This window comes from Patella vulgata, chromosome 2 (assembly GCF_932274485.2).
Source record: "Patella vulgata chromosome 2, xgPatVulg1.2, whole genome shotgun sequence".
Taxonomy (NCBI): Eukaryota; Metazoa; Mollusca; class Gastropoda; family Patellidae; genus Patella; species Patella vulgata.
The window spans coordinates 47,195,384-47,319,350 of record NC_065880.2 but is presented as its reverse complement, the minus strand read 5'-3'; the positions used below and the strand labels follow the sequence as shown (position 1 = coordinate 47,319,350).

At 34.3% G+C, this 123,967-nt stretch overlaps 5 protein-coding genes and 1 long non-coding RNA gene across 8 annotated transcripts; 4 read left to right on the top strand and 2 right to left on the bottom strand.

The window, feature by feature from the left end:
- Window positions 1–1,057: 1,057 nt before the first annotated feature.
- Window positions 1,058–42,926, bottom strand: LOC126812283 (ufm1-specific protease 1). The gene is made up of 6 exons (XM_050538584.2): window positions 42,810–42,926; window positions 42,075–42,193; window positions 41,730–41,939; window positions 5,883–5,985; window positions 3,428–3,498; window positions 1,058–1,428 (listed from the first exon to the last, which is right to left on the bottom strand). The coding sequence occupies exons 2-6, from the start codon at window positions 42,186–42,188 to the stop codon at window positions 1,282–1,284; spliced, it is 645 nt and encodes a 214-aa protein (XP_050394541.1). The 5' UTR covers window positions 42,189–42,193; window positions 42,810–42,926; the 3' UTR covers window positions 1,058–1,281.
- On the top strand, window positions 42,684–50,449 carry LOC126812284 (uncharacterized). Its single transcript, XR_007675879.2, has 6 exons — window positions 42,684–42,724; window positions 43,704–43,800; window positions 44,249–44,322; window positions 46,032–46,146; window positions 46,691–46,810; window positions 46,932–50,449. It is a non-coding gene; the product is annotated as an uncharacterized LOC126812284 (long non-coding RNA).
- A 2,862-nt stretch (window positions 50,450–53,311) lies between these two features.
- LOC126812280 (uncharacterized) lies at window positions 53,312–54,437 on the top strand. Its single transcript, XM_050538580.1, has one exon. The coding sequence runs from the start codon at window positions 53,510–53,512 to the stop codon at window positions 54,428–54,430; it is 921 nt and encodes a 306-aa protein (XP_050394537.1). The 5' UTR covers window positions 53,312–53,509; the 3' UTR covers window positions 54,431–54,437.
- Window positions 54,438–57,043: 2,606 nt separating this feature from the next.
- On the top strand, window positions 57,044–67,214 carry LOC126812278 (vacuolar fusion protein CCZ1 homolog). Its single transcript, XM_050538576.1, has 12 exons — window positions 57,044–57,266; window positions 57,927–58,024; window positions 58,460–58,550; window positions 58,838–58,960; window positions 59,257–59,346; window positions 60,456–60,631; window positions 61,136–61,276; window positions 62,193–62,338; window positions 63,080–63,194; window positions 63,632–63,784; window positions 65,639–65,766; window positions 66,747–67,214. Exons 1-12 carry the CDS (start codon window positions 57,192–57,194, stop codon window positions 66,800–66,802), a joined length of 1,392 nt encoding a protein of 463 aa, XP_050394533.1. The 5' UTR covers window positions 57,044–57,191; the 3' UTR covers window positions 66,803–67,214.
- A 980-nt stretch (window positions 67,215–68,194) lies between these two features.
- Window positions 68,195–97,730, top strand: LOC126812279 (arf-GAP with dual PH domain-containing protein 1). Of its 2 annotated transcripts, none has more exons than XM_050538579.1 (9): window positions 68,195–68,318; window positions 80,549–80,679; window positions 82,982–83,073; window positions 83,375–83,579; window positions 87,594–87,746; window positions 88,553–88,636; window positions 89,861–89,992; window positions 90,378–90,603; window positions 92,230–97,730. In XM_050538579.1, exons 1-9 carry the CDS (start codon window positions 68,237–68,239, stop codon window positions 92,283–92,285), a joined length of 1,161 nt encoding a protein of 386 aa, XP_050394536.1. In that variant the 5' UTR covers window positions 68,195–68,236; the 3' UTR covers window positions 92,286–97,730. The 2 variants fall into 2 exon arrangements, with proteins under 2 accessions (XP_050394536.1, XP_050394534.1); XM_050538577.1 differs by having other exon boundaries at window positions 83,375–83,642.
- A 1,176-nt stretch (window positions 97,731–98,906) lies between these two features.
- On the bottom strand, window positions 98,907–118,041 carry LOC126812277 (cytosolic endo-beta-N-acetylglucosaminidase). 2 transcript variants are annotated; one of them, XM_050538575.1, is made up of 12 exons: window positions 117,987–118,041; window positions 113,676–113,864; window positions 110,491–110,639; window positions 109,183–109,337; window positions 108,186–108,334; window positions 107,138–107,309; window positions 105,446–105,549; window positions 103,559–103,667; window positions 102,833–103,011; window positions 101,409–101,639; window positions 101,024–101,141; window positions 98,907–100,611 (listed from the first exon to the last, which is right to left on the bottom strand). In XM_050538575.1, the coding sequence occupies exons 2-12, from the start codon at window positions 113,858–113,860 to the stop codon at window positions 100,294–100,296; spliced, it is 1,869 nt and encodes a 622-aa protein (XP_050394532.1). In that variant the 5' UTR covers window positions 113,861–113,864; window positions 117,987–118,041; the 3' UTR covers window positions 98,907–100,293. The 2 variants fall into 2 exon arrangements, with proteins under 2 accessions (XP_050394532.1, XP_050394531.1); XM_050538574.2 differs by lacking the exon at window positions 117,987–118,041 and adding an exon at window positions 117,702–117,847.
- Window positions 118,042–123,967: the final 5,926 nt, after the last annotated feature.

Sequence of the window (123,967 nt, the reverse complement as noted above, 5' to 3'; positions counted from 1 at the left end):
TTACGAAGGTTTTCAGGTATTAGGGGTGGGGGAGGAGGGAGACATAGAATGTAAGTTGTTCCTGGAGCTGGATTTTCAAAAGATCCAGCACAATATTCAGTGTTAAAGAGCTTATTAAAACGATGGCGTGAATACATCGCAATGAAAAACAAACGGAAAAAATAAGATTTGATAGACAGGGTGACGGGTCTTTTCGCACAATATTCAGTGTTAAAGAGCTTATTAAAACGATGGCGTGAATACATCGCAATGAAAAACAAACGGAAAAAATAAGATTTGATAGACAGGGTGACGGGTCTATTCGCGATCAAGAAAGGAATATGCATGTATACGCCAATTCGTGGTGTCTTGAAAAGTGAAGACCCTCGAATTAAACATGCATTATGCAAGAGCTAAATCTGCCTATTGCAGGTCTTTCTTTAGGCCTGAAATGTTATCTAAATTATTAATTAGACATTAATTAACTGATCCAGGCCTTAATTAACTCTCGATGGCATCAGATTTCTCCGATATTAAAAAGATTAGAATGGTTCAGCGATACTTTGATTTAATCAAATATGGAGGACCGAGACTTAGCTTCGATCAATCAGTACGGTGGTTGAAATTATTGCAATAGAGTAATTTGAATGAAATTTTCAAATTATTCATTTTACATCATCTACTTTCGAACTATTATAGCAAGAATAGCTAGTTCTTTATCTAAATCTTACACAATGTATCTTTAAGTAAAATACAAAGTCGAGCTCGTGAGAAACATGGACGAAATACGTTAAAGAGAGAAGGAGGCACGCCTCTACCACCCAGAGTGAAAAGCTTCCTAAATATATGTATAATAGTCACACGATTTCTTCATTTAATTTGGTCTCATAACGTTTCAAATGAAAATCTGATCTAAGAAATGCCGCATTCCATGTATGATCGGCTGATGTTTATCCGACAAATTAGATAGTATATTCTAACAAGGCCAGTTTGTTGAGCTAATCATTATACACAGAAAGTTATTCACCGTGGATTTTCAGAGGGTATTTAAAAAAAAAACATGTTGTGTATTGTTTATTATATAGAAGCAGGGACATATACACGATGAGCAATATCAATCATTTGATCGTAAATCCAAACCTTTAAAACTACCAAGGTAGCACAATGCACAACGTTACAGATTTGGTACCGAAAGTACTAAATTTTACAGTTTCCAAACGGATATATTGTATCTTTCTAAACTTCGCCAAAAAGCTGTGTCACAATGACAAGGGCAGATAATATGGAATTGTGTTTAGTTTATCAAGGAGATATGGATGATGATGTAATCTGAGGTAAACATAAGTTATAAAATGAATCACTTGAAAACGTCTCAATATTCTTCCAATGTGCCCAACCTCTATCTTGTAAATCTGTATTCGATAACGGTGGGCCTGAATAGTGTGGATCCTATATTAAAAAAATATATATATATGAATCAACAGATTACTTGATACCACTTCTAGCATACTAGTAGTACAATAGATTCTTGATGTACGGTTTTAATTAACTGAACTTTGTATGGCACGCGTGGTGGAAAGGGTTGAACGTATTCTTGCTATCAGACTGGAAGAGGGTGAGGTGATTTTTATTTCTCAGGGTAACAGGGCTGCCAGGCACTCGCCGAAAAATACGTCGGAGCTAAACAAAGAGAGACAAGAAGAGTGCTACTGAAATGTCATGAAATACGTCGAGGGGGCAAATAACTCACCCCAAAGGTTTAAAAATCGTCAAAACTCCATTGTTTCGGTGACAGAAGAAATGGTAGAGCATAGATTTACTCGAAACAACCCAAAACAACCAGTATTTGAATAAAACAAGACATTAATATTCCCTAAACTTTACTCTATTTTTTAAAAGTTCTGAAAAAAAAACCCCGAAATAAATGGAAGATCAAAGCAAGAAATACTCTTATTGTTATCGTAGTAGGTTCGAGATTGTTTTTCGTTGTATATTAAAACACATTAATATTCCATAAACTTTACTCTATTTTTTTTAAAGTTCTGAAAAAAAAACTCCGAATAAATGGAAGATCAAAGCATGAAAGACTCTTATTGTTATCGTTGTAGGTTCGAGGTTGTTTTTCGTTGTACATTAAAATACAATTGTAAACAAGATACAATTTACAAATCGGACATGAAAAATGTCTGTTTGTAAAACAAATGTTGATTTTAAGTTGAATGTAAATTTTGGTATACAGCTGTCCAAATACGACAACAAATGAAAAAATAGGAATTAAGGACTATCATTAAGAAGAACACTAAATAAAGAGCTGCTTGATCTTACACAGAAACCACCCGTTCCTATTTCGATAACAATAAGAGTTGTCTTTCTTGCTTTGATCTTCCGCTTATTTCCGTTTTTTTTTAGAAATACTATTAAAAATTGAGTAAAGTTTAAGAAAATGAAATGAAATTTAACGTTCTGTTGTTCTGCTCCGACTGGGATAATGAAGACGGGCATACGCCATTAAGTGTGCTATGAAGGACATTTTGCCCGGGAAGCGGCGCTATGGGCTATGGCCTACTCTTATATCGAATTCAAACTGTCAAGGGATCTTTTACGTGCATTCCAATGTAGCCTATACACGGGACCTCGGTTTTTCGTCCCACCCGAACACTTATAGACAGCTGTCCTTGTCAGGTCTCCGTCTGCACCACTGACAAGGGGAAACACGTCGGAAAAGTAAAGTTTAGGGAATATTAATCATTATGCATACAAATAGAAAGAACAAATAATAAAAATGTGTTGTTTTATTCATAATACAGATTGTTTTGGTTAATTAAAGTTGTTTTGTGTTGTTTTGGGTAAATCTATGGACCCATAATACTCGTGGTGTAGGGAAGTATTAATGGTACCATGTCACGAAAGGGTGGAACTTCCAACATGTGAAATGGAATGGGGTTTAAAGTCCTACTTTTCTGCACCCAGAGGTCTAATGAAGATGGGCATACGTTCTGGCAATAGTTGTTTTACATGTAGCCTACGCCAAAATGAACACGAGACCTCGGTTTTTCGTAGGATGGATCACAGCACCTTATTGTTAGCGAGCCAGCCCCTTACTCACTGAGCTACCGTGTCCCCCCCCCCCCCCGCCGCCTAATATATGAAAAACGGTAACCGTTACTCTAGAAAGAAAAAGTATACCCTGTCTCGTAGACTATATTAGTCATAACATGTGGCTACTAAGACCGAGAGTCTGGTGTAAAAGCCGGGGTCACCCACCAAAACAAAAGAGACATGGACCTGTTTAAATGAATTATAATGGATATACTTGCACATTTCTGAAATATATGACATTGTGTTCAAGAAATAATAAGCACGTAATGTCTGTACGATACCTCTCACTATTAATAACTATATAATGGATTAACAACTAAATAATGGATTAAAAACTAAATTTACATACCACTATCAGTAATGAAGGTGGCTCTTTACATACACCCATAATACCTTTAGAAGAATTGTCAGTTTCCCCACCTTGTATACAACAAGAGCATCGCTAACGCAGCAATATACGTCCACATTCCTGTTTTGTTTGATATGGTCCAGTTTGCTTTGAGGGTCTGTGAATTAAAACTGGGTTGTAGGACTGCTATCAGTTTAACACTTCGTTCACATTAACAGAACACAATTTTTTTATTTTAAAACAATCGATGTCTTTATTCTAAAAGCATGACGTTTCGAATAGGTATGCAAAGTTTCAAAAGGATCTGTTAAGAATTGCGGTCTGTAGGCAAAACACAAGACACACAAACATTAGGCGTAGCTCTGTCCCAAGGGGTCGAGCATGCACCAAAAATAATAATAGAGGTCGGCCTTAGGATTAAGGAATAAGTATAAAAAGTAGCCTTAGGCTATAAGGAATAAGTATAAAAAAGTTTTCAAGATGATCGATTAAGAAATGCGGTCTGCAAGTGACACACAGACATAAAAAAAGAAAATGGGCGTAGCTCTGCCCCTGGGGGTTGGGTATTCACCACAAATAATAGGGATGTTCCTTAGGATAGAAGGAATATGTATGCTAGGTTTCAAGGTGATACGATAAGAAATGCGATATGTAGATGACAAACAAATAAATAAATATAAGGGATGGGCGTGGCTCTGCCCCTGGGGGTCGGGCATGCACCAAAAACAATAGGGATCTTCCTTGGGGTATAAGGAATAAGTATACCAAGTTTGAAGAAAATCCAGTAAGAATTGCGCCCTGTAGGCGACACAAAGACACACGAAAAGAAAATGGGAAATGGGCGTGGCTCTGCCCCTGGGGGTTGGGCATGTACCCCAAACGATAGGGATGTTCCTTAGGGTACAAAGAATGTGTATGCAAGATTATAAGTTAAGAAATGTGGCCTGTAGACGACAAACAAACAAATACTAGAAATGGGCGTGGCTCTGCCCCTGGGGGTCGGGCATGCACCAAAAACAATAGGGATCTTCCTTGGGGTATAAGGAATAAGTATACCAAGTTTGAAGAAAATCCAGTAAGAATTGCGCCCTGTAGGCGACACAAAGACACACGAAAAGAAAATGGGCGTGGCTCTGCCCCTGGGGGTTGGGCATGCACCCCAAACGATAGGGATGTTCCTTAGGGTACAAAGAATGTGTATGCAAAGTTTCAAGATTATTAGTTAAGAAATGTGGCCTGTAGACGACAAACAAACAAATACTAGAAATGGGCGTGGCTCTGCCCCGGGGGGTCGGGCATGCACCAAAAACAATAGGGATCTTCCTTGGGGTATAAGGAATAAGTATACCAAGTTTGAAGAAAATCCATGAAGAATTGCGCCCTGTAGGCGAACCACAGACACACACACACACACACATACATACATACACACACACACACACACACACAGACAGGGGCGACGGCATAATACGTTCACATTATGAATGTGGACGTATAAAAAGTAAAAACACCAAAAACATATTATATGAAGCCGTGCAAAATACATCACACAATCAACCACATTTCATGTATAACCTAGATCCCGAACAGGGTTTTGGGTATATCTTGAAGTAACTAACTCTACGCATTGAGAAACCTGGTTTTGAAAATAACATCTGCCTTTATTTATAATTATCACAAATGAGATATACTCAAACAAATTTTAATTTTTTTTCCTGGCCGCTAATCGGATACTCCCCAACTACAAATGTCTGGCAATTACATGGCTCGGTCAAGGGTACCCCACTACTAGAAATGTCCGGCAGAGTGTTTTGTAATACCTGAAGATGTACAGTACAATGCTGTACGATTTTCATGTGGAACACTTTAGAGGGTATGGCATTTTAGGCGTGGAATACCACACCAACCACCAGATACCCGGCAGACTTACATTCTGATCATACAAGATATGCTTGCATTGATACCATATAGGAGAAAATTGGTACACTTTTCAGCTAGTTTGATCCCTTGGGCTCCTGGTCTAAAATGGGGTGTAACGTCCACTCGACACATACTAGGTTATTTCGACACCAACATTATGGTTCAATCCTATTTCAATAATTCGCTTGCGCGTAGGGGGTCTTTAGCAGTGGGGGGAACCGGAGGACAAGGAAAAAACACACGGGGTTCGACAGGAGACCCTACTCCTTGTCGCGTACAACCGGGGTATCGAAACCACGCCAGTTGACTCAATTACAAGCCTTTATGACACGACGCGCACGCAATAACCATTCGGCCATCCACCATCCCCTGGTGGCGTGTAACTCATTTGAAGTTTGGAGAGGGGTTTTACATAGGATAAGTCTGTTCCCGAATCCCATTCAGATATCCTGCATAAAAATATTGTTTTAGAAAAATGAAGCAATTTGTGAACATGTATGATATTAAAATTGAAGAGTACTATATATACACTTACCCATCATAACAGGAGACCCCTTATCTTTAAAATGATTAAATAATTCATTTAGGTAATTGTTTAATTCTGAACCATGATTTATATGTAATATCTTACATGGTACCTTTAAAAATAAATTAGCATGATATCATGATATATAAATACCTATATTGTAAATATGAGTATCTATGACTCCGACGCAGTAAAATGTATATCAATAGTTTATATATATATATATATATATATATATATTATTTACTGAATTTATATCCGATTTGCGTGTATTTTGTTTATAACAAGTGTGTATTACTATATTGATTGTATATTCCAAATCGGATATAAATTCAGTAAATATATATATATTATTTACTGAATTTATATCCGATTTGCGTGTATTTTGTTTATAACAAGTGTGTATTACTATATTGATTGTATATTCCATCTGAAATGTGCTTAGTTGTTGTTTGTTTATAACAAATGTGTATTATTATGTGGATTGAATATTCCGTCCGAAGCGTGTTTAGTTGTTAATTATAAGTATCTAAAGATAAATGAGATGATTATTATGATATCATTTGTTTCACTTTACTTTATGTCCATATTCAGTATTAAATTACTTCATTGCTGTAAACGTCATCTGTGTATATATGTATACTTTCGCAATAAAATTGTGTTCCTTTTTTAAAGCCCATAACCCTTACCAGTTGATTATTTACACTATCCAACTCGGTTTTTCCATCTATATACAAAAAGAAACTTGACGTTGCTCTCCACTCCGTATAAGTATGTCTTTATACAGGAGTGGATCCAGGTAAAAGTATAAAATTTCTCGGAAGCCCCCCCCCCCCTCCCACACCCAAACCAAATATCCTGCATCCACCTCTGTGTTTATATATCAAAATGTTCTAATTCAGTAGTGTCACCTACTTAAGTTTTTCAGATGGTCCACGCACGGGATAAAACGTTATTTCGGAGAATAAACCACACATTTCAAATAATACAAATAATATGCTCTTAAAGCGCCCATGGAATGGAATGGGGTTTATCGTCTCGTCACCATAATAATTTTAGACTAACATACGTTTTTCTACGGTGAGGAAATTGTTTGAACATGGGTGGACAAATTGCCTTACCATCCGAACGCCTAGACAACGCTTTACTTGGCGACGTCGCAGGCGCTATCCCTGGCAGATGAGAACCGGTATTGAAACATTGCGAGGTTATCCTCAGTCCTGACCGCTCGACTGCCGCGACCCCTGGATTCTTACAAACTTTTAATATGACATACGGGATATGAATATCCACAAATTTTCAATATCAACATACATTATTTTTGTTAATGCTTGGTTTAATTTCGAAAGATATAAATTTATTTTACGGTTCAGTATCTTTTTTAATTGAATTAAGTATGTATTGAGGCACCATAATCTTTTTAGGCCGCGTGGTCTTGAACAGTCTTAATCTGGTCCTGGGTATGCATCATGTATCCCGCGTCGCATCAGCTGAATACCCACAATATCTGACAAATACACATTCCTTGAAAGACACAAGCATCAACAATATTTACTTTTCAGCAGTCTGCCACTGATGTCCATGCAAGAAGCTCTAACAATCTTCTTATATAAAGGTACATTGCTTTTCTTTAATTGTTAAGTTTCGACCGGGAGGATACACATTATTCCTCCTTGATTTCAATTAAATCTTTATCTTTTAATTATATTAAATAATTCGTTAAATTTGATTAGAAACCAATTTTTTTGGTTTATTTGTTTGTTATTAATATTATTATATTGCGAGCATACACTGCATAAACCACACTACTTGAGGCGTGTAAGTCGTATTGACATCCTTGTTGGGTAAAAGGATTTGGTGCATTTTGCCACGGTCCTGGCATTACAGTCCAATTTTGCACAGTAAAAGTTGAGAAACATTTTATCTCGTTATTCAATATCTTCGCATTACAATTCATCCCATATTTTCTACGTATATTTCCCTATGTTGTATTTTTGTGAAATCAATTATTAATTTTTATTAAAAAGTAACATTCGCAAAAATGGAAAAACAAGAATTTGCCATAAAAATATTTTCAACGCATATCATTAATATCTACGTATATTTCCCTATGTTGTATTTTTGTGAAATCAATTATTAATTTTTATTAAAAAGTAACATTCGCAAAAATGGAAAAACAAGAATTTGCCATAAAAATATTTTCAACGCATATCATTAATGTTAAGTGAAATACGGAAGAAAGAAAGGAATGTATATGGATAAAACAAGATTAGTCTCATTTTACGAGTTTTAATGGTAAAACTATGATGTATATTTCATAATGCATAAAATGTGTGGATATTCTTATAGTATGGCAGAAGTCGCTAAATTCAGATGGTTGTCGTTCAGCAAAAGTACAGAAAACGATTGTCGTTATTTTTAAAATAGGTATTATAGGTCAAAAGAAAAAGGGATTACTCAGGGGCCGTTACTGAGACCGCTTCATTTCATTATACATACAAATAGAGAGAGATAAATGAGGTTTAACGTCCACTCAACACAAACTAGGTTATTTCGGGACTAACATATGGTTTAATTTTATTTCGATAATTCGCTTGCGCGTAGGGGTCTTTAGCAGTGGGGGGAAACCGGAGTACCCGGAAAAAACCCCACGAGGTTGGACAGGTAACCCTACTCCTTGTCACGTACAACCGGGGATTCGAAACCACGCCAGTTGACTCAATGACAGGCCTTATGATACAGCATGCACGTGCTAACCATTCGGCCATCCAACCCCCTACATACAAATAACCTTCAATAAGCATTTCATTGTTCAACTAAATATAAAAATAAAAAATCTGTTGTTTTTGTTGTCGCAATTTTTTCAAAATGCAATAGCATAATTTCGTGATGCTACTTGTTTTGCACGCGGTAAAACATGCCGCTGGTTTTAATTATACCATAATTAATTAGTAGTATATCGGTAATCAATTAAGGTAAATGAATTACCATCATATACATATATCACATCCTCAATAAACTTTACGATGCACATCAATGACATATTAAACACATTGTTACACATGCTGGTGTTAAAGTATAAATGAGAGGGATGGGGTGGGGTAAAATGCAAATAACTGAAAACGTAAAGGTTTATGGTCTGGATTATTAAAAAAAAACAAAAAATAAGTTTCTCAATAATTAACATATTCAAAATATGCACCATTTTACACAAAATGTATAAAATGTTTTGTTATGTCAGCTCCTCGATATTTTTAAGCAAATACAAAAAGAAACCGCTTAGATTTTTACTTAGAAATGTTAAAAAATTCAGAATTATCTTTTTATTCGTTATGAGGTTAGATTAATAATAATAAAAACTCAACTGGGGAGTGAAATAATTATAATCTCATGTAAACTGCAAATAATCCTAAATCAAATTAGAGTTGACCGAGTTGAATTTTTATTTGGCTGATAAAGAGTTCTTGTTATTGAAAATAGTCCAAGTTCAAATACAAAATCTGATTTTGATATTGACTGTTATTGTTATCGTACGAGAATTGAGCATCTATATAAGTAATAATGTGAATCTCAATGTCAAAACACAAAGAAACCAAAATATAACACACTCACTACATACGTCTATACGAAATGATGAAAAGTATATAATGATAAGAAATAAGGGCTCAATAAGCTCTTAATGCTCATTTCATTGCCCCATTTAGTATCTTATAAATTACCCGCCACTAAGATATAAAGTAAAGGTAATCCTATCGATTAAAATAAACACATGAAATAAACATTACTTGCTATAGGTGTTAATCTGTTTCACAAATCAGTTTAAATTCTACCCCGGTTACTATAACACAATCAGCTAAATAAATAAATACATTATTCCTTTACAAACCAACGTGGAATGATCCAGACAAATCTTTAAAAAAGATTCGTTCCAGATTACAACATATACTTTATATTTTTGTTTTTTTAAGAAAATAAAGGCAACCGCAAAATTGTATTGAAGTTTCTTAGAAAATCCACAGTAACATTAAATTTGCACACATTTACATTTAAACATTAATAAATTATTGACTACGAATTAAATATAATGACAGTAATATAGTACTGGCCCATTTATTAACACAAAATATTGTTTTGGGAATATAAAGAATGAAATCGAACTATTTTTTTTGGTTTAATATTTTTTGACAAATTCGAACTTTTGGGGGATTTTCCTTGAAAAAAAACACATGAGGAACTCAAAAAAATCATAATACTTTGTTTTTAAAAAATCGACATCATGTGCTTTATATTATAGGTATACGAACTAAGAAATATCAGCTTAAAACAGATGTTTATTATATTTCATGTTTTTTTTTTTACAATCTAATGATTTTTATTCTACAGGCAATGTTCAAAATATTTCCATCTTGCATAAAATTGATTAAATACAACATCACAGCTACATACCAAAACCAAACATAAGATTATTAGAATATATTTCTAAGGTATGAGTCTCAGGTCTCTGTTATTAAAAGAAACCTCACTTCTAAGCTTTCTTATAAAAACAAAATGGTGAAAGTCCAAGACGATTGAGAATGGTTTCATGGACTAAGAAAACATTATGTGTGGAGGAAAGAACTCGGAGCTGATTAATCGTAAGCCCCTAATCTATGAAGGTGTACAAGCTGAAATCAACAAAACCAACTCGAAGCTTTGAGTAAAACAAGTCCATGATTTAGATAAGGCAAACATCGTGTTAAACATAATGAAAAGAGGTGGGGTTTGTCTAGATTGAGTCACAGCCGTAATTAAAGGAGTTATTAATGACGAGGAATTTAATTGGTATATTGTTCAGAGGGTGGGCTGGGGATATATATACCCGCAACTCACCTAATCAAAGTGAACACAGTTCAGACTGACCACCTCACGGTAAGAAGACAACTGAAGATAGGTAATGACATTTTAATAATTATTCACTAGTACCTATCATAGATATTGTCGATTTCCCAATAGATCCCCTAAAAAGTGCTCTGGTTTCCTAAATAAATGCGAAAACCCGAATTTCTGTCTGACCAGTATTGTATACCAGAAAGTTGTTTCGAAAAGATCCCTGCCTTTGGGCACAGTGACGTCCGCTGGTATAAAATGATTTACCGCGTTATATACGGACCCAGATTATTAACTATATCACAGATAAATGCTGATTCATGTTTAATGCCTAGGATATTGAAAACATTTAGCAATACGAAAATATTAATTGTGTATCATAATATGGCTGCTTCATGGTCGGTATAAACATTTTTGATTTATGCAACTATGATAGTATTCTTGATATTATTTATGTGTTGATTTATGTTAATATGGTTGCATTCTTGATATTATTTATGTGTTGATTTATTCTATACTTATTAGCACTATATAATGCCAACAATATATAATGTTTAAATGTGCAGAGGCAGTGTGTGTAATTCTTCAAATTTATTAATTCGTAAAACTCTAATTCTATAATTTGTACTTACTACTACACAAAAGAAAATATTGTTTTCTTGGTATTATTTATGGGTTGATTTTTTTCTCATATTAGCACTAAATAATGTCAAGAATATTGTATTCTTGCAATATACGATACTAATATAGGATATCACAGATCCGTGTTTATTCTGTAAAAAAATAAACCATTTGTATATATTAGTATTGTACTAGCACTAAATAATGCCAAGAATATTGTATTATTCTAATATGCGATACTAATATACGATAATACTCTTGATATAGATCCATGTTTATAGCTTACAAAATGAACCATGTGTATGTATCAGTATTGTACTAGCCGTGTGTCAGTATTATTTTGCGAAGGTGTGATACAACAAACTATCACAGATAAATGCTGATCCATGTTTAGGATGTAATACTATTTAGCTTATAAAATGAACCGTGTATATATATATATATATATATATAAATCAGATAAATCCTGATTGGAAATATTGATTTCTTGGTATTAAATATGAGCTGATTTGTTTTCATTATATTAGCACTAAATACTGTATTATTATGATATACCAAAACTGCATGTACCATTCTTCGTGTATCAGTATTGTTCTGTGAACGAGTGATACTAAAAACAATACTATCACAGATAAATGCTGATACATGAGATTTGAATATATCCTTCAAGAAGTTCTTTTCTATGGTTGTCAAATGATGACGCATGGTAAGTCGCGAAAGCCTGCGCTAATATTTTAGGTTACAAAACGAATCGTGTATGGGGCCATATGTATCAATATATGTATCACGTCGCGTGTCAGTATTGTTTTGTGAGGGTGTGATGCTGCAAAACTATCACAGATAAATGCTGACACATGTCTATGATGTAAAAGCTTGCAAAAAATAACTCGGACCATTTGTTTTATATTAAAAAAATAATGAACAGATAGGGTGTGGGAAATAAATGCCAAGGATATACCTAGTTACTTATTCTATATGTAGATTGTTAGCTTGTGTGTGTCGGTATTCCCGTCTCGTGTATGACACCCACCAGAACTGTATCTAAATTTTTTTTTTTTCATATTATTTATGAGTTGATTTGATCTCAGTATATTAGCACCAAAGAAAATTGTAATATTCTAATATACCACAGTTTGATACTATGACTGACTGTATAATTTCTACTGCTTTTAAAATTATCTACACGTACAAAACATTTCATGCATCCGCATTGACCTGTGAATGTGTCATAATACAAACTATCACAGATAAATGCTGATACATGCGAGTTCAACTATTCAAATGTGCGAGGTCCTATTTGTAAATTGACAGATACACTAGTATTTTTGTATCCCTAATAGTATTGTGTCAGTATTGTTCTGTGATGGTGTTATGCTACAAACTATCACAGATAAATGCTGATATATGATTATGACGAAAGCGACTTACAATAATAATTTTACTCCCCAAAATGAACACCCTATATATAAATCAGTATTAATAGCACAGATAAATGCTGTATTAATTTTATAGGTTTTGTACTAGCCGTGTGTCAGTATTGTTGTGTGAAGGTGTGATGCTACAAACTATCACAGATAAATGCTGATCCATGTCTATGATGGCAGTCAAATCTAAGCGCGTACTTGCTTTTTTAATTCCGTTTAGCACTAATAAATGATTTGGTGCGTCACACCAAGTAGTGCATGACACTCACCACAACTGCAGCTAAATGGAATATATTGTTTTCTTGATATTATTTATTTGTTCTCATTATATTAACACTAAATAATGCCAAGAATATGGCATTGTTCTGACCTACGATACGGATATATACATAATTCTGGTGTTCTTGGTCGTTTACGCAACCGCTTCCTGCATCAGTATTGTTCTGTGAAATGTGTGATAAATGATGATACATGTGATTACGAGTATTTCTATATATGTACTGTAGCCTTGTGTCAGCATTGGTCTGTAGCCTTGTGTCAGCATGACTGATGAAACAGCTCACAAAATGAACCGTGGATATTATGTATGAGTAGTGTACTATCAGTATTATAGATAAATGCTGATACAATAATATTTTTATCCCACAATGAACCATGTATTTGTATCAGTACTGTACAAGCTGAGTGTCAGTATTGTTGTGTGATACTACAAACTAATATCACACAATGGGGTTCAACGTTCGCTCGACACAAACTAGGTCATTTCGGGACTAGCATATGGTTTAATTTTTTTATTTACATAATTCGCTTGCGCGTAGGGGTCTTTAGCAGTGGGAGGAAACCGGAGGACCCGGAGAAAACCCACGAGGTTGGACAGGCGACCAAACTCCTTGCCACGTACAACTTGGAATTCGAAACCATGTTAGTCGACTCATTGACAGACTTTATGATACAGCGCGCGCACAGATGCTGATTAGGATGTAAAGACTTATAATACTTTTTAGCTGACAAAATGGACCGTGTATATATATATATGTACATGTATAAATATTGTTCATTTGACATTATTTATGAGCTGATTTGTTTTCATTATTATTAGCACTAAATAATGCCAAGAATGTTCTCTGAACAGTACTTCTACTTCATATGGATCATTATTGCAAACCGATAGATGTATTATAGCCCTTTCTTTGATTGTAAAACGATGATATCAAATGCTAAGACGCGAAAGCTCGCACTAATATTTTAGTTCGCAAAACGAATCGTGTATCTGTTTAAATGTACTCAAGTCCTGTGTCAGTATTGCTTTGTGAGTGTGTGATACTACAAACTATCACAGATAAATGCTGATACAAGTTTGCAATAGTACTTTCAATCATCATTATTGTACAAGCTACTAAAGACATTATTATTGTAAAAATTATACAGATAAATGCTGATAAATGTTTAGGATGTCAAAGTATTATAACCCACTAACTGAACCCTGTGTATATATATATATATATATATATATATATTGTGCAAGCCGTGTGTCAGTATTGTCTTGTGAAGGTGTGATGCCACAAAACTATCACAGATAAATGCTGATCCATGTCTATTGATCTGTGGATGTGTGATAATAAAAACTTAATAAAAACTATCGATACATGAGTTGAACTACGCACCAAGCAATGTTGTTGGTATGAGTATTGTACTTTGCGTATGTCAGTATTGTTTTGTGATTGTGTGACACTACAAACTATCACAGATAAATGCTGATGTGGGAAAGATGAATTTTGCCTGTCTCTTATAACTACGCATACAGGGGAAATGAAATGACCAGATAAACAGTTCAAACAGAAAACTAACCGGGAGAAAAAATGCTGATCAATGTTTAATTTCAATTTAAAGGTATGTAAAGAACGATTCACCACACTGTAAGATACACGAATTAATCACATATTAGCAAAGAATAATATATACTTCTAATATACGATAGTATTCTTGATATCACAGATACATGTTTATGCTAAAGAAACTTACAATACTTCCACAGATAAATGCTAATCCATGTCTATGGTGTAAAAGCTTACGATAGTATTTTAGCTAAGAAAGTACGTGCTAGTGACAGATACATAATACCAGACACACAGAGTATGGGAAATGCAATGACCAGTACATGCAGTTTCAGGTGTGTACTTGCTGTTTTATAGTTGGTGATTTTAATACTGTTAGCACTAATAAATGACAAGGATAAACCCAGTTACTTTATGCAGGTTGTTAGCCCGTGTGTGTCACGATAGGTAGGTATGCCACAACGACTGCATCCATATTAGCACTACACAACTGATTATATAAATTCTAGTGCTTTTGAAATGATTTACACGTACAAAACATTTCGTGCATCCGAATTGGTTTGGGAGCTGAACTACTCAAATATGTGAGGTCCTGTTTGTAAATTGATAGACGTACTAATATTGTTGTATCGGTAATGGTTTTGTGTCAGTATTGTTCTGATACATGATTATGATAAATGCAACTTAGAGTACTATTTCAGCTGGGTATCGATATCACAGATACATCTGGTATTTAAAAGCTTACAGTGACAATTTTATGAATCAGATTAGTACACGCTGTGTGTCAGTATTGTTTTGTGAAAGTGTGATGCTACAAAACTATCACAGATAAATGCTGATCCATGTCTAGTATTTTGCAATAGCTGAACTACTCAAATATGTGAGGTCCTGTTTGTAAATTGATAGACGTACTAATATTGTTGTATCAGTAATGGTTTTGTGTCAGTATTGTTCTGATACATGATTATGATAAATGCAACTTAGAGTATTTCAGCTGGGTATCGATATCACAGATACATCTGGTATTTAAAAGCTTACAGTGACAATTTTATGAATTAGTTTTGTACACGCTGTGTGTCAGTATTGTTTTGTGAAAGTGTGATGCTACAAAACTATCACAGATAAATGCTGATCCATGTCTAGTATGTTGCAATAGTATTTTTAGCGCACAAAATTAACCGTGTATGGCAATATTTCGATACACGACATACCATGACTGATGGTATAAATTCTAGTATTTTTTGAATGATTTACATGTACAACACATTTCGTGCATTCGCATTGATTTGTGAAAGTGTGATAATACAAGCTATCACAGATAAATGCTTATACATGGGAGTTGAACTACACAAATATCTTTGTATATTGATAGATACACTAGTATTTTTGTATCGGTAATAGTATTGTGTCAGTATTGTTCTGTGATGGTGTTATACTACAAACTATCACAAGCTGCGTTCAGACCAAGCCCTGTAATTGTTAAACAATAAATGCTGAAATGTTAGTCCAGTTTGTAAATTGATAGATGCACTAGTATTTTTGTATCGGTAATAAATGCCAAGGGTATACTTTATATGAATTTTATTTGTTTATTTTTAGCTTTGGTGAGTCAGGATTGGTCGCATATTAGGTCTGAATGTGTAGTAATATGGAAAAATAGTGGGAATTCGTCCTGAAGAAAAGACAATGTTGCTAGTACTCAAATTGATAGATACACTAGTATTTTTGTATCGGTAATAAATGCCAAAGGTATACTTTATATGCATTTTATTTGTTTACTTTTAGCTTTGGCGCGTCAACATTTCCTCGTAAATCGCACCCGCCACACCTTCAGCTAAATGGAAGATAGTCAACGATATACATTTCAGTATTGTTCTCTGAATGTGTAGGAATATGGAACAATAGTGGGAATTCCTGTAGCAATCGTCCTGAAGAAAATACAATGTTGCTAGAACTTGTATGGTTCGCGAATGTTGAAGTTAGCGCTGTTCGCACTAATAATAGAAATTTATATAAAACTCCCAATATTTATATTTACTTGCATTTTTTTGATGTTGATTATTTTTAAATATTAGCACTTTATCATGCCAGGTAAATAGGTATTACTTTGTAACTGATAAAAAGTTCCTTAGTGATTCTCAGTTATGCGCTACTTTATGTGTGTCTCGGTATTAGTCTGCTAACTATGGTTGTGTTCTTGGTATTAAATATGTGCTGATTTATGTTATATTTATTAGCACTAAATAATGCCAAGGATGTATCATGTTACCATGTACAAAGGCAGTGTGTGAAATTCTTCAATCTTATTAATTCTATGTAATTTGTACTTACTACTACATAAAACAAAATATTGTTTTCTTGGTATTTTTTATGGGCTGATTTGTTTTCATTATATTAGCACTAAATAATGCCAAGAATGCTGTATTGTTATGATAGACTACACCTGATTGTGATATTTTAAAAAATACTATCACCGGTAAATGCTGATACATGATTGACAAAATGATGATAAATGCTAACGAATCGTGTATCAGTTTAAATTTAAACACTACCTCGCATGTGGAGATATACTCTATACAACTGGTCCGTGTCAGTATTGTTTTGTGAATGTGTAATACTACAAACTATCACAGATAAATGCTGATACAAGCTTGCAATAGATGAATGCTCAAAAATATTTATGATGTAAAAGTTTTTTTACTGAATCGTGTATATGTATCAGCGTCGTGTGTCAGTATTGTTTTGTGAAGGTGTGATGCTACACAACTATCACAGATAAATGCTGATCCATATCTAGTATTTTTCAATAGTATTTTTAGCTCACAAAATTAGCTAAATACCGTGCTATTCAAAAATTAATAAACAACATTATCAGTACACGCAGTTTCAGTTTTCAAACGTCAAACTATGTGTGTACTTGCTATTTTTTAGTTGCTGATTTTAATACTGTTAGCACTAATAAATGCCAAGGATATACCTAGTAACTTATTCTATATGTAAATTGCTAGCTTGGGTGTGCCATGACAAGCAAGTCTATCCTGTCTCATGAATGACACTCGCCACTACTGTATCTGAATAGAATGATATTGTTTATTTTTCATATTAATTATGTGTTGATTGGGTCTCATTATGTTAGTACTAAATAATGCAAAGAATATGGCAATATTCCGACACACGACATACTATGACTATGATTTACAAGAACAAAATATTTCGTGCATTCGCATTGATTTGTGAAGGTGTGATAATAAAACAACTATCACAGATAAATGCTTATACATGGGAGTTGAACTACTCAAATATGTTTGTAAATTGATAGATACAGTCAGGGGTGGATCCAGGATTTTCAGAAAGGGGGAGGAGCCTGTTGTCCCCACTTGGGAGTGCGAAGCCCGGCTCTCGGTGGGCGGACTGACGGGCAATCAACCTAATGCGACCCCCCCCCCCCCCGATCCGCGCCGATTTTTGTATCGGTAATAGTATTGTGTCAGTATTGTTCTGTGATGGTGTTATATTACAAACTATCACAGATAAATTCTGAAACATAATTATGATGAAAGCAGCTTACAATAATATTTTTAGCTCATAAAGTGAAGAGAGAGAGAAGTGGGGGTTTAACGTCCACTCGACATAAACTGGGTCATTTCGGGATTTTGATGCTGATTATTTATTTTACAAATCTCAGTTATGTGCTACTTTATGTATATCATGGTGTGTGTCTCAATATTGGTCTGCTGCTGTCAAATTGTGGTTGGTCAAGGACAAATTCTATTGATTTATGTAATTATGATTGCATTCTTGTGTTGATTTATTCTAAATAATGCCAAGAATGTATCGTGTTACAATGTGCAAAGGCAGTGTGTGAAATTCTTCAATCTTATTAATTCTACATAATTTGTACAATATTGTTTTCCTGATATTATTTATGGGCTGATTTGTTTTCATTATATTAGCACTAATGCTAAGATTGTTGTATTGTTATGATAGACTAAACCTGATTGTACCATTCGTGTATCAGTATTGTTCTGTGAATGTGTGATACTAAAAATACCATCACAGATAAATGCTGATTCATGAGAGTTGAAAATGAAATGAAATGGGGCTTAACGCCCTACTGTTCTGCTCCGTCTGGGCTAATGAGGACGGGCATAGTGTGCTATGAGTGAACTTTTGCCCAGGCAGCGGCACTACGGCCTACTCCAACCGCCAAGGGATCTTTTTCGTCCCATCCGAAGGACAACTGTTCTTGACACTCCGCCCTGCACTACTGTTAAGGGGAAACCACATCGAACACGTTACCTCCAGGCTAGCGAGCCAGCGGCTTACCCACTTAACCAACGTGGCTCTCTTCCTATGATTGTCAAATGCGCTAATATTTTATTTCACAATGTTTAAAATGTCCACTGTTCCGTATCAGTATTGTTTTGTGAATATGTGATACTTCACACTATCACAGATAAAAGCTGATACAAGCTCATTATTGTTCAAGCTATCACAGGTATGCCCTGTGTCGTGTATGACACACGCCACAACTGTATCTGAATAAAACAATATTTTTTTTTTAAAATGTGTTGATTGGGTCTCATTATATTAGCACTAAATAATGCAAAGAATGTGGCAATATTCCGATACACGACATACTATGACTGATTGTATATGCATTATATACAGGTACAAAACATTTCGTGCATTCGCATTGATTTGTGAAGGTGTGATAATACAAACTATCACAGATAAATGCTTATACATGGGACTTAATCTACTCAAATTGATAGATACACTAGTATTTTTGTATCGGTAATAAATGCCAAAGGTATACTTTATATGCATTTTATTTGTTTACTTTTAGCTTTGGCGCGTCAACATTTCCTCGTAAATCGCACCCGCCACACCTTCAGCTAAATGGAAGATAGTCAACGATATACATTTCAGTATTGTTCTCTGAATGTGTAGGAATATGGAACAATAGTGGGAATTCCTGTAGCAATCGTCCTGAAGAAAATACAATGTTGCTAGAACTTGTATGGTTCGCGAATGTTGAAGTTAGCACTGTTCGCACTAATAATAGAAATTTATATAAAACTCCCAATATTTATATTTACTTGCATTGTTTTGATGTTGATTATTTTTTAAATATTAGCACTTTATCATGCCAGGTAAATAGGTATTACTTTGTAACTAATAAAAAGTTTCTTAGCGATTCCCTGTTATGTGCTACTTTATGTGTGTCTCGGTATTAGTCTGCTGACTGGTTGTGTTCTTGGTATTATTTATGTGTTGATTTATTCTATAATTATTAGCACTAAATAATGCCAAAGATGTATCGTGTTACAATGTGCAAAGGCAGTGTGTGAAATTCTTCAATCTTATTAATTCTACATAATTTGTACTTACTACTACATAAAACAAAATATTGTTTTCTTGATATTATTTATGGGCTGATTTTTTTCATTCTATTAGCACTAAATAATGCCAAGAATGCTGTATTGTTATGATAGACTAAACCTAATTGTACCATCCGTGAATCCTGTGGAGGTGCAATATTAAAAAAAAAATACTATCACAGATACATGCTGATACATGAGAGTTGAATATACCATTCACGAAGTCCATTTTTATGATTAACAAATGATGATAAATGCAAAGCCGCAAAAGTTTGTGCTAATATTTTAGTTCACAAAACTATCGTGTGTCAGTTTAAATGTACACACAACTCGCATGTGGAGATCTATGCAACTGGTCCTGTGTCAGTATTGTTTTGTGAATGTGTAATACTACAAACTATCACAGATAAATGCTGATACAAGCTTGCAATATATGCATCATTATTATACAAACTATCACAGATGAATGCTAAAAAATGCTTTAAAAAAAGTATTATAGCCCACAAATTGAACCGTGTGTATTATGTATCAGCATCGTACAAGTCGTCTGTCAGTATTGTTTTGTGAAGGTGTGATGCTACAAAACTATCACAGATAAATGCTGATCCATGTCTAGTATTTTGCAATAGTATTTTTAGCTCACAAAATTAACTGTGTATCAAATAATTATGGGCTAATGATAGATAGCTAATAAGAAATACATTTTGTTTTAAAATCAAATTAATAAACAACACCTAGGGTATGGGAAATGTAATGACCAGTACATGAAGTTTCAGTCAAACTATGTGTGTACTTGCTATTTTTTAGTTGCTGATTTTAATACTGTTAGCACTAATAAATGCCAAGGATATACCTAGTTACTTATTCTATATGTAGATTGTTAGCTTGGGTGTGCCATGATAGATAGGTATGTCCTGTCTCGTGTATGGCACATGCCACAACTGTATCTGAATAAAACAATTTTTTGATTGGGTCACATTATATTAGCACTAAATAATATGGCAATATTCCGATACACGACATACTATGACTGATTGTATAAATTGTATACAGGTACAAAACATTTCGTGCATTCGCATTGATTTGTGAAGGTGTGATAATAAAAACTATCACAGATAAATGCTTATACATGGTAGTTAATCTACTCAAATTATAGATACACTAGTATTTTTGTATCGGTAATAGTAGTGTGTCAGTATTGTTCTGTGATGATGCGATACTACAAAAATGAAATGAAATGAAATGGAGTTTAACGTCCTACTGTTCTGCTCCTAACCTGGGCTAATGAAAACGGGCATACGCCATACAGTGTGCTATGAGGGAAATTTTGCCCGAACAGCGGCACTACGGCCTACTCTTATATCGAATTCCAACTGCCAAGGGATCTTTTACGTGCACGCCAATGTGTACACGGGACCTCGGTTTTTCGTCTCATCCGAACGACTAGACAGCTTTCCTTGTCAGCCCCTCCGTCCTGCATCACTGACAAGGGAGAACCACGCCGGAAAATCTGGATGAACTTTCTCGGCCAATGCAGGGATCGAACAGCGATACTACAAACTATCACAGATAATCGCTGATATGATATGGTAACCCCCACACCAAGCCCTGTTAAACAATAAATGCCGAGATTTGAGTTTGTAAATTGATAATGCAGTTTATTTGTTTATTTTTATTTTTGGTGTGTCAGAATTTCCTCGTAAATCCCACTCGCCACACCTTTAGCTAAATGGAAGATAGTCAATGTATACACTTGGTCGCATATCAGTACTGTTCTCTGAATGTGTAGTAATATGGAACAATAGTGGGAATTCTTGTCCTGAAGAAAATACAATGTTGCTAGAACTTGTATGGTTCGCCAATGTTTAAGTTTATGTCAGTTTAAATGCACACACAACTCTATACAACTAGTCCTGTGTCAGTATTATTTTGTGAATGTGTAATACTACAAACTATCACAGATAAATGCTGATACAAGCTTGCAATATTACTTGTAGATTATATGCATCATTATTATACAAACTATCATAGATGAATGTTCAAAAATATTTATGATGTTAAAGTTTTAAAAAAAGTATTATAGCCGACAAATTGAACCGTGTGTATGTATCAGCATCGTACAAGTCGTGTGTCAGTATTGTTTTGTGAAGGTGTGATGCTACAAAACTATCACATATAAATGCTGATCCATGTCTAGTATTTTGCAATAGTATTTTAGCTCACAAAATTAACCGTGTATCAAATAATTATGGGCTAATGACAGATTTAAATCAAAAATTAATAAACAATGGGAATATGGGAAATGTAATGATCAGTACACGCAGTTTCAAACTATGTGTGTACTTGCTATTTTTTAGTTGCTGATTTTAATACTGTTAGCACTAATAAATGCCAAGGATATACCTAGTTAGCCTACTTATTCTATATGTAGATTGTTAGCTTGGGTGTGCCATGATAGATAGGTATGCCCTGTCTCGTGTATGATGCTCGCCCCAACTGTATGTGAATAGAACAATATTTATTTTTCATATTAATTTTGTGTTGATTGGGTCTCATTATATTAGCACGAAATAATGTAACGAATATAACAATATTCCGACACACGACATATGACTATGATTTACAAGTACAAAATATTTCGTGCATTCGCATTGATTTGTGAAGGTGTGATAATACAAACTATCACAGATAAATGCTTATACATGGGAGTTGAATTACTCAAATATGTTTGTAAATTGATAGATACACTCAGGTGTGGATCCAGGATTTTCAGAAGGGGGGGGGGGCGTGATGCCCCCACTTGGGAGTGCGAAGCCGGCCCTCGGTGTGCGGACTGACGGGCAATCAACCAAGTGCGCCCCCCACCCCGGATTTGCGCCTGGCACTAGTATTTTTGTATCGATTATAGTATTGTGTCAGTATTGTTCTGTGATGGTGATATACTACAAACTATCACAGATAAATGCTGATACATGAGGGGTATGGTAACCACCACACCAAGCCCTGTAATTGTTAAACAATAAATGCTGAGATGTGAGTGAACTACTCACATATGTCAAGTATTGTTTGTAAATTGATAGATGCACTAGTATTTTTGTTGCTAGAACTTTTATGGTTCCCACTAATAACAGACAATTGTATATAAAACTCCCAATATTTATATTTACTTGCGTTGTTTTATTTAAATATTAGCACTTATCATGTCAGGTAAATAGGTGTTACTTTGTAACTGATAAAAAGTTCCTTAGCGATTCTCAGTTATGCGCTACTTTATGTATAGCATGATGTGTGTCTCGGTCTGCTGACTATGGTTGTGTTCTTGGTATTATTTATGTGTTGATTTATGTTATATTTATTAGCACTAAATAATGTCAAGGATATATCATGTTACAATGTGCAAAGGCAGTGTATGAAATTCTTCAACCTTATAATTCTACATAATTTGTACTTACTACTACATAAAACAAAATATTGTTTTCTTGATATTATTTATGGGTTGATTTGTTTTCATTATATTAGCACTTAATAATGCCAAGAATGCTGTATTGTACCATTCGTGAATCCTGTGGACGTGTAATATTTAAAAAAATACTATCACAGATAAATGCTGATAAAATGAGAGTTGAATATACCTTTCACGAAGTCCTTTTTTATGATTAACAAATGATAATAAATGTTAAAAGCCGCAAACGTTTGCGCTAATATTTTAGTTCACAAAACGATCGTGTGTAAGTTTAAATGTACATACAACCTCGCATGTGGAGATACTCTATACGACTGGTCCTGTATCAGTATTATTTTGTGAATGTGTAATACTACAAACTATCACAGATAAATGCTGATACAAGCTTGCAATAGTACTTCTAGTTTATATGCATCATACAAGTCGTGTGTCAGAATTGTTTTGTGAAGGTGTGATGCTACAAAACTATCACAGATAAATGCTGACCCATGCCTATTGTTCTGTGAATGTGTGATAACAAGCACTATTGTTGGTATCGGTATTGTACTTTGCGTATGTCAGTATTGTTTTGTGATTGTGTGCTACTACAAACTATCACAGAGTAATGCTTACAGATGGTTTACTTAAGCGAGAACAAATACCGAATTAGACAAATGACGACAAATTCTTATCCATGTCTATGATGTAAAAGCTAATACGACTCTTTACGAGACACCTAGGGTATTGGAAATGCAATGATCAGTACACGCAGTTTCAGTTTTCAAACGTCAACTATGTGCACTATGTGTGTACTAGCACTAATAAATGCCAAAGATATACCTAGTTACTTATTCTATATGTAGATTTTTAGTCTGGGTTTGCCATGGTAGATAGGTATGCCCTGACTCGTGTATAATGCTCACCGCATCTCTATCTAAATAAAATAATATTTATGTGTGGCTTTGGTCTCATTATATTACCAAAAATAATGCAAAGAATATTATAATACTCCGATACACGACATACTATGACTGATTGTATAAATTCTAGGACATATGAAATGATTTCACTGTATAAAACATTTCGTGCATTCGTATTGGTTTGTGAAAGTGTGATAATACAAACTATCACAGATAAATGCGGATACATGAGAGTTGAACTACTCAGATATGGTAACCCCCACACCAAGCCCTGTGATCGTTAAACAATAAATGCAGAAATATGTGAGTTGAACTATTCAAATATGTGAGGTCCTAGATGCACTAGGATATTTGTATCGGTAATAGTTTTGTGTGAGTATTTGATAGATGCATTAGGATTTTTGTATCGGTAATAGGTTTGTGTCAGTATTTTCCGTGATGGTGTTATAGTACAAACTATCACAGATAAATGTTAATACATGATTATGATGAAAGTAGCTTACAATAATATTTTTAGCTTATAAAGTGAAGAGCGAGAGGGCGAAGTGGGGGTTTAACTTCCACTCGACATAAACTGGGTCATTTCGGGGTTTGATGCTGATTATTTTTAAATAAACGGATTCCTTACACATATCAGTTATGTGCTACTTTATGTATATCATGGTGTGTATCTCAATATTGGTCTGCTGCTGTCAAATGGTGGTTGGTCAAGGACAAATTCTGTTGATTTATGTAATTATGATTGCATTCTTATGTTGATTTATTCTATAGATATTAGCACTAAATAATGCCAAGGATGTATCGTGTTAGAATGAAATGGGGTTTAATGTCCTGCTGTTCTACTCCGGCTGGGCTAATGAAGACGGGCATAGTGTGCTATGAGGGAATTTTTGCCTGGGCAGCGGCACTATGGCCTACTCCAACTGCCAAGGGATCTTTTACGTGCACGCCAATGTATACATGGGTGCTCGGATTTTCGTCCCAATAGTGGGAATCGTCTTGTAGCAATCGTCCTGAACTTGTATGGTTCGCGAATGTTGAATTTAGAACTGTTCGCACTAATAACAAACAATTGATATAAAACTCCCAATATTTATATTTACTTGCATTATTTTGATGTTGATTATTTTTTTAAATATTAGCACTTTATCATGCCAAGTAAATAGGTATTACTTTGTAACTGATAAAAAGTTCCTTAGCGATTCTCAGTTATGTGCTACTTTATGTGTGTCTCGTTATTAGTCTGCTGACTGGTTGTGTTCTTGGTATTATTTATGTGTTGATTTATGTTATATTTATTAGCACTAAATAATGCCAAGGATATATCATGTTACGATGTGCAAAGGCAGTGTGTGAAATTCTTCAATCTTATTAATTCTACATAATTTGTACTTACTACTACATAAAACAAAATATTGTTTTCTTGATATTTTTTATGGGCTGATTTTGTTTTCACTATATTAGCACTAAATAATGCCAAGAATGCTGTATTGTTATGATATACTAAACCTGATTGTACCATTCGTGAATCATGTGGACGTGTAATATTAAAAATAAAATACTATCATAGATAAATGCTGATACACGAAGTCCTTTTTTATGATTGACAAATGATGATAAATGCTAAGCCGCAAAAGTTTGCGCTAATATTTTAGTTCACAAAACGATCGTGTGTAAGTTTAAATGTACACACAACCTCGCATGTGGAGATCTATGCAACTGGTCCTGTGTCAGTATTGTTTTGTGAATGTGTAATACTAAAAACTATCACAGATAAATGCTGATACAAGCCTGCAATATATGCACCATTATTATACAAACTATCACTGAATGCTCAGAAATACTTTAAAAAAGTATTATAGCCCACAAATTGAACCGTCTATATTATGTATCAGGATCGTACAAGTCGTGTGTCAGTATTGTTTTGTGAGGGTGTGATGCTACAAAACTATCACAGATAAATGCTGATCCATGTCTAGTATTTTGCAATAGTATTTTTAGCTCATAGAATTAACCGCGTATCAGATAAATTACGTGCTAATGACAGATAGCTAATACGAGACCATTTTGTTTTTAAATCAAAAATTAATAAACAGCATGATCCGTACACCTAGGGTATGGGAAATGTAATGACCAGTACATTAAGTTTCAGTCAAACTATATGTGTACTTGCTATTTTATAGTTGCTGATTTTAATATTTATATTTACTTGCATTGTTTTGATGTTGATTATTATTTAAATATTAGCACTTTATCATGCCAGGTAAATATGTATTTGAACTAATAAAAAGTTCCTTAGCCATTCTCTGTTATGTGCTACTTTATGTGTCTCGGTATTAGTCTGCTGACTATGGTTGTGTTCTTGGTATTATTTATGTGTTGATTTATTCTATAATTATTAGCACTAAATAATGCCAAGGATATATCATTTTACAATGTGCAAAGGCATTGTGTAAAATTCTTCAATCTTATTAATTCTACATAATTTGTACTTACTACTACATAAAACAAAATATTGTTTTCTTGGTATTTTTTATGGGCTGATTTGTTTTCATTATATTAGCACTAAATAATGCCAAGAATGCTGTATTGTTATGATAGACTAAACCTGTGGACGGACTAAACCTGTGGACGTGTAATATTTAAAAAAAATACTATCATAGATAAATGCTGATAATGAGAGTTGAATATACCATTCACGGAGTCCTTTTTTATGATTAACAAATGATGATAAATGTTAAGCCGCAAAAGTTTTCGCTAATATTTTAGTTCACAAAACTATCGTGTGTCAGTTTAAATGCACACACAACCTCGCATGTGGAGATATACTCTATACAACTGGTCCTGTGTCAGTATTATTTTGTGAATGTGTAATACTACCAACTATCACAGATAAATGCTGATACAAGCTTGCAATATTACTTCTATATTATATGCATCATAAAAACTATCACAGATGAATGTTCAAAAATATTTATGATGTTAAAGTTTTGAAAATTGAACCATGTATATGTATGAGCATCGTACAAGTCGTGTGTCAGTATTGTTTTGTGAAGGTGTGATGCTACAAAACTATCACAGATAAATGCTGATCCATATCTAGTATTTTGCAATAGTATTTTTAGCTCACAAAATTAACCGTGTATCAAATAAATATGGGCTAATGATCGATAGCTAGGGTATGGGAAATGTAATGACCAGTACATGATGTTTCAGTCAAACTATGTGTGTACTTGCTATTTTTTAGTTGCTGATTTTAATACTGTTAGCACTAATAAATGCCAAGGATATACCTAGTTACTTATTCTATATGTAGATTGTTAGCTTGGGTGTGCCATGATAGATAGGTATGTCCTGTCTCGTGTATGGCACAGGCCACAACTGTATCTGAATAAAACAATTTTTTGATTGGGTCACATTATATGAGCACTAAATAATACAAAGAATATGGCAATATTCCAATACACGACATACTATGACTGATTGTATAAATTGTATATAGGTACAAAACAATTCGTGCCTTCGCATTGATTTGTGAAGGTGTGATAATACAAACTATCACTGATAAATGCTTATACATGGTAGTTAATCTACTCAAATTATAGATACACTAGTATTTTTGTATCGGTAATAGTAGTGTGTCAGTATTGTTCTGTGATGATGTGATACTACAAACTATCACAGATAATCGCTGATATGATATGGTAACCCCCACACCAAGCCCTGTTAAACAATAAATGCCGAGATTTGAGTTTGTAAATTGATAATGCAGTTTATTTGTTTATTTTTATTTTTGGTGTGTCAGGATTTCCCCGTAAATCGCACTCGCCACACCTTTAGCTAAATGGAAGATAGTCAATGTATACACTTGGTCGCATATCAGTACTGTTCTCTGAATGTGTAGTAATATGGAACAATAGTGGGAATTCTTGTCCTGAAGAAAATACAATGTTGCTAGAACTTGTATGGTTCGCCAATGTTTAAGTTTATGTCAGTTTAAATGCACACACAACTCTATACAACTAGTCCTGTGTCAGTATTATTTTGTGAATGTGTAATACTACAAACTATCACAGATAAATGCTGATACAAGCTTGCAATAGTACTTCTAGATTATATGCATCATTATCGTAGATGAATGTTCAAAAATATTTATGATGTTAAGGTTTAAGAAAGTATTATAGTCCACAAACTGAACTGTGTATATGTATCAGCATCATACAAGTCGTGTGTCAGAATTGTTTTGTGAAGGTGTGATGCTACAGATAAATGCTGATCCATGTCTATTGTTCTGTGATTGTGTGATAATAAGCACTATTGTTGGTATCGGTATTGTACTTTGCGTATGTCAGTATTGTTTTGTGATTGTGTGATACTACAAACTATCACAGAGTAATGCTTACAGATGGTTAACAAATACCGAATTAGACAAATGACGACAAATTCTTATCCATGTCTATGATGTAAAAGCTAAAACGACTATTTACGAGACACCTAGGGTATGGGAAATGCAATGATCAGTACACGCAGTTTCAGTTTTCAAACGTCAACTATGTGTGTACTAGCACTAATAAATGCCAAAGATATACCTAGTTACTTATTCTATATGTAGATTTTTAGTCTGGGTTTGCCATGATAGATAGGTATGCCCTGACTCGTGTATAATGCTCACCGCATCTCTATCTAAATAAAATAATATTTATGTGTGGCTTTGGTCTCATTATATTATCGAAAATAATGCAAAGAATATTATAATACTCCGATACACGACATACTATGACTGATTGTATAAATTCTAGGACATATGAAATGGTTTCACTGTATAAAACATTTCGTGCATTCGTATTGGTTTGTGAAAGTGTGATAATACAAACTATCACAGATAAATGTGGATACATGAGAGTTGAACTACTCAGATATGGTAACCCCCACACCAAGCCCTGTGATCGTTAAACAATAAATGCAGAAATATGTGAGTTGAACTATTCAAATATGTGAGGTCCTAGATGCACTAGGATATTTTTGGATCGGTAATAGTTTTGTGTGAGTATTTGATAGATGCATTAGGATTTTTGTATCGGTAATAGGTTTGTGTCAGTATTTTCCCGTGATGGTGTTATAGTACAAACTATCACAGATAAATGTTAATACATGATTATGATGAAAGTAGCTTACAATAATATTTTTAGCTTATAAAGTGAAGAGCGAGAGGGAGATGTGGGGGTTTAACGTCCACTCGACATAAACTGGGTCATTTCGGGGTTTGATGCTGATTATTTTTAAATAAACGGATTCCTTACACATATCAGTTATGTGATACTTTATGTATATCATGGTGTGTGTCTCAGTATTGGCCTGCTGCTGTCAAATGGTTGTTGGTAAGGACAAATTCTGTTGATTTATGTAATTATGATTGCATTCTTGTGTTGATTTATTCTATAGTTATTAGCACTAAATAATGCCAAGGATGTATCGTGTTAGAATGAAATGGGGCTTAACGTCCTACTGTTCTACTCCGGCTGGGCTAATGAAGACGGGCATAGTGTGCTATGTGGGAATTTTTGCCCGGGCAGCGGCACTATGGCCTACTCCAACTGCCAAGGGATCTTTTACGTGCACGCCAATGTATACATGGGTGCTCGGATTTTCGTCCCAATAGTGGGAATCGTCATGTAGCAATCGTCCTGAACTTGTATGGTTCGCGAATGTTGAATTTAGCACTGTTCGCACTAATAACAAACAATTGATATAAAACTCCCAATATTTATATTTACTTGCATTGTTTTGATGTTGATTATTTTTTAAATATTAGCACTTTATCATGCCAAGTAAATAGGTATTACTTTGTAACTGATAAAAAGTTCCTTAGCGATTCTCAGTTATGTGCTACTTTATGTGTGTCTCGTTATTAGTCTGCTGACTGGTTGTGTTCTTGGTATTATTTATGTGTTGATTTATGTTATATTCATTAGCACTAAATAATGCCAAGGATATATCATGTTACGATGTGCAAAGGCAGTGTGTGAAATTCTTCAATCTTATTAATTCTACATAATTTGTACTTACTACTACATAAAACAAAATATTGTTTTCTTGATATTTTTTATGGGCTGATTTTGTTTTCACTATATTAGCACTAAATAATGCCAAGAATGCTGTATTGTTATGATAGACTAAACCTGATTGTACCATTCGTGAATCATGTGGACGTGTAATATTAAAAATAAAATACTATCATAGATAAATGCTGATACACGAAGTCCTTTTTTATGATTGACAAATGATGATAAATGCTAAGCCGCAAAAGTTTGCGCTAATATTTTAGTTCACAAAACGATCGTGTGTAAGTTTAAATGTACACACAACCTCGCATGTGGAGATCTATGCAACTGGTCCTGTGTCAGTATTGTTTTGTGAATGTGTAATACTAAAAACTATCACAGATAAATGCTGATACAAGCCTGCAATATATGCACCATTATTATACAAACTATCACTGATGAATGCTCAGAAATGCTTTAAAAAAGTATTATAGCCCACAAATTGAACCGTCTATATTATGTATCAGGATCGTACAAGTCGTGTGTCAGTATTGTTTTGTGAGGGTGTGATGCTACAAAACTATCACAGATAAATGCTGATCCATGTCTAGTATTTTGCAATAGTATTTTTAGCTCACAGAATTAACCGCGTATCAGATAAATTACGTGCTAATGACAGATAGCTAATACGAGACCATTTTGTTTTTAAATCAAAAATTAATAAACAGCATGATCCGTACACCTAGGGTATGGGAAATGTAATGACCAGTACATTAAGTTTCAGTCAAACTATATGTGTACTTGCTATTTTATAGTTGCTGATTTTAATATCTATATTTACTTGCATTGTTTTGATGTTGATTATTATTTAAATATTAGCACTTTATCATGCCAGGTAAATATGTATTACTTTGAACTAATAAAACGTTCCTTAGCCATTCTCTGTTATGTGCTACTTTATGTGTCTCGGTATTAGTCTGCTGACTATGGTTGTGTTCTTGGTATTATTTATGTGTTGATTTATTCTATAATTATTAGCACTAAATAATGCCAAGGATATATCATTTTACAATGTGCAAAGGCATTGTGTAAAATTCTTCAATCTTATTAATTCTACATAATTTGTACTTACTACTACATAAAACAAAATATTGTTTTCTTGGTATTTTTTATGGGCTGATTTGTTTTCATTATATTAGCACTAAATAATGCCAAGAATGCTGTATTGTTATGATAGACTAAACCTGTGGACGGACTTAACCTGTGGACGTGTAATATTTAAAAAAAATACTATCATAGATAAATGCTGATAATGAGAGTTGAATATACCATTCACGGAGTCCTTTTTTATGATTAACAAATGATGATAAATGTTAAGCCGCAAAAGTTTTCGCTAATATTTTAGTTCACAAAACGATCGTGTGTCAGTTTAAATGTACACACAGGACGTTAAACACCATTTCATTTCATTTAAATGCACACACAACCTCGCATGTGGAGATATACTCTATACAACTGGTCCTGTGTCAGTATTATTTTGTGAATGTGTAATACTACCAACTATCACAGATAAATGCTGATACAAGCTTGCAATATTACTTCTATATTATATGCATCATAAAAACTATCACAGATGAATGTTCAAAAATATTTATGATGTTAAAGTTTTGAAAATTGAACCATGTATATGTATGAGCATCGTACAAGTCGTGTGTCAGTATTGTTTTGTGAAGGTGTGATGCTACAAAACTATCACAGATAAATGCTGATCCATATCTAGTATTTTGCAATAGTATTTTTAGCTCACAAAATTAACCGTGTATCAAATAAATATGGGCTAATGATCGATAGCTAGGGTATGGGAAATGTAATGACCAGTACATGAAGTTTCAGTCAAACTATGTGTGTACTTGCTATTTTTTAGTTGCTGATTTTAATACTGTTAGCACTAATAAATGCCAAGGATATACCTAGTTACTTATTCTATATGTAGATTGTTAGCTTGGGTGTGCCATGATAGATAGGTATGTCCTGTCTCGTGTATGGCACAGGCCACAACTGTATCTGAATAAAACAATTTTTTGATTGGGTCACATTATATGAGCACTAAATAATACAAAGAATATGGCAATATTCCAATACACGACATACTATGACTGATTGTATAAATTGTATATAGGTACAAAACAATTCGTGCCTTCGCATTGATTTGTGAAGGTGTGATAATACAAACTATCACTGATAAATGCTTATACATGGTAGTTAATCTACTCAAATTATAGATACACTAGTATTTTTGTATCGGTAATAGTAGTGTGTCAGTATTGTTCTGTGATGATGTGATACTACAAACTATCACAGATAATCGCTGATATGATATGGTAACCCCCACACCAAGCCCTGTTAAACAATAAATGCCGAGATTTGAGTTTGTAAATTGATAATGCAGTTTATTTGTTTATTTTTATTTTTGGTGTGTCAGGATTTCCCCGTAAATCGCACTCGCCACACCTTTAGCTAAATGGAAGATAGTCAATGTATACACTTGGTCGCATATCAGTACTGTTCTCTGAATGTGTAGTAATATGGAACAATAGTGGGAATTCTTGTCCTGAAGAAAATACAATGTTGCTAGAACTTGTATGGTTCGCCAATGTTTAAGTTTATGTCAGTTTAAATGCACACACAACTCTATACAACTAGTCCTGTGTCAGTATTATTTTGTGAATGTGTAATACTACAAACTATCACAGATAAATGCTGATACAAGCTTGCAATAGTACTTCTAGATTATATGCATCATTATTATACAAACTATCGTAGATGAATGTTCAAAAATATTTATGATGTTAAAGTTTTAAAAAAAGTATTATAACCCACAAATTGAACCGTGTGTATGTATCAGCATCGTACAAGTCGTGTGTCAGTATTGTTTTGTGATGATGTGATACTACAAACTATCACAGATAATCGCTGATATGATATGGTAACCCCCACACCAAGCCCTGTTAAACAATAAATGCCGAGATTTGAGTTTGTAAATTGATAATGCAGTTTATTTGTTTATTTTTATTTTTGGTGTGTCAGGATTTCCCCGTAAATCGCACTCGCCACACCTTTAGCTAAATGGAAGATAGTCAATGTATACACTTGGTCGCATATCAGTACTGTTCTCTGAATGTGTAGTAATATGGAACAATAGTGGGAATTCTTGTCCTGAAGAAAATACAATGTTGCTAGAACTTGTATGGTTCGCCAATGTTTAAGTTTATGTCAGTTTAAATGCACACACAACTCTATACAACTAGTCCTGTGTCAGTATTATTTTGTGAATGTGTAATACTTAAACTATCACAGATAAATGCTGATACAAGCTTGCAATAGTACTTCTAGATTATATGCATCATTATTATACAAACTATCGTAGATGAATGTTCAAAAATATTTATGATGTTAAAGTTTTAAAAAAAGTATTATAACCTACAAATTGAACCGTGTGTATGTTTCAGCATCGTACAAGTCGTGTGTCAGTAAGGTGTGATGCTACAAAACTATCACAGATAAATGCTGATCCATGTCTAGTATTTTGGAATAGTATTTTAGCTCACAAAATTAACCGTGTATCAAATAATTATGGGCTAATGACAGATTTAAATCAAAAAATAATAAACAATGGGAATATGGGAAATGTATTGATCAGTACACGCAGTTTCAAACTATGTGTGTACTTGTTATTTTTTAGTTGCTGATTTTAATACTGTTAGCACTAATAAATGCCAAGGATATACCCAGTTAGCCTACTTATTCTATATGTAGATTGTTAGCTTGGGTGTGCCATGATAAATAGGTATGCCCTGTCTCGTGTATGACGCTCGCCCCAACTGTATGTGAATAGAACAATATTTAATTTTGTGTTGATTGGGTCTCATTATACTAGCACGAAATAATGTGACGAATATAACAATATTCCGACACACGACATACTATGACTATGATTTACAAGTACAAAATATTTCGTGCATTCGCATTGATTTGTGAAGGTGTGATAATACAAACTATCACAGATAAATGCTTATACATGGGAGTTGAACTACTCAAATATGTTTGTAAATTGATAGATACACTCAGGGGTGGATCCAGGATTTTCAGAAGGGGGGGGGGCGTGCTGTCCCCACTTGGGAGTGCGAAGCCGGCCCTCGGTGTGCGGACTGACGGGCAATCAACCAAGTGCGCCCCCCACCCCGGATTTGCGCCTGGCACTAGTATTTTTGTATCGGTAATAGTATTGTGTCAGTATTGTTCTGTGATGGTGATATACTACAAACTATCAGAGATAAATGCTGATACATGAGGGATATGGTAACCACCACACCAGATGTGAGTGAACTACTCACATATGTCAAGTATTGTTTGTAAATTGATAGATGCACTAGTATTTTTGTTGCTAGAACTTTTATGGTTCCCACTAATAACAGAAAATTGTATATAAAACTCCGAATATTTATATTTACTTGCGTTGTTTTATTTAAATATTAGCACTTATCATGTCAGGTAAATAGGTATTACTTTGTAACTGATAAAAAAGTTCCTTAGCGATTCTCAGTTATGCGCTACTATGTATAGCATGATGTGTGTCTCGGTCTGCTGACTATGGTTGTGTTCTTGGTATTATTTATGTGTTGATTTATGCTATATTTATTAGCACTAAATAATGCCAAGGATATATCATGTTACAATGTGCAATCGCAGTGTATGAAATTCTTCAATCTTATTAATTCTACATAATTTGTACTTACTACTACATAAAACATAATATTGTTTTCTTGATAGTATTGATGGGTTGATTTGTTTTCATTATATTAGCACTTAATAATGCCAAGAATGCTGTATTGTACCATTCGTGAATCCTGTGGACGTGTAATATTAAAAAAAATACTATCACCGATAAATGCTGATAATGAGAGTTGAATATACCTTTCACGAAGTCATTTTTTATGATTAACAAATGATAATAAATGTTAAGCCGCAAAAGTTTGCGCTATATTTTTTAGTTCACAAAACGATCGTGTGTAAGTTTAAATGTACACACAACCTCGCATGTGGAGATACTCTATACGACTGGTCCTGTATCAGTATTATTTTGTGAATGTGTAATACTACAAACTATCACAGATAAATGCTGATACAAGCTTGCAATAGTACTTCTAGTTTATATTCACCATTATTAATTATTATACAAACTATTACAGATGAATATTTATGATGTTAAAGTTTTAAGAAAGTATTATAGTCCACAAACTGAACTGTGTATATGTATCAGCATCATACAAGTCGTGTGTCAGAATTGTTTTGTGAAGGTGTGATGCTACAGATAAATGCTGATCCATGTCTATTGTTCTGTGATTGTGTGATAATAAGCACTATTGTTGGTATCGGTATTGTACTTTGTGTATGTCAGTATTGTTTTGTGATTGTGTGATACTACAAACTATCACAGAGTAATGCTTACAGATGGTTAACAAATACCGAATTAGACAAATGACGACAAATTCTTATCCATGTCTATGATGTAAAAGCTAAAACGACTATTTACGAGACACCTAGGGTATGGGAAATGCAATGATCAGTACACGCAGTTTCAGTTTTCAAACGTCAACTATGTGTGTACTAGCACTAATAAATGCCAAAGATATACCTAGTTACTTATTCTATATGTAGATTTTTAGTCTGGGTTTGCCATGATAGATAGGTATGCCCTGACTCGTGTATAATGCTCACCGCATCTCTATCTAAATAAAATAATATTTATGTGTGGCTTTGGTCTCATTATATTATCAAAAATAATGCAAAGAATATTATAATACTCCGATACACGACATACTATGACCGATTGTATAAATTCTAGGACATATGAAATGATTTCACTGTATAAAACATTTCGTGCATTCGTATTGGTTTGTGAAAGTGTGATAATACAAACTATCACAGATAAATGTGGATACATGAGAGTTGAACTACTCAGATATGGTAACCCCCACACCAAGCCCTGTGATCGTTAAACAATAAATGCAGAAATATGTGAGTTGAACTATTCAAATATGTGAGGTCCTAGATGCACTAGGATATTTGTATCGGTAATAGTTTTGTGTGAGTATTTGATAGATGCATTAGGATTTTTGTATCGGTAATAGGTTTGTGTCAGTATTTTCCCGTGATGGTGTTATAGTACAAACTATCACAGATAAATGTTAATACATGATTATGATGAAAGTAGCTTACAATAATATTTTTAGCTTATAGAGTGAAGAGCGAGAGGGAGATGTGGGGGTTTAACGTCCACTCGACATAAACTGGGTCATTTCGGGGTTTGATGCTGATTATTTTTAAATAAACGGATTCCTTACACATATCAGTTATGTGATACTTTATGTATATCATGGCGTGTGTCTCAGTATTGGCCTACTGCTGTCAAATGGTTGTTGGTCAAGGACAAATTCTGTTGATTTATGTAATTATGATTGCATTCTTGTGTTGATTTATTCTATAGTTATTAGCACTAAATAATGCCAAGGATGTATCGTGTTAGAATGAAATGGGGTTTAACGTCCTACTGTTCTACTCCGGCTGGGCTAATGAAGACGGGCATAGTGTGCTATGTGGGAATATTTGCCCGGGCAGCGGCACTATGGCCTACTCCAACTGCCAAGGGATCTTTTACGTGCACGCCAATGTATACATGGGTGCTCGGATTTTCGTCCCAATAGTGGGAATCGTCATGTAGCAATCGTCCTGAACTTGTATGGTTCGCGAATGTTGAATTTAGCACTGTTCGCACTAATAACAAACAATTGATATAAAACTCCCAATATTTATATTTACTTGCATTGTTTTGATGTTGATTATTTTTTAAATATTAGCACTTTATCATGCCAAGTAAATAGGTATTACTTTGTAACTGATAAAAAGTTCCTTAGCGATTCTCTGTTATGTGCTACTTTATGTGTGTCTCGTTATTAGTCTGCTGACTATGGTTGTGTTCTTGGTATTATTTATGTGTTGATTTATGTTATATTTATTAGCACTAAATAATGCCAAGGATATATCATGTTACAATGTGCAAAGGCAGTGTATGAAATTCTTCAATCTTATTAATTCTACATAATCTGTATTTACTACTACATAAAACAAAATATTGTTTTCTTGATATTTTTTATGGGCTGATTTTGTTTTCGCTATATTAGCACTAAATAATGCCAAGAATGCTGTATTGTTATGATAGACTAAACCTGATTGTACCATTCGTGTATCCTGTGGACATGTAATATTAAAAAAAAAATACTATCACAGATAAATGCTGATAATGAGAGTTGAATCTACCTTTCACGAAGTCATTTTTTATGATAATGATGATAAATGTTAAGCCGCAAAAGTTTGCGCTAATATTTCAGTTCACACAACGATCGTGTGTCAGTTTAAATGTACACACAACCTCGCATGTGGAGATATACTCTATCCAACTGGTCCTGTGTCAGTATTGTTTTGTGAATTTGTAAGACTACAAACTATCACAGATAAATGCTGATACAAGCTTGCAATATATGCATCATTATTTTACAAACTATCACGGACGAATGCTCAAAAATGCTTTTACAAAAAAGGTATTATAGCCCACAAATTGAACCGTGTATATTATGTATCAGCATCGTACAAGTCGTCCGTCAGTATTGTTTTGTGAAGGTGTGATGCTACAAAACTATCACAGATAAATGCCGATCCATGTCTAGTATTTTGCAATAGTATTTTTAGCTCACATAAATTACGTGCTAATGACAGATAGCTACACCTAGGGTATGGGAAATGTAATGACCAGTACATGAAGTTTCAGTCAAACTCAATCTGAACGACAGACTCACCCTACCTGCAGAGAAGTGACTCTGACACAGTGAATAGCCATGATATCCATATGACTTTATCTAAACGTCACAGGTCATGAGGTCACATCAACAAACAAAGAAGTGACTCTGACACAGTGAATAGCCATGATATCCATATGACTTTATTTAAACGTCACAGGTCATGAGGTCACATCAACAAACAAATGTAAACACCATCATTATGATCATTATCAATATTACAAGACACAATGTTACATTGTAAATAATAGCCTTCTTGCAGCCTTTAGGACTGTATAATCCGTACAGAACGTCTTACCGCTTCTTCAAATGATTTTTCACAAAAATAACATCATCTATACACCTTCGGCATATTGGCACTATTTTGTGCTTCGGTCGTGTCTATTTCAGATATATACAGATATATCAATTCTGTTAATGTTTTTAGCGTGGGGATTGACTAAAAGTTAATTTATTTCAGTTCTAAACAAAAATTTAAAACTTTAACGCAATTTTAAAAAAATAGCCAAATTCTGGCTGGGATTACTGAGCAAAATGGCCATTCACTGTATACGTGCGAAAAAAAAGCTAGTTACGTACGAGTCAAACTATGTGTGTACTTGCTATTTTTTGGTTGCTGATTTTAATACTGTTAGCACTAATAAATGCCAAGGATATACCTAGTTAGCCTACTTATTCTATATGTAGATTGTTAGCTTGGGTGTGCCATGATAGATAGGTATGCCCTGTCTCGTGTATGACGCTCGCCCCAACTGTATGTGAATAGAACAATATTTAATTTTGTGTTGATTGGGTCTCATTATACTAGCACGAAATAATGTGACGAATATAACAATATTCCGACACACGACATACTATGACTATGATTTACAAGTACAAAATATTTCGTGCATTCGCATTGATTTGTGAAGGTGTGATAATACAAACTATCACAGATAAATGCTTATACATGGGAGTTGAACTACTCAAATATGTTTGTAAATTGATAGATACACTCAGGGGTGGATCCAGGATTTTCAGAAGAGGGGGGGGGGCGTGCTGTCCCCACTTGGGAGTGCGAAGCCGGCCCTCGGTGTGCGGACTGACGGGCAATCAACCAAGTGCGCCCCCCACCCCGGATTTGCGCCTGGCACTAGTATTTTTGTATCGGTAATAGTATTGTGTCAGTATTGTTCTGTGATGGTGATATACTACAAACTATCAGAGATAAATGCTGATACATGAGGGATATGGTAACCACCACACCAGATGTGAGTGAACTACTCACATATGTCAAGTATTGTTTGTAAATTGATAGATGCACTAGTATTTTTGTTGCTAGAACTTTTATGGTTCCCACTAATAACAGAAAATTGTATATAAAACTCCGAATATTTATATTTACTTGCGTTGTTTTATTTAAATATTAGCACTTATCATGTCAGGTAAATAGGTATTACTTTGTAACTGATAAAAAAGTTCCTTAGCGATTCTCAGTTATGCGCTACTATGTATAGCATGATGTGTGTCTCGGTCTGCTGACTATGGTTGTGTTCTTGGTATTATTTATGTGTTGATTTATGCTATATTTATTAGCACTAAATAATGCCAAGGATATATCATGTTACAATGTGCAATCGCAGTGTATGAAATTCTTCAATCTTATTAATTCTACATAATTTGTACTTACTACTACATAAAACATAATATTGTTTTCTTGATAGTATTGATGGGTTGATTTGTTTTCATTATATTAGCACTTAATAATGCCATGTAAATCGAATAATATTTGCCACTTTTATAGACCAAAATCCTTGAAAAGTGACTTGTAGAAAATCGTCTATTTCTCTGCAACCGTACAAGTTAGAACCCTTTTTTTGGTATTTGTATGATCGTGTGGGTTCAATCTATTTGCTGATTGGAATCAAATATCATAATTTTAAAAACAATACAAATCAGACTCATTTGAATAAAATATCTGTTTTGAAGGCTAAAAATACAGTTTTTGCCACAATGACGTTACTTCCGGTAACAGTAAAAGTGTTAAATTACTTGTATGAAATCGTAAATGGCATTAGGTATCACAGACGGGGAATTTTATGAAAAACCTTGAAAAGTTACCTGTTGAAAATCGTCTATTTCTCCGCAACCGAGATCGTATGGGTTCATTCTATAAGTTGATTGGAATCAATATCAAAATTTTAAACAAATAACAAACAAGACACATTTGAATAAATTACTGGTTTTGAAGGTTATAAATACAAATTTTGCCCAAATTACGTCATTTCCGGTGACATTGAAAATGTTAAATTGGTTTGACCTTGTTAAAATTGACATTACGCATCAAATGGTGTCACTTTTATGAAAATCGAATAATAATTGACTCTGATACAGGCAAACTAGCGTAAAAAGTGACTCATACAAAATTGCCCATTTCTCGGCAACTGTTCATATTACAAATTAATTTTCACATACATTCTCTTCGTTTGGATTATTGCTACTAGTTTATGAAAGTTGCGAAGAAATAATTTAAAATATGAAAAGCCTGAATGGGTTGTGAATAGCTCATTTTTTCACCTTTTTTCGCCTTTAAATCGAAATGATCCGAAAACGAAATAAAAATTAAAAAAACTGAGCGCGATGATTTCTGCGCATTAACAGGGCAAACCCTTTCAGTCATACCAGATTTGAAAAAAATAATATTTGCTTTCAAAAAGTGGTACCGAACTCTCAAAATTGCAGTTTTTGCTAAATTTATGTTACTTCCGTTGCCGAAAGGAAAATGTACCGGTAACAAAACAAAAATGACATTTTGGACACCGGAACATATGAACTTTGTTTTATACAAATCGAACAATAAATAATTAATCCAGGACTGAAAAACTGAATTAGCCAATGGGGGCCAAGGAAAAATCAGATGACCCTTTAACCCTTATTAAAATACCACATAAAAATATTCATTAATAAAAAAGTTTTTCGTAAAATTTTGCGCCTAATATCTCCGAAGATTCGTCGAAAATAAAAAAATCCAAAGAACCGTAGCTATGTGCCTTGTCTCTGGCTATGTCAAAATGTATCAAATATTACAATCCGACAATTATTGATAACATTACGGCAAAATATCGAAAAACGACAACTCCGGTGATTTCGGACATTTCGCATTGTCGCAGAACGTTGGAAATAGCTTTAAAATTTAAGTCAAACCCACTTTCCCAGTAAAACCGAAGACATCGAATCGATCCGACAAGTAGTTTCTGAGATATGCTCAAATGGAAAAATAATAATAATAAGAATAATAATCCGAACAAAAACAATAGTGTTTCACACTGGCTACGCAGTGTGAAACCCTAATTAGCGCTTTATCATGCTAGGTCTGGTTGCTGGTACATTTCACCAATTCGGTATCAGATATAGAGTATGATAGCACCTACCTGGTAAAAATAGTCAACACATAAACACACTTCAAAACTTCCTATCCATTCTTTAGAACCTTTAAATGGTGGCCTTTTATCACCCATGGTAACTAAAGCTTCTTGTATCTGCATCAAGGAAGGAACACTTGGCGGGCATTCTTTTTGTTGTTTTTCGTGTTCTATCCAAGAACAAATTGTCTGTAATGTTCTGTATCCACAACCCCATCCCTACAAGAAACACATATAACCCAATCAATTTGTAAGGGTTATGTTGAATCGAACTTGGCCGCATTACTATTTGCCGGGGTGGTAAATTCATGTAACGGTTCCAATTCTTTTTAAAAATAAACATCTACCGCTTACCTGGTCCTGTGTATTATCACAACCATAGTGATAATACTTATAAGTTCCAGAAACCAAAGCAACTGAACTGCCAGGTTTCGCTAAACCAGTGTGGGCGTTCAAAGTCAATTCCATATCCCCTATAATATAAATAACGTACGTAACAAACACAACATATTTTTATTGACATTTCGATAAGTACAATCCATAAAAAGAAAGGTAAATCTAAAGAGAATGCGTAATAACCTAATTCATTTTGTTTTGCTACGCTACACATTGTTGACCTAAATTGGGACAATTGGGCAATCTGGGGCGACGGGGATAATGATATCGAGCAGTGTGCTATGAGGGAGACTTGGACATGCCCAACGTCATATCCAAACGACTAGAGGCTGTGCCTTGCAAACGCTGAACAATTCCAAGCGGCCACTTGATTAGGGAGCCAGTGTCATATGACCAAAAGAACCCCAATAGTGCTATGTAACAATTTAATCAAATCACATTAATTATGCACAAAGAATATTCTAATGGGTTATTCTAGATTTTAGTAAATAAAGGTAATTTGCTTTCTGGAACAGGTAACTTTCCCCCAAATGCGGTCGTCTAAATCCTAATACCTATAATAGAGTTACCTCCCTTGTAATCATGGCCGCCTCCATCAAACGAGAAAGGTAAATAAACATATTATATTTATCTTATGTCAGTAGACCTATGTATATATGGTATGGTTAATCAAGATATCAAACACAATAATACCTTATGACAACCGACAAAATGTTATTTTCAACGATTCCGTCAAAACTACTGTTTATTGTTGAGCCAATCTGGTTTTGTTTGACTGCCGAATTCGTAGACGTAGACCTGGTTATTCAGTCTCACAACAGGTACCCTTCAAACTACGGTTTTTGAACGAATCTTGTAAGGCCCCAGGTAAAGTGCGAACCTGTTATACTGACAAGCCAGTATAAAAGTTTAAAAAAATATATTGTCAACAGTAGGCCCCCTACTTTTTTAAGACAATTGTGGGCCAAAATTTATTTAATTCGGCCAATTCTCTATTAAGTTATGGCTATTTCAAGTTTACATTGTTTTAAGGGGATCACGGTGGCTAAGTAGTTAAAACGCTGGCTCACTAACCTGGAGGTCGGGTGTTCGATTCCTGCATTGGCCGAGAAAGTTCATCCGGATTTTCTGGCGTGGTTTCCCGTGGTTCCCCCATGTATAAGAGTAGGCCGTAGTGCCGCTGTCCGGGCGAAATTTCCCTCATACTTCATAGCACACTGTATGCCCGTCTTCATTAGCCCATTTCGGAACAGAATAGTAGAAGCTTAAACCCCATTTCATATTTCATTTCAGCTATGCTTTAATTGCACAATAGCTACAGATTTACATTACAATAATTGAGATATACGTGAACGGGTGTGACGGTGGGTGCAATCACATCATTTGTTTAATTGTTTTTTTCGGTCATGCAAACGGTCTATCCAATGCTGTACAGAGTAGACTAGAATCAGGGAGGCGCAATGCTTATTACAGCATTATGAGTATTAATATTTTAACTGAACAGCATACGGCACAATTTTTATACTCATGTATTACAAATAGGGTTCAGTGCAGTAAGATTTTTTTTTATGTTCTTGTATTTTACAGAACTGGCTATGAAGAAGGTTTTCTTGCTGGATGTGAATCTGGTAAGTCAGAAGGTTGTATGTTAGGAATCGAGAAGGGTGGAAACATAGGTTCGGAGGTTTGTACAAAATGTAGATATTTAATTTTCACTTTTTGTACTGTTTAATGGAGGATAAATCCATGAATTTTTCTTGTCATAGAATTTACTCTTGAATTAAACCTTGGCCTACATTGAGAATAATAAATCTGTTTTGAATGAATATAGAAGCCGTTTATTTCAGAACTTATTTTTTTCAATCCAACGGTAAATTACAGAATTTGATAGAATCCGTCGTAAAACCGAAATTATATGCTTAAAGGTGCATGGTTATGACATTAAACGATATATAAAATGATATTCAAAATAAACCCAGATCATTTTTTTTTGCGCAGACGTATCATTTTGTACGACTTATAAATCGAATCAGATCACTTCGATATCCGTGCAATCCACTGACAGATTTTTCTCATTATATATTTAATGTATACGTTACGTCTTGATTATTTCATTCGTTTCAAAATTGCAGCTTGGCTTTTATCATGGCTATGCATTAGAGCTCAGACGAATCTTAGAAAAAGAAGTAGGATTGAGCAAACCCAGGTAAGCGTTCCTTCCATTTTATTTTGAGTGAACTGTAAACCACCATTCCCTTTTGTCCCATCTGAACGATTAAAAATTGTACCTTGCCAGACTCTCTAATCTGCACCTGGTTGGGGGTGGATGGCCGAATCGTTAGCGCGTGCGCGTTGTATCAAAAGCTCTGTCATCAAGTCAATCTGAACGACAGACTCACCCTACCTGCAGAGAAGTGACTCTGACACAGTGAATAGCCATGATAACCATATGACGTTATCTAAACGTCACAGGTCATGAGGTCATATCAACAAACAAATGTAAACACCATCATTATGATCATTATCAACATTACAAGACACAATGTTACATTGTAAACAATAGCCTTCTTGCAGCCTTTAGGACTGTATAATCCGTACAGAACGTCCTATCGCTTCTTCCAATGATTTTTCACAAAAATAACACCATCTACAACTCTACATTTGACGTTGGCATATTAGCACTATTTTGTGCTTCGGTCGTGTCTATTTCAGATATACACAATCAATTCTGTTCATGTTATTAGCGTGGGGATTGACTAAAAGTTAATTTATTTCAGTTCTAAACAAAAATTTAAAACTCTAACGCAATTTTAAAAAAATAGCCAAATTCTGGCTGGGATTACTGAGCAAAATGGCCATTCACTGTATACGTGCGAAAAAAAAAAGCCACGTACGTCATCGAGTCAACTGTCGTGGTGTCGATTCCCCGGTTGTACGTGAAAAGGAGTAGGATCGCCTGTCCAACCTCGTGGGGTTTCTCCGTTGACGCCGTTGACGACAAACTTAAAAATGTTTAAACCGTCGGCTCCAATTAGGAACTACACTGCAGACTTTCGAAGAACAGCACGTTTTGGGTATTTGTCTATAGGACAAATTTCGCCCACTTTCTTATAGAGGACAACAATATAATAAGGAAAACAGATATTTTGATAAAGCGCGCGGGAACGAAAGAAGAACTACAAATCGAAGGAATCTAAAATACAAAATACATGTCTTTATTCTTCCTGTGGGGTATGACGAGGTGATTTTTATTTTCACCTATTCTCTGTGGTTGGTAGGGGGTGGTGTTAGTGTGGCGTGGTGTGTCTTTTTACTGCGTAATACTGTTTATAGGATAGTTATGTATATAAATATACCGTTTATTTCAATAATAAAAAAAAATTTGATGGATGAGGGACACAGGAAAAGAGAGTGAGAAAAACTATATCACTTCATTTTTTAATTACCTAATCTGTCATAGATACAATGGGAGTGAGATGAGGTTGAATCGACTGTTCAGTTAACTAATCGTGACCCTCGCAACTGGGGGTCCCTCAAACCAGGGATCAGTATAGAGCATAGCAGGGTTTTCTTCTGAAAGTCGACGTACTACTAGAAGTCTCACTTCTATGTTAGGAATCAGGCCTTATATCTAACCGCATAAATACTTGCATGCAATATCCTGGAGAAAGGAGTAACCCCCCCCCCTCACCACCCCCCCCTCACCACCACCACCACCACCACCACCACCGTTCCGCAGGGCCTGTTTTGAACTTAATAGTTTTCGGATAGTATTGAGTTTAATTCTGTAGAATATGTACTTTTTCCAAAAACGCGAAAACAATAGTTTTTTTTATATTACTAGGTGGCAATAATACCTATTGGGTGTATTAGAACTCTCTATATAAATTAATTACTGTACGATGCCTATTTTAGGACGAAGAAAACGATGGATTCTTTAAATACAATGATCGAAAATTTTGCATTGGAAGATGCTTTAAACCAGACATTATTTGAAGAGCTGGAAACCATCAGGGCCAAATTTAAACAGGTTAGTGATTATTAAAGCTACGGTTTTTTGAAAATATAACGAAAAGGTCGGCAAAGGGAAAATTAAGCTTATACAAATTATTCTCGGATAGGTGTGCACTATATAACACTTACACAAAAAACACATACTTATGGAAAAACAGCTACTTATTTATTTGGGCGACGTTTCGAAGAGTATTCTCTCAACGTTATCAACGTTATCATTAGCTTGATAACGTTGAGAGAATACTCTTCGAAACGTCGCCCAAATAAATAAGTAGCTGTTTTTCCATAAGTATGTGTTTTTTGTGTATTGCTCTACCCAGTTACTAAATGCCTCTTAAAGATTATATAACACTTGTGAAGTATTTTGATTTCGCTGGACTAACCACTCCTTAGAGGATAAAAGAATAATTGTATTCCTAGTAATCTTTAGTAAATCATTCCAAAACATCAATGGGTTGCGCTTTTAGCTAGTTATATAGTCGGAACAAGCCAGCTTTGGGTGTTAAAAAGAACTTTGTAGAATTGATTGATGTATTAGATAATAATTGTGTTACTTACAGCTAACTACTCAACTAAATGTATCAGTACAATATGGATCTGCTGATACGGTTAAAGGGGCGTCATTTTGAAACAACCTTTGATGTGATCATTACTTGCCTAAGAATACAATGTCTCTACAGGTAATTTTTTTAAATTTCCACGGTTATAATACTTCTTTCTGAGAATTTTATAAGAATTTATATATTATCACTAATTTAGTATCCGACTTAATTGATGCATATTTATTATTTGTCTTTTCAGCTACACTGTGCATAAACCGTACGCTGTACATAATGATTATTCCAGCATTATTTCAGTCCTTTTTATTCTGTTTATTCTTATAAACGTTTTTCCATGTCAATAATATTAACGAAACCATGGATTAAGGATGGTAATCAAACCCTCTTCCGATTTCTTTCGTGAAGGATCAGTTCAAAAAGAAGATAATACTTGATGATAATAGACAGCACAAAATCCGGTATATAAGCTATGCAAAAGAATCCTTTATTGAAGGTGACAAGCAACATACCATATTCACTGGATGAATGTTAACAAGATAGATTTTCTACATAAAAATAATTGTTTGTGTTAATCCTGCAGACTATACAAATCGATATTTAATTAATTCAGATTTTAATTTTAGTTGTGATATGTCAGTGATGTTTGGGTTAAAATCCTTTTTCCCAAGCCAATTATATTACAAATGTTTTTATAGTTGTATTTTTCAAATTGTGTAGATATTTATATATCCTATTGTAACTTGTTGGAGAAGAGAGAGGGATATTGATTAACGCCCACTTATGATCTAAAGCAGACGCCTAAAGCTCTGTATAAACTGCCAACATTTTCGGTAACATTTTCGGAAACATCTCGGCAACACACCTGTGCAACAAAAATTTAGCCCTGTATACACACGGCAACAATTCGACAACATGTTGGGCAAATTAACAACAATTCCCTGCTGGTAGCTGCCATGTTGTCTACATCATGTGATTTATGGCCCATTTCTGATTGGATAAAACTCGGAACATCATTAGCATCTGGGCAACGAAATTCATCTAGTATATTTTTCGACAACATTTGGGCAACATGTTGTCGAATGTCACCGAATGTTTCTGAACTGTATAGACTATCAACTTTTCAGCAACGTCGCATCTGGTCAACATGTTACCGAAAATGTTGGCAGGGTGTACAGGGTTTTAAACCATTCGACCACCCAACAGGAGGTATTAAGAAAATTGTATTAATTCTATATCCCATATTTTACATTTTTGTACATAAGTGTAAATAATTAATTTCATGGGCATTATTTTGTGCCAATATTAACATTAAGATGTTTTGTTTAAAATAAAAAATTCTGTAATTTGTTGTTAAATTTGATATCATCTTCTGTTATCGTCTTCATTTATGTTCGAAACCCATGCACGGACATCATTTATCTTTATGGGCAAATCATAGCACTATGATTCGTATGCTTAATGACGCGTCAATACAGTACTCTATCAATATATTATTGTCCTCGTAAATCTATTTGTCAATTCTGTATAAACTTGCAATATCTCTATTCTTTATATACCTGTTTTTACGATTCTCGTAATACTACATTTTCTCAAACAGTTTTGGGGTTATGGTGACTTTATGTAAGACTAAAAAATTGTTGGTAGAAAATAATGAAGCATCTTGCAATCAAATTATTCTTAAATCTCGGGTCTTCAAAATGCGCCAGTTTAATTAATAATATTAAGTTGTGATGTATATCTGTAGTTTTCTAAGAACCTTACTTACATTGGTGGTTATCAGGATTTCATAGCGTCGATCTTAAATTGAACTACCGATTAAACGAACGTGTCACGAATTAGTCAATATTGTCGGCACGTGGGGTCGTCTGTTGCCAACATGGGGCTATGAAATACAATCAGCCACAATACTCACGCCAGCTAGGCTGTAAAACAATGTGTGACACCATGGTAAACATAGATATGACACCATGGTAAACATAGATATGACAGGTGCTTGAAATAGGTATGAATAATAGCACAGTGTTGGGCTATATCATTGTTTAATCACGTGTGTAAAAACGCTGGATACCTTAGTTAAATAATCAACTATGAATTTCGTGTTGGATTTAAAGTCCTTGTATTAATTTGGACAATCCTCCACCTTCAGTAGTGAAGATTCTGTAAATCGTGTGGTTTCTCGGTTCAAATATGGAATTGCCAGAATTACAATGGAGTGATACTACATCAGCACCGGCTACAAACAGAGTGTTCCGATTTAGTGATGCGATCAACGATGATCGAGAGTTTTTTAAGGAGAAAACATTTCATACGTTACAGGAAGCTGACGATAGCCGACATGAGAAATATTCATCGAGGATGGCAACAACGTTCGTACCAAAGATCCGCTTGACGCTCAATGACTTTGGATTAGAGTTTAAAGGAAGATTCAACGAATCCCTCAATACCTATGTGGATACGCGGAAAAGAATAAGACGTTTCCATAGCTTGAATAATTTGAACAAAACATTTTATTGTGAATTACCTACTCTGGACGAAGGTGGTTCTGAGAAATGTCAGGAACCAAGGACACCATTATTACTTACGGGAAGGTCTGCTCTGAAAACCAGAGACTCTAATCATGAGGTGGAATTGCCAAATATTGATAGGCAATTCTTACAATCCTCTAAATCTTCACTTTCATATCCTTTCAGACTCCACAAGTCGCTAGATACAAGACCAAAACTATTTGAGAAAATGCCTCAAAGGTTTTCAATAAAGCCAATGAATATATGGAAACACAAAACTGACATTTTGCTGCAGAACAGTCCAAAGGGCCATGGCTTCACACCTAGAAAGTTAAAATTAAAATCGTGATTACCCTTTTAGTCATAATTACAATTGCGTGTCATTGACTTTTAGTGATAATAGACTAGTTTTGTTGCAAATAGCTGCTTCAACCAAATGTTATTATTTAAAGTGAGAGTACCAGAATGAAGACAACCCTGTGGTTGGCACAGCTTGCATAGAATCATGAGACAATCATTAGAATTTGTACTGTGTTGCTTTTACCAACGTGGTTCTAAGAAAATGTGCAACTTTATACTGTTAATGCCTGGTACCGATATACCAAAAGCAACAACATTGTGCGAATATACTATGCCATCATACATATAACACTGTGCCGCGGTTTGATGCACGAAATCTTTTTATGGCTGCGATAACAACATTCAAATAAGCTTGTATAATGTTAGCTGATTTTGAAAATATTAAAATGTGTCCATATTGTTTCCAACTTTCCCTGAAACCTTAACATCAGAGGTAGTCTATTAAACAAATAACCCATTCTTGTGCTTGCTATATATATAAAAATATATGTAGGCCGGTGAGGCGGAGGCATATTCATATTACAAGTATATTATATGGTCTGCTCTTACATTGAATATAATAAGACACACCATAGTCAAAACCTTCAGAATCGTGTCTGTATTTACACTTTTCACCAGATTATAGATCGATAAAAACAATTCTCTAGAACTAAACAGATAAGATCAGTGGACCTTTCTACAACAAAACACGCAATAAAATATTTACTGTTGTACCAGATCTCATTACGGTCAGTATTAAATATGTACCACATGGTGTAACACAACACAAGTTTATCTAATACAGTTATACCCGTATCAAACTTGTTTATTTATTGCATGTTTAAATATTGATATAATATTTTTTAATGTGTATGTTAAAGAAAATTGGATATAAAGCTAACTCCATAACTGACAATCTATATAAGAGATCCATAATTGTTCGTTCGTGGGGCTTAGCGTCCAGGTGATATCGCAGACAAGGAAATCCATAATCATTCATTTGACCTATTTATAAGTTGACGGCTTTGGCAAAAACAGTTACAGACACCTAAGATCCAAATTTGTGGAAACATTTCTCCCTTTTCGTCACATTTTTTGGTATGCTGAGAACATATTTGTGCATCACAAATGGTTTTCTGCTATCAGACCAAGACAAAATCAATATCGTCAGATTTGAGTAAATTCTAATTGTCAAGACGTTCATAATTGCCCCACCCACAAAAGCTAAGCTAGATCATCGCATTTACTATCTACATAAAATTTGTTGCATAGTGTTTAGCATCTTTACATGCATCAACAGTGGCAACTGTCAGATATTTTCGGTGGTGGGGTAAACTTGCCCACTAGTTCATTTACTATATATATAACCACACGAAACGTGTTTCAAAACGTGTATCAAGAATGACGACCACCATAACATTTTTAGTGGTGATGTATCCCCGCCGGGTAGGACGATTTACCCAATACTACCTAAATTAAATACCACTAAATACTATCGCTTTATTGTGAAACACAAACATAATACTTCAATTAAATTGAGTAGTATTGGGCAAGTCTTCCTGTCGTCCCATCCAGACGTTCCTAATTGCCCCACACCAAAGGCTCAGCCAGATGAGTCAATTTACTCAAAGCACGAAACTTGTTGCAAAGTACTCAGGATAAGAATAAAATGGTCAGACTTTTTCAGTGGTGGGGTACACCAGCCAGAAATCTAATTGCTCCACCCCAAAAGCTAATCTACATTACCACATGACTAACTCACAAAATGTGTCTATATTCCAACGAATCATAAATGGCCACTCTTTATCTGACCATAACCCTGCATCTCTTGATGACCTCAATGATTCTGATTATGAACCACGGACAGAAGAAACCAATAAAGGGACAATGTGCTGTGACAATAAACGCTAAAGAAGTGTTTGGTTATTGTTTATCTTTACCTAAACAAGACTGCGTTAGATCAATCATATTTAAAAGCACCAGTATCATGTGATTGGCAACTCCCATCGAAGTTTCTTGGGCCTCTAAAACCGATGAACATCTTATTGATATCCGAAGGACGTTATTGTATAAACAACAACATTTTTAAATCATGTGACTCTTTTTTTTAAATTTATTACCCATTCGAGGTGTTATTTAGTTGTTCCTTGCATGTTTGGTAGTATGCGGTTTCTATTTCTAATTTGCAGGTAGTACGTAACAAAAACGTTAACTACATAAATTTATTTGAATCAGTGTGTGGCCGGTTAAAATAGTGAAATGGGTTAATATCTGGTGTAGCCACCACCAGCCTGGATCGCCTATTGGGTCTGAGCCTTTGTTAGTCTTTCCAATTCCTGGTGTAGTGCCTTATCCAAATCCTCCAGATTCTGCAATCGTGTACCCCTCGCGCAGAATGGCCCAGATAAGATATGTTCAATTGGATTCAGTTTATTGCTTCCGGCTGGCCAAGGTAGTTTAGCAACGGCCTCCTGACGCAGAAAATCAACAACGGTGTAATCTTAGTCTAGCGTTGTCATCCATAACGATTGGCCTTGTGAGAAAGGGATGGTTGTCCAGGATATGTCTTATCGTACCGTTGGCCATTGTTATTACTTCTGTCACCAGTAGAAGCTTATAGTTATGTATGGATAGTGCGATACCTGTAATATATCCTTTTATTGACGTTTTATTGATGGCTAGCTCGGCACCACCATTCCTTTAACATAGGGCTTGGCGCAAAAAAGATAACGTCACACGAGTCTCAAAACAACTACATATTCTCTTGCAGACGTACTGCAGCGTCGACCAGAACGTTGACGGTCCTTTACGGCATTCATCTGGTGATATTTTCGCAATCATGCTTTTCTTAACTCAATAGTTCATGCTTTCCCGTAGGCCTGTTTCACTTTCGCAGATATTTATTTACGTAATAAATTTCCCTTGGACGCATAAACATTCATGTGTAAAGTACATTGTATAGACTGTCTTTAAAAGTAGACTTATTTGAAAGCATATTGATTCAAAAATAATCAAAATCGACCCTCCCTGGCGTACGTTAACGTCCTTTGAAAGTTCACATTACCTTTTCATTTCATTACGTAACCATTTTCTGGCTTAGAACATCTGTGAATTACTGGAGGCTAATTCATATTCTATCCATGTACATCGATGTCAAGATGGCATGTAAACTAGTAATTTTGTTATTTAACTTTAACCATCTAGGTTACAATCTAAAGAACGCCTTTCAGTTTTTATGTTTGTTAAATTAAATAAGTAAAATGACAATTAGCCCTCTGACACATTGATTCTTTAATCATGTCAATTTGCTAAGTGATTAATATAATTTAAACCTGAACAGCCAGACCATACCAACTGTTGACATGCCCAGGTATACGAGTATAATCAAGTCAAATGATTTAACTAATAAGACACGAGTTTTCAATAAATCATATTAAAGTGTTTACTATACATGTACATGTAATAAAAGGTTGAAATTGTTCCAATTTTTACACCCCCCCCCCCCCTTGAATTGTTAGCAGACGGTGTTATATATTATAGGTCTTAAAGAAATGCCTTGAATTATCAGTAAATCTTAACTAATCAAATAAACTCAAATTTTATGGACGAACTATTTGTTGGCACGATTTTATGAAATCTGAGCCCATCTTATGTTATTGTGACATAGATCTATAATAAGTATACGGCGGGTAGCCGCGGAAAAAAATACATTGTCATTATATGTAATTGTAACTTTGTCTTGATACGATTGGGAAGTTTGATATGGCTCGTGGCGTTAGAGACTAGTCATTATCGTAACTAGCCATGCTTGAAAGTCAGCATATCTTCTATAAGTTAACAACCCTTGCGGACGTACATCGTTATTGTGTAAGTGCCATTTGTTCGGAACTAATAATTCTGTAATTTAACACCGGATCCTCACGTGTTTAACCTGGATTCATATGTAAAACTAATCTCATTATTATATTTATTGGAGATGGTTTCAGCAATGAAAATCAACAATAAATCAAAAGGTACAGGATTTCAGACTACTGACCATAACCAAAACGACACCATCTTGGACAAAAGTTCCACTGGTTCGACGAATAACATCAATGTAAAACAATATTTATGTGTTCGCCATAGCTTGCCTAAAACACAACTGAAAAACGCCATATTGTACGACAATGTGAACGAAAACAAACATCTGAGAAAAAGACTATCGACGCTTCGGCGTCACCGAGAGAGGACGTCGCTGTATCTGGATATCAATAAAAGATGTTTTGAGTCAGAACAGGAGAAGAAACAGAACAAGTGGAAACGAGAAGATGAAGAAACGATAGCTAGCTGGAATCTGCCGGTTCTGGCACCGCCTCGTGGTAGTAACACACAGGCCATCCCACATGCTGAAACCATTTATTCGGTTCCCACCTATAACAAATCGCCATCGTCGCACAGGAAACCAGTTCTTCCCATGCTTTCCTTTAAACGAGAAAAGACAGAAATAGTTACAAGAGGAGATAAAACTTTCCTAGCCAAGCTACCAGAAGTAGTGGAAGTGGACTACAAAAAGTTAGAACACTACAATTCTTACACTGGTAAAGTTATCAACAAGACATGGTCTGCCGATCCTAGATTCTTGTCTTTAGCATCTAATCTACAACCACTAGTGCTTCGTAAGCGAGATGAGTGTCCGATTGGAAAGGTTATGTCCAAAAGCAAGGCATCAAGAATTTCGGAACGATCGCCCAATTTCTCTGTAAATCGCCAACCGGCACATGTCCATAAACAAGTGGCCGTTGCGTCAAGGCGGTCATCATATTATGCTTCTACTCGTCCCAGGAGCCACGGTGGAACAGCTTCGATCATAAGTTCCACTGGAAAGATGAACCGCACATCAAGAGATTTTACTCGTTAATTGAACTGTGGACTAACATTGTTTTTGTTTTTTTTATTCTGTAAAAGTGATTATGTTTTATAAAATATATTTTACAACCTTATTGAGTACGCACGGTAAAACACGGTGCTTCTTTTAAGTTGTTTTGTTGTGGGTTGATAAAAGTTGACCACCCGATTGTCCACTATATAAAACCACACTTAACACTCTGGAATTTACGATTGCTTTATTCGAATATCGTTCGATGAATTTAAAAAGTCCATGTATAAATAATTAACACTGAGCGATGTCTGTTCTAGAAACGGCTTCCATGGACTAGGACCTCAGATTGTCAACATGGAGTCGAGAATACCCAGTTTTGTTGTCTTTCAAATCTATCTTAATATTATAAATGTTGACACATGATGTATAACACATAATGTTGACACACGATTTATGACACAAACATGGGTTGTTGACAAGGTTATTTCTTTTTAGAATTCATGTAACTTTAAATGAAATGAAGTCGCTGGGTGTCTTGTCAAAATCGGAAAAGAGATTTTTTGCCCGGGTAGTGTGAGCGCTGTAGTTCAGTATGTTATTGTTATCTTCATATTTTCCCGCCCTTTTGACGAACATGTACAAATCAAAATAAAATTAGATGTTATCATATCCGTTCTGTGTATTCAGTGGCGGGGGTGGGAGTAATTCAAGGATCATATATTGGATCGTATTGGATCATATAGTTAACATTTACTCGGGATCTTTTCAGCGAGGCTTCCCCTCTAATGGTCAGTGCTGCAGAGGGTTGGGGTGGGGGGAACAAGGAACGTTGTCTAGTCGTTCGGATTTTACGAAAATCCGATGTCCCGCGTAGACGTTGGCGTACACGTAATAGTTCCCTGGGCAGTTGGAATCCGACAAAGAGCAGTCGGAAACGCTGCTGTCTGGGCAAAATTTCCTCATTGCACAATGCATGGCGTAAGCTAGGTCTTCACTGGTTCAGTTGGTGCAGAAAAGTAGGACGTTCAACCCCATTTTCATTTATTTATCCATCTTTACAGGTCTCGTAATACTACTGGACTGTCGGGACTACGGTGGCCCATATACGACTTTTAAATATTTTTTAGTTTTGGGTTTTGTTTTTTAGTTTTAGGTTTGTTTTTTTAGTTTTCACCTAGGTGATAACTTATCACCTCGGTGATAACCTTTTCACCTCGGTGGAAACGTTTTAACCTAGGTGATAACTTCGGGCATCGATCCCGGTTACCCCCTCCCACCCCCAATAATCCTGGCAACATCGCCATATAAGCGAAATAATATTGAGCGCATAAAACATTTATCAATCAAATTGTTTTATGTATTTTTTAATTCCAAATATCTTTTGTTTTCAGGCAGGATCCGTCACTTTTGCTGAATGACATACTTTTCTTGTTTTTCCGAATGTAGTCATACCCGTGGTCATTTTTGTGTAGTTAATTTGCGCTCTTCTTTGGAACCGCCCTGTTTGTACACATGAAAACGAGACCTATTAGTAACACGTGAGTTCCCACCGAGGTGAAAAGGTTTTCACCTAGGTGAAAAGGTTTTCACCTAGGTGAAAACGTTTCCACCGAGGTGATAAGTTATCACCTAGGTGAAAACGTTTCCACCGAGGTGAAAAGGTTATCACCGAGGTGAGAACTAAAAAAACAAACTTAAAACTAAAAAACAAAACCCAAAACTAAAAAATATTTAAAAGTCGTATATGGGCCACCGTACGGGACAGTGGAAGTTTAATTGTAATTTTATTTATATACTACTTTCCCTCGAACTGTTGGGGAACGAGAAAGATGTAAGATTTCCAGGAATTTAAAAACAGGTTAAAAAAAATATTTCTCTCTTTCCAAAAATCGCGTATCCACCCACTATATATTTAGGTGCTCTTTTTTCGGATGTAAGTGCATGTTGCAAAATAGAATACTCGAGTAGCCTACTTTATAGGCCTACCACAGAATTAGTATTCTAGAGCATGTGTCATAGTATAGAGTTATGGTGCTCAGTTTGCTGTTTGGTCAAAGGTCACGAGATCTAAACAAGGCTAGTGCTAATCCCAATCCTAACTCTCGATTTAGCCCTAATGCTCACCCTCACCCTAACCTACGATCTCGCCAACAGTCATGTGCCCTAACCTTATTTACATCTCAGCGACCTTGACGAAAATTGAGCTGGCCTTAACTAATAGATTTAGCCGTATGGCCACAGATCACTAATGATTTCCCCATTGACTTTAATGTTAATTCTCGTCTCTTAGATCGGCTCTAACTTTTCCCCAAATTTTCGTTGGGTAGAACGCTTTCTACCACAGATGGAGCAACATGTGGTAACCTCTTGTCCAAAAGCACGTATGAAGTTTACCATGGAAAACTTGAGATACACAGGCTGGAAGTAGAGATAAAAAAAAATCAATTTTCGACCCTACATATCAACCTAACCAACCTCTCAACTCTTGTATTCTTCCGCCTTAAAATTATGAATATTCACCAATTTGGCAGAAATTGTATTTTCAAACCTTTTTTTTCGATTCTACACCAAAAAGTCAACACAATTCGCCCTGCCTGCGGCCCTTTGGATGAGACAACTCCAGGTTATTACCATACTTTGTCTATAGGTGGCGCTACGATTTGTTCTTATTTCTTCCACAGTGGCTGATAGGCGTGGGAAAACAATGATAATTGCTCTATAAATCTTACCTTTTTAGAGATATTTTACGTTGCGACTCTCAAAATACGAACCAATGCAGTTAGAAAAAACTTAAAGTGAAATGAGTCTTCGAGGATCAGTAACGTTGAAGAACTTCTTCATTTTCAATTCTAATTATGGACCCAGGGAAGGAGAGGTAGGCCTATAAATTATCAGTTCCCTAAATCCGAAATTAAAGTCGAAATGAAAGAAATGGGTTAAACGTCCTACATTTTTGCACTGTTAAATGGGTTTAACGTCCTAATGTTTTGCACTAACTGGGATAATGAAAATGGGCATAGCCATACAGTGTGCTATAAAAGAAATTTTGTCAGGACAGCGGAACTACGGCCTACTCTTACTAAGAGTAAGACTCCAAGAGTCTTAGTCTTACATCTGACAAGGGTTCTTTTACCTGCATGAGAAGGGAAGCCCGCCACCAGAAAATCATATTGCAAGTCTTTATTTAGGTTTCAGGTGTTATATAAATTATTGATTAGATCTTTATTTACACGACAAGTTCAAAATCAGCTCTGTAGACCCACTGTTAATAACATGCCAAAATAAGGATACGTTTTCAAAGTTAACTGTCATTTTGTGGAATTTATACTTTCTGATATATCTGGGGATCTGATTATTTTGTGCCTTACTGTCAACAGCAATTGTATATTATATCAGCAATTATAATGTTTAAATTGGAGAAAATGTTCGATGAAATGTCACTGTGTAAAATTCAGTTGATTTTAAGAGATGCATATGATAATTTTATAATACATAATGATGAACTGATATATTTTGTGGAATTTATATTTTTCAGGAGGAAAAAAAGACTTTGTTTTTCTACCCAGGTGACACAGATATAGATACACAGATCAAAGCAATTGGCTTGTGTGAAGCAATTGTCAAATTTTCCGAGTAGGTTGAAATCTTTGTGTGAACCTAAACACCATGTCAGTGAAATTTAAAAGTAGTGAAAACAGTGACATTGCAAATTTGAATTGGTAATTTATTCCATAACAATGGTTACCATATGATGATAAATTATAAGGCCGTTGTATAAGCAATGATGTGTCAGTAGAGGATTGCATATATTTCTTGTGGGTTTATAGTATTCAATAATGTCCTAAATTAATTTATTTAAATATGTATTTTGATATAATTATGATAGATCCATAATCTCATATCAATAGTTAGTTTAGGTTTAATGGAAAGTAAACAATAATAATTAGGCCATGCCAATCAAATATTCTGTTCTTCATGAATTGGGTTAAATAATTGGAGGTGGGAGGGCATCTTAATACTTTTAATTAATATATTAATTACATACATTGTACATTTTATATTTTTCAGAACATTTTCTGACAAATCATGTGAAAGTTTGCACATGCTAAAAACTAGACAATTATTTTTAGAAGCTGAAAAGGATTTCTGGATAATAATGGTATTTATTTTTACATGTTCTATCAATATTAGCAAGGACCATATAATAATTGTATGATGTTATAATGTAATTGAAAATTAAGATTTACCACATAATTCCTTATATTGTCCTATCATCCTTCGCCTAATTTGTTTGTCTATGTTGTATTTATAAAAATTAAAATCATTTATAATTTTACATGCTGTCAGTGGAAAATATGAAATCACTTGTAGCTAATAGTAACACTAAATTCCTTAACATCATTTTAGTGAGTACATGTATTTCTAAACTATTAACTTTATTTATAGACAGTATCCATACCATTCAATGAAAAAACAAAGGATGGACAGTCATATATAGAATATAGAGATGATGATGTACAAGATTCTGTTTATCAAGCAGTATTACTACAAACATATAAAATGTTTAAGGTATTAGATTATAAAAGTTACTACAAACATATTAATATTTATGGTATAAGATTATAAAACAATAAGTAATAATGAGAAAAATTAATTTTTGAAACCTAAGGGGAGGTAACTGTGTTTCAAATCCCTAAACTCATATTATCTCCCCGTAGACCACAAGCATAGCTGTTTTAAATTGACTACCTATTGGGGGTATGGGGATTATATGATACAGTGATTATTTCTAAATCAGTCATTATTGCCCGTTTGTGCAAATATAGAAAAATCTCTATAAATGCTCATCTTCTGTTTAATTCCAGCTATTTAATGGAACTTTTACAAATATACTAGCAAGATCCAATAATGATGTAGAATCACTGAAGAAAAGATTGGATCATTTTTTCTCAAGGGTACAGTTGTTTTGTTTTGTTTTTATTAAGTATGAAGTATGAAACCATTGTGCTAGTATCCCAGTTTCCTATCAGAGAGTTGGGGAAAACCTTTTTGTCCCTCGCCTTTCTAAAAAAAAAAGGAGGACTATTAAAATGGGTTCATCTGTCTTCTTAGAACACAATTGCTCTGCTTCTAAATGAGGTAGACATCTGTCTGTCACAGTTTTGGAACTCAATAACTCTGCCTTTAATTGAGGAAGACTGGATCATAAATAAAATTGACAATTTCTTTAGATTTGATATTTGGATTTGTTTTCTTAGATAGCGATCTGGCTCTGTTGACCTATTAAGCCCAGAGAATTGTAAAGACGTTGGTTTTTGCTTAATCTTTTGAAGCAAAGAGTTAATCATGACATTTGTCCTGTCACTTACCCCCAAAACACCAAATTCAGTAATTTATTATTATCCCTCATAAATATATGCAGGAAAATAGAATTATAAGATCATAATATGCCTTTTTATGATGTTTTTAAAGATATTTAATTGTCTCTTTGATTTAATCAAGGAAATGTTGATGATAAAAAGGGTCTTATGTTCCAACTTTGGGTTTATGTTTAGCCTTATAATATAATCCTCTCACTGGAGTTACCTCAACACCCTTATTTATATACTATTCCTTAATTGTTATGACAAGTAACAATGTTACAAACCAACCAAAGGCATCCTAGTTAGCAAAATTATGGACACTAGCACTTCAATTTCAACGATCAGTTTTCTAACCTCTGTACAACCCGGAAAGCGAGCAACCGACCCCAGTAACAAATTCGCAAACCCCACCAAGAGGCCAACCTCAGTAACCCCACCAATTAGTAACCATGGAAACCCCACCTGGGTTTCGGAATAGTATAAATAAAACTGCCCGCCACGTGAGTCCAATCAGTCTGAAGAGTTCAATACGAATGAAACTAGTCACTGACACCCAGGATAACCCAGTCTTCATAGCCACTCTTATCTCTTATATTATCTTATTTTTACAATGAAAATCATCAATTCCATATGCTGTCTGCATTAGAATTAGTTAGAACATTTAAATTTTACTTATCAATATGCACAATTTTCTATTGCAGTTTTTGTTAACTTTAAAACTGCATCAAAGTGATTTATTAGACGTTTTTAATGGGATTTATTTCCTACCTTTGGACAAAAATACGTACCTTCAAATACAGTGTTTAATAAATAGATTAGAAGCTACATTCCCTATTGTCAAATATACTGCATTCCTGTATAATGATCAATTAGTATGGTATGTGTTATTTTGTATGTGTAACTTTACATAGTATTTGGGAACTGTGGTGTCTCAGTGAATAAGACTCTGGCTCACTAACCAGGTGGTCAAAGGTTTGTTCCCATTGTTGCCCGAAAAGTTGATTGATATATTCCGGTGTGGTATCCCCTTGTCAGTCGTGCAGGACTGAGGACCCAATGAGGAATAGCTTATAGCTTTGCGGTTGGGATGGAAAAGCAAGGTCCTGTGTACATGTTGGTGTACATGTTGGTGTACATGTATAAGAACCCATGACAGTTGAAATTCAAAATAAGATAAGGGCGTAGTGTGACTATTCAATCAAAATTTCCATAATAGCATACTGTATGGTGTTGGCTTAGATGGAGCAGAAAAGCAAGACGTTCAACTTGAAAAAATTGGGTCCTTGGCATTAATCATGTAGTCATAGTCAATAAATATAATCATGCTAGACTAATATATTGGCGAGGAATTAAACCCTGTTCATTTGTTTTGTGATTACAGGAGTGGTTTAGAGCAAGATGATATGAGAACTATGTATAAATATCTAACAACGAGTTTATTTCCTACACATTTAGACCAAGAATTACAGGGAGCAACAACTCGAACTTCTACATCATCTCAAGGCTCAGGACATTTTGGAAAGTAAGTCCAAATGGAATTGAAATTTATACACAGTGTTTTACTGTATGATATGAAGAAGCCTTTAGATTTTCAGTGATTTTCAATAATTTGAAAAAGGTTATGGATGCTCTAAAGGGTGAATTTGCACACAATGTTTATATCCACAAGACAAAAATTTGCTTTGATTTTCTAGGATTTCTGGTAACTTGAACAGCTAATGTTATGATCTTATAATTTACTCTAGGAAGAACAAGAAGTCAATCAAATTTTAATATTTTCTGATATTTACATCATGGGTTGTTACTCTTGATCATTTTTTGTGTCTTTTAAATGCTCCCATTACCTACCAAAAGATAAAACTGTGACAACCTTTGTGGATTACAGTGCACTCTGTCACATCCGACATCGTACAGGATCGTTACAATATGTCGGAGTACGCAGAGTGTCGGAATACCCAGTTTTCTCAAAACCGGAAATATTGTAACTTCGAACACCGGAAGTATTATTATAATGTAGCTTCGAACATAAAACTTCGAATCACCAGAATGTTATTCCCTTCAAAAATGATAAACCTTTCTGTACATTCAAAATTTTATTACATTAATTTTTATTTCATTTAACATGCGTAGGCATTTTGGATAGGTCAAGTCTGTCGCAGAAGTCTGTGTACAACTTACCTGACCCTCTGTTTAGCCATTGAATCACATGGGCTCAAATCAGACTTGAAAGAGAACAGATAACCTGTAAAAAAAGCAACTAGGTCCTATATACATTTACAAAATATTCAAGTGGGAATGAAATATAGGTCTAATTTAATTAGATTGCATTCATTCATTTACTCACCTATTTCATATTCTACAATATGTACATTTCAGTTTTCTGTTCATGACAAAAGGTATTGTATTTTAAAGTTCTATTTATGTATTATATGTTACAGATTTGTGACTGGTCCGACAAATCTGGATGATCCCGATTCCCAGGGTAAAATACCACGGGTATTTATACATTCAGAAATAGATAATGAAGAATGTTTTTTACTGGTATACAAAGCTTTAAGTGCGACAATGTGTATGTTGATAAATGGTATGTACAGTTTCTCTCTCTATACTAAACAACGTATGTTTATATAAAGTGATTCATACTCTGAAATCTGGTATTAGAAAGAATTAAAGATACATAATGTAAGATTTAGATAAATAGCTGTCCGTTCTTGGAATTATAGTTTTAAAAATAGATAATGAAAAGGCAATCCTATTTCGTTTCTTTTTTTTTTATAGTTCAAAATTTCGATTTACTTGTCTTCACTACACTAGGATCTGGAAAAGTTGTTAAATATCTCACGTTCTGATTGATGTGAGGGATTAGCCAATCAGATGGTCTGTTGAGTCAAGTTCTTGTCGTTTAGCACACAGAACTTTGGGTAGATATTCTCTGTGTTAGATAAAACAAATCATAGCAAAAGTTGTATTTCTGAAAACACACTTGAAACACCAATGCTGATTGGTTAATTGAATGACTGTCACCATAGGGTCAATAGCTGCCTGTATGGCCCTTGACACAATCTCCCACTGTAACCGGTCTGATCTTCATGTTGTGGAGGCCATCGAAAGTATTAAAAAAACCGAAACGAAATATAGATCTATATTTTAATCAGATTGATGAAAAAGGTATATAAGTTGTGAAGGTTTGAAGAGATATAGTCTATTGTCAAGTACCATTGCCATGATAAGAAACAAATCTCGATTTTCAGTATTTCAAGAAAAATTTGATCTGTTGTTTATATTTGCTTCTGAAATACAATGATTGATTATTCTTTCATTGCAGTAAATAGTATCATGAATTTTGACTTCTATAGAAAGACTGATAGTTTTTTAGGACCACAGATGAGTAAATTAGCATCAGATATTACAGAGCAATATCCTAAAAGATCAGCAGCCAGGTAATATTTTTATATGAAAGGAAAGAAATTGTGTTTATTGTCTTGTCAAGACAATACTTTGGTCATTTTGAGACTTAACATGCTGTTATTTTTGTTATGGTCATATGTGCAAGAATTGTGCATGAACAACAGTATTTATGCTGACTCATAATCGAATTCCAACTGTCATTGGTTCTTTAATGTGCATGCCAACATGTACATGGGTTCGGTGGACATTTTTATCCCATTGAAACAACTTTACTTGTCTGCCCTGAAGTGCTACCGCTAACAAGTGGGAGCTGGGCTTGAAAAATACCCAATTTCGACCCCAGGACCACTTATCAACTGTAACCCCTATTTTATTAAGCATGCCCAATAGGGAGTGGTCATTAAGTGTTGCACATGTCCTTCCATCAAGATCAATTTAAATAATATTATATACCTTGTTTTTTTTTCAGTAATGCAGATACTCAATTTAAGTTTATTTATTTTAACCACATGAACCTTGCTCAGAAAACAACTCTACATATAGATATACGTAAATTATCTGGTGTAAATATACCCCAAGAAACATTAAGATTATTAGGAGATATTAATGCTGATTTAACAAGGTACTGTATGTTCTTAACAAAATCAGTTTTTTTCATAGTAAAGCAAAAGCATCGGTACCGCTGCAATATACGTCCACATTCTGGAGGTCGGGGCATGCACCAAAATAAATAATTGCTGTCTTTACGGTATAAGGAATAAATATGCAAAGTTCTCAGATGATCCATTCAGAATTGCAGCCTTTAGACAATAAACACAAAAATTGGGCATGGCTCAGTGCCTGGGGGCTGGATATGGAACAATATGAGATAAACATTACCCTAATCAAGGGTTGATATATGAAATGACCGTGGGTTATTTCACATATCGACCGAGTGTATTAGGGTAATATTTGTCTTACACACCGACATCAATGTTAAATCTATCTTAATTGATTTCACCTATAAGACAATGGTTTAGCCCATATTGGCCCTGCGACTGATAGACAACATTAAGAAAACAAGTCGTAAGTTGCATGTGCATTACATTTTAGTAACCATGTGTTCACAAACTGGCATTCATTTTATGCAATGTTGTCAAACGATTCGGACGAAGAACTGATGTGCACAAGTCAGTTTGTAGAAAATATGGATGAAAAAGAAAACATAGATTCTGACAAAGAATTATTTAAAGCTGATGTTGATATACTACACAATCCACAATTTGAGTTTCAGACATGGTCAGATGAAGAAACTTAGTAACATGGGCCTGGTAAAGTTCGTCGTCCGAATCGTTTGACAACATTGTACAATAAGTGAATAAAATGTTAAAAGAAAGAATTTGAGTCCTTTTCTCTGCAGAGTCTGTAAGCCTGTTGTGACGTCATCAGAGGGTGATATCTGATATCGTCCCTAGGGTCGATATCAGATATCACCCTCTGATGATGTCACAACAGGTTGATACGTTTCATAACAAACATGGGAGAACAAAGGAAATAACATCCCAAGGTGTGTAAAAATAGGTACAGTACAACCCTATGATGGATCATGCCAAAGTGGATCCAAATCTGTTAATAATTGCAACCTGTAGATTATTTACAGACAAAATATTAACAAAAAGTGGGTGCGGCACCGCACAAAAATCATTAGTTGCCATCCTTGGAATAAGTATACCAAGTTGAAAGATAATCCATTCAGAATTGTGGCCTTCAGACACTTAACAAAAAAAGGGTGTGGCTCTGCCCCTGGGGGGCCTCTTCAGACTAAAATCAATAGTTGCCATCCTTAGGCTATAAGGAACACATATGCCAAGTTCCAAGATGATCCACATTCAGAATTGCGGCCTGAATACGATAAACACAACAATTGAGCGCTCTGTCCTTGGGGGTTGGGACATGCACCAAAATCAATAGTTGCCAGGTTGCAAGACAATCCATTAAGAATTGTGGCCTTTATGCAACACACAGACACACAAAGAAAAAATGGGTGTGGTTCTGCCCCCTAGGGGTCGGGCATTCCCCAAAACAATATGGATCATCCCTAGGGAATAAAGAATAGGTATGCAAAGTTTGAAAAAGATCTGTCACGTGGTCTGTAGGCGACACACAGACACAAAAATTGGGTGTGGCTCTGTCTTTAAGTTCATGCACATTCAAAATATTTTCCTAATATAAACTGGTTGAGAATTTATCTATGTTATCTAATTTATTAATTAGACTTAACTTATCCAGACCATAATCACCTCTTGATACCATATCTCGGTTCAGAGTGGAGCAATTTGACTGAAATTTTCAGCATATTCTATTTACTTGTCTATTTTTAACTATTATAGCTAGAACTGTCAACTCTTTATCTAATCTCCCATAATGCTCCTTTAGGTTATATGTCCTATTGAAGTGTTTGTTTGTTTCTATTATTTTTTTATTTATTTTATTTTAGAAATAATGAAGATGGAGAAACAATTGTTAAAACAGCCTCAGATTTTTGGGTTGTGGGGAAAAAATCTGATCAAAGAGAGTTTTATGTGGTTATTAACCAGAAAAATGCTAATTTAATTGAAATTAATGGTATGTTCAAAACTGAATTGACTATTAATGCTGTTTCTTTAGTTTTATATATTCTTCAAAAAAAGAAACACACAGCCCATTTTTCATCATTTTTTTATTTGAACGGGATCGTTGTTTCCATAAATCTTACTTGTTTTTGATGTCATTATGTAAGGATAAAAGAAATTCATTATTGGTATTAAATGTAGGGTCACTAATTGTGACTGGTCATACTTTTTGCCGAAATTTGTTTTCGCTTGATTGCATCAAGACACATAAGTTTAACAACTTTGCAAGCTTTTCACATGAAACCCAAATCTAAAGCCTTTAAAATCCTGGGGTTCTGGGTTTCAAAATCAGTTGCACATGTAAACACTCAATGAGCCAAGTGATGCCACATCTGAATGAAGACCAATGCAACAATGCTAAAGGTCGGTTACAAGTAGGTGAATACCAGATAGATGAAGCCAGGCGACTAAATGTTTCCTAGAGTACCATTTCTCGCCTTTGTGATAGGTACTGACAATGAAGCTCAACACGTGACCGCCTAAGCTCAGGCCAAACAAGATTGACCCCACCTGCCCTGGATCGTCACATCCGGTTACGTTATTTGCAGAGACCTCTACTGCAGCATCAATTCCTTGACGAGGTAGGATCAAGACCAGACAGTCCATAGACGCCTACGTGAAACCGTATTATGAGCCAGAGTATGGCCACAGCAACGCTGGAGAACAGTTGTGGTTCCTGTTGAAACGAGGCGATGGTAGAGCGAGGGTATACCAATGATGAAATGTCCTGCGTTTCTTTTTTTGAAGAGTATATTTCAGTTATAAATCAGATTTTTATAAAATGGATGTCAGAATAACCCCCCCTAACTTGATTGACAATATATTCATGGAAAATAATGATATATATTTAGGTTGTTTCAGAGAATGCAGCAAAAGAAGGGGTTGTTATATTTTTAATACAATTAAATACATATTAAGTTTATCTATTTTCAGAGGAAGTGAAGAAATTGTGCTCTACTCATCTAAACAGTATTTTCTTTTTAGATTAAATTTAAAAACGAATATGATCATAGGTTTAAATGTGTATATATTTGCTATTGATTATGTACATAATGTAATATATAAGTAAATACTGAAATGGTTTTAACCATCAAGGAAAAATTAATAATAACAAAACAGTCAAAGACAGTTTTGATTTATTTGAAACCAGTAAATAAAAGAATGTATGTATGACAAATATTGTTCATAGTGAATTATATTTACCAAAAGTGCAATAAACTGATATTTAAAATTATTATTAGAGAATGTGTTGTACCGCAAATTAATTCTTGGAGTCAGACAAGTAATGGTTTGTGTGAAACAGTCTACTGTAAAGAATAGCTTGATTTGTTTTAATGAAAATAATGCATAATCTCCAGTCTTTAAATTAAAATTTACCCAATTAAAACATTCAATAATAAATATACTAGTATTTAATTACATTAAAAGTGTTGGGAGTAAATTGGTCTGCAAATCCCTCTGTTCATGAGTTCCCACCCCCATCTTGGCTTGATAATCCTGATGTGGACCAAGAAGGGAATGGATGAAGATCATCTTCGGTGCATTGGACATTGGGCATTTTACTCAAACTGTAATCAAAACTATCAGATAAAGTACATTTGTAATGTCAGTGGGACATCCAGATTGGTGCCCAAGCCCCCACCTCCTAAAATAACCATAAGATATTGACTTATTCTGTTTCTATGACACATGTAAATTTGGATTTTCGTAGGTGTAATTTATTTTAATCTGATCGGAAAAATTATAAAAACAATACAAATTGTCACACAAACACATTTAAAAATCTCTATAAATCAATATATGAAACAATCTTCAAAAGAGAAAGACAATTCGAGAATTTATGAAGGAGCTCCAGCTAGTTCTTCCTAGACATTATGCCTCTCTGTTTTACATACGCTTAATTTTGAAAACAAGATTAAACATGCGCAAAAATTTACCTATTTTAAGTTTCGGTTACATAGTTATATCTTGATAAAGATAATGAAATGTTTTCGGATGGGGGGGGGGGGTATTTGCACCATCTGGAATAATGAAGACTAATTTACGCCATGTGAGAGTAAGTAGAAAATAGAAACCTAATTATTTGATTTATCTCGATCATGCCCAGCTCTTAACACAAACTTTTGACAGCAGGCATTTCAAAGGGTTCATGTGCATCATCATCCGTGCAATATTGAAGAAACCACAGTAACAAGAGATCGAAAATATTATGTTGTGATTATTAGTAAAAGCCTGGATGTCTGCCGTTATCTATAGTCATGCAAAACCGCTCCATCGAGCAAGTGCTCTTTTCAGTAGATTAGCGTCTGGACAATCAAGTTTAACGGGACTCATTTAATGACGTCATTTACAGAAACTCCCTTGATACTAAAAATAGAAATATAGCGTTGACAGGGAAGTGATTCATTTATACGCCAAGCAACATGGCGGAGAAGAATAGACAGAAGTTGATGCAAATCAGTCAAAAACCAGGGAATAATGTGTGTGCAGATTGTGGGGATAAGGGTAAGTGGTTTGGGCGTTTAAAACTAAATATTTTTAAAGATAAATAATGTCTTTTGGCGTCGTTTTTACCAACACGAGCACCTGTTTTGTTGATGAACACGTAAACAAGACTGTCATTGAATAGGTCTACTACACTGTCACTGTATCATATATATATGAATAATTAGTTTGTCGCCATCTGTTGTGTCTTACAAAGTATAGAAGTTTAGATATACTTACTTTCACAGCATGTTAGGTTTCTTTATATAGATATATATGTATGTATATATAGTCTATATGGACCAGTTTGTTTTATAAATTATAAGAATGACAGAGTCGTGGCTGGCATACTTTTTTTGTGAATCTACGAAATATAGATTTTTAGAATTAGATTAACTGATACCATGGCATCAGATAAGATTGTGTGTGCCAAATATGTAAATATGAAGTGTTACCAACATAAATGTCATTCATTCAATTTGTTTCATTTCTTAAAGAAAAAAAGTCTGTTGATAATCCACAAACTGCCAGAAATATACAAAATCTACAATGTAAGGTTTATATTATGTATGGTTCAAAATACACAACAAGTCTATGGGGGAGCTATCTGCTTCTGAATGCATCTATTTTTTGTACAATAAATCATGAAATGAGATGTCAAATTATTGTCAAAAATGGTATTGGATGATACACACCACAGCTAGACATTTTGAACAGAATTCCTGTGTCAGCCCTGTATTTTAGAACAGGACACTGACTGAGTGAAATTTGGAAGCAATTGTAAAATCTGTCAACAAATTTTTTCTGACAGCTACATGTATAAGCCTACCTTTCCCAAAGTCTGAACCTAATTCACTGCTGGTGCAATGTGAGTGGTGTAAAGATTCTATTATAGTTGTTTGTATGGATAATGACAGCATCTGGTAGCGACAGTTATGAAAAGTAACATTTTGTTTGTTGTTAGACAATCAAGTTGACCAGACTTGATTGTGTAAATAGTGAGAATTAGTGATTATTTTGACAGGTTGACAGAATTTGGGCTAATGCTATTGACTAGGTTGCTACTTTTGATCCTACTTTTGTCTGTTAAAACATGCTGTTTCTGCATAGCCATTGTTTACATACATATGAATTGTTTCATCCCCCTATTATACTTTTTCGGGGGAAACCGTATTATTAGAAAGTACAGTCAGTGATCCTAGAAAATGGGCAAATAAAAATTTTGTTTGCTCAAAGGAGTTGATATTGAAGAAAATTAAAGAGAAATTTAAGGAGGTGATCTATTGTTTTCATTCCTTTAGTATGAACTGATTGAAAAGTGGTACCGGGTATCAGACTATTTATTTGCTACTGAACATGATTATCTCACTTGTTTGTTTTTGAAGTCAGACATAAGCTTACATATTGTGCTAGGAAGAAATTTTGAGCAGACAACTGTTTTTTAGTCAAGTCTTTGTTAAATTCCAACTGTTATGGTTTCTTGTACATATGTGACCTTTTTATTTCATCCTATTCACCCTGCACCACTACACGGACAAGAGGAAGCCACATTGAAAAATCTTAAGGAACTGTATTGGCCAACACCGGGATTAAACCTGGGACCCTCTAGTTAGTAAGCCAGCACCAAACAGCGCCACCGTGAGCCCCAAAAGATTATAAAACTTTTATTAAACATACATTATTCAAGAGCTAAATCTGCCAATTGCAGGTCTTTCTTTAGGCCTGAAATGTTTTCTAAATTATTAATTAGACATTAATTAACTTATCCAGGCCATAATGAACTCTTGATGGCATCGGATTTCTTTGATATTAAATAGATTAAAACAAAGCTAAAAATGGAGGAGCGAGACTTAGCTTCGAACAACCAGTACGATGGTTGAAATTATTGCACACGTCTTGTCAAACCTTCAGAGAGGCTAATATCTGCGCTCGCAAATGAGTTATTTGAATGAAATTTTCAAATTATTCATTTTACATTATCTATTTTCGAACTATTACAGCAAGAATGGCTAGCTCTTTATCTAAATCTTACATAATGTATATTCAAAAGTGTTGTGTACGAAATATGATTCTGGCACCTGTGTGTGACATGTCGGATAAAAGTCAGTGATTAGTCTCCTTGTTGCGTTTTACTCAGTGAGTCACCCCGGCCCTCAACAGTACTGGGTTAAACACTGGGTTAAAACCCAAGAACTAAAATGATGTGATGAAAAGGGTAAAGGGTTAGTAAGGCAACATTAACCCTTGTTTTTACTATGGCATCTACCGAAAATTTGAAAATGATTTCCTGAGTCCTGTGTTTACCATTGACAGTTGGAAATTGAAATAAAAGTAGGCTGTAGCACAGCTGTCCAGACAATTTCTCTCATAGCACAATGGACGGTGTATGTCAGTCATCATTAGCCTGGTTGGTGCAGAAAAGTAAGACATTAAGGTTAAAGCCCCATTTCATTTCACATCTAATGTGAAAATGAGCAATTTTTTAATGATCATCATGGCCATGAAAAAACATTACTTTTGAGTCTTTAGGACAGCAAAGTAACTGGCTTTATTTAATGTTTATTGTAAATGTTGACACAAAGTATTTTAAGACTTAGATTGTTTAAAGTAAATAATATCATGACTGTTTAAGTTCAAGAATAGGCTACAGTTAAACTATTTAATACATATTTGTAAATAATAAGGCCTAAATGGGCCAGAAGGCCAATAAACAATTTCATGACAAAGTGTTGTTTAGGTAATGTAGACAATTAACACAAAAAAATATGAGTTAGGTTCCATATTGGTGTTCATGCTTTAGTTTGACATCAGTCAGAAACAGCAAAGATGGCAACACGAAAGCCATATAAAATATTAAATGTCAACTTAAAGTAAAGTATAAGTCTCTAACTCAATATCATCCAAAGTCTTTGAAATTGAAAACACAAATTATTTGTCTGTTTAAATCAACATTGATGTGATCTTACCGGGAAAATAAACATTTTGCCATTGGTACACGAACCGTGTACCATAATGCGTTTCAGCGCCATTTGTAACAAGTATGATAGTGTTTAGTTCATGTGGAACGCCTTGTCATCTTGACATATCAGTATGGAGATTTTAGCCTACTTATGTCATTAATTTTATTGTTTCTATGACTGTCCTATTATTATTTACTGTCTTCAAATGATGACAAATGTGTTATTGATTGACTAAATGTCAATTAGTAGTAATTAAATTTAACTGAATCATTGAATTGTCAATTTACTCAGATAGCACATTATGAGGAAAAAACATATAAAAGAAAAGTGGTACATGTATGTGCTTGAAGCCATTGATTATCATAATGCACTTTGAACCAACGAATTGGATTAACATCATTTGAGCTAACAGAGAAAAAACTTTTCCTGGGTCCCATTTCCACAAATTGATATTAACTGTGTCCATTTCATACCTATATTATTGTTTTAATCAAAAGCCTATTTGTAGATGTATTATTGACATTCTCACATTTTATTCTAATCAAACAGGCATGGGAATATGTTTTGGTTATGGTATATTTATTTTTACAATATTATCTCACTGATTTCATCTAAAACTATTTATTCCTTTGTGTATATTCAGTTAAGGAATAAATAAGGCATTAATTATTAATGTGTATAAGCCTTACACCTCAGCTGGAATTGTTTATTATATAGTTCAAGAAATGTATCTACACACTCTAGTCTAAACAAACATTTGGTCATTGTTTTAGACTGTTTTAGCCATTTGGTAAAATTGTTTATATGGCAGGTCAAATAAACACCATCTCATCAATAAATTTTTTTCAAAATCACAAAAAAATTTATATACATGTATATCTCGGCTTGAATATGCGTACAATTCGGAACCCACGAACGTCTCCAAAACGCTTATGCCGTTTACAACCCTGTACAAAGACTATTGTTCATTATGTTATTATTAACCCTGTGTCTCCTTGAGTGATCTCATTATTAAGATTAGATAGATCCCCCCTAGTCATTATGATCTCATCTTTTGACTCATGAATGGACAATTGCTTGACCTAAGGATATCATAGTTTTGTCAGTAGTACTAGTAGTAGATCATTACTCATTGAGGTATTTCAAGTCTTGAAGGCTGTTGTTGTGTCTAAGAGTTGAATATTTATGACTACTTTGGATTATTTCTCGGATTTAAAATATTCAAAATTTATTGTGCATGTATGTACTTAACATTCAAAGCTGGCCATATATTAAAGCCCCATAATACAATTCCCTCCCCACATCCAGGTATTGTAATAATTTTTTTTTCTCTGGTTTTCTGGTCTTTTAATCTGATCAAACTTAGGTATTCATATCAGGTAAATGAATTGTGTAGGGTACGCAAAGCCTGCAACAAGAAGTTGAAGAAAGAGCTACTTTTTAAAGGCAGCTGGTGCTGCCTGTGTAAATTTGTTAGTAAAAAAAAGTTTAACGAAAGAACTCCCTAGTTTCTCAGATAAACCATATATGGTACATATGTTTTATGTATTGTTTAATGGTCGAGAGCGAGACATTAAGTAATATATTGTAACAACATGAGGGCCGTGAGGCCCGAATGTTTTTACAATATATTACGCAATGTCTTAAGCTCGAGACCATTAAGCAACTTAAAATACAGACACTTGCACGTGCTTTGCAATGAAATACGTCACTCGAGTTCAATATTTTACCAAGTTACGCTTGGCACATTGCCCGTACGATTATTTGAAATAATGGTACTCAAACATCAAAGGGTGACGTCACATCTGTATTTTAAAGAAGAATATTGATCTTGTTATTGTTTTTAATTGGATACATGTACCAGATACCAACATAAGTTTACTGTAATTATCTGTGATGGTATTTCATGTGTGGGTGGTATATATTGATTTGCTATGTTATAGTTGATTCTTTTGTAGTCATTCATGATTCAACAAGTGTCATTTACATATGATAAAATATTTATAGAGCTAGTTTCCTGTCATGTATTTTATTATACGATGCCATGTCATGTCCTGAATGTGACATAATACAAGTATAGCATCTTAAGCAATCATCTTATGTTTGTCCTTGTATAAGGAAGTAAATGTAAACATGTATATGAAATGAAGGGTTATTGTCCTACTCTTCTGCACCAACTGGTCAAATGAAGATGGGCATGCACCATGTAGTGTACTATGAGGGAACTTTTTACCGGACAGAGCATTTCCACCTGGTGGTCATCAAATTCCAACTGTCAGTGGTTCTTTTACAGACATTCCAATAGTATACATTCAAACTGTTATTTCAGATATAGATTAGTAAGCATGGTCTGTATTATGCATGTCCAAACCTATTGGCAATTCCAGGAGAGCTAAGGAAAGCTTTCAAGAGTTAAAATCACTCCCCTAACAAATCTCCCTTTTCAAAGCCTATTTGCAACATTGGTTTTATTACTTTTAGTTTTATACCAGTACTTCATAATATCTATTTTGGTAATATGGTGCCTAATGGTAAAATGGGAATGAATAATCATCAAATGAAAATCACCGAAGTCCTGACCTGTTTAATTGTATTTGAGGGTTTACATGATTTTTTAAAAAACATATTTATGGCAATTAATAACTTTATTGGAATTGAACAGGCATGGGATACGCGAGGGTCTGAATGAAATCTGTCGCAAATTATAATGTGTTAGCTAAAACAGGTCAGATTCTAAATAAGAAGTGATGGGGTGCAGTTATTTACAACATTCGTAATTATGAATGAAATCTGGCCTTCGATGATCGGTACTGAAGTGATTCATGTTTTTTTTTATTGATAGAGATAGGATTTGTGATCAAAGAATTATAAAATCTTGAATATTGATTTTTGCTGTCTGAAATAAATCTTATCTCATGTGGTATCAATGAAGATTTCCTTGTGCAAACCAATTTTATCAGGCTATTGTTCTGTTGGTTTATTTAATTTCATGCTGTTACTTGTGATGTATAGCACATATTATTGGTTCTGTCATTGCATAATGCATTATTCATATGAATAGATTAGATTAGAAGAATTGAATATGCTGATACCTTAAAAGCGTGACCAACACATTTGCCCAGTTGTTTGTCTGGAATAATGTACGGTTAGAACTAGGTCTCATATTATTTGTTAAGTCTAGCTGACTTTTTACAATTTTGGTGACATCTTTGGAGAGCATCATGGTCAGGGGACATCTTTTTTCTATGCTGTATTATCCTGAGGCAATATCAGTTTTGGTACTAAATTTTTAAGGGTTTTGTTTATAAAACTTGCACAGTTTATGACATAGTGTTGAGAATAAGCAGACAGTGTTCGTAGGGTGGGGTTGGCGACTCAAAACAGTTTGCTCAATATTCTTCAGGGCTTGACAATGGTACTATTATAGGCTTGTCAAGGAGGCCGGTTGTGTCTTATGACCAATTGTCTCATCACCAATTGCCGTGAATGTTAGCCTGATGATCCGACATATAAACTGTTTCCTAGCCATTTGGATTGGATGTAAAACTGAAATATACCTGTGTACTCATTGGTGTGCAGTAGTGAGCACATGAAAGACCATATTGACATTTGGAGTTCATTGAGAAGTAGGTGGAAAAGCTCCTGCACTAGCATTGCACATAATTATGACCATAAAAATATAACTGTATGCTAGTTACTAAACTACCAAATTATTGTGTTTTCTTTTCCTTTTGATCAATAAGATAATTCTGGACTGTTGCATCTGGACATCTACTGTGACTATATAAGATTTTAATAAGAGGATTTTTTTTTAACCTTTAGGTGATATCATACCTGACTTAAGTATTCTCTACTATCTAATTAAATAGCAAAGAGAAACACCTTTCCCTGAAAAACACAACAAAGGATTTTCTGCAAACTATATTTGAAATCATTTAACACATTATACATGAATGAGGCACCGGTACACAGTATTGTTGCTATTGTCAAAATGTCTTAAAAGAGAATTGAGCAAACTTTTTGTGTGAGTCAACCAATTTGTATTAAATTTATTGAACTCTGTACTATACATGTAGGAAGGAGAAGGTAATAACTTTTTGACAGGTTAACAGTTTCTGTACTCCATGTAACTTAATTATACAGCAGTACACAGAGACTAAGCTAACATCGTAAAAACCTCACATGTATGACTCAATCACCACTGGTACTCGTCTCACACATCAGTAATGTTTTTCCATTAAAAACATCTGATATATCATCACACAAACTGTCAAGCTGGTCATTCCAGTCAGGCCGTCAACTTCAAATTAGTGCCTTTCATTGATCCACCAAGTTACAAAAATCAATTTAAGAAGCAGACACATTTATAAAGAGCTTATTTAGTAGGCTTAACAGAATTATTGAATTATTACTCAGCTCTATATTATTGTGTCAAGATATAGGAAAAAATATGTTTCAGTCACTGTCAATCATTCATGATATCTGCTTTATTTATATGACCACATTGTTGTCGCCTCTGTCCGTCCGTCCATCCATGTGTCCGTTCACAATTTGGTTGTTTTCGATACTTTACAGGTCACAATTCTTATCCGATTTTGACGAAACTTGAAATATAGGTTTATCTTTAAAAGATCTTGGTTCCTTTCGATATTGGCATGTATCGAATTGAAACTTCATGGATTATGGCCCCTGATTGTACAAAAATTCATGTTTTTAGCTTGTGGACACTCTAGAGGTCACAATTTTTATCCGATTTAGATGAAACCTGTAATAATAATAATAATAATGTATATTTGTAAAGCGCCAATCCATCTAGGCGTGCACTATGTACTCTATGGTCACTATTTACACACATATCTGGATCCACTCTAGCTAAAATGCACTGGAAAATAGATGAGTTTTGTTTTATAAGATTCAAGTGATGGAGCTGTTTTAAGGTGATGGGGTAAAGAATTCAACAATATAGGTGCCACGTGCTGGTTTATCTATCCATGTTTGCTTTCCTATCGGTTCTTGCATAAGATTTACTGTTTAGCGTATCATTGCTGTAAAGTGTGTTACGTTTAATTTGATCGGGAGACATGTTCGTCAACGTCAACCGATAACACTGCAAGAATTGGCCGTGGCACTGCAAGAGGAGTGGGTCAGATTGCCCCAAATCATGATTGGACGGTTGATTAGGAGCATGTCACGGCGAATTGCTGATTGTTTGAGGCTTGGTGGAGCAATTACTTATTATTAAGACAAAAATCAAAAACGTCCATTTTCAATTTTGATGGTGTATCTCTTTGCGAGTGAAATGGGGCCATCAGATAAGCCGCCCATATAAACTGTTTATGTTCATGTGTAGGCAATTGGCCTGTTACATGTACATGTATTAACATACACTGGTTACCTCTAATAAAACCAGCAGTGCATTTCCGCAGTTTTGTATTGTTTCTGAATATCCCCTACTTTTTTTGAAGAGTGTATTTGGACTAAAAACCTATTCAAACTAATTAATCTTTCAAAAATTTGCTTCAAATCCTTCTCAAAACTTTGTAATCGCTGGGAGATTCCTATAGCTATAAATAAACTGTTGTTAGACGCAATGTCTGTCAACTTACTTCATTGTGGGAGGGTCCATTTTTCAGAATGTATTTTTCATTACTTACTGTCCATTTACCATACGGGGGACTGGATTGCCAAATGGTTAGCACGTGCACACTGTATCATAAGGTCTGTCATTGAGTCAACTGGCGTTTTATCGATTCCCTGGTTGTACATGACAAGGAGTAGGGTCACCTCCATCTTCCTCCCACTGCTAAAGACCCCTACGCGCAAGCGCATTACTGAAATAAAATTGGACCATGATTCAGATACAATAACTATTTTAAAAAATTACCTAATATTACCTGATTACTCTCTTTGATTCAGATATCATCGACCAACTTTATAAAATAACTATTTTAAAAAATTACCTAATAATATTTTGATTTTAATGACACTATGGATAATATCGGTTATTTCATGATAATGTTTGGATTTTACTGGAAGTTTATAGATGATACTAATCGATATATGTCACGAATGATGTGACATACCATATCAAGTTAGAATAAAAAGACTAAGCTTTATACATCGGAATTAGCAATCATTGTTGCACATAAGTCACGTAAATCAACCAATTTCATCATTTTTGCCAAATCTGGACCCTCAGACCCACCTCTGCGTAAAAAGGTACAGTCTTAATAATCATATTGGGTTGTTGGGTAGCCAAGTGATCTAACATATGCTCTTTGTTCTTAATGTCTATTATGGAGTCAAATGTGAAAATAAGTAGGTTGCCTGCTGCATTTGAAGGTTTTTACTGAGTTTTCACTTATTGCACAAACAAATTATTGAATAACGATTTAACCGAACATTATCCCCATTGCCATTTCTCTCTCTCATTTGGTTAAGTGACGAATTAAAATATTGATAATATATGCAAGAACTTTAGACAATCTACCGTTATTTAACATTGAGGAAATGGATTTTTGCTGCCGTCTTTGTCAAATACAAAGTGGACTAACACCAACAATTATATATAGTGGTCCTTACATCTAAACTAACTCATGTGTCCAACATTACTGAAATTGTTTTATATTAAGTTGATGTTATTACATTCAGTCTGAAATCATTAGAAATAAAAAAAAAATCAATGAATGTTTCCAGTACAAATCCTACTGAACTCGTTTACAGATGATTAAGAAATAAAAGAAGAAAAAGTGTGATGCTAGACTTCAGACACAGAATTATATTCAGAGAGATTCCTTAAACAATCAACCACTCAGTATAAGCCAAACCTCAAAGGATTATCTGGCCTTTTGCATAACCGCTTCTATCTGACTAAATCAATGACATACACACACAGATAGCTGTCTGTCTAAACAGCTTGCATTTTCCATGAAATAAATGTCAATGGTTTCATAACAATTTCCTTCTTATGCTGTCTCACTAATGCCACTCATGGATGTGCAAACCATTTATGTTTTTCTTCAAATATCATTCGGCAAACTAATTGAAGTTACATTTTTTGTTGGATATTTGATGATTATTTTTTATCCTTCCGGACATCCACAATTTGTTTGTGGACACTCTACAGGTCATAATTTTTATCTATTTTGACGAAACTTAAAATTTAGGTTTATATCCCAAAGATCTTGGTTCCTTTTGATATTGGAATGTATCAGAGAATAATTTCATGGATTATGGCCCCTGATTGTACGAAAAATCATGTTTTTATCTTTTGGTATGTGGACCTTCTAGAGGTCAGAAATTTTATGTGATTGTGATGAAACTTAATATATGTTTATATCCCAATCTCAGAGATTTCAATTCAATATTGGACCATATGTAACTTCCTGGATTATGTCCCGTGATTGTAAGAAAAAATCACTTTTTTTTAGCTTGTTTTCTGTACATCTCTTGCAAAATTTGGGCATATCTTACATGGCAATGGCTTATTTAGTTTTCATATGTCCACATTGAAATATACTTGAAAATATATTTGTTTCCCTGTCTGGCAGTATGTCATCTACAGTACAATTACTTGTACTTGTGGACTCTAGAGCCAATATGACTGCCAATCTTACTGTGTGTGAAATATGGTTGTTTAACTTTCGCTTCCAATCCAACAGGTTGGTATTTCAGGCAGGTGTCTACCTGATGTACATTTGTCTTTTTATACGCCCACATTTTCATGTTGACGTCTGTCCGTCCACAAATGTTTGTGAACACTCGACAGGTCACAATTTTATCCGATTTCAATGAAACTTGAAATATAGGTTTATGACCCTAAGATCTCGGTTCGTTTCGATATAGGCATGTATCGGACCGTTTCTTCATGGATTATGGCCCCTGATTGTACGGAAAATCACGTTTTTAGCTTGTGAACACTGTAGAGATCACAATTTTTATCCAATTAGGTTTAAACTTGAAATGTATTCATAACCCACAGATCTTGGTTCCTTTGGATATTTGCGCATATCGGACCATAACTTCCTGAATTATGGCCCCTGATTGTACAGAAAATCACGTTTTCAGCTTGTGGACCCTATAGAGGTCACCATTGAGTTTTGTGAAAATTGGACCAAAACTGTCAGACAAAATCGCCGCCTCTTGTACGCAAATAGTGTGAACATCTGGTATATCAAGGTTGTGGACCTCCTAGAGGGCACAATTTTGATTCTATTTTGATGAAACTTGAAATGCATGTTTATAATCCAAAGATATTGGTTCCTTTCGATATTCGCGCATATCGGATCTTAACTTCCTGAATTATGGCCCTTGATTGTACGAAAAATCGCGTTTTGAGCTTGTGGTCCCTATAGAGGTCACAATTTTTATCCGATGTAAAAAAAACCATGTGAATATATCACAGTTGTACACTAATGATGGTTGAGTTAGAATTTCGTGAAAATCGGACAAAAATTGTGCACAAGTAGTGTAAATATGGTATATCTAGGTTGTGGACCCTCTAGAGGCCACAGCCCACAGTTTTTATCTGATTTGGATGAAACTTTTAATGTATGCTTTTATCATAAAGATCTTGGTTTCTTTTGATAATCACACATATCCCAAGAAACTTACTGGATTATAGCCCCTGATTGGTCGAAAAATTGCATTTTTAGCTTGTGGATTCTCTAGGCAATTTTTTTTCCGATTTTAAAAACCATTTAGATATATTACTATTCCACCATAATGAAGGTTGAATTAGAATTTCAGGAAAATCGAAATGAAACTGCCCGACAAAATGGCCGCTCTTTTTACGCAAATTGTGTATAAGTATGAAATACAAAGATTATGGACCCTCTAGCGGTCACAATTTTTATCCAATTTTGATGAAACTTAAAACATATCTCTATATTCCAAACATCTCAGTCCCTTTTGATATTTTCGTTTTTCAGACCATAACTTTGTGGATTATGGCCCCTGATTGTACAAAATATCCTTTTTGTTTTTAGCTTGTTCTCTATCCATCTCTTGCAAAATGTGGGCGTATCCTGCCTGGCAGCCACTGGTTATATTATAACAATTAATTGATGATGGATAAGTCAAGTGTTGACACCAAAACAAATACTGGTACTATAGAGAATTATAATCAAAGACATTTACAATTGTTACAATAAACAATCAAGTATTAACCACTTACGTAACCTCAATTACAATGTATAATATTACCTGGTCATACTAAACATATCATCTGACCTAAATTTAAACACAGTGTTTTGTTTTATTCACATAGTAATTAAAGTTTTTGAATTACAGATCCAGAATGGACATCATGCAGTATTGGAATATTCTTGTGTCAGGAATGTGCTGGAATTCACAGATCTTTAGGTACAGAGAGTAGAGTTAGATCATCTAGACTTGATAACTGGGATACAGAACAACTAGAGGTAGATATAAACTTTATTTTTGAGCCATAAATTGTTACTAAAGCATAAGCTTATAAATGTTACAGTCAATCTGTCAAAGCAGGCATTAGGGCTAACGTCTAGGCATTTGGCCAAATGACTACGAATAAGCAGATCTTGTTAGAGATATTGCCTAAAATGCCTTTAGTCATTATGTCAAACATGTACATTGTATTTCTGAGTACAAAAGTGGATTACCTAGTTCGCCAGAACAACAACAGGAAATAGTCAGGGAATCCCAACATCGACAAGCAGAAAAACTGGTGAAGAGAAGTAAGGTAGCTATGAAAGCTGGAAGTATTGGTAACAATGTGCCAATTCCATAAGTAGATCAAAGCTGTTTTGATGCAAAAAACATCATTGGTGTGATTGTTGACATTAGTGACAGTGAATATGTTTATGGAATAAACTTATGTTATTATACCTTTATGAATCCTGCATGTCATGTTCTTTAAACACATTAGGCATTAGGCTAAATGCCTGACCAATTCATTTAGTCTCTTGGTAAAATGACTTGAAAATTCACGCATCTTACCAAATCCCCAGTCACATTGGGCATTTGACCAAATCGTTAAGCCTTTGGCCAAATGATGGATTTGACAGATTGACTGTAACATATATATGATGAATTAGTATGACAAATGAAAATAGATATGGATCTCAATGACTCAATGAACTCCATTGTTTTGCCTGTAAATTTTTCTTCAAATAAATGGGGCCTTGGATATTAAACAAATTTTCGCAGTAATAATTTCTGTGGTGTACCGTCTAAAGTTGCCATCTTGATTACTCTAAAGGCTTTATATTTGTCACTAAGAGCCTCACAAACAATGCAGCACAAGGCACACCTAATTTCTCTATCACAGACATTTCATTGATGATTTTATGTTGTGTATGTAAATTCTCCATCTCTGGTGTGGTTATGGTGATTTTTATATGCCCACATGGAAATGTGCTTGTATATTGTCGTCACCCCCTTCTGTCCATCCGTTAGTCTGTCTGTCAGTCCGGCGTCCACAATTGCCTGTGGATACTCTAGAGGTTAAAGTAAAATTAATGTCCGATTGACTGTAAATTTATACACATTGTTTAAGTTCATGAGACGAAGAAGTCTACTGATTTTCACCAATTTCCGATAATTACTGCCAGAGTTATGGCCCTTGATCACTTTGAAAAACCTTGTGGACGCTCTCGAGGGTAAAGTTAATATCCGATTGACTTTAAATTTATACACATTATTTAAGGTCATGAGATAAAGAAGCCTACTGTTTAAGGTCACGAGATGAAGAAGCCTACTGATTTTCACTGATTGCTGATAATTACTGCCAGAGTTATGGCCCTTGAACACTTTGAAAAATCTTGTGGACGCTTCAGAGGTTAAACTTAATATCTGATTGACTTTAAATTTATATACAGTAAGTTTAAGTTCATGAGACGAAGAAGCCTCTTGATTTTCATTGATTTCCGATGATTACTGCCAGAATTATGGCCCTTGATCACTTTGAAAAATCTTGTGCACACTCTAGAGGTTAAAGTTAGTATCCGATTGACTTTAGATTTATACACAGTGTTTAAGGTCATGAGACGAAAACACCTATAATTACTTCCAGAGTTATGGCCCTTGATTACTTTGAAGAATCTTGCGGATGCTCTACAGGCCAAAGTGATCATTCGATTGACTTTAGATTGATACATGGTCTGGAAACGAACAAGTATATTGATTTTCAATGATTTTTGATAACTTTAACAGCTAAATTCATGATATTAAATGTTTTGTATACTAAACGTTACCATGGGATAGAACAAGAAGCCAGCTAAATTCATGATATTAAATGTTGTGTATACTAAACGTTACCATGGGATAGAACAAGAAGCCAAACAAATTCTAATATGATATTAGTGTATTATAAATGTTTCATTACCGAAAAAATAAAAAATTATGCAACTCTTGTTGACTACCCGGACAACTTAGCTGCTGTGGGCATATGTTTTGTTACCTGGCAACCAATCTTTATTCAAATATTCACCCATACATTGAGTTGTTAAATACAAACTAAATAGTGTGGCATCCATCATGGCTTCAAGAAACAAATAGTTTGTTTGCGTTAGTTGCACATATATAGTGACAAAAAGATTTGAAAATAGCGGATAAATAGTCCTTGGTGTACACAGGCCTTAATCAAGATCTTTTGCGGTTTGCCAAAGCAAATTTTGTGTACATAACAATGCATGAATCAATATTAAGACAAGTGTGTTCTATTACTTGTAATGCATGTTGTTTCAGTATATGGATGGTGTAGGTAATGATAAAGCTAAACAAAAGTATGAAATGTGTGTACCAGCATTTTATAGAAGACCTAAAAAGAATGATCCGAAGTAAGTTTACATTTTCATATTATATCAATATTGATGATCTACCAGTAAGTGGTGCTTTCCATCTGGGTTCTTTTTTACTTAAATCTTTCTCAATTTGAAATTTCTGTATTTCCAAACATCTGAAGTCTACCCCTCAATTGCTGATTATACTCTAATGTTGATAAAACCTGTTGACTATATTCTATGTAATTTTTGTGTCTGATCAATAAAAATAGCAATGAATCTACACGAATATCACAAAAGCTGGTCTTTGAAGATTTCTTGAAATGTAATTTACATGATGGTTAACGTTGTATTTTAGTGTAGTAAAGAAGGAATGGATATTAGGAAAGTATCTGAGATTTGAATTCACAGAACCAGCACAACAGATGGCATACACCAGTCAGCGTAAGGAAGGGAACCTTATGAAATTAGGACGAGATCGAAGGTTATATCAATCTAGAAAGTTTGTAATTGATAGAGCAGAAAATAAATTATCTTATTATGTTATTGAGGATTCTGGGAAGGTAAAGAGCAGTTCATCATTTATGTCACCTGCTTCCCGCTCTTCTTATTCTTTTCATTCAAAGGTAATTAATAATATACTAACAACACTTCTTATTAATATACAATGCACAGATATATCTAATACTGTTTGCACGGTGTAGGTCGTTTGGTGCTGACATACTATTAAACACCATTTCATTCATTCTATGCAAGAGATCTTTGATTCAGGGGTGGGGGGATGGCCGAATGGTTAGTGTGTGCGCATTGTATCATAAGGTCTGTCATTGAGTCAACTGGCGTGGTTTAGATTCCCTGGTTGTACGTAACAAGGGTCGCCTATCAAATCAAATAAAGACCCCTATGCGCAAGCAAATTCTTGAAATAAAATTGAACCATATGTTAATCCTGAAATGACCTAGAGTGTGTCTTGTGTGGATGTTAAACCCCATTTTTCTCTCCCTCTACTCTACATGCATCTCTCTCTCTCTGATTCAGATATCATCCACCAACTTTATAAAATAACTATTTTTAAAAATTACCTAGTCAAACTGCAGTGACATGCAGTGATCTCTAATAAATGACTGTAGTTGATCTTTTGTTAACTTTAATTGCTGTAAATAGTGTAAACAAAAAGTCATTTTGGTTACCAGCTAATTTAAGGAATTGATTTTTTAGAAATATAGGGGTTTGTAGGATAAAGTTAGCTGCAGATGAAAGGTCTTTAATCCATACAAGGATTTGGCATGATTTGTTTTATGAACACTGGATTTTAAGGGCTTGTGTAAGTGAGGATGGAGACTTAAACAATTCTCTAGTCTTAACAGATATTTTAGTTCTATCTTCATTAACAATTTAGCAGGAAATACCATGTGGTTATCAGTATGTTGTATGTGTAGTAATATTAATATAGAAAGGTCATCATATTCAATAACATTAATTAATATCAAACAGCTAACTGGATTAATTTGATATGAAAATAACTCTAATGGTTAAGCAGTTGGATATCAACTATAGACTATCAAATGGGTGGAGTTTGGTTTATTCTCCATTAACACTTCGAAAGATTTTCCATGGTTTATTCTCCATTAACACTTCGAAAGATTTTCCAAATTTTTGATATCCCTCCCAATATTTAACACTGATATTTTTGGGCAACTGTAGTAAACAATCATTAATTGATAATCTTGAATTTAAATAGCTCAATCAGCCAATATACACTAGGGGCATGGATTGATTTACCATAAAGAATTGCAAGTTATTGTTGAATATAAAGCAACCTATTTATGAAGTTGTGCTGTATATCTACTGGTATATTGTGTAGTGATAACATTAATGAAAAGATCAGTATTCTGCTAGATGTCAAACAATATGAATAATTGATGTACAAATGTATCAGTGTTGGTGTGTTGACGTTCTGTTAAGTTATTTCTCAGCACAGATTCTATCTTAGTTCTATTTCTTTACATCTTTTTATACACCCAAATCTTAAAGTTATTATTTACCCAATAATCAATTAGCTTTGTTCACCGATGTTTTTGTAATAAAGTAGCGTTTGTGATAAAGATTAGGTTATAATGTCTAACATCATTTAACTTCCTTATAAAAAAGGTATTTTACAATTACATTGACAGTTCAGTCACTCACCAAACAGCATCAGGAACTCGACGTATGATCACGTGTATTTGATATTCATGTCCATGAAATGAAATGGAGTTTAACATCCTACTGTTCTGCTCCTAACCTGGGCTAATGAAGACGGGCATACACCATACAGTGTGCTATGAGGGAAATTTTGCCTGGGCAGCGGTGCTACGGCCTACTCTTATATCGAATTCCAACTGCCAAGGGATCTTTTACGTGCACGCCAATGTGTACATGGGACCTCGGTTTTTTCGTCCCATTCGAACAAATAGACAGCTGTCCTTGTCAGGCCCTCCATCCTGCATCACTGACAAGGGAAACCACGCCAGAAAAATCTGAATGAACTTTCTCAGCCAATGCAGGGTAATGTCCATGAATCCCATGCAACTTTTGCATTAAAATTTAACCTCAGTTACTACGCCGGTAGTATGCATGGAACCGTACATGGTAATAAGATTCCCAGCGTTGATTGGCTGAGAAATGAGGGTGATCTATTGTTATGCATAGTCATCGAAAAATTCCATATTCACTGTGAATTTCAAATGGAGTTATGATGAAAGTTGTTCTTTGAGTATAGAAATGGTTATTATTATTACATATAGCTAATAAAGAATATATCGACAAATGACTGGCACCATTTGTATTTCTGTACTTATAGAGAATAGTTTAGGATATCAAGTATTACAGGGTTATCCAAATTTAAGCAGCTTAAATGGATCTACGGCATGATACGGCATTTTAAATTCACTCAAAAATATTCCAATCACAAATGTCTAATTTATAACAATGCAAGACGATAATTCGGTGATTATAATTAGGCCAGTCACATGTTAAGTGGACCGTCAATAGACACTAGTCAACTGGTGGTGTGTATAAACAGTGATATATTGTACAGTTGTTGTTCTTTGTGTTTAACGCCCGCTTCCACCGAAGGTGATATCGCAGACAAGTTGTCTTTTTTATTTTCATTATCTTAGCACACGCACAGGGGTCTTTCCTGTAAACCCACGAGGTTGAGAAGGCACCCATATCTCCAAGCCACATACGCTCACCCTAGGGATCGAAACCGCAAGCCAGCGGTGACCGGCCAGCTAGATGTCGAAGCGTGACACTCTAGACCACTAGGCCATCCCAACCCCCCATATTGTACAGACAGTGATATATTGTATATACTATGGCATGTGTAGTCCCTGTGACGTCACCAGCCAATCAACCGGATTAAGGTTGTAATTGAAAATTGAATAAGCGTTTTGTGGTCTCGGATACTTAAACGTTAATACTATAGCTGAATTAATTTTAATCAGATTGGTGTGAACTTGCCGTAAAGTGGATATAGTAACCATTGGTTATACGTATCGAAAAGTTTTTTTCTTCAAACCTTATGTGCACTTTAAGATATGTTTGCATTTAGATCGGTGCAGTGAAGATAAAAATAACACAATAAAAAGGCTTGTAAAGTACAAGTTGTAATCATCCTTGATGCTTAACTCTGTTTGCACTCTAATTTATCTGTAAAACTGTTTCTTTCAATATTTTTTTTTACCTTTTTATTTGAGTATGTAGATTCAGAAACTATTACCACTGATCCACTCAAAAATATGATGTTATATATGGCAGTCTTCATATCAACATTGGATTTGCACATTTGTCTGTAATTATGCACTCAATGAATAAACACAATCTAATTATAGCATTCCCTATTAGTGTGTACAAATCAAGAGAGAAAAATGGCATACAAAAGTATGTAATACCAAGGTGGTGGACCCTCTAGGCGCAATTTTTATCCGGTTTTGATGAAACTTGAAATATAGGTTTATATCCCAAGGATATGTCGAACCATAACATCCTGGATTATGGCCCCTTATTGTATGCTTTTTTTTTTAGCTTTTTCTCAGTCTATATCTTGCCAAATTTGGACATGTCTTGCATGGCAACTGCTTTTTATTTCTGTATGACACATACTCAAAATGTGGATGTGTCTTGCATGGCAACCACTTTTTATTTCTGTATGATACATACTCAAAATATGCTGGCTAATTACTGAGAAACAATTTTATAGTGATACTCTTGATTTTGAATATGTAGTTACTATTTAGCACAGTAATAAATGAAGATATTAAAAATGACTCCTATGAATATGCGTACTCAGATTACCATATGATAGAATAATTGAAGGAAATGAAATAATAATAATATGATAGTGATATCACATATATCATCAAGTTTAAATCTCCCACCATATTTCATTACATGTACACCAGATAATAAATATCTGTGTAATTATATTTCTCTGTCTGAGTAACCATACTAATAATATGTTAAATAACATATAACTTCAACATTTTAATTTGTAGTTTGCCTATAAAATTTTAAATAACATGTTTAATCTACAGCAGTCAACACCTAAACCTAAAGCTGAAATCAACCTAGATGAAGTCAATGCTGTTTTTGTACCCGAAAAAATGGGCAATCCATATGGCTTACAAATAACATACTATAAAAATGGCTCAACTAGATGTTTATATTTATATTCTGAAAATTCTAAGGTAATAATTATTTATATGTATATATTTTTTAATAAATAGCATTAAATACTACTAAAAAGACTCAACAATCTTTAAAGTTTAACAAAACTCTTAGAATAATCTCATGGACATTGTACAGCTAGAAGTGTTAAAATGGATTGTTGCAGGGGTTATTATTTCCCTTTGAGTTCAGTTGGGGCTGAAATTATTTAGCAGTGTAGTAATAAAATAGTTTTGTAAAATCTGGTTTATTTTCCAAGTGCCTCTTTATTTTCACACGGTAAAAATGAAATTAACTCAACAAAGAGATATTTACTGAAAATACGTTCCAAAATCGTTCTGACCTTATTGTAATTAGGTTGGTTCAGATAAAAAAAAATTAAATGAAATGGGGTTTAATGTCCTACTGTTCTGCACCAACTGGGCTAATGAAGATGGCCAGACGCCAAACAGTGTGTTATGAGGGAAATTTTGCTTGAACAGCGATACTACAGCCTACTGTCAAGGTTTCTTTTACGTGCACGAATATGCTGCCATGGGTCTTCACTTTTTCGTCCTTCCTCCGAATGACTATACATTGTCCATTGCTAGGCTCTTCATCCCACACCAATGACAAGGTGGAACCATGTCAGAAAATCCTGATGAACTTTCACAGGATTGAACACAGGATTGCCAGGTTAGCAAGCCAACGACTTACTCAATGAGCCCCTGTGGTTCCCTGGTTCAGAAAAGTAGGATATTAAACCCCATTTCATTTGATATTGATACTGGATCCATGCTAGCTTATCACTAGAGTAGGAATTATAATAATTTAATTTGTTTTATAGGAAATTGTAGATTGGTATAATGCAATAAGAGCAGCTAAATTAGAAAGAAGACAGATTGCATTCCCTGACAGAACACTAGAACAGGTATATATAAAGTATTTGTCATTAAAACTAAAACTAACTGACCAAGTCTCAATGATATAGTTTCCAGTCAGAGACTGATGTTACTCAGCAGAGTTGTGAAAAAAGTGGTACATGTCTAACTTGCCTGCAGCATGAATCTCTCCTAACCTCTTCTCATTTTAATATGGCTGCAGGACCTGTTTTTAGTTCAAAATAAAAAAAAAACAATCTCATTAATTACCCAACGTTATGATTTTAGCCAGGTTACAGCAATTAACTCAATGAATTTTTTTTAATGAATCAATAAATGTGGCATAGGCTCATTTATCAAGTACACAACTCTAATAAATGCTATTGGCAGTCATAAATGTTACTGGATAATCATACATTCCTATACACCACACATGACAAGATAAATGAAGTGCCTTGAAATGTGATGTTTATGAGAAGTCATTTAGCCCAGTAGTGATCCAATAACAACACGACCTCCCCCCCCCCCCCCTCCCCAATCAGATTTTGGGTAAGGATTATCTGAGAACCAGAGTATTCATTTTTTATTCCCCGACATTGGAGTCCTTTCCTGATCTCTGAGTTGTTTTCTACAGAAGTGTGCAAGAAACAGTCAGAAGATTCATACTATCATGCATGTTCCCACACTGATCCGCAGTGAGTATTCGCTTGGCCGCTACAATCACTGATAAGAATGACATCATGCGACTTAATGACTACAAAATATTAACTTTTTTCTTTCGACAAATTAAATTCTGAAACATTTTTTTTTAGTATTAGAAAAATAAATAAAGGTGTTTGAAGTATATCTTGATAAAAAATATTCCATATTTAGCGTAAATAGGTACAGAAAATAGTACGCAGAGGTGTAAAATGGGTAAAACAATATAATTCTGCCCGTACCAGTTCATATTACTACGTTCGATGTAAACAATGCACCTGTGACCATCAATTTGACGTTTTTTTCTGTTTGTTTACCATCTAATCTGATTGACCTGCTCGTGTTTGTTTTAAAACAACAAAAACAAGCCACAGAAGTAATCTTTTTTGGCATTATCAATGCCATCTTGCTTTGTTGGTAAACATTGTGATGTGACGTCACCCTTAGAACTACAGCGGTCTGACCTTTTAAAGGTCAGTCATCTTGGACAGAGATAAAAGACGGATGTCGCATTAGGTCTGTAAACAGATTGGCATGTTCCTCTTAAAAATAATATTTTGAATTATATATTACAGTTATCAGAAGATTTAACAAGAGACTTTACTTTAGAAGGCTGGTTATCAAAGATGGGTCCAAGACATGAACCATTCAAAAGACGGTGGTTTACACTTGATAGAAGAAAGCTGAGTTATTTTGAGGATCCCTTGGTATGTGTGCCACATTCTTTGATTCAATATCATTGTATTTGGCAGGGGAATTATGATTTGAAATTTCCTGATTCCATCCCAAAAAGAACTGAATAATAATTATTGTAATAGGGCCATTCTTCTAATTGGTCTTTCTTTGTAGCCTCTGTTACATCTTTCTCCTTGACAAGAACTACCAAATTCTAGAATTATTCCCTGCTATTAAAAAGTCTTGTTAGCACCTTAGAGGCTTTGATCAATTTCATCTGTAAGAAATTGTTTTAGTTGTTTAGTTCATATCGTTTTGGTTATTAGACCTTCTCTGTTGCTAAATTCTACTTCCATAGTAAATGGAAACTGAGTTTCAAAATGACCTAAAGTATAAATCTATTCCAATTGTTTTCAGAATGCATTTGCTAAAGGTGAAGTATTTATTGGTCATAAAGATGCAGGATATAGTGTAACTATTGGAGCACCAGAGGATCAGTCTAATTGTGGTGAATATTGTTTTCAACTACATGTACCCGATAGAGATTATGTGATGAGAGCTGAAACAAAAGATGAAATGGAACAGTGGGTAGAAGCTTTAAAAAAGGTTGTTGAATTACCCTTAACTCCACAAGATACCAAGCGTAAGTACAAATATTTCATCTCAGATCTTATCTGTAAGGTAGCCACAGTGATTCAATGAGTATGGCACTGGGTTACTAACCAGGAGGTTGCGGGTTCGACTCCAGTGTTGGCATAGAAAGTTCATGCATCTACATGTAGTTGTTGAGATGGGATGAAAGACAAGGTCCACTTGCAGGGCTCACACTGTCGGTCGCCAAACTCACAATTTGCGATAAAAATATGAAAGTGGCGATTAAAATTTGATTTTGGCGATAATTTTGCCGATAATGTTTTGCGGTACTGGCAATTCTTTTTGAGAACTGGCGGAAAAAATTCTTAAAATTCTAATTGTATTTATCCTGGATTAACCATTAATTGAGTGTCAATCACGTGGCGGAATACTATAACTTAATCAACTGGCTGATAATCTGGATTGCGTCAATGAGTAATACTAATTAGTTGTCTTGGATTAATGATTAGTTGATTGATAATTGCCAATGATATATATAAAGCCTATCTTAAGTCATTATTTACTCCTAATGATTAATCAAAGCTGTGATTATTTGATGTTTTGTTTCGTCTTAAAAAATGTTAATACATACAATCAAAATGGCCGACAGTTCCTTTCGAAGAGAATTAAATATTTTGATACCTGAATTCGTTTACAGTGGCTTCATATACGTCATGTAAGACATACAAGCATGCCTATCAGATATCATTATTTCAAATTATATTATCACCACTGGTCGAAAACGTAATATGTATCCTATTACTGTTGCCAAAATGATCTAGAGGTGAACGACGGGTATAATTGTAAGCATCTCTTACAAAAATATAATTGAAATTTATATCATTCTATCAGGGATTCAGATTCTGATACCTTTACGGTACCTGAAAATAACTATTGGCCTATTGTACACGCAACACATAAATTTATAGAAAATTGGCAATCCTTGAATGAGATCTAATGTGTAAATACTGAAAATATATTGTGCAGTACGGTGTTCAAATAGACTAAAGTCACCCAAAAAAATCGGACCTTATTAAATCCAAACTGTTTTAACGTATTATATACAGACAGATTTTTAAAGTTGTTGTATATTGTATTCTATATATGGTTAATTGTTTTATAATATTTTTATAATATTTTAATATTATGTCTCAGCTAGGCTTATTAAAATTGTTAGATGTTGTCTTTTTTATCACACATTTTTGGCAGATAAAATATTCCAGTTGGCGGAAAAAAAATATGAACATTTTTATATATAAAAATTATCATCCATTTTGGCGGAAAAAAATTGAAAGCCAGTGTGAGCCCTGTCCACTTGTGTAATTACTGACATGCATGAAGTTTCCCTCTTGTAGTACACTGCTTCATTAACCCTGTTGGTGCAGAAAAATAGTACATTGTCATTAAACCTCATTTCATTGATTCATTGTCCCCCATCTTTTAAATGGATATGTTTGTCTGTTTGTCACACATTTTGGGACACAATAACTGCATCTAATCTATAATTTTGCTAGAAGTGAAAAACCACTTTGACTTGAGTCATGAGTGCCCATACAGTTTACTCTGACCCCTGATGTTTGAAACAATCCCAACAATTTATTTGTATATTTCATATTTGTATTTTTTTTTTTTTCAGTTGCATCTATATTAGTATCGAAGAAATCAAACTCTATTCGGTTATATCGTAATTAGACTATAGTTTTTATTATTTTACTGTTGTTGTTTAATATTGTCATACAATAGACATTAATATAAGTGCAATGCAGGGCTAGTAGGAATAATGGTGCTCAATTATAATGCTATTAGAATTAATTATTATACATGTTATCTGAAATAATGCAGCTCATGAATTATTAATAAGTTTTAATTAGTGATTCCCTATTTGGGCATTTAAAATACAATCTTATAGGGACTATTAAATGCCTTGTTAGAATTGTATTGATGTTAATATATGGGGGAGGGGGGGATTAAAATAGTGGTACATGTATATTAGTGATTATTGAACACAAGTAAAATAAATTAGTTTTGGTTGGGACCATAGTTTATATTGTGATAGTGCCATCATGTAAAACCATATGATGTAAAACAAAATAATTATGCCGCAAGCAATTTATGCGACATGAAAGTGGTTGACATAAATGTGTATCGTAAGGAATGTGCCCTACTGTACCCTACTTATGTCTAAAATAACCCATGCGTAGCTTCTTGTATGTTTAACAAAGAAGTGAGACACCAGTTATTACACAATTCCACCATTTTAATTTATCATATATTATTTGCTTACGATACAGAACGGAAATGGGTGTTGAAATTAATACGGCTAATATTACATCACGTTTAATGCATTAATTTCTTGTTTGCATTAATTTCTTGTTTTACAATATTTAAATGTATAACCATATTGTTGACCAATATTTTTTTATACGCCCACATTTTCATGTGGACGTATTATGCCTTCGCCCCTGTCTGTCCTTCCAGACGTCTGACCATCCACAATTTGTTTGTGGACACTCTAGAGGTCACAATTATTATCCGATTTAAAAAAACGTTCGAATATATCACCGTTACACCATAATGACGGTTGAGTTCGAATTTCGTGAAAATTGGACCAAAACTGCCGGACAAAATGGCTGCTCTTTGTATGCAAATAGTGTAAACATTTGGTATATCAAGGTTGTTGATCCTCTAGAGGCCACAATTTTGATTTGATTTTGATGAAACTTGAAATGCATGTTTATAACCCAAAGATCTTGGTTCCTTTCAATATTCGCACATATCAGATCATAACTTCCTGAATTATGGCCCCTGATTGTACGAAAAATCACATTTTTAGCTTGTGGTTCCTCTAGAGGTCACTATTATTATCCGATTTAAAAAAAAAATGTTCAAATATTTCACCGTTACACCGCAATGTCAGTTGAGTTTGAATTTCGTGAAAATCGGACCAAAACTGCCGGACACATGTTTATACCCAAAGATCTTGGTTCCTGTCGATTTTCCTGTCGATTATGGCACTTGATTGTACAAAAAATCACTTTTTGTTAAGCTTGTTCTCTTTCCATCTCTTGCAAAATGTGGGCATATCTTGCCTGGCAGCTGCTGGTTTTGAATTGTGATGACATTCTGTCTACTTATTCCATATTATTTATAAATATATTTAGATGGGCATTTAAAACCACATGTAATATCATTCAAATATCTGTTCTTATTTTCATTAATTAAATTATGAATGTGCAGAATCAAATTGGATTAGCACAATATCTGTAATATAAGTAATGTGTCAAAGGTTACCATCTAGAATGCACAATATCGATCATCTTCATCAAGCTAATATAGAACTGTTAAATTAGACTTCAAGACATTTTCCAAAATAAACAGGAATGTGAAGGGTCTTTTATCAGATACTTCAGGTATAAAACCATTCAAATCTTGAGTTGGGCTGTAACTCTAATATGATAAATGTAGCCCGAATTTTACCGTTGCCAAGATGCATTACAATTTTAATGTAGTCTTTTGCCCTCTTCTTTAACTAATGTAAATATGTTTCTATATAAAATGTTATAACCTGTATTGGTACACAACACAGCAGTCATTTAGTGCAACACAACACTGCATTGGTTGTGAAATATAGAGAATGTTCCTTTGATAAATTCTTTACAAGATTTATTTTTCGCGATTGTGAATTCAAAGATTGTGAATTCAAAGTTTTAAAGATTGTGAATTCAAAGATTGTGAATTCAAAGTTTTAAAGATTGTGAATTCAAAGTTTTAAAGATTGTGAATTCAGAGTTTTTAGATTGTGAATACATCTTCTACGTTATTTTTGTAAAATTGTGATTATATATCTTCTGGATTTTATTATTTGTAAATCTTCTCTCATAGTTTTTTAAATCTTTTTTATTATTATAAATTGTTAATCTTCTCTCTAAGTTTTTTAATCTTTTAAGATTGTTGTTTACTACACAGGTTGTTTTTGTCCCCAGTCTTTCGAAGAAAGCAGGGGACTATTAAAATGGGTTCTTATTGAGCTAGAATGTTCAAACTTGGTGTAAGTGTTTATTAGGTTGATGCCTTGAAGGAGTTCGAAGACGAGCATTTTCTGCTTAGGGTAAGCAGAGATAAGCAATTTGTTTGGTTAATGCTTTGGGACACAATAACTTTAGTTCTCATTAAGTGAGTGATCAAACTTGGTGTATAGTTTCATTACATCAGTACCTTGACTAAATTTCAATAAGCAATTTGATTGATCGAGACTTTCGGACACAATAACTCTCCTAATTGAGCTAAAATGTTCAAACTTGGTGTAGGTGTTTATTAGGTTGATGCCTTGATTAAGTTCGAAGATGGGAATTTTCTGCTTAGGGTAAGCAGAGATAAACAATTTGATTGGTTGATACTTTGGGACATGATAACTTTAGTTCTAATTAAGTGAGAGTGATGAAACTTAGTGTATAGTTTCATCACATCAGTACCTTGACTAATGAACATGTTCTTCTGAGGGTAAGCAGAGCGATAAGCAATTTGATTGGTTGAGACTTCGAAACACAATAACTCTTCTTCTAATTGAGGTAGAATGTTCAAACTTAGTGTAGGCGTTCATTAGGTAAATGCCTTGATGGAGTTTGATGATGAACATTGTCTGCTTATGGTAAGAAGAGATAAGCAATTTAATTGGTTGATGCTTTTGGGCACGATGAGTTTGATTATAATTTATATCAATACCTTGACTAAATTTGATGAGAATTTTCAGCTTAGGCTAAGGAGCGATAAGCAATTTGATTGGTCAAGACTTTGGAACATAACAACTCTGCTTTTAATTGAGGTAGAATGTTTAAACTTGATGTTGATGTTCATAAGGTTAATGTGTCTTGATTAACATTTCCAGCTAAAGCTAAGCAGAGCCAAGAAATTTCTTTGACTTTGATTCTATCTGATAGAGAGTGATGAAACTTAGTGTATAGTTGATAATCAGTTTGATTGCTTGATACTTTTGAAAAAGATAAACATGCAATTAATTAAAATGTGTCATATATTTATTTCGGGTTTTTGGCGGGGACATCAGCCTCACTGTTGGCTTGTTCTCCAGATTTCCAAATTTGATCATTCTACAATTGTGAATACACAGTATGCACTATGCCATTATGCTGATCAAAAAGTGGATACCCGTAATTCGTTGTTCATTGATCAATAATTCAGCATTTAAGCTTGTACAATGATTTTTAAATTATGTTCTGGGTGATTCATAGTGATTTTAGTTTTTCTTAATTGGGAAACCATGTGTAAATGTCCCTTCACAACTATCACCCTGATTTCTTACAAGCCTAATTAAAAAACAGGGTCTTTAATGTGTGGTTTTTTTTTTAAAAGGGACCTCAAATACTCTTCTATTATACGGGAATTGACAAAAATTTCATCAAAGACATTTTTAATAATGTTTTAAAGTCTCTGATTGTCATTTATGGGATTTTTACAATCTAGTAAACATTTAATATATAAAAGGAATATCAGTCCAAAAATGGTTCAATTCCATTCAGTACTTGCAAAGAATTTAAAATTTGTCAACATTGGGCTTCCTCTGCAAAGATTATAAATGGAATATGGTCAGAACAAGCCAGTGCCGTCATTATGGTATGCTAAAATCTTTTGATGGGCCTCTTTTAAATCCCACCGAATCCAAGCCCGTAGATTATCTTAATCAAATTTTAAAATAGATATTGTCAAAAAACTGTAAATGGCGATCAGCGGCTTTTAGCATAGATGACACAAATGTTATTTTAGATATAAATATTGTTTATATTGATTGTTTTAAGGCATTGTATGTACAGTATATTATTAATGATGTAATAATTTGAAAGCTTATAATAATCAAAACCAAAGCTCTTATCAAGTTTTGCCAAAAGATTGTTGTAAGCTGAATACAAGTGAATAATTTGTAAATTTTTTCTTTGTTATAAATGTATATTTGTTAGATTAATGAAACTTTTAAATTGTCACATTTTCTATGCCTAAATAATATGGTGTGTAACACACACTATTGACGGAATATGGTAATGGATAGAGGAACTGGATTGTCTCCCAATAATAGTTCTTCTTGACTGCTGACAATACAGTGTTCTGTAACTACACATAAAGGTTTCTAAACTTTAATTTAAAATCTTTCAATAATTTGTTTCAAATGACAGAGAATATAAGGCTTCAAAGAAATAATCAGGGGCCCATTTCACGAAGCATAATGTGTGTGCCTTGTGAAATGGGGTCCAAAAGAAATGTTTTTATTTATGACGGTTGTGGATAAATATATCGTCAACATAAATTACGCAAATTGTTAACAGTAGTATATACGGTACTTTGCAATATACCATAGTACTATCATCAGCTTATTGGAGATAAAATGTTTATTTGTTAAGACACATTGAATCATTCATTTATCTGTCTAGATCAAGTTTTACTACCAGTACTTATCTGGCCACATCATAACATGCCCAGTCACTTTTACATTTGACTAATGCAATTTAAATCTGAATGAAATAATCTTTATAAAGATGAGGAACTGCCAGTTTGAATGATGTGTTTCTCTAATATTAGATAATCTAGGTCTGTACAGAGAGCAAAAAATGAGATCATACAAGTCATCTTCAAAATATCAAGTGTGATGTATTCACCTGTGACTATTATTGAGTTGTATTTATCTAATAGTTATATTCCAAAGTTATATTACACAACCAGTGAACTATAGCAGTTAATGGTTGATATGTAATAATGATTTACCACACCTGATTATTATGAAGATGACGGCATATACAGTACAACTACATTCTACATGCCTTACATTCAAAATTAATTGATAGGTTGCCCTTCCATTGTGAAAAGTAATGTGTGTAAAACAAATGGTATTTTAGAAGAAAACATATTTTTAAAAGCAAAACCAATCAAAATTTGTTTCAATCTTTTGATATTTGGCCTAATGGTATCTTAAATCATTATTTGAATTCAATCATTTGTAGAAGACGGGGTGTAATGCATAGGAGGGTAAATAGAATATGGTTGTACCGTGTAAATATGACATTCTCTCTCATCTTGTTTATAATCATTATATTTTGTATTTATTTCTCACAAATAAAAAATATAAATACAGTATCTACAAATTCTAAGGTCTTTATTTTTAACATAAAAATAACACTCAGACCAAATTGTAGGATGGTTCAGTATAAGACGTGAGTCCTTATATATAATAATAGAAGGGTAACAATACAATATGGTTGTGGCAGAAGGGGAAAATCTTCAAACATCACATTTGATATTAGGATCTGTCCAGTTCTGTTTTTATATTGTCTATTGTCGTCGTCCGGTGTCCACAATTGCTTGTGGACGCTCTAGAGGCAAAAGTTAATATCTGATTGACTTTAAATTCATACTCAGTGTTTAAGATCATGAGATGAAGAAGCCTATTGATTTTCAGCGATTTCTGATAATTACTGCCAGAGATATGGCCCTTGATCACTTCAAAAAATTTATACACAGTGTTTAAGGTCATGAGACGAAGATGCCTATTGATTTTAAGCGATTTCGGATAATTACTGCCAGTTATGGCCCTTGATCACTTCAAAAAATCGTGTGGAGGCTCAAGTTAATATCCGATTGACTTCAAATTTATACTAAAGTTTGAGGTCTTAAGACGGAGAATCCTATTGATAATTTCCGATAATTACTGCCAAAGTTATGTCCCTTGCTCACTTTGAAAAATCTTGTGACACTCTAGAGGCTTATGTTATCATCCGATTCACTTCAGATTGATACACAGAGTTTAAGGTCTTGAGACGAACAAGTATATTGTTTTCAATGAATTTTGATAACATGAACAAGTATATTGATTTTCAATGAATTTTGATAACTTGAACAGCTAAATCCCATGATATTAAATGTTTCGTATACTAAACATTAGCATGGGGCAGAACTTTATAAAAATCAAACAAATTTTAATGATTTTCTGATAATTACTTAATGAGTTGTTACTCTTAATCAGATTTTAGTTTTATTTAAATGTTTCATTACTGAAAAAAGTAAAAATATGCGACAACTCTGGATGACTGCCAAAGTGATTTAGCTGCTGTGGGCGTATGTTTCGTTGCCTGGCAACCTATCTTTAACAATATTGCTTACCTTAGGTAACCAGAAAATTAACTCTATATATTCAATATGGCAGTCATTAGTGGTTGGTAGATTTTAATGTCCAATCAAATTTGCATAACTGGGTATCTTTTAAATGCAAACCAAAAAGAGATCCTTCAAATTATGGATATACAATTACATACACAGAATATAATATATTTATTGGATACATATACCAAAGTACAATAACAAAATAAACAAAGACTTATAATAATAAAGTATATATTAATATATTTTATGTCTTAAAAATTATCTTACATATATATCCAAAAAAAATACATATTCATATATTATTAACCCAGTGTTGTCACCCATCTTCTTCAACCTAATTTGATGCATGGGTGTACCTTATTCATATTTGTTCAAATGATTTTGATCTATCCCGTAGGGTTAGGGTGGGGGTTTACACCATTTCATCTTCTAACCCTCTTGATGGATTTCAAACAAATTTGATAGGTGCTTTGGTAGCACTTATTGAGACTTGTTCAAAGGAAGTCAATCCTCCATAATTAAAGGTGCAAAGTGAGACATTTTTACACTGCTTCTCAAGAACCACTTGGTAGATTTCAACCAAATATGGCAAGTATGTTGCTTGATGCTTTTTAACATTTCTACAAATGAAGTTACTTGACCCCATTGAGTAAGGGCGGGGACTCATTAATGGGGTAAATGTAGACATTTTCGACTACTGCAAAACCCATGGATGGAATTAAACTACTATATATGCGGTACTTATTTAAATTTGTTCCAATGAAGTTAGGGATAGGGTGAGGGGCACCTAATTGGCAATTTACACATTTTTACACAATTTCAATAAAGTCGGTTGATGGATTTAAAAAAAATATGAAAGTTTGTTGATTGGGTGTATTTCCACCTAAATTGATGGGTATTTCCTTGGTTGGTTTTTATTCAGATCTACTAAAATGAAGTTTATCTGTCCAATATAGATAGACAGGAGAGCACCTTAAAAGGGAGTTTGGATTTCTCTTAAACCACTTGATTGACAGGTATATTGCTTGGGTTGTGCTTATATCCTAATACCATAGAACAAATTTAAGGGGACAAATGGAGACATTTTCTTATTCCAACTTGATCATTTTGTAAGAATGTAGTCTTTTAGGTACATTAGCAAATCTAATTAAAATCAAATTCATTTGGTACAAGAACGGGCAAGTGTAGACATTTTCCCACACACAAAAAAATTAATAATAAACCATTGTTTAAAATTTAAACGATTAGACCTCTTTGATTTGGATCAAATAAATTGAAATTATACATTTATTTAAGTTTGATCATCAAAATTTGATGTTTTGATTTGATTTGCAAAGTGGCTTTCTGTCTGCATCCAAAATTTTAGGTCAACCGATACACCGATGTTGAGATTAACTAATGTTTTGTTTTAAAAAAAAACCCTGAAAAAACCCAATAAAATTAGTTAACAATAACAAATTTAACTGTATAGGTCTTTCCCCCACACAATACCTTATTTTGACCTGAATCAAAGAGGTTTAGCTCATTTAAACATGTGGTTTTAAATTGTGCATGTTGAACAAGATTGTAAGGCTATTACTTCTCCTGTTAACAAAACCGGTTGAACAGTTAGTGTTTGACTATTATCATCCGGACCATTAACAACTAAAACATATTTCTCTGTTGAAGCATGGCCACAAAGTTGATAGTTATTTGATTCTGATGAAGAATAGATGTTATAATAGTCGACATGGTTATATTGTGAACAGGTCCACTCTATATTATACACCACAGTCTCTGATTCTTCACTTGTGTCGACCCTTGTTACCCGCAGATCTGTCAGTTCTACATTTGGCACTATATGGTCTGATGGTAATATCTACAAAAAATAAACAACTTAATATCAGAAAGGGAACCAATCTTATTGTTAGAGGCAATCAGCATTTTCTTTTCTCCCATTAAGATTTAGAACTGGTTAATCCTACTTGGGTGAAATTGTTCTTTTATGACTGGATTTGCTTGAAAAATGTTTAGATATTGAGTTACTATTGAAGCCTTATTTGAAGGACAATGAAAGCTACCTTTTTATACATTGAATGGTTACAGCTTTATCTGTAGGCTAATTCATTTGTTTAGTCCAGAAAACATGTCAATTTAGCATCAGTCTGAATATTGTATAGTGTTAGAAATAATTTGCTGAAAATTTGATAATATTAAAGGGAAATAATGATTTAAGTTCCCATCATATTATCTCCCCTTAGACCACAAATCTTGAATTTGTTTTTACTTACCTTTAACTGTCCAACATAAAAACGATTTATTGTTGATTGAGGAGTTGGTGATAAACATCTAATACTAATTCCTATTAATGTCCAGTCTTCAACCACATTGTTTGGTACTATATATATTCTGTAACAACAAAATTGTTTTAAATGTAGGCGTATAAAAATCAAATAGATATCTGAACTTACCATAATAAAATATCTGGGGGCCCCTCCGATGACCTGCATGACCAGTGATATCACATTATTTAGAAAGAATGAGCTTAACCTACCTCATAGGCAACATCTATCACTACTTTTAGCAGACCATAACCAGCTAAATTTTATGGAAGAAATAAATTAATGCCCAAAATATCAGTTAGAATGCATGATAGTAGAGTGTAGAAAAACTTGCCTTGATTTCCATCCATTTTGCTCCGAGATTAGATCAGGTTGTTTTGAAATATTGTTTTCTTCTGATGGGGGTGGACTGTAGTGAATCTGAGGTGTAAGAACTATTTGTTTTTGAGTCCTAGTTTGTTTGAGGTCCAACAATAAATGTATTCCTCCATCCTGTTCTTCCATTTCCTTGGTTACAAGAACTACTTTTATACCACTTGTAAGAGGAATTTCTGTATAGAAAAGACTGCAAGGTAAAGTAAAAACTTTAATACAAAACACATTGCTGAGTGAATGAAATTAACTCTAATGAGAAAATTAAAAATAACCTGGAACCTTTTTCATGAAAACTTTACCTCTTAGTTCAAGTCTTACTGCATCTTCATTGCATGTGGGTTAAAATTAGTGCTGGGTATTGCCAATGCAGTCACAATATGATATGTATTGTGATACAGGTACTACGATATGATTAGTATCACGATTCATAACCAGGTCAATATTTACCAAGAAAACAACACATTAAATAAATACCATTAATTGATGAATATTTTTAGCCCTGTTTATGTCGAAGAAATAAAACTGTTTTATGTCACGATATTGATGTGGATAAAAATAAGGACTAAAACCATTTAAGAGTGTTTGTGTAGCTATCACAATGTTTGACGTTGATAATTAAGGGTGACGAGATTCTTAGCGAAGCGACAAAAAATAATCATAAAAAAAAGAATCGCAATACAACACGTCTCGCAATTCAATACAAGAATCGTGAGAAGGTGAATCATGATACATCGATTCAACGATATATCATGCCAGCACTATTAAAATACAAAACATAATTAAGTTTTCGTGAATAAAGATGTTAAACTTAACTACACCAAGCCAGTGCCAGTTTGCCAGCAAGCCAATGTTATGAACCGCAATCTCCCTTTGGCTGATGAATATGTAAAGCCAGACTGTTATAATGGGACATAACATTGGTTGATAAGATAATGAAGGGGTTTCCCAAGTTATGGATTTTATCAGGTGTTTTTCTCTGACATTTACAGTGTTTACCGATTGAGTTATAAAATGGCAGAGGTGATTAGTACTAGATTCCAGTGTAAATTGTCCACTAGGCAAGCTGGGACTGAGCATGGTGCGGCTTGTAATAATAGAATACTAAACTAAACTTTGCGTTGTGTTGACATACAGTACTCACAGTAGTTTACATTAAACTGAAACAGGGGATGATGTGTTATTTTGAGTCATGGTAGATATGATTAAATGTTTATTTATTACCAATACCATAAGCAATCAACTCCCTATTGGCTTACTCTCGGGACACAAATCTTTCAATGAGAATGAGGGAGAAATATCAACCTCGCAGAACAAATTAAGCCTAACAAACAAAAGAGACGGTTTTCTTTGAAAGTAAAAAGCAATTCAAGAGATAAATGTTACCTGAATGTAAATGGTATATATGTTGGGTCTCCTTCTACACATAAAGATGTACCACCTTGATAAACTGTATCCATATCTATGTATACACCTATATTATTATCTGAACTAGGTATGATAAATGGAAAATGTGGTTGTATTTGCTGCATATGTAAATTACTCCATGGATTTTCATCTTTAACCTGTTAAAACGATAACAAGAATGATGTAACACAATCTCATTAATATTTCTGTACCTTTTATTCCATTTTATTTTGTGGCCATTACTCAAATTAATCTTGGCCTAAAGGCAAATATTGTGATTGGCCAACTTTAGATGAACCTACTAATCAAAGTCTGTGATCCACAAAATTATCCAAAAGAAATTTTCAAAGGCTTTGATTATCAAGACGTTTGATTGGCTGTCTAGTCAGGGTCAAGGATATTAATATTCTATTGTTACAGACTTGATATGTTTAACGAATGACCAACCGAATATATAGAACAAAAGTGAATGACCAACCGAATATATAGAACAAAAGTAATGTCTACCTTCAATTAGATTGGGTGGAATCAAAATGAATACACAGACATAAAAGCAACATTTTATTTTATGATAAACAAATTTTAATATGGAATTGCTTGTTTTTTCCATCAATAATTCCTTTTATGGAAACTTAATAATGTTTTCTTTTAATGATGCATATATTAACAGCATTCAAATGGTGAGAAAATGAGTTCATAACCTACCAAACCTTGTAGATAATACTTATGACCATATCCCTGACAAAATGATGTAACAAGAGGTAGAGTTGTTCTTTTATTATATGGACACAAATCATACAAATCTCCCCAAAACCTTAAATATAGCAAATGATAAAAATAATTCTTAACGTTGCTAATTGGGACTGTAATTAAAGTCCCAATGCAAGATAGCTAAAAGGCTTATAATTAAATTTAACAAAAATAAAGGCTAACACATGTTAGATGTTAACTTGATCTTCATGCTCAGAATAGAAATTAGCTTTTCTTCCGTAGCAGACAGTTGCCCTAAGACAGAGAAAGATGAAGTCCTGAAATCAATTAAAAGTGAAGTGAAAAGAAATGAAATGGGGTTTAACGTCCTACTGTTCTGCTCTGAATTGGCTAATGAAGACGGTCAATGGAAAGTAATAAGAACTATGTAAGCAATAGGAACTATATAAGTAATAGGAACTATTTAAGTAATAAAAACTTTATAACTAATAGGAAATATCTATAACTTATGTAGATAATGATTTGAATTATGATACACACTGCTGCAGTAAGGACTTGTATTTATAGTTTGGTGCCCAGTGTCCAAATCAAAAATCATACCTCAAAAGAAATTAATTACCACGTGCATAAAAGTAAAACTTATTAGATTACAAACTTGTAAGGATTCATAAAATAGAATACAAATATCATACCATTGATATCAAGCCAAATACACACCTTTTTAGATGACTGATTTCTTTTTTTTATTCATTGGAAAACATTGAGTTTTCGGTTGCAATGGTTCAATTATATTGGAATATGTGATGCGATAATATATAGTTCACATGTTCATAAACATTACATCGCATATTGATATTATTTAATTTATGATAAACATTTCCATTCAATCTCACCTTTAAAATAACATGAAATTTAAAATTATTTCCATATTGAGATATGTGAAATATTGTGATGTCGCCAGACTCAAGTATGGTTTACATTTGGAAGGGAGCAGTTTAAGAATGATCTTAATCATTTTTATTCATGACGAGACATAGACTCACTCTGCTCACACAAAAACACATTATTAATAATACTAACAATAACTTTACCATATTCACCAAATTATTTTCGGTACAATATAATCATTTCTTGTAATAAAATAATTTAAGCAATAACTACCAACCCAAAATAAAATAATTATTTGAAAATACCAGTAAACTCATGTTTAAACTTTAAATAAACTATATATATATATATATTTGTTGTTTATTTCGTGCACCGTCTGTGCAGTTTATCTTGTTCGTAGTTTTCTCTTATCGCTTTTTTTGTTTGCCCATAGCGCAATCCTCCTGCACTTATACTAATATAAAAGAGGCTTATAATTCAGGTGTCCTTTGTAATCATATACACTTCTCTGTTGCTTAAAAGTATTCATTTCTATTCTAGGGATTGTTATTTTCGGGAATATTTGAAACTCTAACATACATACTGGTATATAAAGTTTGTTTTCATGTAGAAAAGTGATACCCGAATTTGGTAATCCAGGTTTAGGGAAGAGCTTATTTATAGAAAAAAACATGTTAAAAAACACACCCTAATAAATGAATAGAAGTACATCCGGCACAAAATAGTTACCCGTTACAACCTATAAAAGGGGCTATGAATCATGCAACAAAATCAAAATTAAAGCCACTCCTAATTTATACATTTTATGTCTTTTATCCATGGTCTTAATATTTTTAATAAATGTATAGCAAGAAATTGCATCAAATTTCTGAATTCCAATTTCCAGTAAATGATATCAACTGTCTATATGACTGGCGATCAACCATAAACTCAACTTTGATGTACTGTGTCAAATTTTTCATGTCCTTTTTTATTGCTAAAACACACAATTACCTATTTTCATTAATTGTAAAATTTTCTTTTCCATGTGTTTCATAAACCCAACCTTGTGCAAAGATGGCGGTTGATAATTCATGTTGCCTCACCATATCTAATGCCTGAAATGTAAATAGAATGGAAAAAAAACATTCTTCATCCTGAAACTAATTTGTTAAGAGATGGAATTGAATTTCGTAAGAACATATGGATATTTGAATTACTTTCTTTCAATGTATACATCAATAAACACAAAGCAACCATATATACTCTTCAAAAAAAGTAGGGGATATTCAGAAACAATACAAAACTGCAGAAATGCACTGCTGTTTTTATTAGAGGTAACCAGTCTATGTTAATAACAGGCCAATTGCCTACACATGAACATAAACAATTCATATGAATGGCTTATCTGAAGGCCTCATTTCACTCCCAAAGAGATACATCGTCAAAAGTGAAAATTCGTCGTGGCATACTCCTAATCAGCCGTCCAATCACGATTTGGGGCCACGGCCAATTCTTGCAGTGTTGTCGGTTGATGTTGACGTCGGCGAACACGTCTCCCGATCAAATTAAACGTAACACACTAAAGCAAAGATACACTAAACAGTAAATCTTATGCAAGAACCGATAGGAAAGCAAACATGGATAGGATAAACCAGCAAGGGGCAGTTTTCATCAACCCTTCCTTGAAGTGTCAAATTTGGCAATGAACCCCTCCCACATGTATAGCGGTATTGCGTGTCCACAGCCCTACTTTTAAGTTGTCAATCATTTTTCTTGTTGCTTATTACACTCATGGATTTAGCTGTTCAAGTTATCAAAATTCATTAAAAATCAGTATACTTGTTCATCACTGTGTATAAATTTAAAGTCAATCGGATATTAACTTTAGCCTCTAGAGCGTCCACAAGATTTTTCAAAGTGATCAAGGGTCATAACTCTGGCAGTAATTATCGGAAATCGCAGAAAATCAATAGGCTTCTTTGTCTCATGACTTTAAACACTGTGTATGAATTTAAAGTCAATCAGATATGAACTTTAGCCTTTACAGCGTCCACAAGATTTCTCAAAGTGATCAATGGTCATAACTCTGGCAGCGATTATCCGAAACCGCTGAAAATCAATAGGCCTCTTCGTCTCATGACCTTAAACACTGTGTATAAATTTAAAGTCAATCGGATATTAACTTGGGCCTCTTAGAACGTCCACAAGATTTTTTTGAAGTGATAAAGGGCCATAACTCTGGGAGGATTTATTGGAAATTGCTGAAAATCAATAGGCTTTTTCATCTCATGACCTTAAACACTGTGAATAAATTTAAAGTCAATCGGATATTAAATTTAGTCTCTAGAGCGTCCACAAGCAATTGTGGACACCGGACGGACGGGGGTGACGACAATATACGACCACATTTCAACGTGGGCGTATAAAAACCCAATGAAACAGAAATAAATCTATTTATGTGCATTACCACTGAGCAGAAAATAGTAAATGATTTGTGGCTTTATAGAATTATCTAATCAATCCCACCTATTATGAATGACCATCAAAATTAGTAATAGTTATATCCCAGTCAATAATATTTTTAATTTTGAATACGATTCACCACATCTTGATGTCAGATTGGGCATATTTCCAGTCAGATGTTTGCCAACTTGCGTAGGATTTGTCCGGCTTATACAGGCAAAACAGCATCCATGCTTATACCTCTCTAGTGTTATATCCTCCATCACCGGGTGTACCTCGACCAAACACATCTATTCCCACATAAACATCAAATGGTCTGTCTGCGGCTAGAGATCTCTCTTTCGATTTACTCAGTTTGTTTTCTGTCCAGTTATAATTTAAATATATACCATCACAAGCATCAAAAAATAAACTACCAAGAAAAAAATTTGTAATTAATTCTCTATTTACTAAATCAATTAACATGCAAAATCACTTTCAAGGAAAGCATTAGAGTTGTGTTTGGGTATCGTCACCAGTTGGCAAAAAAATAATTTTCAATTACATAATTACAATAAAGATGTGGTCATGATATTTACAGGAAATTGTCAGATTTAAAAATAAATGTATTCTTGTTAAATGACTACATAGAAATGGAATTCTAAATTATTGGATTTTAGATGTTTAAAATTGTTAACTTGGAAGGAAATTTAATTTAGCTACTACACCAGGTAATCAATTTTTTTTAATTAAAGCCCCAACATGCCAGAAAAACATTTAAATCTAGAGACTTAGACCATACACAATCGGGAGTATTTTTTATTAAAAAACATTTTGGTCCTTCAAATATTCAAATTCATAAATTCTAAGTTTTCATTGGCTGCATAATTTCAGCCATCATTGTTTCACTTAGAGTAATACAATAATAATAATTGTGCTATCTTTTCTGTACAAGCCAGTCCGGTCTACATAACATTTTATACTCAGTCTTAACATTAAAATAGTGTATATTTTTTACTTGTGAAATATATTATGAACAGTCCGGTTTGTTGTGATTCAAAAATTCAAGCTAACAACTATATATCTTAAACTGAGTTCTCAGATAATAAAAGATTGGGGAATGGACTGTATGTGTACATCATAATATGCAAAATATGACGTGATCAATAATACTTTATATAAAGCCATTTTTTTTTATCTAAATGACATGCATTCATCATGATTTGCATAAAAAAAATATCTTTTAAAAATGTGTCAATCTCTGGGATTTCCTAAGAAGTATGTAAGTCTATCTGGATATAGATCATACCTGTTCTTTTCATTAAGTTCATTCTGCCAGTCAAGATGTCCGGTATCAACTACGCTATCATACCAGATGACTAAAGATGAAGGAATAGCTTCGTGCATTTTTCTCGTAAGACAAGTAAGAAATCCTTTTAAATCAATTACTTTTGATGGCTGAAATTGGAAGTGTGATATCAAATATACACATAAATTTTTTACTTTAGTACAATTTTATTAAAACATTTATATCCGTGTTAGTACAATTTTTTGAAAATTTTGGATGGACAGCTAAAGCTTACTCTTCTAAATATCAGGGGATCTTTAACATGTTGTCTTGATTAGTGAACCAGCACAATACTTACTGAGCTACTGTGGCTCCTAGACATTTCATATCATCATTTCTACGACTGGGCACAAATACATAACACACTTATTGAAATATCTGATGTTTACACCATTTTTATGTTATCTATGACATAATTACTCATTTGCAATTAGTTGATTTATTTGAGGGTAGTTCTTTTTAAAGACTAGGATGATCTTATTGTGGAACTATCATACATACAGAAATGCATATTGAAATTAATGTGACTAGTGGCAGGTTGCATACATCATATTGATTTCTTGCTTGAATTAATTTATTGTTAAATAGTGTAGTGTGTTGGACTTTGTTGTTGGATGTCATGGATTGGCTGAGAAATATGTTACTTGGAACACTGATGATTAGTCAAAGTGATCATTCGGGTTTGACCTACATGACTTTAAAGTCTTAAACAGATTCAAATATTTAGACTGTATTCAATTTCAATTTAGAAAAACATATTCTAGCCCCTCAAAAAAATAGCAAGGATATCAATGTTAATTTATATTTTCAGAAGCACTTTTATTTATAAAGCTTGCCTCAATAACATTTTCTACGTTGACAAGCCAGCCATCTATTCAGATATTTTAGTCCCTCAAAAAAAGCAAGGATATTGATGTTAATTTGTATTGTCAGGAACAGTTTTAATTATAAAACTTGCCTCAATAACATTTTCTATGTTGACAAGCCAGCCATCAAATCTGTAATATTCTGCTATATTTACTAGCTTAGAAGCAAATCTTTCATATAATTCCACAGTTTCCAGGAAAACATTACAACATTCAAAACCATATTTCCATTCTGTTATAAAAGTTCCTAGTTGACCAAAATTAATTTAAGAAATCAATATTAATTGTGTAGTTCTTAGAACTTCATGATTTCGGAAATTTTCAAGCCTTGCTTGTATCTATCTGTACACTTAAAAGCAATGTGCACTTTCGGTTTACTTTCCAATTCTTAGAATTTTTTGTAAGCCGACTTTTCTTTTGTTGCACAGATTTCTATAACACTTCTATATTACGTTTTTTTTTATAAATTGCAAAGAGTTGTCAAGCAACCTAGTATGTTACCTCTATTTGGCCTATTTCTAATTTTTTTAATTTAAAATCTTCAAGGTACAATTAATCTGTATTTCATTTTTTTGAAGAACAGACATCCACTCAATCCCAACCTTTGTGTCATGGTTAGAGAAGTAACAAAATTCCTATAAGAGGGGATTGATTAATTTTATTTTCAAAAGAAGATGTCAAGTACACATTTAATAATAGCGTTAGTCAAAAGGTTAAAATCAGAGACTGTGTAGCAATTTTGAAAATTTAAAACAGACACATCTTATGAGGAAACCACAGATCAATCAATCTTTAAATGAACATATATATACATTAAACTTAAACTTTAAGGAGTTCAACCTCTAACTGAATATTTTCAATAAAATTTGAAATTAAAAACATGAATTAAAATTCAATATTGGCCAATTTCAACCAATATTGATGTTATCAAAATTAGTACACAAAACTTGTATTCTATGAGAATTTTTGAGAGGCATTTAGTAACTGGATAGAGCAATAAACTATAACACATACTAATGGAAAAACAGCTACTTATTTATTTGGGCGACGTCGCCCAAATAAATAAGTAGCTGTTTGTCCATAAGTATGTGTTATAGTTTATTGTATTCTATGGTTTCGGGCACCATTTGTAATGAACAAAGAAAAACATATCCTACAAAACAATGCAAAAGCAATTATTAATGGCTAATTCACAAATAACAAAATAATTATAAAAAAACAACACTGTTCACGTATTTCACCAAAAATAATTGATTAGAAATTACAACACAAAATTTAAAAACTGAATATAAATCACTTATAACCATTCATATTACATTAATAATTGCCTTTACACCCATTTTCGTCTTCTATTTTAAGGTTTAAAAAAAAAAGTCATATGCCCTTAAATAGATACCTACCCAAAACTTTAACGCCATGTCTATGTCCAGCATTTGTCCAACATGGTGGAGGTATTGTAACTAGATGATGACTAAAGTATACAAATATATCTAAATATTCCCAATGATAGAATCGATATGCATCACTATTGTCACTACCTTGTACAAACCTGAAAAATATATCATATACCTACAGCTTAAGTTCCATTAATCTACTAATCGCAAAATTGATGTCAAATGTTAGTGGCAGGATGAATGGTGTGTAGGGAGTTGCAAAGGGGGGCAGGGAGTGGGCAATAACATTTTTACATTACCAAATTTAAATTGCTATTGAAAGGGGGATAATGGAGGTGCATCTTTATGATAAGGTGAAACCATAGTCGCAGGTATGACAGCCAATTAAAGATCCCCTAACAGTTGGAAATCAAAATAAGAGTTGGTATATGCCCGTCTTCATTAGCCTGGTTAGAGCAGAAGAGTTAGACACCAAACCTTATTTTATTTCATTTATACTGTGACCTCTCACAATGACTACAAATGATTGCAAAGCTGTAGGTTAGCCTATAGCAAACATGCCTAGCAATTTCAATTTGCAATACATGTATCTCTGCTAATGCTGAAATGAACTATACATGTACATTTCTAAAAAGCTTAATTAATGACAGTTTGAATAATGTATAACAAAAACTAGAACATGTATCGACTAATCGTCCATAATTTCTATCTGATGTACATTTTTGCTATTGTTTTATGAACATATAACTATACTCAGCCAAATTAAAAACTTGACACTGATGAATTTCAACAAATTTTTTTTTCTGGTAAGTCAAATAAATTTTAAAGTGTTTCTAATGATAGTAAGTAGTAAGAAGCCTTTAATTTCATAAAATTGTAAAGTCACGTGGATCACATGACTTTTTAACATATAAAGATGAAAAACCTGAAAAACACGTGCAAACACAAACTCGTGAGGTCAATCGATGCAAGTTTGCTTAAACTGAACACGCACACGTAACTTGAACTGGAAAAACAAATTAAAATTGTTATTTTCATCTTTGTTAGAAAATGCCGCGCCTTTCAAATGTAGAACGTCTACGTGCTATAGGTAGGCTCTATGCTGGTCAGTCTGTGGTCACTGTTGCAAGAGCCTTTAATTGTTCACGCCAGACAATAATTAATCTTAGAATGAGAGTGCTTCAAACTGGAACTATTGCCAACCGCCCAAGGGCGGGAGTGCCACGTGTGACGTCACTTCAGGAAGATCAAGCAATACGATTACGTCATCTTAGAAACAGATTGTCACTGCAACCTCCACAAACTGTTCGAAATCGCTTGCAGGCTGCTGGTCTTCGAGCTCGGAGGCCCTATAATGGACCAATATTGACACCCCTTCATCGCCGTAATCGACTTGTGTAGGCCACAAGACACATAATATTTACTCAAAGACAGTGGAATTTGGTTGTCTTTAGTGACGAATCTCGATTCACTTTGAGATTTGCCGATGGCAGGGTCCGAGTGTACCGCAGACGAGGTGAACGTTACGCTCAAGTATGCGTCAGAGAAGTTGACCAATTTGGTGGCGGCAGCGTCATGGTTTGGGGTTCTTTTTGTGCACATGGACGTTCTCCTCTTGTTGTTGTCCAAGGGAACTTAAATGCTGTCCAGTACAGGAATCAGATTTTGCAACCTGTTCTTCTTCCGTTTATGCAGAGACAATGCTCAACCCCATACAGCAATTGCTACCCAGAATTTTTTAAGAAATGCCAGTGTCCAAGTCCTGGATTGGCCGTCACTTAGCCCCGACCTTAATCCTATTGAACACATCTGGGACGAACTGGGTCAACGTGTTCGTCAGCAAGTGAATCCACCACTGACGTTGCAGGACCTTCAACATCTGGGACGAACTGGGTCGACGTGTTGGACAGCAAGTGTTTACTAATGTTCTGAGATCCATGAGAAGACGTTGTGTGGCAGTACGAGACGCTAGAGGAGGCCACAACCGTTACTAAACACTTTATTCCGATTGTTCTCCAAGTCTGTGAATTTCATTTTGGGGGGTACTGTGACATCACGAACGTTATCAATGTCAAGGACTTTTGGCGAGACGTATTCTTGCTTTCTGTTGATGTCAAGGTCGTCTGTGCACAACATAACACTAAAATAGTTGCCTTAAACCAAATATTAAAAATCTAGTCCCAAAAATCCTGAGTGTCAAGTTTTTAATTTGGCTGAGTATATAAGATTAGTGTTATCATCAATTTGTTGTGATTGTAAGTGTTGTTTTCGTTTTGCATGGGCCTATAGAGGTATAGCCGTTTGTTCCAGAAAATTCTCATGACACATGTACAGGTCGTGGGTGCTCAAATAGAGAATGACTACTGGTACAATGGGCCGCTTATCATCATTGATAAGATTTCCACATAACAATTAACTTTTATTGTTCTAATACCCAACACTCAGTATAATTCTCTGTTGACAACTATGCATACAACTCTATAACACCAATCATGAGATTATGTAGCTTCAATACTGTGCATTATTCTGTACAGGCCTAGAATTTTGTAGTTATATCACTGAATAGTGATACTAATTTTAATTTCCTTGTCAATGTTTATCTGAAGAATGCATAATTTATTTCTTAACTCTATATTTTTAAATCTTCATACATATAGACAATATGGTTGACATTAAGATTATCAGCCTGTCTCTCATTACTTTTTGATGAACAGAAAAGAATTACCGGTAAGATAACTGAGAGCTAGTCAAGGGTTAAGACCTTTATATTAACCCGTGGAGGCTTTGATATAATTTGTATATAATGTGTAACTGTATATAAAGTAATATAAAAACAGATTTGAATTTGGACTTTTGATAAACAGCGACCACCTTCTCCAGAACACTACCCAACAAAAATGAGGTAGACCCATTCATTCACAGCTCATTTATATGTATGAAATATTACATTTGTATCACCTGGGTCTTATAGAATAACCACAAAACACTTGGTGATACATGTAGTTACTTGGTGGAGGTTATCGTAGTCATGCTTGAAAACTGGGTTTTGAAAAATAAGCTATTTTGCCGGAGTGCAAAATGATCGATGGATCAGATCTAGTTTCGGTCATTTTCCATAGCCCTCAAGTCATGACAAGCATATACGGCTGACATGGAACCCATGCTCTATCCTATCCTATATATAAGCTTACCTGTCATCTAAGTAACCACCATTCATATCATGACAAACCAATGTTTTAGGTAGACCTCTTTTATCCGCTATTGATGCTATAGGAAACTTAGATATAGACAATTTATCATTACCCCCTTCCCATGCAAATACATCTTCATATTCATTGATTGGTTTAGTAACAGGTACATTTCTTTCTTCATCCATTCATCTGAAAGTAGAAAGATTGTAAAATTAACTCCCTCTATTGGATCTGCTTAAAAATTAAAATGGTCAATTTCACTGGATTTTCTATTTGCGTTGCTTTGTAGGATGGCAATCTGTCTTAGGATTTGAAGGACTTTCATGAAAAGCAGTCTGTATTCAGCCTCGTGCCTCTGCATTTTAACTTACTATGCATACTGAGCAGAGATAGTTAGCTACAATAACTTGTAAAACATATGAAAATCAATGTCTATGTTGTCACATCTGTATACCATAGGCTTATATGTCAGAATTTTGGGTCAAATGAAATCTAACCCTTATTCACTAGATATGTAATAGAGGTAATGTGGTGGACATGTCCTGGTATCTAGCCCAATTTTATATTATACAGCCTTTGAAGCTAGTTTGCAGCTCACTGCATGATAAATTCCGACTTGTAGGCTAATTAAATGCAGAAAAACTTCTTTTTTAATTGAGATATACTAGCTGTATATATTTTACTGTTATCAATATTAACAGTTACATATCAGGGTTGTTCAAATTATAAGTCTAACAGTATGCAAAATTATGCACTGAACTATATTTAGATGATGAAGCATAAGTGTTTGTAGCAAATACAGTATATTAATCACTAGTTTTAATATGTGTTTTGTGTTATTGTTTTCAATTGAAAAACACCTGGTGTAAAAACCGGGACATTTAGTTTAGGCATGTGAGAGGCACTGGAATGGGACAGCAGAAAAGACCCCCAAAACTGGGACGTATGGTAACCCTACATACCAGTACAGCATGCTATGAGGGAATTTTGCCCGGACAGCTGCACTACTGCTTGCTCTTATTTTGAATTCCAACTGTCATGGGTTCTTTGACGTGCATGCCAATGTTTTCACGGGACCCAGGTTTTTCGTCCCATCAGAACTATTATACGTTGTTCCTAGCCAGGTAGTCAGCCCTGCAGCACTGTGACATTGGGGACCACACTCAAAAATTTTGATGAACTTTCTCGGGCAACTCTGGAATCGAACATGTGACCTCCACAATAGTGACTCAGTGAGCTAACGTCTTACTTACTGATGTGTTTTGCTGAAACGTGTTTTAATGCTCAATTTCAGACTCCTACACTCAAACAGAACGGTTTTAAAGGATGAACTCTATGTAGGTGTAGTAGTAGGATATATTTGGTTATCACCCAATAACACATTCTACAGTAAATATCGCTTGTGTGATAAATTTCATAATCTACTGGATATCTTCTTAGGAGATATCGCTTTACATGAATTTGATTGGTCAAATAACCAGCAGCTGACAGGCAGTATACAGCCACATTTTGCAAGAGATGGATAGAGAACAAACTAAAAACAAAAACGATTTTTTGTACAATCAGGAGCCATAATCCAGAAAGTTATGGTCTGAAATGCGCAAATATCAAACGGGACTGAGGTTTTTGGAATATAAAGATATGTTTTAAGTTTCATCAAAATTGGATAAAAATTGTGACCTCTAGAGGGTCCATAACCTTTGTATTACATGCTTATACACAATTTGTGTACAAAGAGCGTCCATTTTGTCGGGCAGTTTCATTTCGATTTTTCCTGAAATTCGAATTCAACCTTCATTATGGTTGAATGGTGATATATCTAAACAGTTTTTAAAATCGGAAATAAAATTGTGACCTCTAGAGAATCCACAAGCTTAAAATGCAATTTTTCGACCAATTAGGAGCCATAATCCAGGAAGATTCGTTCAGATATGTGTGATTATCAAAAGGAACCAAGATCTTTATGATAGAAACATAAATTTATTTAAAGTTTCATCCAAATCAGATAAAAACTGTGGCCTCTAGAAGGTTCCACAACCTTGATATAGCATTTTTTTACACTATTTGCGTAAAAGGGGCGTCAATTATGTCCATCAGTTTTTGTCCGATTTTCACGAAATACGAACTCAACCATCATTAGTGTATAACTGTGATATATTCACACATTTTTTTTTAAATCGGATAAAAATTGTGACCTCTACAGGGACCACAAACTACAAGCATGATTTTTTGTACAATCAGGGGCCATAATTCAGGAAGTAATGATCCGATGTGCGTGAATATCGAAAGGAACCAAGATCTTTGGGTTATAAACATGTATTTCATGTTTCATCAAAATCGGATTAAAAAAATTGTGACCTCTAGAGGGTCCACAACCTTGATATACCATATTTTTTACACTATTAGCGTACGAGGGGCTGCCATTTTGTCTGGCAGTTTTGGTCCGATTTTCACGAAATTCTATCTCAACCATCCTTATGGTGTAACGGTGATATATCCAAAGGTTTTTTTAAATCGGATAATAATTGTGCCCTCTAGAGGGACCACAAGCTAAAAACATGATTTTTCGTACAATCAGGGGCCATAATTCAGGAAGTTACGATCCGATATGCGCAAATATCGTAAGGAAAAACGATCTTTGGGTTATAAACAGGCATTTCAAGTTTCATCAAAATCAGCTGAAAATTGTGACCTCTAGAGTGTCCACAAGCTAAAAACGTGATTTTTCGTACAATCAGGGGCCACAATCCATGAAGTTATGATCCAATACAAGCCAATATCGAAAGGAACTGAGATCTTCGGGGGATAGACTTATATTTCAAGTTTCGTCAAAATCGGATAAAAATTGTGACCTGTAGAGTGTCCACAAACAAATTGTGAACAGATGTCCGGACAGACGGACGGACAAACAGGGGCAACAGCATATAATATGTCCACATGAAAATGTGAGCGTATAAAAAGGAACTACTTTTTGTTATTTTCTAAGAACAATTCATTTTTTATAAAATGTAACTTCTTTTTTATTAAAAAGGAACTATTTTTATTTAATTGACCTGGGTCAATATAAAGGACTTTTCATCCTGTGTTTGGTATTAGTTTAGTCATTCAGTTAACTCAGTTGTGTGTGTGAAATAGCTTTATTTAACGTCCGCTTCCACCGAGGTGATATCGCAGACAATTAAATAGTCTTTTTTAACTAGACACTTCATATAGCATGACTTTCCATGCCCTCTTCAGTTTCTACCTTTTTTGGAGTGACTAGAAATCGGTAACATAGATACTTATCCCTATATAACATCCTGTTTCACTTTGAGGCACATTTTCCTACATCTCCATCTTGGATGCATCATTTTCTGTCACAGTACTGAATTCACTAATTCAGGTAGGTTTATATAAATCTGTTTAACTTGACTTGACAATATTAAATATTATAAGACAATTACTTTTTAATTTAAATACTGTTTTATTCAGATATATGTTACAAATAACATAATAAATTCAATCTAAATAAGTTATGTTTTAAAATGTACCGGTATTTCTAATTTTGTGTTTGTTTTATCTTTTAGTGTTTTGTAATTCTTTTGTACATTGTAAATGATTTTCACGATATATTATTTCCTCTATTTCTTCGATTAATTAGAGTACCCTTTTCATGTATATGTTTCTAGTTTGTTACTCATTTTATAATTATATGTTAAATGTATAATATTTCTAAATGTTTCATTATTACCTGTAATATATAGGCCCTACAGATCTATTTAGTTACCCTACGGTACTAATTATTAGAAGCTATATCACTTAGTATTTGTGTACCTTTGCTGCTTCCTTTTGTGTATAGGGCATATATATATATTTGCTAATTTAGTTATTTTATTATTCCAGTGCTCTTCTACTTGTTCTTCTTTTTGTAAATAATTGCCTGTTTTGTGTAATTTTGTTCCTGTGTGGGTGTTCGGTGTATTGTAAACTATCTATGTCATTTCGGGACTAACACATGGTTCAATTTTATTCCAATAATTCGCTTACACAAGTGCGTAGGAGTCTTTAGCCAGTAGGAGGATCCTGAGAAAACCAACGAGGTTGGACAGGCGACTCTACTACTTGCCACTTACAACCGGGAAATCGAAACCACGCCAGTTGACTCAATCAATGACAGACCTTATGATACAACGCTCACGTGTTAACCACCCTAACCAGCTCTCGCGATATTTAGTTAGTATTGTTAAATTCAATCTGATGATGTGCAATGAAATATGATGTTATTTACTATGTGACAGAATGTGTAATAAGTCTTTATAATAAAATATTTACCAAAATTCAATGGATCGCAAAGCTAAACTAAAAGTAGAGCTAAATTTAATTACTTCCTGTTTGAGGAATTACCGAAACAAGCCGAAATTACCCGAAATCATAACACTTACCGAAACGAGAGTAATTCGACCAGTTAACACTATAAATATATACTATATAAAATAATATTTTGTTTCAATTTGAATAACCATTGGTTGCAAATGACAAACCCTGGATGAATGGCGCAATAAGACGTATGAAAAAGAAAAAAAATAGATTACACAAAAAAGCGGTAAATAGGAATTCAGACTCTGATTGGCAAAATTTCAGGAAAATTAGAAATGACTACATAGACTTAATTAGAAAAAGCAAAAATGATTACTTTGACAAAATAGACAAACAAATTAGTGACACAGAAAACTTTGGAACAAAAACCTGGTGGAAACTTATTAATTCATATACTAAAACAAACGCTGCTTCTACAAACGAACCTCCGCCCTTAACAGTTAACGGTAACACTGTGTTTACTCAATCCGAAAAAGCAAAAGCTTTAAACTCATTCTTTATCAAACAATCACAACTAGATAGCACTAATAAATCTCTACCACTGCTTGTTATGAACCCTAACAGCATCGATAAGATTGTACCAAATCCAGAGGAAGTTAAAGACATAATAGACAGCCTAGATATTACAAAAGCCTCAGGACCCGACGAAATAAACGCGAGAATTCTAAAATACATCTCAAAAGAAATCAGTCATCCACTTTGCCAACTTTTTAAATTATCATTAGATCTACACATTGTACCAAACATTTGGAAATTTGCAAACGTGGTCGCTATATTCAAAAAAGGCTCTCCAAACGATTGTAGTAATTATAGACCAATCTCCCTCTTAAGTATAATAATCAAAATTTTTGAAAAAATCATCCACAAACATGTCTTTAACTTCCTTAGAGATAACTCAATACTAACACCTGTCCAGAGTGGCTTTCTTCCTGGTGATTCTACCATATTTCAACTAATCGACCTAACACACTTCTTCTGTCGAGCCATTGACCAACATCAATATACTAGAATAGTCTTCTGTGACATCAGCAAGGCCTTTGACAGGGTTTGGCATGCCGGACTCTGTCACAAGCTGGATGCTGCGGGGGTTCGAGGAGATCTACTGCTCTGGTTCGTAGATTATTTAAAAAATAGACAACAATGTGTAACCATCAGTGGCACCTCCTCGGACTCCAGAAGCATCCCTGCTGGTGTTCCACGGGGATCTGTACTAGGCCCTCTTTTATTCTTAATATACATAAATGATATTGTGAACAATATAAATTCAAACATTAGATTATTTGCTGACGATACCTCTTTATACTTAAAAATTGAAGACCCAGAGGCAAGTGCTGCTACCATTAAAGATGACTTAAATCGAATCAGAAATTGGGCTGAGACATGGCTGGTAACTTTTAACCCCCTAAAAACAGAGACACTGACTATTACTACTAAACCCCACATAGTTAACCCACCATTATTTCTGAACCAGGTACAAATCAAAGAAGTAAGTGAACATAAACATCTAGGTCTAATCTTTCAAACCAACTGTAAATGGAATAATCATATAGATAGCATTGTAAGCAAAGTATCCAAACTAATAAATTGCCTTCGTTCTCTAGAAAATCTTTAAACATAATATACTCTTCTTTTATCCTTCCACACTTTGATTATGCCGACATGCTAACAAACTAGAAATCCTACAATTAGATGCACTGCGCACCATCTGTGGGGCGGTAAGAGGTACTAGCCATGCCTTACTCTATAAAGAGACTGGGTTTGTTCCACTCTCGGAAAGACGTCGACGTCATAAATTAAAATCAATGTACATAATTACTAACAACCTCGTTCCATCATATCTCTCTGACCTATTAGAACTGTCCTCTACCCCTATCAATTATACCCTTAGAAACAAAGATAAACTAAAGGAAACCAGATGCAGAACCGAAATTTTCTCAGAGTCCTTCATCCCTTCCAGTATACGAGAATGGAACAAACTTAACGTTGAAATTAGAAACTCTCGATCCCTTGCTATCTTTGGAAATTCACTAAATAAATTAGATACCATCGTGCCATCATATTACTATACAGGGATACGAAAATTACAAATAATCCACTGTAAACTAAGATCATGCTGCTCGAACCTACAAGGCCATAAATTCCTCAGACACGTCGATGATAGCCCTGCTTGCTTCTGTGGTCACAAATTCGAAGATACCGAACACTATTTACTCGTATGCCACTTATATTCAGATGCAAGAAAACGGACAATCCATAACCTTCAACATAATCATAAAACAATCAGTTGTCTGTTGTATGGGTCAACAAAACTTAGTCCAGAGATAAACACACTTATTTTCCAAGAAGTCCAACAATTTATTTTCTTATCAAAAAGATTTAAATCTCCATAAACAACTCTTAAGTCATTCCAAGCCCTGCACTCTGTATAGTCATCTAAGTCTCTATATTATCCATGATGTATCATATATGCTCTATATTTATGTTATTATGTATGTATGTATGTATGTATGTAAATATTTATAATGTGTACATGTATCTAAATCAGAGAGAGGGGTTACACATAGGCATAGCCTGTTCCCCAATCCAAATTCAGATTTAATGAATAAAAATATTGTTTAAAAAACCCCAAAAAAACATTGGTTGCGTCAGTCTGGTTGTAATCGGGACAAATTAGGCATGTTATTTGTGTACAAAAATAATAAGACTAAGGTCGCCGTCTTTTCTCTGAAGAAAAACCGACCGAACCAAACATACGGAGTTAAATCGCGAATCTTGATCAGTCCATCAACAAAAACTGTTCGTTTGATCCTGGAGTTTAACGTCTACTTCCACCTAGAATCAAATGAATGGTCTCCAATATTCATATCCCATTTTTTTTTTTTTTTAAATGAGTTGTTTATTTTTTGTATGTTTTTACTTTGTGTGTGTGTGTGTGTGGGGGGGGGGGGGGGGTCTGTGTGTGTGTGTGGGGGGGGGGGGGGCACGGGATGTCGTTATGACGGCCCAAAGCCATTGCGGCCAAAATTGATTTTGGTCAAAACAGCCCTCCTTTGCCGCCTTTGTTCATAACAGCCAAACAGTTTGGTTTAACGGCCAAACAATTTGGTCGTACAAAAAATTTAGTCATAACGGCCGAATATTACAATACAATGCCCTAGCTCTATTACAGGGGGTATAGGTTTATATGTTAATGTGGTCTTGTGTAGACTGACTTTTATGGATAAAATAAATGATTTTCATTTTTATAATCGTTCCGCTGTGGCTGGCTTGAGGTGATTTTTATTTGAACATTCAGTAAAATTTGACTTAGTTTGTTGATTTTTCAAGTATTTTTCAGTTCGGTCTGGTAGAACTCTTATTCCGATGAAATAAAACATTTCATTTATAATCCAAGAATTAGTATTTGATTGGAGATGAGAAAAATCCCTAAATGTGTCGTGGCTATATCGATGCTTCCAAATGTTCTTATTTGATTATTTATGAAAATTTGAAAAATTATTGATATTATCGCGAACCAGCATATCGATATGAGCTACCACTAAACATCACATCATGTTTTTAAATAAATGTCTGTAAAACTTCGGCTAATAGAGCATCCCAATGTTTTGATGACGAGGGCATGAAATCCACTATTTAGCGCCATGATGAGTGGGCAATATTCATCCCAAACTTATATATAATATATACTGAGCGCCATGGAAAACGCATCACTTTTTTTCCCAAATATTTTATTACTAGGTGGTTTTGTATGTATAATATTATGCAATACTGTGAACTATTGTTTCACACAATGCTCACAAACGCAAAAAATATCGGCCCGTGTGCAAAAAAAAAAAAAAAATTTGCACGAGATGCACATGAAAAACCCAATATTCACGTGCAGCATTGTGTGTGAGCCCTTTAAAAGCATGTTTTCAACTTAATGTGCAGTACATGAACTGTGAAACGTCAATCTGTCGTAATTTGTTGTTGGACGTGTGAAGGAATCGAGCTAGAGATGCCGAGACTTACTGAAAATCAACGGAATGAAGCCATGGGAATGTCCAGGGCTGGCATGTCTACACGTGCTATTGCCAGACACTTCAGTTGTCATCAGTCCACTATTGTAAGGTTGGTGGAACGTGTTCGAGTTACTGGATCAACACGTGACCGTCAACGTCCAGGGCCCTTATTCACGAAAACTTAAACTAAGATACAATCGAAATTTTAAGAAATACTGCAATTCGATTGGCTGACCAATATGCAAATTGGATATATGCAAATTGATTTTACTGGTCAGCCAATCGAATTGCAGTATTTCTTAAAATTTCGATTGGATCTTAGTTTAAGTTTTCGTGAATAAGGGCCCTGGTCCACAACGCGTTACAACCCAGGCTCAAGGCCGCTACATCCGGGTCACTCATCTGCGTGACAGATTCCGCCCAGCTACTCGAACAGGTGCAGCAGTCGTCGGAAGACAAGGACCAGTAAGTGCCAACACCGTAAGGCGTCGTCTAAGAGAAGTAGGACTCCGTGCACGACGACCTTATGTTGGAGCTATCCTCAGGGATCATCACCGTCAGCGGCGTTTGATATGGGCTCAAGGACACCAGACATGGAGAAGAGTAGACTGGCAAAGTGTGCTCTTCAGTGATGAGAGTCGCTTTCATCTTTATCACGCTGATGGCCGTCAACGTGTGTGGAGACGTCTTGCAGACTGCTGCGTCTTCGAAACGAATCGATGGGGTGGCGAAAGTGTAATGGTGTGGAGAGGCTTCACATTACATCACCGGACCGCCCTACACATTTGCAGGGGTCGCGTTAATGCTGTAGCCTACCGTGATGATGTCTTGCAACCAATTGTTGTTCCGATGTTTCGAGCGCACCCACAACTTCAGCACTTCCAAAAGGATAATGCACGCCCGTTTTAGTATGGACTACCTGGCTGCTAACAACATCAATGCCTTGGACTGGCCATGTCTCCGGACATGGCACCGATAGAACATGTCGGGGATGACGCCGTCTGTATCGGAGACCACAGATGTACACCATTGCTGCTTTAGAAGCTGCTCTTGTCCAAGAATGGAACAATTTGCCCCAGGCCTTCTTTCAAACATTGGTAAATTCCATGCGACGTCGCTACACGCGCTACTGACATCTGTGTCGTACTTTTGGTTTTGACCCCTCTGACTTTGTACCGTTGATTACAGATTAAACATCCATAAGTGTAGGCCTACAAATGTGTTGTTATTGATGTGTTCCCATTTGAATATTATTCACAATAAGAAGCAAAATAAATAAGATATGTTTACAGGATCATTTTGTTATACGAAAAACTAAGTAATGCGTTTTCTATGGCGCTCAGTATATATATTATAAAGGCTGCCTGTCTACAGCTAGCTCCACCTGAGAACACGTATGACGTAGATGGATCGCTGCGTGCAGTTTGGGCAATATTAAGCGCCATGAGTGACGATAATTTAACCATAAATGTTATGGGTTTTATTTTATTATTTCAATAAAAGCATAAGTAAATGAGCTAAATTTACATTTGTTCATACGTGAAATATAATGTAGATACGTAAACATATTAGTTAATTTGTAATAGTATTGTCACCATGTTTGTATAAGGTCTTTTGTCCTCTAAAACTGTCATTCTAAAACTAAAATCTTCATTATTAATTTAAACCAATTAATTGCGATGGACAATAAATGGAAGCAAGCGATGTTATTGGGTTTAATTAATATGTAATTTCATAAACCAAGATCTAAAAAATTAATTATAATAAAATAAAACAAACACAAATAAATAAATAAACAGCAATGTAGATCGATTCATGGCGATGGACAACAAATATAATGAAACAAGTAATGTTATCGAGTTTGAATAATATGTAATTTCATAAAATATATTAATTCTAACAAAATATATATATATATTATATAAGTAAAATTCA

What these genes read in the sequence shown, in the direction of transcription:
- LOC126812283 (XM_050538584.2), bottom strand. Translation starts at nt 42,188, where the DNA reads ATGGAATTGACTTTGAACGCCCACACTGGTTTAGCGAAACCTGGCAGT. An exon ending in GTGATAATACACAGGACCAG is followed by an intron (nt 41,940 to 42,074) that starts GTAAGCGGTAGA and finishes TGTTTCTTGTAG; the next exon opens with GGATGGGGTTGTGGATACAG. An exon ending in GGGGTCTCCTGTTATGATGG is followed by an intron (nt 3,499 to 5,882) that starts GTAAGTGTATAT and finishes GTTGTATACAAG; the next exon opens with GTGGGGAAACTGACAATTCT.
- LOC126812280 (XM_050538580.1), top strand. Translation starts at nt 53,510, where the DNA reads ATGGTTTCAGCAATGAAAATCAACAATAAATCAAAAGGTACAGGATTT.
- LOC126812278 (XM_050538576.1), top strand. Translation starts at nt 57,192, where the DNA reads ATGAGTCTTCGAGGATCAGTAACGTTGAAGAACTTCTTCATTTTCAAT. An exon ending in GCAATTGTCAAATTTTCCGA is followed by an intron (nt 58,025 to 58,459) that starts GTAGGTTGAAAT and finishes TATATTTTTCAG; the next exon opens with AACATTTTCTGACAAATCAT. An exon ending in AGGATTTCTGGATAATAATG is followed by an intron (nt 58,551 to 58,837) that starts GTATTTATTTTT and finishes CTTTATTTATAG; the next exon opens with ACAGTATCCATACCATTCAA.
- LOC126812279 (XM_050538577.1), top strand. Translation starts at nt 68,237, where the DNA reads ATGGCGGAGAAGAATAGACAGAAGTTGATGCAAATCAGTCAAAAACCA. An exon ending in GGGATACAGAACAACTAGAG is followed by an intron (nt 80,680 to 82,981) that starts GTAGATATAAAC and finishes ATGTTGTTTCAG; the next exon opens with TATATGGATGGTGTAGGTAA. An exon ending in AACTCCACAAGATACCAAGC is followed by an intron (nt 90,604 to 92,229) that starts GTAAGTACAAAT and finishes TTTTTTTTTCAG; the next exon opens with TTGCATCTATATTAGTATCG.
- LOC126812277 (XM_050538575.1), bottom strand. Translation starts at nt 113,860, where the DNA reads ATGGATGAAGAAAGAAATGTACCTGTTACTAAACCAATCAATGAATAT. An exon ending in ACATGGCGTTAAAGTTTTGG is followed by an intron (nt 109,338 to 110,490) that starts GTAGGTATCTAT and finishes TTGGTCAACTAG; the next exon opens with GAACTTTTATAACAGAATGG. An exon ending in TTTATGTTGGACAGTTAAAG is followed by an intron (nt 100,612 to 101,023) that starts GTAAGTAAAAAC and finishes TATTTTTTGTAG; the next exon opens with ATATTACCATCAGACCATAT.